This window comes from Haliotis rufescens, unplaced genomic scaffold, assembly GCF_023055435.1.
Source record: "Haliotis rufescens isolate VD_foot unplaced genomic scaffold, xgHalRufe1.0.p SCAF_8, whole genome shotgun sequence".
Taxonomy (NCBI): Eukaryota; Metazoa; Mollusca; class Gastropoda; order Lepetellida; family Haliotidae; genus Haliotis; species Haliotis rufescens.
In genome coordinates, this window is record NW_025964372.1 from 41693820 (window position 1) to 41818525 (window position 124706).

At 40.2% G+C, this 124706-nt stretch overlaps 6 protein-coding genes and 3 long non-coding RNA genes across 9 annotated transcripts; 7 read left to right on the top strand and 2 right to left on the bottom strand.

Moving 5' to 3' along the window:
* The first annotated feature begins 3579 nt into the window (after positions 1-3579).
* Positions 3580-62449, top strand: LOC125377028. The gene is made up of 9 exons (XM_048389816.1): positions 3580-3971; positions 5109-6178; positions 6891-7025; positions 58011-58168; positions 58709-58826; positions 58928-59246; positions 59371-61118; positions 61605-62241; positions 62430-62449. Exons 1-9 carry the CDS (start codon positions 3788-3790, stop codon positions 62447-62449), a joined length of 4389 nt encoding a protein of 1462 aa, XP_048245773.1. The 5' UTR covers positions 3580-3787.
* LOC124125556 lies at positions 19509-20580 on the bottom strand. Its single transcript, XM_046488885.2, has 3 exons — positions 20484-20580; positions 20204-20264; positions 19509-19908 (listed from the first exon to the last, which is right to left on the bottom strand). The coding sequence occupies exons 1-3, from the start codon at positions 20523-20525 to the stop codon at positions 19625-19627; spliced, it is 387 nt and encodes a 128-aa protein (XP_046344841.1). The 5' UTR covers positions 20526-20580; the 3' UTR covers positions 19509-19624.
* Positions 33673-43281, top strand: LOC124125554. Its single transcript, XM_046488882.2, has 3 exons — positions 33673-34073; positions 35211-36280; positions 40443-43281. The coding sequence occupies exons 1-3, from the start codon at positions 33890-33892 to the stop codon at positions 40500-40502; spliced, it is 1314 nt and encodes a 437-aa protein (XP_046344838.1). The 5' UTR covers positions 33673-33889; the 3' UTR covers positions 40503-43281.
* A 172-nt stretch (positions 62450-62621) lies between the features above and the next one.
* LOC125377029 (serine/threonine-protein phosphatase 6 regulatory ankyrin repeat subunit B-like) lies at positions 62622-66541 on the top strand (the record flags this gene model as incomplete). Its single annotated transcript, XM_048389817.1, has 4 exons — positions 62622-63809; positions 63951-65090; positions 65703-66170; positions 66527-66541. Coding segments are annotated over 4 exons (2811 nt in total), but the record flags the coding sequence as incomplete, so codon positions are not given.
* Positions 66542-67259: 718 nt separating this feature from the next.
* On the top strand, positions 67260-69042 carry LOC124125557. Its single transcript, XR_006859654.1, has 2 exons — positions 67260-67528; positions 68552-69042. It is a non-coding gene; the product is annotated as an uncharacterized LOC124125557 (long non-coding RNA).
* A 23952-nt stretch (positions 69043-92994) lies between these two features.
* On the top strand, positions 92995-98853 carry LOC124125553. Its single transcript, XM_046488881.2, has 7 exons — positions 92995-93205; positions 93958-95027; positions 95687-95821; positions 96333-96490; positions 97081-97198; positions 97300-97618; positions 97743-98853. The coding sequence occupies exons 1-7, from the start codon at positions 93025-93027 to the stop codon at positions 98534-98536; spliced, it is 2775 nt and encodes a 924-aa protein (XP_046344837.2). The 5' UTR covers positions 92995-93024; the 3' UTR covers positions 98537-98853.
* On the top strand, positions 98567-101016 carry LOC124125547 (ankyrin-3-like). The gene is made up of 3 exons (XM_048389818.1): positions 98567-100417; positions 100574-100788; positions 100995-101016. Exons 1-3 carry the CDS (start codon positions 98567-98569, stop codon positions 101014-101016), a joined length of 2088 nt encoding a protein of 695 aa, XP_048245775.1.
* Positions 101017-101181: 165 nt separating this feature from the next.
* On the top strand, positions 101182-103147 carry LOC124125552. The gene is made up of 2 exons (XR_006859651.2): positions 101182-101442; positions 102464-103147. It is a non-coding gene; the product is annotated as an uncharacterized LOC124125552 (long non-coding RNA).
* A 9300-nt stretch (positions 103148-112447) lies between these two features.
* LOC125377069 lies at positions 112448-113799 on the bottom strand. Its single transcript, XR_007219442.1, has 2 exons — positions 113661-113799; positions 112448-113190 (listed from the first exon to the last, which is right to left on the bottom strand). It is a non-coding gene; the product is annotated as an uncharacterized LOC125377069 (long non-coding RNA).
* Between the last annotated feature and the right edge of the window lie 10907 nt (positions 113800-124706).

Here is a 124706-nt window from a genome sequence, read left to right on the forward strand (position 1 = left end):
TGTACACTTAGAGTAAAGTAGTAAGACTGGGACGCAAGTTTGTATACAGGCACATATACACATTGCACAATATGGAGGCAGTATAGCACCTTGAACACAGGATGAAGATGATAACAATGTCCAAATATGTATGTTGATCAGTCCAATCAGCATATTTTCTTCATCTCTTTTGATACACAAGGAACATATGTGCGACAATCATGTGGCTTAGAAAACAGGAAACATACTGACGCACGCACGCACGGACACGGGACAAAATATACAGTTTCTTTTTCTGTTAATTTGTATTGCTTATTGGGAATGTCAAGTGAAATACAAGTAATGTCGTCAGGTGTATAAGCGTAAAACAAACAAGAAAGAGTATCCACATATTTGTGCTTTCAGCAAGGATCTTCGGATTTTCGGATTTTCAAAATCGATATTAAGATATGGCGATTGTCTCACTGCAGTGTAATGATATGAATGGGTCACTGAAAGACAATGATGACAGCAGGTTTTCGTAAAATGGTGAGCATGCCCTGCTCTACTGGTAACACCCGCCACTCCCACAAATTTACTGAAGAAAGCGTGCAATGTTCCTACCACGACATTGGCCTGACCATGAACATTTCTGGACCAGTGATCATTATCATGAGCAATATCCACGTCGTCCGGGTTGCCAGTCGTGACCATCCGATTCATTAAAATGAGTCCCATTAAGTTAGGAGGAGTGAAACGTCCCTGTAGATGCATTGAATAGCATCGCGCATAACTTTGACAACGTTGTTATATTTGCTAACATCCTTTGAATGTCTACCATTAAATGTGTGGAATGACTTGAAGAAGCCTTTGATGGTGCAAACAGAACTTGAAATACTTAGTCCTATGAACGTTATAAAATGTAAGAGGGGATGTTGTTGAATATTGGACACATAAAGTCGGATTTTCAGACGCACTAGTTTTATCACCAATACAAATCTGTTGCTATAGTGTACAGATGAGTGAACATTCACAACTGTATTAACACGTGTTTCGTCATGACGCTAATCTCTTCCGTCATCCTTCTCGGTTTACATGCAAAGGTTTTCAAAGTTCAAGGGGAGGTGAAGAGGACCTTTCCAAATTTGACGCATCAGTGGCAAAAATGACGTGCGATGCAGTTCCCTATTAACACTGGCTTTTCTTTTGCATGTGATTACGACGGAGCAACCAGTGGGACAGAACCTTTTCGCTAACACCTGGTATCATCACTATGTGATAGTAATTAAATATACATGAGAATGATAATCGCTTTTACTTGATTTGTTAGATGTGTGCAGAAGATAATAGGCATGACAATTTGGCAAATATAATATGAATTGTATGTCCGAGGCAATGTTTTGTAATATGTACCTGCTTCTGTGATATACGATTTGTGCATTAAAACGACTAAAGTTTACTGTTAGTTTCAGGCAATCGACACGAGAGCGACTGAGGATTATGTGGCCTTGGCATAGTAGTTGGTGTGTGTTTTACTTAACTGTGTGTGTTCTGATATAAACTTCTTCATGTCTGTTGTTCTGATATCGAACGTATGCAATATTGTAATGGGTTACTCGCAGCCATTGTTATATGCATCGATGCGTCTGCTGTCGATAGATCGATACTTTTCACACTCCTTGTGTGAAGAGGCTTTATTTAAAAGAATTATCAGTCGGAAAAAGCATATTTTTTAAGCAATCAGAATCAAGCATTCTTTAGTGTCAAAGACTACAATGCCCAAATACTACAACTCGGCGATAAAACTATCTAAGCTTAAGTACTATTCACAGAAGATAGTTTGTCTCTCTTGATCTGTTCAGACTGTCCCAAGTATACTAGCTGTAACAAAAATGTTACAAAAGTTGTAGATCGTCGATAAAGATTAAACGTATTTTCTAAACACGCGTCTATGTTGGCAATACCTTATTAATCAGCCAACTTGTGTCACCAAGAGACAAAACATTATCTTTGTTTGATGTTATCACTATCTCCCTTGACTACATGTCCCTTAATTCATCAAAGTAGGAACAAACCCTAATCGACCTAGCACCGAATCCATACAAGTAAAGGAATACTGCACCATTCACACGTCCCCACATCATCCATAAACAAAACCTAGCCCATTATCACTTATTCTGAAACCAGCTCCGTTGTCTGCCCAAAGAACCGGAAGTTCGGTAGTTCGATCCCCGTTCACGCCTCACCATGAAGGAGATAAAACAAAGCCTTGTCGGCTCCGAGTCAGTTTACAGTGTCTGAGAGAGGTATTCATGTTAAATACTTGCCACGTTGTAGGTTCGAAGAATCGTATGAACTTACTTCAGGTATGACAGGTACTGGAGACAGATGTATAAAGACTTGCCAGAAGAAACGGGTTATTGCAATGTTTATAGAGACATCCTTCAGTGGAAGTAGACACTATTATAAAGTATATAATTACCTGTGGAATTTGGGGTACAGGTTATATTAAATATTGTACCAAAACCCAACGGTTACATGGACTTCATTGAGCACTGTTGATCCAGGCAATAAGGAACAACCTTATCAGAAACCTCCGGAAACAAGAGATGGCATCCAAGGAGGTTTCTAACTGTGACTAACACTTGCCTGACTCACGTCATGTCCATTGTGAGATCATGACGCTAGACGGCAAGATTGTAAATTCATATTGGTTATATTCTGCGAAAAACCTGTTTTGAAAACAAACTAACCCAATATACCAAGTTTCTTAGGATTAATTCCACAATTCAAGGACTCTTGTTTGCATTGTCAAATAGACGCAAATATAGGATGTCAGGACGTGACATTGCTGGCCAACTGAGAGACAATGCGGGATTTTTAATATGAATATGACTCAGACAGAGTATATTTACTTCGAAGACATGTCTTTGTGTTATACCGTTAATGCCGAGCGCAAGACAAGGTTAACAATGTTAAAGCAAGATGAGTAACATGTTAAAGCATTGTTTGTAATGACACGACCGGCCATCAAACCACCGAACTTCCGCTCTCCCGACAGATACTCTCGCTACGCACCACCCCACACGCCACACACAAGACCAAAACTTACACAAACACAACGATCACCTGTACTGTTTACCAATACAACCAGTATATAAGCCAACAAGGCCTGTACATTCCAAGGTTGCCCCCGGTCTCTGTAGGTCACGGCGCATCTTACACTTCACGTTGCAGATCTTGCTCCATTAATGTGTTTTATCTATCCTTATAAATCACTGACAAAGACTAAAACACACTTTATACCAGAGTTCACCACCCTTTGTATATAGCTTGCACACCAAATATAAACCAATTTTAGTCTAATTAACATCGTACAAACGATTGACATTTCATACCCACTAGACCAGGAGGCGGTCAATAAAGAGTAATACATATTAAGTTTGCTCACATAAGATAATGTTATTCAGTAGCTTGGTAACTGTTATGTCAATACTCAACTGCAGTCAGGTGTTGCCAGTTATTCCCAAACACGGAAGTAGGTCACCTTCAGAAACATAGCAACCAAGTGACGTAGCCTCGTCATTATACATAATCAATATGTAACCGAAGTATGAAAGGATGAAATTGCATCGTGAATACTACTGCTTTGATGCAACTCGGCAATTTGTGAATAGGTCATATACTTTTTGTCGACTACAGATTCAAATGAAGGAGCCTTGGTGCTCATAGCGTATCCCACCTGTGTGACTGATGGAGATTCTTACACAATGAACCTCCACGGATACTCTTTGAAACATTATCGACGGGCCTATTTATAACTTTGCAAATGGCGTGTAAAAGTCTGAAACCACCCAGGCCTTACATCACAGGGAGAACATCAGCGCTTAAAGTGGAGGAGATTGTTAACATTCTTAGGAGTCCAGATGAGAGCAAGACCATCCAGACTGCCCCCGCCACACCTCAGGGAGGACAGGTGTACCTCTATAAGATATCATCGGGTATGAGAGAAGGTGAGTCAGTTGTGTTCACGCTTAATGCTAACATGAGGCATGGATCGATATATAGAAAAAGGTTAATAGTCCATGGAAAACTTATATTATGTATAATATAATTTGAATTCAAAAGGTTTGTTAAACACACACGATGAATGTCCTCAAAAACCACATGTATATACATGTAGGTTTCCAGTATTTCTCTGCATGACGTGATAATAGATTTTATGTTCGCTAATATTGTTAACGAGTAACTGCCATGCATAATAAACCTCCAGTGACATCTTCATATTGTTCTCCAAATGGGTTAAATTTCATTAACAAGGATGCTATAATGTCATAGAGATATTTTAATTGAAGTTGCGTTTATATTGTAGCATATGCATGTTACTTGCTAGGAGAAGTTACTTTGCAATTTAACAAAACAATTTAATGAAATGTAAAATCAAATGACAAATTAAACTTCCGGGGATCGAATACGTAATCTTCGTATCTGCAGCCCAGTGAGTGTATCACTAGGCGACAGAGGCGGTTAAATGTTTTCAAGAATGTCTTTTTCAAGTACCCTTACGCTAGCAACACATATTGTAGGCCCATATTGGCGCCCCTCAGTTTAATCCCTTCGATTCCGGTCTTAACTCTCATAAAGACCCTCAGACGTGTTTTATCCTACACATAAATCACTGCCAATTCAGCTCAATCGTCCATATCGTTATTTCAACTACTAATATATTCTGTTTCTGTTCTTCTCTCTCTTTTTATCCCCTTTACAATAACCGTGTACTTTAACGAACATTTATCCAATGTTTACATGTAGGAAGTCAATTGTTCAACTGATCAATATAAGCTAAACAAGAATTTGTATTGTTTTAAGGTATGTGGTTTAAGGTATGTGCACCCATATGCCCGATGACATGATATTTATCATTACAACCTCTAATACAACATATATGCATGACCTTACAGTTCTATGAGTGTGGTGTGTCCGTTGGCCCATGACAAACAAAGTCGACTTTGCATTTAGGTTTCATTAATTAATACCTACACCACACGTGACACACTAACATTCAAAGCTTCTTGACGGACGGTTCATCGTCAGGATAACAACAACGCTTGCAATGTCATGAGACTCATGATGTTACATTATATTTACAGACGTGTGGAAGGACGACAAATATCACTTCAGAAGTGATGGAACTCGGAAGCAGCCTAGCTCAAGTCCAGTCATAGTGAAGCAGTACCACAAGGCTTACACCGAGGACAAGGCAACAACAAGGGCCTTTGTCAGAGAAGCATCGTATCTGTACAACCAGCCTCTGAAACACGTCCTAGTGCAATATATCGGGGACCACACACAAGCACAGCCTGCTCCTCAACGTAAGAAGCGTGGTCAACAGACAGTTAATTCCCCAGGTGACAGTAAATGTAGAAAAGTAGAATCAACTGGTGGAGCTGTACAGTCGGGTGTCACGGAGAACACTAACTCCAACCTGGACCCTGAAGATCATTCATCACCGACAGAATTGGAAGACAACGGTAAATCAAACACTATTCTAGGTGTAACATTGAATGAAGCAAAGGTGTCAGAGACTGAAACAAAGAATGTTCATGACACAAATCAGAAACGCAGCAGGACAGGAGATCATAGAGGTGATGATGACATTGAATATGTGGGTACAACGTCAGGCTCCCCTGTCAAGAAACCCCGTTTGCAGCCTCAAGTTGAAAATGACAACGCAGTTGTAACCTGTGTCACTAACACACCCTACGCTTATCTGTACACATTTCTAGAAGATGTAGAAAGGAATCGTGATGTGATAAGGGTCGTGCAACAGGTTTTATCTTTATCAAGGTTCTGGAACAAGGACTGTACCAACAAAGACAACGCATGCTTGTCACTCATTGAAGAGGTCGACAAGAACTGGAATCTAGATGCAATAAAAGCAAGGAACTGGGTTAAATGTTCTGTAAATACTGACGTTCTGAGCTTGAACCAAGACCGGTCAGTTTACATAAACCTCATCGCAGCAGTACTTGTTGGAGCATGCCATACCAGGACTGAAGTACAGGACTTTTTGAAAACACTGAAGGATCCTCCTTCACACCCGCAGCATGTACAAGAGGACGTCCCCCTGTCACGTGACTGTACATACACAGTTGGCTGCTACACCATCAGAGGAGATGTTCTGTCTCGCCTGGAAACCAACGACTGGCTGACAGATGAAGTAAGTAGTCCATCTGCAATATTTACACAATCACACAAACTACATGCGTAGTTAATTATCCAAGAAAATCATTTCATAGAGCATAGGAGGCTTTCGATTTCATCAAATGATGTCAGTATTAGGTATTAACTGAGGGCGTGAGGGTGGTGAGTGGTTCAGTCACGTAATACTCATTGATAGTGCCTTGATGTAGGCAAGGTAGAGCGTGAGTTTGGTTAAACGCCTCTTTGAACAGTAGTGTCATGGTGAGTTGGACTAAATTATGAAGAAATTCCAAAGTGAAGCATACCTTAGACGTTTACCACTTTGTTGATTCCCATGGCGAGTCTGCAAAGCGAAATGCGGCGCCTTGGACCATGAGCCCCCGTCTTAAGATTAATACAGCAACGTTTGACAGTTTCTTCTTTTTACACCAGTATTAGTTAACCATCAATTAATATAATAGTGCTAATTATCAACTCATTGCCATGCATCTCGATTATGCAATGATAACACTACTCACCTGCAATGGGCATTGTGCACAAAATCTAGTACATCATCAGTTCAATTGTCAGTCATTGCTAACAGCCGAGATATTCTCCTCATGATGGATATGTGATGTGCAGCGGATCCTGCTTTGATTTGAAATTACAAGCGTTCCCTTTGAACCGAAAGCATTGGGGGATTAAACAGTATAATAAATATTCTAATAAATGAACTCTTACCTGTCCAGATCATGGACACATACCTGCATCTCCTGGAGAGAGAGTGGTGTTCCCGTGTCAGCTTCCACTGCCTGGTGCTGCCTACAGAGACAATCCTTCTGTGGGAGGCAGGACAGTACACAGACAGGATAAGGGGGAAAGATGTGAGTGACGTGAGATTTATATATTTCCTATGATTCTGTCATTCCGAGTGTACCTTTGCATGTCCACCCTACCAAGAACATGGGCAAGACTCGAAAGATACTTTGTAGTAATTGTATATTTCTTGTGATAACATATGATTGGTCTATGCCATGATTGCGTATTCAGTGTGATAGTAATTGCCACTTGCAATTGTGCACATGATTGATTTATGTACTGCAATGTGTTTCGATTGAGTCAAAGCTAGTAACCCCATTGATCATAATGCTATTCGTTTTCAATAATGCAGTTACAAAAGCAGATATTGCACATGAACATATTCATCTTGCTACATATCATTGTACGAAGTGAAAATCTGGTTGTCAGAGAGAGTTCTTTAGAAGTTCTCAGTACCAAGTTCATGATACCAATTCACTTATATCTCTGTTACTACACCATATCCATCTTATGTGAAGCACATATTTTTGGATATATTGATCATACACCGAAAAGGCATTTGTTGTGAACTTTCAGGAAAATTTGACAAACTATACGTGGGTCTTAATGCCAGTGAACATGCCGCGTAATCAACATTGGGTGCTACTGGTGGCTAATGTCAAGGATGGTACAGTGGGCGTGGTCAATTCTAAACCCGCCTTAGATGTGGAGGACACAGTTGTACAACACTGGAGGTAGGTGGACAGAAGTAGATAAAAAAAGCCAGGGCGTGTGGCTGCACATAATAGATAAACATGATTATATTTCAATATCAAGAATGTATTTCTATTTGGTCATTATGCAAATCCTTTAAAACCAAGCTATCCAATTTGAAATGTTGATTTGTCAAAAACAAACATGAATGTAAATAAGACCCATTTAAAAACTACACTCACATTTGTAGCTTTTACTTTTGGGTAGAAGATATAGAACAACTTGTTAACAGGGTTACTCAGTTCCCCAAATTTGGTGCACTGTGGGAATGATTTAAATGCCATAAATACAGTTATGTCACTCATTCATTTAAACCATAACATCTGTATTTGCTAACATTAAACCTAATGATGGACAAAGCAGGAGAGAACATCAGAAATGTCAGGACCGGATATTTTAGGCACTGCTGTATTAACCTTCTGCTCTACCTTTACTTTAACACCAGTCCACATGAGTTGAAGACTTTATCGCCATCGAGTAATATACATGTATTCCTCAGGCTCTTTGTAAACCACTTGAAATCTTCGTCTAAGGAAGGGAGCAAGTCATGGATGAAGAAACAGTACCCAGTGATAGAACAGTCTGATGGACACAGCTGTGGGATATTCGTTCTGATGGTAGGTTGGTTTGTAGCTATGTTTTTGATATGAAAGGCAACATGTGTCTCAATAACCACGTATGAAAGATACCTTTTCATTTCTAACTTTCATATTCTCAGGCAGCTGATGCAATTTTGGCGGAGAAGTCTCCAGGCATCATGAGGAACTGTCACGTTGAGAAATACAGGCTGTATGTACTTCAGAGGATACTACAGTATGCCAAGGACAAGGGAGATGTACAGGGTGGAGGAAATCACATGATGGCAGTTGATGGACAGGGTAATGTCCCAAACGAAATTCAAACTGTAACACTGGAGACAAGAGATGTACTGGAAAATAGCTGTACAATGACAACAGAACAAGGAGGTCCAACTATTCATGAAGAGGATGGACATGAAACACATGAAGGAACCGTCTGTGCTATCGCCAGTGAAGAAAGTATGCATTCTGGAGATCATTACTATGTTACGTAATTGTAAGGCGTTACGCAAGGTATTATATTTTAGATCTACATGTGCAATGTTGTACACTACTTTCTTACAAACGTTATTTGTTTTCACAGATACAGAGGACTATCCATGTTTGGATCAACACCTGTTGCATAAGCAGAAGATGGCGTGTTTGTTAGTGGTTGCTTTGGCGGAGAATAACCTGGAGGAGAGGATGCTATGGGCAGGGTCTGACACAGGGACTCGCGTGGAAAGAGAAACTTAAAAAAAATATATTATTTGGGCACTCAAGGTTTTTGACATCAATGAAGAAGAATACACTGAAAATATGATGAAACATATTTTATCCCAATTGGCGGGATGCTGTCTCCATCACGAAGGAGGCTCATATAGAATAAGAAATCATGAAGTAGCAATAAAGCTAAGAGAAAAACTGCTCAGTGATGTGAGACAGTTGGTTGAAAGGATGGATCTCGAGTTCATATTTCATTATGTGACATCTAGCGGTGATCCAACCGAAGAGGAACAACTAGATGTGCCTTTTAAAATCGAATTGAAACATGATGATCTGCATATTGTAGCGAAGCGTTTTGTTGCAGCTGTACATGGCAGAAAGTTTGCCTTTGTGTGCATGCATTCCCTATTCCAGGTAGAGGCATTTGTTAATATGGTTTGGGAGAATCTCTTGCAAAATCTGAACAAGGACAGATCTGAACTGTTGAAAGTATTGTCAAAAAATGACATTATATATGGATATTCCTTTCTGTTTTGGGCGAGCATCACAGACAACTCGAATTTGCTGAAGAAAGCATTGAACAGTGTTCAGTTTAAGGTAAAGAACACAGAGAAAGCTTTGTTTGGAAGTTGCTTTGGGAGTAGTTTGGCCAACTTCGAGTACATTTGTTCCAAAAATAACTTGAAGTTGGATACGTTGTCTATGCCGGTACCCAAACTCCCAAGACCTCTTATTATCAAACTGCAGTTGGCAGTTGTAGATGATCTGAGAGTAAAGTTTGGTAAATGTTCACTTTTGGACATTGCCTGTATGGGTGGGTTGTCTACAGTGGCTTCCAGACTGTTACATTTGATGAAGACGAGCAAGAACAAGAACAGTTCAAGAAAGAATACATATGTACATTATGCAGCCATGTGTCAAAAGGGCAAAGATGTCATGGATATAGTTATAAAGAAGGGACAACGTAGCATCAATATCATAGGTCCTGAAGGATCAACACCTTTACATTACTCGTGTGCAGTTGGAAATGTTAACATTGTAAGCTACCTGTTACGGGAAGCAGTGGACATTGGTAAGCCAAACAAGAAGGGTGAAACTGGACTTCATTTGGCATGTATATATGGGAATGCAGAAGTTGTTAAAATGTTATTACAGAACAAGGGAATAAGTCATGTGACAGATAATTATGGCGGCACACCTCTACATCATGCAGCCTGCCAGGGACATAGGGAGGTTGTGGAGGTGTTATTGGAGAACAAGGCAAATGTGAATCAGAAACGTAATGATGGCAGAACACCTCTACATCTTGCAGCCTACCAGAAACACAGGGAGGTTGTGGAGGTGTTATTACAAAACAATGCAAATGTGAATGAGAAACGTAATGATGGCAACACACCTCTACATAATGCAGCCTACCAGGGACATAGGGAGGTTGTGGAGGTGTTATTACAGAACAAGGCAAATGTGGATGAGAAACGTGATGATGACAGCACACCTCTACATCTTGCAGCCTATCAGGGACATAGGGAGGTTGTGGGGGTGTTATTGAAGAACAAGGCAAATGTGGATGAGAAAGATAAGGTAGGCGGCACACCTCTACATTATGCGGCCTCCGAGGGACATCGGGAGATTGTGGAGGCGTTATTACAGAACAAGGCAAATGTGAATGAGAAACGTAATGATGGCAACACACCTCTACATGATGCAGCCTTTGAGGGACATAGGGAGGTTGTGGAGGTGTTATTACAGAACAAGGCAAATGTGAATGAGAAACGTAATGATGGCAGCACACCTCTATATCTTGCAGCCTGGCAGGGACATAGGGAGGTTGTGGAGGTGTTATTACAGAACATGGCAAATGTGGATGAGAAAGATAAGGAAGGCCGCACACCTCTACATCGTGCAGCCTACCAGGGACATAGGGAGGTTGTGGAGGTGTTATTACAGAACAAGGCAAATATGGATGAGAAAGATAAGGAAGGCCGCACACCTCTACATCGTGCAGCCTACCAGGGACATAGGGAGGTTGTGGAGTTGTTATTACAGAACAATGCAAATGTGAATGAGAAAGATAAGGAAGGCCGCACACCTCTACATCATGCAGCCTTTGAGGGACATAGGGAGGTTGTTGGGGTGTTATTACAGAACAAGGCAAATGTGGAGGAGAAACGTGATGATGGCAGCACACCTCTATATCTTGCAGCCTGGCAGGGACATAGGGAGGTTGTGGAGGTGTTATTACAGAACAAGGCAAATGTGCATGAGAAAGATAAGGAAGCCCGCACACCTCTACATAGTGCAGCCGACCAGGGACATAGGGAGGTTGTGGAGTTGTTATTACAGAACAATGCAAATGTGCATGAGAAAGATAAGAAAGGCCGAACACCTCTACATCATGCAGCCTTTGAGGGACATAGGGAGGTTGTGGAGGTGTTATTACAGAACAAGGCAAATGTGGAGGAGAAACGTGATGATGGCAGCACACCTCTACATCTTGCAGCCTATCAGGGACATAGGGAGGTTGTGGGGGTGTTATTGAAGAACAAGGCAAATGTGAATGAGAAAGATAAGGAAGGCCGCACACCTCTACATGATGCAGCCTACCAGGGACATCGGGAGGTTGTGGAGGTGTTATTACAGAACAAGGCAAATGTGAATGAGAAAGATAAGGAAGGCCGCACACCTCTACATGATGCAGCCTACCAGGGACATCGGGAGGTTGTGGAGGTATTATTACAGAACAAGGCAAATATGGATGAGAAAGATAAGGGAGGCGGCAAACCTCTACATAGTGCAGCCTTTGAGGGGCATAGGGATGTTGTGGAGGTGTTATTACAGAACAAGGCAAATGTGAATGAGAAACGTAATGATGGCAACACACCTCTACATCTTGCAGCCTACCAGGGACATAGGGAGGTTGTGGAGGTGTTATTACAGAACAAGGCAAATGTGAATGAGAAACGTAATGATGGCCACACACCTATACATCTTGCAGCCTACCAGGGACATAGGGAGGTTGTGGAGGTGTTATTACAGAACAAGGCAAAGGTGAATGACGAACGTGATGGTGGCCGCACACCTCTACACGATTCAGCCTACCAGGGACATAGGGAGGTTGTGGAGGTGTTATTACAGAACAAGGCAAATGTGCATGAGAAAGATAATGGTGGCAACACACCTCTACATGATGCAGCCTTTGAGGGACATAGGGAGGTTGTGGAGGTGTTATTACAGAACAAGGCAAATGTGAATGAGAAACGTAATGATGGCAGCACACCTCTATATCTTGCAGCCTGGCAGGGACATAGGGAGGTTGTGGAGGTGTTATTACAGAACAAGGCAAATGTGAATGACAAATGTGATGATGGCCACACACCTCTACATCTTGCAGCCTTTGAGGGACATAGGGAGATTGTGGAGGTGTTATTACAGAACAAGGCAAAGGTGAATGACAAACGTGATCGTGGCCGCACACCTCTACACGATGCAGCCTACCAGGGACATAGGGAGGTTGTGGAGGTATTATTACAGAACAAGGCAAATGTGGATGAGAAGGATAAGGAAGGTCGCACACCTCTACATAGTGCAGCCTTTGAGGGACATAGGGAGGTTGTGGATGTGTTATTACAGAACAATGCAAATGTGCATGAGAAAGATAAGGAAGGCCGCACACCTCTACATCATGCAGCCTACCGGGGACATAGGGATGTTGTGGAGGTATTATTACAGAACAAGGCAAATGTGGATGAGAAGGATAAGGAAGGTCGCACACCTCTACATCATGCAGCCTTTGTGGGACATAGGGAGGTTGTGGAGGTGTTATTACAGAACAAGGCAAATATGGATGAGAAAGATAAGGGAGGCGGCAAACCTCTACATAGTGCAGCCTTTGAGGGACATAGGGAGGTTGTGGAGGTGTTATTACAGAACAAGGCAAATGTGAATGAGAAACGTAATGATGGCAACACACCTCTACATCTTGCAGCCTACCAGGGACATAGGGAGGTTGTGGAGGTGTTATTACAGAACAAGGCAAATGTGAATGAGAAACGTAATGATGGCCACACACCTATACATCTTGCAGCCTACCAGGGACATAGGGAGGTTGTGGAGGTGTTATTACAGAACAAGGCAAATGTGAATGACAAATGCGATGATGGCCACACACCTCTACATCTTGCAGCCCAGCAGGGACATAGGGAGATTGTGGAGGTGTTATTACAGAACAAGGCAAAGGTGCATGAGAAAGATAATGGTGGCAACACACCTCTACATGATGCAGCCTTTGAGGGACATAGGGAGGTTGTGGGGGTGTTATTACAGAACAATGCAAATGTGCATGAGAAAGATAAGGAAGGCCGCACACCTCTACATGATGCAGCCTACCAGGGACATAGGGATGTTGTGGAGGTATTATTACAGAACAAGGCAAATGTGGATGAGAAGGATAAGGAAGGTCGCACACCTCTACATCATGCAGCCTTTGAGGGACATAGGGAGGTTGTGGAGGTGTTATTACAGAACAAGGCAAATGTGCATGAGAAAGATAAGGAAGGCGGCACACCACTACATGATGCAGCCTTGCAAGGACATAGGGAGGTTGTGGAGGTGTTATTACAGAACAAGGCAAATGTGCATGAGAAACATAAGGAAGGCCGCACACCTCTACATGATGCAGCCTACCAGGGACATAGGGATGTTGTGGAGGTATTATTACAGAACAAGGCAAATGTGGATGAGAAAGATAAGAAAGGCCGCACACCTCTACATCTTGCAGCCTCCCAGGGACATAGGGAGGTTGTGGAGGTGTTATTACAGAACAAGGCAAATGTGGATGAGAAACGGAATGATGGCAGCACACCTCTACATGATGCAGCCTGGCAGGGACATAGGAAGGTTGTGGAGGTGTTATTACAGAACAAGGCAAATGTTTATGAGAAAGACGATAAAGAAGAAACTGCTTTACAAAAAGCAGAGGCACAACATCACGATGATATTGCAAGGATTATAACTGAGGCAACAAATATACATGACCTGACAACCAACCATGGTACAATTATAGATAGGTAAGAGCAATGTGGAAATGATGCTTGAGTTGACAGCCCAAACACATATATTGTATACGCTGTTTTGCAGAACAGTTTTGAAACCTCAAATAACCATATGAGACCTCGAAGAGGACAGTACCATCAGACATATATTAACATATCTATTTCAGCTAAAAAAGAATATGGACAGAGCATTTCTACAAGGCCCCCAAAACAACACACTATTAAAAGTCCCAAATCAATCAATCAAATATGTCCTGAGAGACCAACAGTGTATTGATATTCCATGTCTGTCCATGACTTGGAGGTCATCTTGGATTTGGGGGCCAGTCAGTTAGTGTGACAAGTTTTATGCATATAAGTCCCAGCACACTGTTTCAGAGATAAAAGCTTCAACAGTCTGAACTCATATTAAGGAAATGTGTCCGCCATCTTGAAATTGCCGGCCATCTTGATGTTTTGTAGATTTTTCAATAGTCGAAAACGATCAATAGTTGTGAAGATCTTTTTAGAAACATAATATGGCTATTTTGCAACACAACACATGCTGTTTGTCATCAAAACATTGAACCTCATCTGAAATATGGAAAATACTATTGACAGTTGGTTGCCATATTTGATTATGTAAATTAGACATATTTCCCAAACTGGGATTGCTTGGGACTTTAAGTATGTTGTTTTGGGGACCTTGTAGAAATGCATTGTGGTGAAATGAACTCTATTCCTATTTGTTCCAAGTGAAACCTTATTTTCCATGGCCTACATATGTCAATGGGGACTTTGCAAAAACACTAAAATAATAATGTTTACCAATATTTGAACTTAATTAGACTTCACTGTGTATAATATTGAATGATTCGTTGGTTTACGTTTATGAGTATGTGGGGCTTCCATTTAGTTTGGAGTCTTTTTCATTAGATACGAATTTGAATGCGCTGGAGGCTTTTACATCTTGATTTTGTATTATATGTCACAATAGCATCACTATTTTGATTAAGTCCTATTTTCTCTGACATGTTGGGTCAAGTGCATTTGGTACTGTTTCAGGGTGACAACCGATGGCCAGTTTCTTAAAAAAACATCGTCAGTTCCACACGGAAGCTATAACAATGGCGGTTGGCTTACATCCACACCACCAACATCAACGTGTCCCGTGAACCACACATCAGTAGAATTGCCAGGGGTTTATGTTCCGAGTCAACTGGGACAAGCAGTTTCCACAGACAAGCAAAGTGTTATGGAAGAGAGAAACATCGCCTTGCAGTCATCCCAACCATATCATATAGACGGAAATCTTAACAACCTCCATTCAGATCCTTCACACATGGAGATACGTTCACCCAATCAAAGATCAGAAACCATATATGGAAACTCTAGTCATGTTCCCGCCTATGTCCATGCTCCAGTAGTTGGTGACACAGTGCCCAGTTCAGATACCACTAGTAATTCTGAGAATACCATCATTCACTTCACTGAGTCTGGGGAAAAGATAGAGCTGCAGCTCTAAAGTTCGGCCAGAAAGGAGTTATCAGTGTTATTATGGTGTCCAGTGTTACAGTATACATATACAATTTACAACCTCCATTCGGAGTCTGTCGTCCGAATTTGGTTTGCAGAAAATAACTAGTTATTTGTCATTTGTGTCGCATTGATGTTTCGGTAAGCATATCAAACAAACAAACATTTTACTCTACAAATGCTAGGACCATAGCTAACTTCATGTCGAAAATCCTTTCCTGGGGCATTGTGTTATGTTGAATTGAGTGAGTGTGTGAGTTGGATTTAACGCTACTTTTAACAGTATTCAAGTTATATCACGGCGTGTCAGCTTAATGTGAGAGGAAAGCCCGAAGTGTTGGAGGTCTCAGACGTTTACCACTTCGGTGAAACCCAAGAGCACGGGTATGGTGCTGACAAACCTAGAAACATAAACTGGGCGAACCTGTATTCGAACCGAGAATCATAGGTCTCTGCCGTGCCAAAGTGACGCAACTCTGCACGGCGAATCGCGGCGCCTTAGACGACTGGGACACCCGTACCCCCGTGTTATGTTGAAAGTAGTGGGAGTGATTTGTGTCGATGTAGTTTTGACGTTTCTGTATGCATCTCGATAACATAAAAAAACCATTGTACGTTACAAATTCTAGGAACATGTCTAACTTTAATGTTTAGAAGATTACAAAACAGTTTCTTACAAATGTTTATAACTGGACATATGCAGATTTCAGTGTGTTCCGAACTTTCTTAAAGCAAAGTGTTTTGTTGAAATTAGTGGGAGTGAGTTCAGATTGACGTACACAATTTATTTTCATTCATACTCAGTGGTAATAGGCTGCTTATCAAATCTTCTCAATGTCCACACCTCGTGGAGTAAGCTGTCTACTTCAGATGCCGTGAAAGCTTGTTTGATAGCCGTGTGATGAATGGAGATCAGGTTGTAGAAAAAGGAGGTACGTTTTAATCACAAGTGATCATAGTATTGAGATGAGAGACGCCATATTCTTACCGATAAAACTCGTATATATGATTTGTTTCTTTTGTATATAGGTGTGATGAGGTTTTATTTTACTCGAAAAACCTAAAATCGTGTAGGATAACACACGATATGTTGATGTTGAGCAGTATATCAATCAATATAAGTTATGGTGTATCAATTAATTGTCTCCTATCATGGGAAACCGGTAAAGTGGACAGGCCTATGCCACGTATGCAAGCTTCCTGCACTTTCCTCACTTTCTCCAGTAATAATGATGATATTGGTGTTAGATTGTCAGATGTGCTCCTGTCGTTTCCGGAGTGAATGAACGTTTCAATTTCATTTGAAAATATGACCCAATTTTGTTAAGCAACTGGCATACTCTCACTGCAGATAATAATCTATCAGACTAGGACTATGGTTTGTCTGAAACGGGGGTTGCGCTCTACGCAATAAAACGAAACGAAACACAGTTCGGGCATATCGCAGGGAGTTCATGCAAGATGTGAACAGGACAATCCGACAATCCGACATGGCCTATGGCGTTTCGTTTATTTGTCAAAATCAGTTCATAACACTTTGGTTGAGACAAGCAGTTAGTTCTAGGTAGGATACGGACCTCATGTTATACACTTGAACAATGTCGCGTTCTCGGGAATTTATGTCAATTGCCTATACAGTTATATGTCACTATTTTCAAAAGCGCGAGAACGCGAGATCGCGACACTTGACCCCCCTTGGGGGGGCGTGCGTGCGTGCGTGCGTGCGTGCGTACGTGCGTGTGTGTGTGTGTGTGTGTGAACGTACAAATGACCAACAACAACTTCAAACATTAAATTTTCATGAAGATTTTTCTGCAGAATGTTTTCTTCGCAAAAGGATCTTAAATAACTGACACCTCCTTACTCACTAACTTAAATGGATCGGGTGGTCATGCTTGGTGACTTGGTTGACAGCGTGGAGTAGTAACCCACGACGTGAATCATTGCTCATGATAGTGATCCCTGGATTCTTTGGTCGAGACTCGATACTTTACAGGCCACTGTGATATGTCAGGAGTATTGCTGGTGGCGGCATTTTGCAACAACAAACAGCTTACATCTTTTATGAAATTGATGAGAGTGACGGGTGCTTCTGGTAGAGCATTACATGCTAATCATTCTGTGGAATACCTGGTGTCATCACTGATTTTCAGTGATTCATTCATTTACTTCTCATCACTATTTTGATCTGTTCCATGCATAAAGAAAGTGACAGTATGTCAGGCTTCTCTATAATTGAGATCATTACTTGTTATTGTGTCATTCGAATTCTTTATCAAGCTATTTGAAGAATCTAAAAGGGTATATTATTGAATACATAAAATCGGATTTTCGAAACAACTAGATTTTTCACCACTACAAATCTGTTGCAATGGTGCATAGATATGAGTGCAGTCACAACTGTATTTACACATGTTTCGTCATTACGCCAATCTTTTCCGCTCTCCCTTTGCAGTCAGCATGCAAACGCGTTCACATATTATCCTTCGATAGTTGTCTTAATGTTTTATGGTAAAAGTGTAGAGGACTGGTTAGGATAACAATTTCCTTGTCTGTGAAGGGTGCCACCAGTGGGACAGGATACCTTTTCGCGAAATTCTGGGATCATCTCCGTGTGATTTCATACCTGAGAACCATTACCGCCCATGACCAGTATTTGCAAACTTCCAACTAGGAAATATTCTTACAAATGGAATACAGCTACTATAGAAAGTAAAACACCAATGATCGTCAGGAATCAATCAGCAAGATTCTACGACCGGCAAACCCTTGTGAAATTGTTCAAAATAAGAGACAACATATAAACAGTACACTTCACAGACTGTTCAATCGTGCCCGGTGTCAAATCATTATGTGAGACACAATTATGTCTCCGGATTTTCGGATTACGGATGACGTTTACGACACATGTACAAAACATAATATGAACATATACACGTTAGCAGGTCAGTTTGCGTTGAGAGCTCAATGGAATATGAAAACATAGCTTCACTTGAACTAATTGTGAAGGCGGAACATTCTACAGTTGAGTTGTCCTCGATGTGTACGGGCAGCAGTTGAAAAAGCGACAGTATTTCAGGCTTATCTATTTTTGAGATCATGACTTGTATGTTTGTCATTCGAATTCTGTTTGAAGCTATTTGTAGAATGTAAGGGAGGATATTGTTGAATGTATGACACATGTGGGATTTTCGAAACAACTAGTTTTGTCACCACTACAAATCTGTTGCAATGGTGCATAGATATGAGTGCGGCCACAACTGTATTAACATATGTTTTCCGCCATCCCTTTGCAATCAGCAATCACTTCGCTAGTTGTCAAAATGTTTTATGGTACAGGTGTAAGGGACATTTCTGAATTTGATGCATCAGTGACAAAAATGCAGTCCGATGCAATTCCCTATTTTGACCATATGATCCGTGTTTGTTCTGGTGAAGACTGGATAGCCATTTCAATGTGTGCGATGGATGCCACCAGTGAGATTCGATACGGTCACCTGTTCTCGAACTTCTGGTATTATCACTATTTGATTTATACATGAGAACTACTACAGCCAATGACCTGTATGTGCAAAATTCCAAAAACGGAATACTCTTACATATAGAATACAGCTGTTGTAAAACACTAATTGGCTTCCATAATAATTCAGAAAGAAGACTCTACGACCGGCAACAGATCAACAGTACACTTGGAACAACTTTACAAAACAAATCAATCGTGACCGGACATTGTAGAGGCAAATCATTATGTGAGAGTAAATTATGTCTCCGGATTTTCGGATAACGGATGACGTTTAGGGCACATCTATTCATCCCTCACTAGTTCATTCTCAAATATCACAAGAGACAGAAAGACTAGTTGTTACAAAAGACATCACAGCAATTTATTTATAACATTTATTCTTAAGACATACAAATAGAATCACAATGTATTACAAAGGGAAAGGTTAACACTGAAGAGTGTTCAGTGTGCAACTTAAGGAAACAGGACATTATTCAGATAAGTGAGGATACACAATTATGTACAGAAGCGTCAGTGAACCAAGTATCGCGACTCGATATTTAAAAGCGGGAGTTTCCTCTGAATGTGATACGCACATGCAGGTACATGCCTTCGCAGTTCTTCCGCTTCCATTTGGTAAGCATGTGTACAACTTGCATATATAGTGAGTATGGGTATGGAAACGTAACTCGTTCGATAACCACAAGAGTAAGTCCAAGTTCGATGCCGACAATCTCGAACCCGATCCCGATGTGACTTGCAACAAGACTGAGATCTCTGTCAGATACAGGGGTATCCAACATCTCTTCATTCACAGCATATGCTTGGTTCCAGTGTGTTGGCCCTATAACAGTCATCTCACAATAAGCATACTCTTTACATGTGCGTGTGTTTTGTGTAATATATTGGCTTTTAAATTACCCATTAATATTCTTAATTATCTTAACGTATCTTAATATCAAATTCTCTCAAAAATCCAATAACAAAACATATTGTTATTATACCACAATATATAATGAAAACATTCTGGGGTACACATAAAAAATGGGAATTATGCTAATTTCGGACCTGATGATTCATACCAAAACACACAATCCGTCTATTAAAGGCAATGAAACAATAAATAGGATTAGACGTACCTCTCTGTGCCAGCTGTGGGTTATCATGGCAGGTTATGGGGTTGTCTGTCTTGGATATTTTCTGGAATCAAAACACAATGAGACATATTCGTGAATACTCGCTGCATCAAAATATTTCCCTCAGTTTAAAAACACGATTGACAGCCGTAAGTAGGGCAATCTTACATATATACATACATAAAAAAACAGTCGCGAATGGACGTGCACACGCATGGACGCGCATAAACATTGATACGCTGACATACCAACAAGGAAAACACGAGAAATGAATTTGACCTACTTGATATTTGAATCCTGACCAGCATAAAACAATATTGCCCATGCTGCCTGTATCTAACACTCCAGAGAGAAGGTGAAACACACAACCGTATCCCCTCAGAAACTGAGAAATTATGACACTGTCGTCTGTACACAACTGCCTTTATTTATAGAAATATGGAGACTCATCTACTTGCTGACTGAGTTTTCGGATACTTTCCAGCTCCACATGTTACTTACAATTGATCTCGGACGGCGGATTTTCGGATTGTATCTGCCATTACAAAAGGTGGTGTGGGGCTGAGATGTTGGGGTTCGTGCAGCATTGATTATCAAATAGTATGTTCATACAGATATAGTAGTGTGTGTGTCTGTGTGTGTGTGTGTGTGTGTGTGTGTGTCTCTGTGTGTGTGTCTCTGTGTGTGTGCCTCTGTGTGTGTCTGTGTGTGTGTCTGTGTGTGTGTGTGTGTGCGCGCGCGTGTGTGTGTGCGTGCGTGTATGTATGTGCGTTTGTGTGTATGTGTGTGTGTTTGAATGTTCAAAAGACAAACAACAACTTCAAACATTTCATGAAGATGTTTCTGCAGAATTCTTTTTAAAAAAAGCACCACATTGTATTATATCCAACAAATACTTAATGGGACAAATGTTACGAGTTGAATGGGCTTGAAAAAACGAAGAGCTACAGAAGAGAAGAGGAAAAATAGTGGTGGTGTGGATTGGCATACTGGAGAAATGAGACAGTCATGTTGTTAACCAAAGTCTCGTCATGTAAGTGTGCACCAATACACTTAAATGTGTTTCCTTTTCAATAGTACATATTATAATATGAACATATACACGTTAGCAGGTCATTTTGCGTTGAGAGCTCAATGGGATATAATAGCATAGCGAAGAACTTCACTTGAACTGATTGAGAAGGCGGAACCTTCTTCTCTTTAATTGACCTCGATTTGTACGTACAGCAGTTGAATCATCTCACATCTATTCCCGATACATCAAGTTTTGATAAAAGCGACATGCGTAATGATAAAGGAATATCTTCTAATATATCCTCCTGTTCAATTTAATGTACTGGTTACAAAGGAATATCTGCGAAATAATAAAGGAATATGTGTTAATATATCCTTCTGTTCAATTAATGTACTGGTTACAAAGAGGAATATCGAAAAATGGTTACAGTATAAAACAATGTCACATTATCCCAGATAGACTCAACATAATATGTTTTAGATATGGTACTAATGTAACAGTTGTTGAAGTGCGCATTGGTTATTGCAGAGCGTGTGTCGGATCTTAAATAACTGACAATTGAATAACTTTTCTGAAATGCATTAATATTTTTGAATGGAGTTGTGACGTGAATAAATCCAGTTGGAACAGAGAATCTCTAATTGACTGTGTCGGATTTTCGGACTAGCAACGTCACAATCGCCGCAGACAAGTAAACGTTCTTGTCGTCTCTTGTACCGGGACTCTGGCTTTCTTGAATGACTTGGTGATCGACTACGTCTGTCCTGTACTCTGAAGCGGAGATTGTTTTGTCGAAAATACAACGTAAATAGTATTCCATTTCAACAGTTTTCACAGTTGTATTGCAGGTATTTAACATGAAGTAAAATGTTAAACTCCCGCTTTGGACATTGTTATTGCACCCCAGGGGTAAAAAAGCACTTAACATCTACGTTATTGTTCCAGGATATAATGGTGGTAACATGTGACATACATCAGTGTGGAAACAGTACAAACTATACAAACATCTCGTTCTAGTGATGTTTCAAAGTGAATGTCACGTGGACCAATATGCCTTCAGCTTCAACTTATGTCATCTACATTTCCCTGTTGCTTATGTACTTAAACGCATGTGCATATCATTCAACTTTCCTGGAAAGACACATTTTGCTTTAAACTAAGCTTAAATTCAATCAAGGTTCGGCATCACAGGCCTGATCAAGTCATTCCAGAAATATTATGGCGGAAATTAGGTGGATTTTTTACTAAATATGACATGCTACCTGTCAAAGTCATTTGCAATTCTATCCCATACTATGACCTTTACAGGGAGATTTCACACCTCCTCACTCACTTATCTAAATGGATCGGGTGGTCATGCTTGGTGACTTGGTTGACAGCGTGGCATAGTAACCCGACGACGTGAGTCATTGCTTATGAAAGTGATCCCTGGATTCTTTGGTCGAGACTCGATACTTCTCAGGCCACCGTGATATGGCAGGAGTAGTGCTGGTAGCAGCATTTAGCAACAACAAACAGCTTACATCTTTTATTAAATTTATGAGAGTGGCGGGTGCTTCTGGTAGAGCATAACATGCTAATCATTCTGTGGAATACCTGGTGTCATCACTGATTTTCAGTGATTCATTCATTTACTTCTCATCACTATTTTGATCTGTTCTATGCATAAAGAAAGTGACAGTATGTCAGGCTTCTCTATAATTGAGATCATTACTTGTTATTGTGTCATTCGAATTCTTTATCAAGCTATTTGTAGAATCTAAAAGGGTATATTATTGAATACATAAAATCGGATTTTCGAAACAACTAGATTTTTCACCACTACAAATCTGTTGCAATGGTGCATAGATATGAGTGCTGTCACAACTGTATTTACACATGTTTCGTCATTATGCTAATCTTTTCCGCTCTCCCTTTGCAGTCAGCATGCAAAAGCGTTCACATATTCTCCTTCAATAGTTGTCTAAATGTTTTATGGTAAAAGTGTAGAGGACTGGATAGGATAACCATTTCCTTGTCTGTGACGGGTGCCACCAGTGGGACAGGATACCTTTTCGCGATCTTCTGGTATCATCTTCATGTGATTTCATACCTGAGAACCACAACAGCCCATCACCAGTATTTGCAAACTTCCAACCAGGAAATATTCTTACAAATGGAATACAGCTACTACAGAAAGTAAAACACCAATGATCGTCCGTAATCAATCAGCAAGATTCTACGACCGGCAAACCCTTGTGAAATTGTTCAAAATAGGAGGACAACGGATAAACAGTTCACTTGGAACAACATAACACAATTAATTCGACTGTTCAATCATGACCGGACATTGTAGAGTCAAATCATATTGTGAGACGCAATTATGTCTCCGGATTTTCGGTTTACGGATGACGTTTAGGGCGCATGTAATCATCCCTCGCTAGTTCTTCCTCAAATATCACAAGAGACAGAAAGACAAGTTTTTGCAAAAGGCATCACAGCAATTTATTAAAAGCATTTATTCTCAACACATACAAATAGAATCACAATGTATTACAAACGGAAAAGATATTAATGTTCAAATGAAGAGTGTTCAGTGTGCAACTTGAGGTAACAGAAATCATTCAGATCAGTCAGGATCCCAAATTATCTACATAAGCCTCAGTGAACCTAGCATCTCGACTCGATATTTCAAAGCGGGAACCCAATGAATCAATGATAACTGTACATGAGAAGAGTGTTCAGTGCAGCGCTCGTATATGAGAAAACATAAATGTAGGCATGATTTCTCTGTATGTGGTCGGGGAAACTCAGTGAAGCATTACTTATATACCCACTCGTGTATTCACAGCGTAAAGCAAGACAGTGTCAGGTGAAAACAGCTCTCCGACTTGATTACACAGACACAGTGGACGGTCCCTGAAGGATGTTGAGAATGTCCTCCCACTCAATGGTACACCTGTCATTGAATCTCCAAAGTGCTCTGACAAGGACCAGGCTGGTTGCAGTTCTCCCGTTCTTCTCCTTCCACTTTGTAAGCATGTGTACAACCTGCATGTATAGTGAATAAGGGTGTGCAAACGTGACTTGTTCGATAACCACGAGAGTAAGTCCAAGTTCGATGCCAACAGACTCGAACCCGATCCCGATGTGACTTGCAACAAGACTGAGATCTCTTCCAGATACTGGAGTATCCAACATCTCGTCATTTACAGCATATGCATGGTTCCAGTGTGTTGGCACTACAACATTAAACTCACAATAAACTACCAATTTACTTGTGTACATTTTGTTTGATAGATGATGTAACAACATTCGGTTCGCTTTCATTAATCCAAATTTTTTCACTAAACAAAGAAAAATACGATACATACATACAGTAATTTAAAAAGAAATTAATGGGGTACACATAGAACTAAACTTCCTAAAATAGAATTATAAGACAAACAGATTGTTTAAATAAAGAACTAAAGGATGACTATGCTTGTCATAAGAGGCGACTAGCGGGATCGGGTGGTCAGGCTCGCTGACATGGTTGATGCATGTTATTGTATCCCAATTGCGTAAATCGATACTCATGATGTCAATCAGTGGATTGTCTGGTCCAGATTCGATTATTTACAGACCACCGTCATATAGCTGGAATATTGCTGCGTGCGACGTTAAACAAAAAACAAGCAAACCAAATAACAAACAATTTAATTTAACGTACATGTAACTCTCTCTGTCAGATTGGGTTCATTTTGGCAGTTTATCGAGTTCTCTGTGTTGGACAGCCTCTGGAATCGAATAAACACAGTTTCAAACACGATTGATAGCTACGCCATCACAGCAATAAAACAATAAGGATAATCTTACATAAACTAAACAAGACAATGCAATGACAAATTCACGTGAACATGTACACACGCATTACATATGTATAGATAACATATTGACCCACCTGATATCGGGATATTGGCCAGCATGAAACAATATTACCCATGCTGTCTGTAATTATGCCTCTACTTCACACATGTGTATCCCACAGCCAGCCGACACAATCTGATAGTTTCGACTGCACTGACGGGCTTTATATATCGGACTAGCATAAGGGGATTCCCCTTGTCGATTCACGTACATTGTCAGTCACCGGCATATGCTACAGTCAACTTACAACCGATTTTCGGATCGCAGATCGCGGAGTTCGGACTTTACGATTTCATATCAGGCTGATGGGTATGGGTAAAATAGGCCGGTGATGATGCAGGTGAAGGGACAAGAAGTAGTCCTGAAACGTCGTTACAAATAATAGAGATATAGTGATCTCATGTCTGTCTTCTTGTAGGCTATTCAACAAGTCATATCGATATTTGTCCTTTCTTGGCCATTTGTCATGTTCAGGTGCAGTAAATAATAAACCTGTTTATGTTGCCTTATATTCAATGAAGTCATATTGTAAATTGACATTGGGATGGTTTTATATCCAAGTTGTTGACGCGTTGGCACAACACAACGAAGATCCAGTTAAAATTCCCATCAAGGGAACAATGTCTGACGTCATGTGTCTCTCGTCGTGTAATTGAATAAGGCTCCGTGTGCCACAAACGATTATTATATTTAGGCTAAAGAGTGGCAATGGTGATTGGGATTATTAAAGGTTGTGTTTACTTCGATAATAATTTGTCATAAACCTGGTTTAATACTTTTAATTCATCCAGAGATATTGACCCCTAGATTCAACCAAAATGAGCTGATTCCTTTTATAGTTACCATTTCACTTCTTGGTGTATTTAGTTCACTTGTTCATTCGTCTCCTTCATCAGCTCAGGTGTAGATGAGCCTGTCGTTCTCATTTTCCTTATCAGCAATACACAGTATACAAGAACCATTAAATACATCCCATCACATTTCCTTCGAGGTGATGATTACAAATGCTTCTGTCTTCAGTCTATGTTACGGACAATAACTGAATAAATACTAAAATAGCCAACTAATAGTATACACATTCAGATATCATCCGACCTAATGTCTTCAGGGGTTTGCACATAATATTTTCGGCTCAAAGCAATATTACCAAGGAAAACGATATGTATAAATCGGTATGTGCAGGAATCTTACACTGGTATATGATACGTTAAAAGTGAACCTTGTTTAAACCGATCGATTACGATAAAAATCCTTGATCCGAAAATCCGAACAAGGCTATAAATACATGTCGCTGGAGGAACTGTTCATACCGGAATGTACACATTGTGTCAGGGCTTTGCGGGAAGGTTGGTTGTCTATATAGTGTCATACTCAGGTTGATCACAGTACGTAGGAACAAATATGTTGCTGTGCTGATACAGAAAGATATAATATGAATTACATATGTCAGTAGCGGGATGTATGCAATTTAACGTGCTGCATTCATTTGAAAATTTGAAGAAGAAATGAAGGTGATGATTACAAATGCTTCTGTCTTCAGTCTATGTTACGGACAATAACTGAATAAATACTAAAATAGCCAACTAATAGTATACACATTCAGATATCATCCGACCTAATGTCTTCAGGGGTTTGCACATAATATTTTCGGCTCAAAGCAATATTACCAAGGAAAACGATATGTATAAATCGGTATGTGCAGGAATCTTACACTGGTATATGATACGTTAAAAGTGAACCTTGTTTAAACCGATCGATTACGATAAAAATCCTTGATCCGAAAATCCGAACAAGGCTATAAATACATGTCGCTGGAGGAACTGTTCATACCGGAATGTACACATTGTGTCAGGGCTTTGCGGGAAGGTTGGTTGTCTATATAGTGTCATACTCAGGTTGATCACAGTACGTAGGAACAAATATGTTGCTGTGCTGATACAGAAAGATATAATATGAATTACATATGTCAGTAGCGGGATGTATGCAATTTAACGTGCTGCATTCATTTGAAAATTTGAAGAAGAAATGAAGGGGGAATATGAGCGGTGAATTGTGATATTGAGGAAATGATATCATAAAAGTGAGCACCAAAACACTTGAACTTGTTTAGTTTAGTTTTCAATAGTGCATAAGATAATCATGCAGTGATCAATACGTAGTGTAAAATTGACTTCCGCCAGAATATATACAAATGATACCTTACTAAGATATGAGTACATAACGAAGAACTTCCTTTGAACTAATTGTCTAGTGGAACGTTCTACTGTTTGGTTGATGTGGATGTGCATGGGAAGCAGTTCAGTCACCTCACATCTACTCCCGATGCCTCCCGCGAAGACTGGGGGAGCATGTGAAAATAGAAGCGACAGAATCCTTTTCATAATTATATAAGAAAATCTGCTAAAACTTCATCATTATCAACTGAAATTGCAGGTTAGAAAAGGTATGAAAAATGGTTTATAACATTGTCCCAGTATCTCTAATAAACTCGGCATTATTTGGTATCGTATTTGGTTAAGATATCGTACCCACCTCATATAGGTGAAGTGATCATCAGAACAAGTGTCAGATATTTAGTAACTGGTGATTGAAGAAACTTGAGGTAAGTAACTACAGGTTCGGTTTGAACCTACAATGTCTGATTGAAGGTGTCGGGTTTCCAGTCCAATAAAGTGAAATGTTCAATTTACAAAAGAAAAGATATTTACCAGGACACAGGTTTGCTTGAATGGCTTCGGACGTCTTTCATATATGTGCTCTTAAGCCGGGGCTGCTTTATCGAAAATGTTATGTAAATACTATTTCAATTAATGTATCAATCTTTCTTAATAGTTCTACCACGTGTATATTACACAGAGTACAACGATATGTATTTATTTCTTTATAAGCACAAGTGGATTATTGAACCAAGATATAGTGTTGGTACTATGTGACATATACTAGTGTAGAAGAAACCAAAGAGATGTAACCCCCAAAGTGAGGCATTAGATAAAGTGAACCCCATTTGTATAGACAGATTTTGGTAGCACAATTGTCGCATACGATATGAAAACCGTGTGGATTCATAGTTAATAGTTTTAGTCATTCATAGACATATAAATACATGTCTGGCTTGGCAATATCGGTCTACGTCTGGACTGCCAACAGCATCACTGTCTGAAGAGATCACCATCACCTTCAATACATGAACCTCGATGAGTAATACATCCATATGGTAGAGCAGAGAAAATTGTATCTGGGAATGGGACATAACCAGGTTTTCAAGGTTCAACTGAGGATGTTGGATTGGATAAAGTAAAATAAATAAATAACAAGTGATCTCAAATGGCACGCGCTGAGGATATGTGTTAGATACAACTAACGTTATGCAAATGTATTTGTTATACTCTGTGCGTGTGTGTGTGTGTGTGTGTGTGTGTGTTTGTGTGTGTTTGTGTGTGTATGTGTGTGTGTTTGTTGCTGCTTGTACTAGTCCGGACTGATGCCGATTTATAGTGCAAGCTCAGTGAGATACCATGCCGCAGTTTAACATGAATACCCCACTAAGTATACTGACTCCGAGCCAACCAGTCCTTGTTTTAGCCCTTAATGTCGTGCGCCGGACAGGGTAACAATAAGTACCATCTTTTAACGTCTTTTGGTATGACGCGGCGGGGGTTCGAGCCCAGGACCTTCCGCTCTCCGGGTGGACGCTCTACCACAAGACCAAGGAGGCGGCTGTTATACTTAGGAGGTAGACTGCGCGTTCAGTTACAAATTCAATTTTGCGAAGTTAAATCTAAGGTAAACTAGCCCTTCAATGTAAAAACAGTATGTTTTTCTCCATTCTACCATGAGTGAATAGAACGCGTACTTTTTGGTGTAGCAAATGTATCCAGTCCAGTGTTTTGAATGGGTTGTCAATCTAAATTACGGAATCAGCTACAACAGCCTGTAAACAAAATACATATATCCTGAAGCAGTTTGTTAACACCTTTAACATATTTCACTCGAACATATGACAGGCATTGAAAGCATATAAGGACGGCAACTTGGGAGGCTAATATGAGGCGGGCATGCCTAAAGAAAACTAAGCAAGCTTTGCAAGGCTTTTGCTCTACACCGCATGCCACCATTATGAAGTCATTTCGTTCATTGTGACGCAAAACATATGACGTCACAGTCGTACATAGAAAAGCGCCAAATTCTAAGTTCTCTGTTGTCTCCAAAACTTAAATAATTCTCTTTGTAGATTTCTATCGTCTTTTCTGCACTAAATGTACACTTGGTATATTGTAGCAGCCGCAACTTTGCATTTTGTAACCTGTAATGGTAGATGTAGATTGACAATGACTGAAAAAAGTACTTTTTCATGAACATTACATGTAGCCTCCGCGGTGATGCGGCCGTCAAACCAGCTGTTTCAATCAGAGGGGGTTTCGTGTGATTTAATAGCCTCTGATTGACCCATCAGATTTGAGTAATTTACCAATCCATGGTAGAATTACTAGTATATAATGATTATCATTATTAAATGGGAATGATATTTGTACACCATACTAAGATATTCTGATATACTTACGTAGTGAAACCGAAAACTCTTTCTTTCAAATAACCAGCACCCAATCATGAGACGTGAAATTAAATCTTTCCACTATACATCTTTAAAAATACTGGTCCCCATTTGACCTCCTGAGCATTGCACTGTTTATGAATTGATGTCGTTAGAACCTATCCCAATTTCACTTCTAACCTCTCTTATCACATACATTACGTCGCACAATCTGCCATTGTCGTAGACATGGTGTTCAAATGCGTCCACTGTGCACTAATATAGAAGAAACATTGTAGACAATACATTGTCAGTCGTCAGTAATGTCAATGTGCGTTTGTTAGAGCTGATCAAAGGGAGGTAACTCTATCGACTCTGTTTCCAGTTTTTCGAACATGGATAAGGAAATGAGACAAATCCATGTACACTTAGAGTAAAGTAGTAAGACTGGGACGCAAGTTTGTATACAGGCACATATACACATTGCACAATATGGAGGCAGTATAGCACCTTGAACACAGGATGAAGATGATAACAATGTCCAAATATGTATGTTGATCAGTCCAATCAGCATATTTTCTTCATCTCTTTTGATACACAAGGAACATATGTGCGACAATCATGTGGCTTAGAAAACAGGAAACATACTGACGCACGCACGCACGGACACGGGACAAAATATACAGTTTCTTTTTCTGTTAATTTGTATTGCTTATTGGGAATGTCAAGTGAAATACAAGTAATGTCGTCAGGTGTATAAGCGTAAAACATACAAGAAAGAGTATCCACATATTTGTGCTTTCAGCAAGGATCTTCGGATTTTCGGATTTTCAAAATCGATATTAAGATATGGCGATTGTCTCACTGCAGTGTAATGATATGAATGGGTCACTGAAAGACAATGATGACAGCAGGTTTTCGTAAAATGGTGAGCATGCCCTGCTCTACTGGTAACACCCGCCACTCCCACAAATTTACTGAAGAAAGCGTGCAATGTTCCTACCACGACATTGGCCTGACCATGAACATTTCTGGACCAGTGATCATTATCATGAGCAATATCCACGTCGTCCGGGTTGCCAGTCGTGACCATCCGATTCATTAAAATGAGTCCCATTAAGTTAGGAGGAGTGAAACGTCCCTGTAGATGCATTGAATAGCATCGCGCATAACTTTGACAACGTTGTTATATTTGCTAACATCCTTTGAATGTCTACCATAAAATGTGTGGAATGACTTGAAGAAGCCTTTGATGGTGCAAACAGAACTTGAAATACTTAGTCCTATGAACGTTATAAAATGTAAGAGGGGATGTTGTTGAATATTGGACACATAAAGTCGGATTTTCAGACGCACTAGTTTTATCACCAATACAAATCTGTTGCTATAGTGTACAGATGAGTGAACATTCACAACTGTATTAACACGTGTTTCGTCATGACGCTAATCTCTTCCGTCATCCTTCTCGGTTTACATGCAAAGGTTTTCAAAGTTCAAGGGGAGGTGAAGAGGACCTTTCCAAATTTGACGCATCAGTGGCAAAAATGACGTGCGATGCAGTTCCCTATTAACACTGGCTTTTCTTTTGCATGTGATTACGACGGAGCAACCAGTGGGACAGAACCTTTTCGCTAACACCTGGTATCATCACTATGTGATAGTAATTAAATATACATGAGAATGATAATCGCTTTTACTTGATTTGTTAGATGTGTGCAGAAGATAATAGGCATGACAATTTGGCAAATATAATATGAATTGTATGTCCGAGGCAATGTTTTGTAATATGTACCTGCTTCTGTGATATACGATTTGTGCATTAAAACGACTAAAGTTTACTGTTAGTTTCAGGCAATCGACACGAGAGCGACTGAGGATTATGTGGCCTTGGCATAGTAGTTGGTGTGTGTTTTACTTAACTGTGTGTGTTCTGATATAAACTTCTTCATGTCTGTTGTTCTGATATCGAACGTATGCAATATTGTAATGGGTTACTCGCAGCCATTGTTATATGCATCGATGCGTCTGCTGTCGATAGATCGATACTTTTCACACTCCTTGTGTGAAGAGGCTTTATTTAAAAGAATTATCAGTCGGAAAAAGCATATTTTTTAAGCAATCAGAATCAAGCATTCTTTAGTGTCAAAGACTACAATGCCCAAATACTACAACTCGGCGATAAAACTATCTAAGCTTAAGTACTATTCACAGAAGATAGTTTGTCTCTCTTGATCTGTTCAGACTGTCCCAAGTATACTAGCTGTAACAAAAATGTTACAAAAGTTGTAGATCGTCGATAAAGATTAAACGTATTTTCTAAACACGCGTCTATGTTGGCAATACCTTATTAATCAGCCAACTTGTGTCACCAAGAGACAAAACATTATCTTTGTTTGATGTTATCACTATCTCCCTTGACTACATGTCCCTTAATGAGTTACACACCGACCGCCACTCACAAAAGTTAAACAAAAGTAAATTTCATCAAAGTAGGAACAAACCCTAATCGACCTAGCACCGAATCCATACAAGTAAAGGAATACTGCACCATTCACACGTCCCCACATCATCCATAAACAAAACCTAGCCCATTATCACTTATTCTGAAACCAGCTCCGTTGTCTGCCCAAAGAACCGGAAGTTCGGTAGTTCGATCCCCGTTCACGCCTCACCATGAAGGAGATAAAACAAAGCCTTGTCGACTCCGAGTCAGTTTACAGTGTCTGAGAGAGGTATTCATGTTTAATACTTGCCACGTTGTAGGTTCGAAGAATCGTATGAACTTACTTCAGGTATGACAGGTACTGGAGACAGATGTATAAAGACTTGCCAGAAGAAACGGGTTATTGCAATGTTTATAGAGACATCCTTCAGTGGAAGTAGACACTATTATAAAGTATATAATTACCTGTGGAATTTGGGGTACAGGTTATATTAAATATTGTACCAAAACCCAACGGTTACATGGACTTCATTGAGCACTGTTGATCCAGGCAATAAGGAACAACCTTATCAGAAACCTCCGGAAACAAGAGATGGCATCCAAGGAGGTTTCTAACTGTGACTAACACTTGCCTGACTCACGTCATGTCCATTGTGAGATCATGACGCTAGACGGCAAGATTGTAAATTCGTATTGGTTATATTCTGCGAAAAACCTGTTTTGAAAACAAACTAACCCAATATACCAAGTTTCTTAGGATTAATTCCACAATTCAAGGACTCTTGTTTGCATTGTCAAATAGACGCAAATATAAGATGTCAGGACGTGATATTGCTGGCCAACTGAGAGACAATGCGGGATTTTTAATATGAATATGACTCAGACAGAGTATATTTACTTCGAAGACATGTCTTTGTGTTATACCGTTAATGCCGAGCGCAAGACAAGGTTAACAATGTTAAAGCAAGATGAGTAACATGTTAAAGCATTGTTTGTAATGACACGACCGGCCATCAAACCACCGAACTTCCGCTCTCCCGACAGATACTCTCGCTTCGCACCACCCCACACGCCACACACAAGACCAAAACTTACACAAACACAACGATCACCTGTACTGTTTACCAATACAACCAGTATATAAGCCAACAAGGCCTGTACATTCCAAGGTTGCCCCCGGTCTCTGTAGGTCACGGCGCATCTTACACTTCACGTTGCAGATCTTGCTCCATTAATGTGTTTTATCTATCCTTATAAATCACTGACAAAGACTAAAACACACTTTATACCAGAGTTCACCACCCTTTGTATATAGCTTGCACACCAAATATAAACCAATTTTAGTCTAATTAACATCGTACAGACGATTGACATTTCATACCCACTAGACCAGGAGGCGGTCAATAAAGAGTAATACATATTAAGTATGCTCACATAAGATAATGTTATTCAGTAGCTTGGCAACTGTTATGTCAATACTCAACTGCAGTCAGGTGTTGCCAGTTATTCCCAAACACGGAAGTAGGTCACCTTCAGAAACATAGCAACCAAGTGACGTAGCCTCGTCATTATACATAATCAATATGTAACCGAAGTATGAAGGGATGAAATTGCATCGTGAATACTACTGCTTTGATGCAACTCGGCAATTTGTGAATAGGTCATATACTTTTTGTCAACTACAGATTCAAATGAAGGAGCCTTGGTGCTCATAGCGTATCCCACCTGTGTGACTGATGGAGATTCTTACACAATGAACCTCCACGGATACTCTTTGAAACATTATCGACGGGCCTATTTATAACTTTGCAAATGGCGTGTAAAAGTCTGAAACCACCCAGGCCTTACATCACAGGGAGAACATCAGCGCTTAAAGTGGAGGAGATTGTTAACATTCTGAGGAGTCCAGATGAGAGCAAGACCATCCAGACTGCCCCCGCCACACCTCAGGGAGGACAGGTGTACCTCTATAAGATAGCATCGGGTATGAGAGAAGGTGAGTCAGTTGTTTTCACGCTTAATGCTAACATGAGGCAGGGATCGATATATAGAAAAAGGTTAATAGTCCATGGAAAACTTATATTATGTATAATATAATTTGAATTCAAAAGGTTTGTTAAACACACACGATGAATGTCCTCAAAAACCACATGTATATACATGTAGGTTTCCAGTATTTCTCTGCATGACGTGATAATAGATTTTATGTTCGCTAATATTGTTAACGAGTAACTGCCATGCATAATAAACCTCCAGTGACATCTTCATATTGTTCTCCAAATGGGTTAAATTTCATTAACAAGGATGCTATAATGTCACAGAGATATTTTAATTGAAGTTGCGTTTATATTGTAGCATATGCATGTTACTCGCTAGGAGAAGTTACTTTGCAATTTAACAAAACAATTTAATGAAATGTAAAATCAAATGACAAATTAAACTTCCGGGGATCGAACACGTAATCTTCGTATCTGCAGCCCAGTGAGTGTATCACTAGGCGACAGAGGCGGTTAAATGTTTTCAAGAATGTATTTTTCAAGTACCCTTACGCTAGCAACACATATTGTAGGCCCATATTGGCGCCCCTCAGTTTAATCCCTTCGATTCCGGTCTTAACTCTCATAAAGACCCTCAGACGTGTTTTATCCTACACATAAATCACTGCCAATTCAGCTCAATCGTCCATATCATTATTTCAACTACTAATATATTCTGTTTCTGTTCTTCTCTCTCTTTTTATCCCCTTTACAATAACCGTGTACTTTAACGAACATTTATCCAATGTTTACATGTAGGAAGTCAATTGTTCAACTGATCAATATAAGCTAAACAAGAATTTGTATTGTTTTAAGGTATGTGGTTTAAGGTATGTGCACCCATATGCCCGATGACATGATATTTATCATTACAACCTCTAATACAACATATATGCATGACCTTACAGTTCTATGAGTGTGGTGTGTCCGTTGGCCCATGACAAACAAAGTCGACTTTGCATTTAGGTTTCATTAATTAATACCTACACCACACGTGACACACTAACATTCAAAGCTTCTTGACGGACGGTTCATCGTCAGGATAACAACAACGCTTGCAATGTCATGAGACTCATGATGTTACATTATATTTACAGACGTGTGGAAGGACGACAAATATCACTTCAGAAGTGATGGAACCCGGAAGCAGCCTAGCTCAAGTCCAGTCATAGTGAAGCAGTACCACAAGGCTTACACCGAGGACAAGGCAACAACAAGGGCCTTTGTCAGAGAAGCATCGTATCTGTACAACCAGCCTCTGAAACACGTCCTAGTGCAATATATCGGGGACCACACACAAGCACAGCCTGCTCCTCAACGTAAGAAGCGTGGTCAACAGACAGTTAATTCCCCAGGTTACAGTAAACGTAGAAAAGTAGAATCAACTGGTGGAGCTGTGCAGTCGGGTGTCACGGAGAACACTAACTCAAACCTGGACCCTGAAGATCATTCATCACCGACAGAATTGGAAGACAACGGTAAATCAAACACTATTCTAGGTGTAACATTGAATGAAGCAAAGGTGTCAGAGACTGAAACAAAGAATGATCATGACACAAATCAGAAACGCAGCAGGACAGGAGATCATAGAGGTGATGATGACATTGAATATTTGGATACAACGTCAGGCTCCCCTGTCAAGAAACTCCGTTTGCAGCCTCAAGTTGACAATGACAACACAGTTGTAACCTGTGTCACTAACACACCCTACGCTTATCTGTACACATTTCTAGAAGATGTAGAAAGGAATCGTGATGTGATAAGGGTCGTGCAACAGGTTTTATCTTTATCAAGGTTCTGGAACAAGGACTGTACCAACAAAGACAACGCATGCTTGTCACTCATTGAAGAGGTCGACAAGAACTGGAATCTAGATGCAATAAAAGCAAGGAACTGGGTTAAATGTTCTGTAAATACTGACGTTCTGAGCTTGAACCAAGACCGGTCAGTTTACATAAACCTCATCGCAGCAGTACTTGTTGGAGCATGCCATACCAGGACTGAAGTACAGGACTTTTTGAAAACACTGAAGGATCCTCCTTCACACCCGCAGCATGTACAAGAGGACGTCCCCCTGTCACGTAACTGTACATACACAGTTGGCTGCTACACCATCAGAGGAGATGTTCTGTCTCGCCTGGAAACCAACGACTGGCTGACAGATGAAGTAAGTAGTCCATCTGCTCTATTTACACAATCACACAAACTACATGCGTAGTTAATTATCCAAGAAAATCATTTCATAGAGCATGGGAGGCTTTCGATTTCATCAAATGATGTCAGTATTAGGTATTAACTGAGGGCGTGAGGGTGGTGAGTGGTTCAGTCACGTAATACTCATTGATAGTGCCTTGATGTAGGCAAGGTAGAGCGTGAGTTTGGTTAAACGCCTCTTTGAACAGTAGTGTCATGGTGAGTTGGATTAAATTATGAAGAAATTCCAAAGTGAAGCATATCTTAGACGTTTACCACTTTGTTGATTCCCATGGCGAGTCTGCAAAGCGAAATGCGGCGCCTTGGACCATGAGCCCCCGTCTTAAGATTAATACAGCAACGTTTGACAGTTTCTTCTTTTTACACCAGTATTAGTTAACCATCAATTAATATAATAGTGCTAATTATCAACTCATTGCCATGCATCTCGATTATGCAATGATAACACTACTCACCTGCAATGGGCATTGTGCACAAAATCTAGTACATCATCAGTTCAATTGTCAGTCATTGCTAACAGCCGAGATATTCTCCTCATGATGGATATGTGATGTGCAGCGGATCCTGCTTTGATTTGAAATTACAAGCGTTCCCTTTGAACCGAAAGCATTGGGGGATTAAACAGTATAATAAAGGGCAAAGATATCATGGATATAGTTATAAAGAAGGGAAAACGTAGCATCAATATCATAGGTCCTGAAGGATCAACACCTTTACATTACTCATGTGCAGTTGGAAATGTTAGCATTGTAAGCTACCTGTTACAGGAATCAGTGGCAATTGGTAATCCAAACAAGAAGGGTGAAACTGGACTTCATTTGGCATGTATATATGGGAATGCAGAAGTTGTTAAAATGTTATTACAGAACAAGGGAATAAGTCATGTGACAGAAAATGCTGGCCGCACACCTCTACATGATGCAGCCTGGCAAGGACATAGGGAGGTTGTGGAGGTGTTATTACAGAACAAGGCAAATGTGGATGAGAAACGTGATGATGGCAGCACACCTCTACATGATGCAGGCTGGCAGGGACATACGGAGGTTGTGGAGGTGTTATTACAGAACAAGGCAAATGTGGATGAGAAACGTAATGATGGCAGCACACCTCTACATGATGCAGCCTACCAGGGTCATAGGGAGGTTGTGAGGGTGATATTACAGAACAAGGCAAATGTGGATGAGAAAGATGAGGAAGGCAGCACACCTCTACATGATGCAGCCTGGCAGGGACATCGGGAGGTTGTGGAGGTGTTATTACAGAACAAGGCAAATGTGGATGACAAACGTGATGATGGCCGCACACCTCTACATGATGCAGCCTGGCAGGGACAGAGGGAGGTTGTGGAGGTGTTATTACAGAACAAGGCAAATATGGATGACAAACGTGATGATGGCCGCACACCTCTACATGATGCAGCCTGGCAGGGACAGAGGGAGGTTGTGGAGGTGTTATTACAGAACAAGGCAAATGTGCATGAGAAAGGTGATGATGGCCGCACACCTCTACATGATGCAGCCAGGATGGGACATCGGGAGGTTGTGGAGGTGTTATTACAGAACAAGGCAAATGTGGATGACAAACGTGATGATGGCCACACACCTCTACATGATGCAGCCTGGCAGGGACAGAGGGAGGTTGTGGATCAGTTATTACAGAACAAGGCAAATGTGGATGACAAACGTGATGATGGCCACACATCTCTACATCTTGCAGCCTACCGGGGACATAGGGAGGTTGTGGAGGTGTTATTACAGAACAAGGCAAATGTGGATGACAAACGTGATGATGGCCGCACACCTCTACATGATGCAGCCTGGCAGGGACAGAGGGAGGTTGTGGAGGTGTTATTACAGAACAAGGCAAATGTGCATGAGAAAGGTGATGATGGCAGCACACCTCTATATGATGCAGCCAGGAAGGGACATCGGGAGGTTGTGGAGGTGTTATTACAGAACATGGCAAATGTGGATGATAAACGTGATGATGGCCGCACACCTCTATATCTTGCAGCCTACCGGGGACATAGGGAGGTTGTGGAGGTGTTATCACAGAACAAGGCAAATGTGCATGAGAAAGGTGATGATGGCAGCACACCTCTACATGATGCAGCCAGGAAGGGACATCGGGAGGTTATGGAGGTGTTATTGCAGAACAAGGCAAATGTGGATGAGAAAGATAAGGAAGGCTGCACATCTCTACATCGTGCATCCTACCAGGGACATAGGGAGGTTGTGGAGGTGTTATTACAGAACAAGGCAAATGTGGATGACAAACGTGATGATGGCCGCACACCTCTACATCTTGCAGCCTACCGGGGACATAGGGAGGTTGTGGAGGTGTTATTACAGAACAAGGCAAATGTGGATGACAAACGTGATGATGACCGCACACCTCTACATGATGCAGTCTGGAAGGGTCATCGGGAGGTTGTGGAGGTGTTATTACAGAACAAGGCAAATGTGGATGGTAAACGTGATGATGGCCGCACACCTCTACATGATGCAGCCTGGGAGGGACACAGGGAAGTTGTGGAGGTGTTATTACAGAACAAGGCAAATGTGCATGATAAACGTGATAATGGCAGCACACCTCTACATGATGCAGCCAGGAAGGGACATCGGGAGGTTATGGAGGTGTTTTTGCAGAACAAGGCAAATGTGGATGATAAACGTGATGATGGCCGCACACCTCTACATCTTGCAGCCTACCGGGGACATAGGGAAGTTGTGGAGGTGTTATTACAGAACAAGGCAAATGTGCATGATAAACGTGATAATGGCAGCACACCTCTACATGATGCAGCCAGGAAGGGACATCGGGAGGTTATGGAGGTGTTTTTGCAGAACAAGGCAAATGTGGATGATAAACGTGATGATGGCCGCACACCTCTACATCTTGCAGCCTACCGGGGACATAGGGAGGTTGTGGAGGTGTTATTACAGAACAAGGCAAATGTGGATGAGAAAGACGATAAAGAAGAAACTGCTTTACAAAAGCAGAGGCACAACATCACGATGATATTGCAAGGATTATAACTGAGGCAACAAATATACATGACCTGACAAGCAGCCATAGTACAATTATGGATAGGTAAGAGCAATATGGAAATGATGCTTGAGTTGACAGCCCAAACACATATATTGTATACGCTGTTTTGCAGAACAGTTTTGAAACCTCACGAAACCATATGAGACCTCGAAGAGGACAGTACCATCAGACATATATCAAATATCTATTTCAGCTAAAAAAGAATATGGACAGAGCATTTCTACAAGGCCCCCGAAACAACATACTAAAAGTCCCAAATCAATCAATCAAATATGTGATGAGAGACCAACAGTGTATTGATATTCCATGTCTGTCCATGTCTTGGAGGTCATCTTGGATTTTTGGGCCAGTCAGTTAGTGTGACAAGTTTTATGCATATATGTCCCAGCACACTGTTTCAGAGATAAAAGCTTCCACAGCCTAACCTCATATTTAGGAAATGTGTCGGCCATCTTGAAATTGCCAGCCATCTTGATGTTTTGTAGATTTGTCAATAGTCGAAAACGATCAATAGTTGTGAATATCTTTTTAGAAACATAATATGGCTATTTTGCAACACAACACATGCTGTTTTTCATCAAAACATTGAACCTCATCTGAAATAAGGAAAATACTATTGACAGATGGTTGCCATATTGGATTATGTAAATTAGACATATTTCCCAAACTGGGATTGCTTGGGACTTTAAGTATGTTGTTTTGGGGACCTTGTAGAAATGCATTGTGATGAAATGAACTCTATTGCTATTTGTTCCAAGTGTAACCTTATTCTCCATGGGCTACATATGTCAATGGGGACTTTGCCAAAACACTGAAATTATGTTAACCAATATTTGAACTTAATTAGGCTTCACTGTGTATAATATTGAATGATTCGTTGGTTTACGTTTATGAGTATGTGGGGCTTCCATTTAGTTTGGAGCCTTTTTCATTAGATACGAATTCGAAAGCGCTGGAGGCTTTTACATCTTGATTTTGTATTATATGTCACAATAGCATCACTATTTTGATTAAGTCCTATTTTCTCTGAAATGTTGTGTCAAGTGCATGTGGTATTGTTTCAGGGTGACAACCGATGGCCAGTTTCTTATGAAATCATCGTCAGTTCCACACGGAAGCTATAACAATGGCGGTTGGCTTACATCCACACCACCAACATCAACGTGTCCCGTGAACCACACATCAGAAGAATTGCCAGGGGTTTATGTTCCGAGTCAACTGGGACAAGCAGTTTCCACAGACAGACAAAGTGTTATGGAAGAGATCGCCTTGCAGTCATCCCAACCATATCATATAGACGGAAATCTTAACAACCTCCTTACAGATCCTGCACACATGGAGATACGTTCACCCAATCAAAGATCAGAAACCATATATGGAATCTCAAGTCATGTTCCCACCTATGTCCATGCTCCAGTAGTTGGTGACACATTGCCTAGTTCAGATACCACTAGTAATTCTGAGAATACCATCATTCACTACACTGAGTCTGGGGAAAAGATAGAGCTGCTGCAGCTCTAAAAGTGGTCTAGAAAGGAGTTATCATTGTTATTATGATGTGTCCAATGTTACAGTATACATATACAGTTTTACAACCTCCATTAGGGGTCAGTCGTCCGAATTCGGTTTGCAGAAAATAACGAGTTATTTGTGAAACCCAAGAGCACGCGTATGGTTATGACAAACCTAGAAACATAATCTGAGCGAACCTGGATTCGAACCCACAATCATAGGTATCTGGTGTACCCAAGGGACGCAACTCTGCACAGCGAATCGCGGCGCCTTAGACGACTGGGCCACCCGTACCCCCGTGGGAGTGATTTGTGTCAATGTAGTTTTGACGTTTCTGTTCGCATCTCGATTCCATGAAAAACTCATTGTACGTTACAAATTCTAGGAACATGGCTAACTTTAATGTTTAGAAGATTACATAACAGTTTCTTACAAATGTTTATAACTGGACATATGCAGATTTTAGTGTGTTCCGAACTTTCTTAAAGCAAAGTGTTTTGTTGAAATTAGTGGGAGTGAGTTCAGATTGACGTACACAATGAATGTTTGCAGCTACATGTCGCTGTGTAAAATATGTACTTGCAGGAACACGTGGGTGTCTTCTATCATAGTCGGTATTGTCACTTTGATTTGTTTCTGCACCATTTCCAGTGTCAGAGTTGTGAAGTCTCACACCCAATACGAAGCCATGTAACATGTTGTACATGCAATATAGACTTTAAAGTATGTTCACGGTGACCTCATATTCAGGAATATAATGATTGTTTTATTTCAAAGCAATTTATCCTATTAATTTCCATGATGTCTTGGCACACATGAAAATGCTAAGATCAAATAGAATTCTTTGAGCTGTGTCCCTTAAACAAATACAGACTATATAGTCATGGGCAAAACCAACCAGTATTACATTCTTCCATGATATCTGACATATTCTTATGTGACATATTATGTGATAGATCACTGAACGAATCCCCGTAAGATATCGTTTTTATTACAAACATTGTATCTGAAAACGTATCTAAGGAGCGCAAGATGTTGGAAGCATTATTGTACTAACATTCATGGTTTAAGTAATATACTTTTATCATCAGATAACTCTTGTTAGTGCTGCATTAGTTAAATGGCCTGTTATGTATTGCCCATAGTTGACCCATTGTTTAACCCCTTTGTGACTGTAGACCTACAATTACGTTTTTCAATAGAAGTTGTTTTTTATTCATTTATATTGTATGCTGATTTACTGATTTGGCAATATAGTTTGAACCGTTTTCTAAGTTAACCTTCGCGTGTCAATTCGGAAATCCCCTCGTAACACTGTGCCATACAGTATAAACATACAGTAACGATTACTGTTAATTTCTAAAATGTCACCAGTGTCATTCATGTGACAAACATATGAAAATCGTTATGATGTTATGCAGACGTACATATACAGTCGAACCCCGATGTCTTGAACTCGGATGTGCCGATTCCAGGGTCCAGGCGAAATCACAGTCCAAAATCTTACCATATTTATAGTATTGTTACCTGAATGCTCGACATGAGTGTTTTGAGTTCAATTTATAGTCCCCAAAGTTGAAAGGTAAAACTTATCAAGATCCAGGTCGAATTCAAATAGTTCGAATAACTCGAACTATTTCTTTGGTCCCCAGAAGTTCGAGGCAATTGGGTCCGATTGTTCCTTTATGTTCATATATCTGAATATGTATACAGGTAGAACAAGGTGCTTATCCAAACGCAGTGAAGTCACACAGACAGCCCATACCAGTGCAGCGTGTATCACAATCAGAACCAATCACAAACTATATTCAGGCACTATCCTGATCTAAATATACACTTTCCCTGTGAAAAAGACAAATAAGTGTCTTTGTTGATTATAATCAAATAAAGAAAATACGCAAAACCAAACCAAAACAAACTGACATTTGAATGAAGTTATCCAGGTTACATGGCATAAATAAGCAGCATGTTTTGCAAGCACAATACATGTGTGATGATCAAGTATTTGTAAATACCTTGCTCTGAAATAGAGTGGGCTAGATCGCCTCCATTGTCTTATGGATAGAGTATTAGACCGATTTATTTCGTATGTGTGGCCTCGAGGCCAATAGTACAATGACATTTTGTTGTAATTCGTCGTGAAGCACCACTTGTATACTGATTAGATTGTAGCTAAATATGGTGTACACAGTTTTATTTATATTCAATGTATATATTATCCTTCTTTCAAATATCTTATAAACACACACAAGTCTGAGAAGAATATGGCTATTTTTGCTGTTCATTAACTGTACAGATTTTCTTTGTGATGGATACGTATAATAATAGTTAGGCAGGTATTTGATTCTTATATCCTCATATACTGGACATATCAATAAAACATGGTATTCATTTTCTTGGTTATATTTGCAGAAAGGACACGTCGATGTTAAAACATCATTATCTTTGGAGTGTCTGTATAATTGTATATTGAGGGTATGTATACCACACCTGAACTTCGTTAAGCATCTGCGTAAAGGGAGAGAGTATCTGCCCAGTAACGTTTAATTGTGGTGGTCTTGTCACCCCGCCTGGCGCTCAGTATTAAGGGGATAAGACTGGTCAATTTGTGGTCAGTATATTGTGTCAGAGTGGGGTAGTAATGTTAAAACTTCGGCATGGTGTATCAGTGGCTTGCTCTGTAAAAACTACATGAGCAGACACACATACATATACACACACGCGTGCATGCACGTCACCTCATATAAGTGCAATATTCTTGAACGCAACGTTAAACCTCAAACCTCATTTTGCCTTGCCTCACCTCTACAGAGAATGAATCAAATAAGGGCAAAAAATAAAATATGCCTCCTTATTTATGCTTGGCAAACGTGTACTGAATATTGTTTGTGAAGTCAGGTCTGAAGATTTTCGGGGTACGAATGGCCGAGCCGTCTAAGGCGCCGTGATTCGCTGTGCAGAGTTGCGCCCCTTGGGCACGCCAGAGACCTCTAATTGTGGGTTCGAATCCATGTTCGCCCAGTTTATGTTTCTAGGTTTGTCAGCACCATACCCGTGCTCTTGGGTTTCACCGAAGTGGTAAACGTCTGAGACATTCATCACTTGGGCTTTCCTCTCACATTCAGCTGTCACGCCGTGATATAACTGGAATACTATCGTAAGCCGTTATAAACATTATCCAGTCTTGTATCCAGTCAACAAAGTCAGTTGTAGACAATGCCAGGGATAGAAAAGGTTGAATAATGCATACCACGTTTACGGTAGCTTGTCAAAGGGAGGCAACTCTGTTTTCAGATATTATGTTAGCATTTGATACGGAAGTTATTCTGACGAAACTTGGATACTGTGGGTAAAAAGCTGACAGGCGTATTGTCAATAGAGGCATCACCTGTAGTTGTTCGTACTGGGCTTAAATGACTTTGTGTCTGAATGTGGCAAATGTACGTAATAATGACGAAAGGTATAATGAAATGAAGTGCACTGATGTTTGAACAGCTTTAAATGTTCTGTTTTGTGTTGAACTCATTTTCCAGAATGGAAATAGTATTTTCCTGTTTTAAATCATACCATGAAGCAAATTTGTTCTTCACCTCATGTACATGAAATTTTGATCTTTTGATCACCACAACCATTGTACCTGTAACCTATTGTTCAGGTTGTGAGAAAGGGAGAGAAAACGTATACCCTTACTTGTGCTGTTTCTAGTGATATAAACAGAGGGACGGTTTGAATATTTGAAACGATGTACAATATGAAGGTTGTATAGCACTGTGATCGAATTACGAATTACGAATACGATTACTGACTTGAATAATCAGTTTTTTATTCAATTTAATTAAGACAGTTTGTGAATTTCTGACTAATTTATCATTGCTATCACTGTGAGGTGGAGGTATTTGAATTCGTCAGAGATGTTTGTATGGATAAGAGCGACAAAACCCTTTACATAATCACAAGAAATCTCTGTTGTAAGCAGACTCCATTTTACGATTCTGACTTTATTAAAAGCATCACTATCAACTGTCATTATTTCCGGGAGATATTTCACATGTAAAATCGAAATCGTAGCATTCTAAATTCAATAAATATAAAACGTCAACGCCAGAGAATAACCAGTCTCGGATATCCACCGAAACACATTCCATTGGGTGTAAAAGGCAACGAGCGGCGAAAACTATGGGAATGGATTATTGATGACACCACGTCTTGTGAAAGTGTACGCATGTCCTGCCCAACCGGTAGGAGCCGCCATTGGTACAATCTGACTCCACGTGTTCTTGGGGTAAACTTGCAAATGCAGAAAACACAAAGAAACAATGACTTGATAAATATATAGATTTCCCAAACATGATGACTGATTATATGCAATATCTCTGAACAAGCTAAAGGTATGACGGTAGCCATTTTAGAAATCATAAAAACACAGTTTCATTTCTTGTAATATTTCTCCGACCGAGTTGCAATTACACTGACAAGGAGGACCGCAGCTGCAGGATGTTGAGAATGTCCTCCCATTCGATCGTGCATCTCTCTTTACATGTCCAGAGTACTTTGACCAGGACCAGATAGGTGGCCGAACTGCCATTCCACTGCTTCCATTAAGTGAGCATAATCAAGACCTGCATATACATTGAACATGGGTGTGCAACTTTGCCATGTTGGATAGCCACAATGCTGAGCCCAAGTTCAATCCCGACATGCTCAAAGCCGATCCCGATATGTCTCGCAACAAGTCCGAGATCTTGTGGAGTTACAGGAGTCTTCAGTCTCTCGTTCACACGACGTGTTGAACCTACACACAAATCTGTATTACTTGACGTAACGCCAAAATCACCACATATAAACAGGTTCTGTTTATTGTTTGATTGATATGTGATATCGAATTAACGTATCTCAAATACTGATCGATAATCATCATTACAAAATGACAGAAAAAGAAACTGTGTATATCCTCTGATATACGTTTATGTCGTCAAAATAATGACCACAAAGTTTATAGTAATACTGAACAAATGGGATATATAACCAAATTTCTGAAATTAAATTTTTCAAATTGAGACGTTCAATGTCTTACACAATTATCTTTTTAAAATGGGAATTTAACGCACCTCTCCCTATGTTCTGATGGATGCAATACTCGATCAGCTCGTTGTTCGACTGGTGCATTCTCTAGAACGAAAAGCACACAATATCACGTTGGTCAATAGCTCTGTTACTGTATATCCACTATTAAGCATACAAAATGCACTAAGCTGAGGATTGAATTCTGTGTACATGTTATATTACTGCTAGCTTAAGTGTATAAACATCTTCATAGAAGAAAGTTATTAAGACGTACCTGATACTGAAGTCCTGAGAAGCACGAGACTAGATTCCCCATGTTGTCTGTATCTAACTTTATATGACGCCGAAGTGCACTACTCTGTTTGTTGAACCTACCTGACTGAATCAAGACCTCTCAGCTACATGTGAGCAATAGGGGAATCCCCTGTACCAGGTTGGACACAACTTCTCTCTCGATCCAAGGCTTCAATCAAGGATTTCGGATTTACGGATTTTCGTATTTACACTGACGGCGTGCGTCAAACTGATGTGTAATGAGAACCACATTACAAAAGCCCTATATCAGGGGATACTGCTTGTCATGTGTGTTAAGTGTGGTGTGAGAGACTGTGAACAACCTTCATAAACAATCCACACGACAATAGTGTTGGAAAATAAAAACACAAGGTTGGAATGCCGTTATAAAGCTGAGGGATAAGATAACCCCCAATGTCACGGGATCAGTGAAGAAATTAAGGATGCAATATTCTCTTTTCAAACAGTGTAAAAGCTGCTTTTTCACAACATTTGAGATTGGCTAACGTGTATTGGTATTAATAGTGAAAAGGTAAGTGAAAAAAAAATCATGTATATTTGATACTGAGATAATGTTCGTCAAGTTTGTAAATCAAATACGAAGCCATTCATAGAGGGAAGGATTGTATGTTGCTGAATATGGGACACAAAAGTCGGATTTTCGGAGTTAGGAGTTCATTAGGCAAATTAGTCTTTAACTTCTTTGATAGGCATTTAGAAGTTGGAGTACTAAAAAGGATACAAATTTATGGATGAACAACTTCTTTATTACAATTAAGAGCGACGTTTCGGTGTAGGTTCTAACACTTGCTTGATAATTGTTATAAAGAAGTTGTTCATCCATAAATTATTATCCTTACTTAATGTAGCCTTTGGCTGAAGTGAACATATGAGGGAACAGTCACTTCATTCTTTCTCCACTAAGCCCAGCTGTTCAGTCACTAATAGATTCCTCCCTTTCTAGGATACATGCATGACATGTTCATGTTGCGACGAAGAAAATAGACATGGGAATATGGTCTCAAATGAAATAAAAAATGGATATTTTGAGAGTTTGTTTTGGTACAGTGTATCCCATTGATGTAAGCTTTAAACATATATTATAATTATAGTAGCATCTTTGAAGGTATTAATATAAATAGTCAAACATCGTTAAAGAGAGATACGTAAATACTAAGAGTTATCCGAGGTTTGACGCAACTGAAAATAAATAAAGATAGAATACGCAGGGACCAATGTTTTACTTCGAGACAAACGTAAGTTCGACACACCAAAGTTCGACACAACGGTGTCTGATTGCACGTATCTATTGATCTTGATATAACCCTACAAAATGAATATATTAAACAGAATGTCTTTGGCAGGGTAAGTCAAAAATAAAAATAAATATTGTATTTAAGACCTATGGTATTATTTGTGAAGTGCGTCAAATGTAGGACATACGTCGGCGTTGTTAATATTTAATACTGGCTCATATAAATAGAAAGCTTTTTTTAAAGAAACACGTTTATGTCTACATATAAACTTCTCTTGAGTCGTATATAGGTAAAGGAGAACCCGAATCTTGTGGTCCTTAAAGTTTTATAAGAATATGTCAATCTGTGCATTAATGATGTGCACTGGCCTTAAGAATGTGATCACACTTTCTGCATTACTAGACCTGTCGCAAGCTGTCATCCATTATGCCTGCGAACTACTACTTGATAAGTATGTGAATAGAATCAAGCGCCAAAACCCTTTCCAAATTCACTAGAAAATGTCTGTTAAAATCAATCAGAGTCGATTGCACGATTCCAACCAGGAAATAAACTACCAAATAGCATACAGCTGTTTCAATGGCAGTAGGTTCCTGTCAGTTCAATATTTAGGGTCGAGATGAAGGGATTCGGTAATTAAGTGTTGCATTGAGTGGGTGTGAAAGTTAGCGTTTTGTGAGAGGCAGTTCTTTCGTTACGTTAGTTTCAGTTTCCGGATTTTCGGATTACGGATTACGTTTAGGGCAAATCTCTTCACAACTCGCTCAATCTTCCGCTAATATCACAAGAGGCAGAAAGACAAGTTCTTACAAAGGGCATCGTAGCAGTTTATTTACAACATTTATTCTGAAAGACATACAAATACAATCACAATGTATCATATACGGAAAATATATAACTGTACATATGACGAGCGTTCAGTTCTATACAGAAATAGATGGTAGTCCCTGAAGCATGGTTGAGTGTTCAGTGCAGCACTAGCACGAGGAAAGAAAAAATAAGGCATGATTTTACTACATGTTGTTGCGGAAACTCAGTGAAACATACTTATATCCCCACTCGCGTGTTCACAGCAATAAAGCCAGAGGGTGTACTCCACAGTAATATTCCCGCCCTGATTACCCAGACGTAGATGCTGGTGACAGCAGGATGTTGAGAATGTCCTCCCACTCAATGGTACAGCTGTCATTGCATCTCCACAATGCTCTGACAAGGACCAGTCCTGTGGCAGATCTTCCGTTTTTCTCCTTCCACTTGGTAAGCATGTGTACAACTTGCATATATAGTGAACATGGATGTGCAAAAGTCACTTGTTCGATAACCACGAGAGTAAGTCCAAGTTCGATGCCAACAGACTCGAACCCGATCCCGATGTGACTTGCAACAAGGCTGAGATCTCGTCCAGATACAGGAGTATCCAACATCTCGTCATTTACAGCATATGCTTGGTTCGGGTGTCTTGGCCCTACAACATTAAACTCACAATAAACTACCTATTTACTTGTGTACATTGTGTTTGATAGGCATGGGTAAAATACTTGTGCCGGAAGTATAAACACTTGCCATCAGTCGTGTGTGTATAGCAATTTGGAAGTTGGAAGACAACTTCTTTCCCGTTCATCTTGCCAGGTGAAAGGAGAAGAAGTAGCCCTGAAATAGAGAAGTTGTAATCGATAAGAGTTTTATGTCTGTTTGGATCATTCTTGCACGCAAGTGATATCGATACTAGTCTTCTCTGGGCCATCTGTCTTGTTCAGGTGCAGTAAATAATACACTTGTTTAAGTTTATTCAGTTAATTGTTCACGTTGGCTTTCATCAGATAAGTGTTGGAAGCCTACGCCGTAATATGATCAATTAGATCAAACCGGTCTATCACACTAAAAATCATCGATCCGAAAATCCGACAAAAAGCTAAAAATACATGTCGCTAGAGGAGCTGTACATACCTGATTGTGTACATTGTGTGAGTGTTTTGAGGGAAGGTTGGTTGGATATATGATGTCTTTCTCCAGTTGATCACAGTACAAAGAAACAGTTATGTTGCTGTGCTGATAAGGAAATGACATACTATGAGTTCGCGGGTAGTGTCAGTAGGGGGTGTATACGATTTTATCATATAATGGGTAGGTTTCTCGGCAGGATAAAGCCAACGGATAAAAACGATATCCGTTGGGGTCATATGCGGATAGAGATGCAAATATCAAAGGTCAAGTAGGGACTACTTTCACTGTTTATAAACAAACATGGCGTCGCACTCGTCATTCGGCGATCGAGTCAGAATTAACCATCGGGAATCTGGATTAACTACAGCGATAATTGCTATCATTATCAAAAGAACAGTCTAATATACTGAAAATCTGTGTCTCACTGTGACGCAACTAAGGCATTTTATAAGTTTTGGCAACTTTGGAGATATAAATTTCGAAACAATTTGGCGAGGGCACGAGGCCTTGCCAAGCGGGATCAGTAGCCATATCTGTGCATGTAGACCTCTGCGGCTTGAAACCTTCTCCACAAATTAAAATAGTTGGATTTGACGGGAATATGTTTGAATTGTTACCTTGTTTCGTTTTGTCGCTGTGTGTACATATGAGTACACTTCTTATCGTTATGACAGGACAGACCGACTGTCAACAACGTCTGACCGTGGCCGTGACGTCTCATAGACTAGGGTTAGAGTAGCTTCCCTTTGACAAAGGGCAGTTACTCTAGCGGACAGACCGATGGATTGCCGCGAAAGGCAATTAAAAACAATTGTTGTTTTGCGTATATGTTGCTTCGCCACTGTATAAGAAACAGATTTCAGTTGGAACTATATTGGCTACTGTCACTGTCCGACTGACACATCACTTACCCTGTGACGTAATAAATATTAATGCGCGCATTCCAGGAAAACTCGCAATGTTTTGGTAATATTTGTGAGAAAGGGAAAGCGATTTTGAAGCACAGAATTAAAGAATGACATTATATGATAAAGAGGTTATCACGCTTGTGTGTTTGGGGATGGTAAATATCCTGAATTAGGAATAAACACTATGTATTTAGCTCGCCAAGGCTCGCTAAATACAATGTTTATTCCTAATGCAGGATATTTACCATCCCCAAACACACTCGCGTGATAACCTCTATTTACGTGCTGAATGGGCTTGAAAATATGAAGAAGAAATGAGTGGAAATATGAGCAGTGATGTAGATTGTTATATTGAGGAAATGATATAACAAGTTGTCTACATTCAAATGTCTCATCATATAAGTGTGCATCATATAAGTGTGCACAAAACACTTGAACTTGTGTAGTTGTCAATAGTGCATAAGATAACCAGGCAGTGATCAATACGTAGTGTAAAATTGACTTCCGCCAGAATAGATATAAATGATGTCTCACTGAGACATGAGTGCATAACGAAGAACTTCCTTTGAACTAATTGTCTAGTGGAACGTTCTACTGTTTGATTGATGTCGATGTGCATGGGAAGAAGTTCCGTCACCTCGCATCTACTCCCGATATATCCCGCGAAGACTGAGGGATCATGTATAGTTAAAATTCTGTTCATTATTATAAAAGGAATATCTGCTAAAACCTAATCTTCATCAGCTGAAGTGGAATATGCAGAATGGTTATAGTATACAACAATGTACGATTATCCCAGATAAACTCAATATTTTATGGTCAATATATCGTACCCACGTTACACAGGCGAAGTAAGCATCAGAACAATTGTCAGATATCAAGTAATTGGTGATTGAATAAATTATACATTTGAACTATGGGACAGAAATGTTACCCGTAAGTGTATCTGGTTTGAACGTACAATGACTGATTGAAGGTGTCGCGTTTTCGGACCAATGAAGTGAAATTTTCCATTTACAATGAAAATATATTTACCTTCTCGTGTACCATGACACAGGCTTACTTGAATGGCTTGACGAACGACTACGTCGGGTTCGATTCTCAACATGACAATAACGTTTAAGTTTATGCACTTGTGGTATGTGGATATAATAAATTAAACTGACTTACATTACGAGCAAAACATGTTAAAAACCTTGGTATCACGACTGCATAAAAAACAGTGGTTACATTTATTATTCTGTTTCGTGTGAGAATTATACATCACCTGTGGTATGGGGTACTCTGTTAAAAGTTAAATTGTTACTAAATAGTAAAGCGGATGGTACGTTTCAAGACTTTCGGATTTTCGGACTACCGTCAAAAGGCTTATTGCAAGGAAATGAATGGCGTTACGAATAAGTTCTGATTACTGTTTGCAAACACTTGAATAAGTTTTTTTATCACTGTGAGGTGGAAGTATTATAAGCCTCCGGCTCGTGGTATTTAACATAGGGCGGGACGCATAAAACAACATGAACCCCTCGTGGTACTGCTAAAACGAATTTATCTAACTGACATGTTTTAATTTGCACTTGTTAAAGAATTGAAGCAAATTCAAAATTGATAGAAAACAGATGTTCGATTGAGCTGAGGATAGCTTGTGCTATGTCACGCGACTATCACTGACTCGGAAAAAGCGTGCGGCTTTTTGCTTCGAAGCGGGGTTGAAGGGATTCATTCTCCCGCTCAATGATCACGTGATGCCTGTCTTCTTCGTGGCGGGGTATAAGCGATTATTCTCCCGCTGAGACATTTATGTTCCACACAGGCAGAATGCATAGTATTTTATCAAGATCACGTGAACCAATCATATATCAACATTTTGAAATGGAGATATGATGGAACAGAACAGAGAATAATTAGAAATATCTGCCAAACGTAACGCAGATTTTTCGAATCTGACTTTATCATAAGTATGTGTTATTTGATGCAGTGTCAACTTAACTTGGAGGAAAACTATAGCGCAGATCATTCACGTTTACCACTTTGGCAGAACCTCCGATCATGGGTATGTTTCTAACAAACCAACAATCATAATCAGCACAAATCTGGGATTCGAACTCACAATCATAGGATTTCGTCACGCTGATTATGTACAGCTATCTGCAACGCATCAGACTACTAAGACACCACCTTGAGTCGTGGAAACGAAGTGTTGGATATGTGACAAATCATTGTTGTTCGCATTACCGAGTTCATCACGGTAGTGTATGTTCCTTCCGATTCAAGTTAACTGAAATATGATAAAACACAAGACTGCGATCTTTCATTATTCTTTGTATATTTCTGAGCGATATTTCACAGATCAAATGGAATCCAAAGCATTCCGAATTTAGTATTTCATATTATTACACAGGCAAGACAGGGAGCGGAAAAATCCCCCGATAGGTGTGGTAACTATATATATTTGCTATACATGAAGGCAAATCACATAGCCACTTTTACCTCGACACATCCGATCGCTGTACAGGAGGGGTGATATCGATATCAAAATATCATGATTCCACCATTTATTGTATGTTTATTATTACTGAGATTACAGGGACTGCAGGATGTTGAGAATGTCCTCCCATTCAATCGTGCATCTCTCTTTACATGTCCAGAGTGCTTTGACCAGGACCAGATAGGTGGCCGAACTGCCATTCCACTGCTTCCATATCGTGAGCATAAATCAAGATCTGCATATACATTGAACATTGGTGTGCAACTCTGCCCTGTTGAATAGAGCCTAGGCTATAGAGGAAAGGACATTGTCTGTCTGTCTGTTCCAGTTGTTTGTATCTGCAACCCAACAATTAATTGAGGAGTTGATGGCTTCCGCATACCTAACAGTCATCATAAGTTGGGAGAGCGTTTTCGTATCTCACATGACTCCGGTGCAGGTGAGGATTTGGCTGACAGCCGTTCCTTGATGAAACTAATACGTAACACCTGATCACGAACTGCACATGCCCCTTTGACAACCACGGTACAGTGTTTGAACCGATCTAGGTCCGAACATCCGACAAACGTCAACCATGCAAGACTATAAATATATGTCACTACACGGATTGACATACCGGCGTATATACATTGTAGCAGTGACTGGCAAAAGGTTCGTTGGAGTTATGATGTCACACTCAAGTGGTTTTCGTACACTATGACACCGATTGATGTTAAAATTAAAGGTAGGGTGCCGTTCCACAATATATAATTGTCAATGCACGAGAATAAATAATTTTATGTATGAATGTACCACTGAAAATCAATGATGACACCAGGTGTTTACTTTTCGTATTTGAAAGTCAGATTGAAACAAATTTCAATATCGAACGGAGCTGAAACAATGTTGATACAATGATTTTCAAGTAAGCAAACTCAGATCAACCAAATTTCAACATTAGAACAATGACAATGCTGGGATACTTCAGTGGAGGTAGACATTATTATAAAGTATGAATATCTGTGTTAGTTTGGGTACAGGTGATTATGAAAATTGTAAAAACACATCCTCGGTGACGTGTAGTTCATTTTGTCAGGGGGCGGTCGGGTAGCCTAGTGGTTAAAGCGTTCGCTCGTCACGCCGAAGACCCGGGTTCGATTCCTGACATGGGTACAATATGTGAAGCCATGTGCTGGTGTCCCCCGCCGTGATATTGCTGGAATATTGCTAAAAGCGGCGTAAAACCATACTCACTCACTCATTCTCTCAGTGAGCATAGGTTGAACCAGGCAATAAAGGTTTCTTACTCAGTAACAATTCTCTAGTCATGTCGCTAGACAACAACATTGTAATTTGTAATATTTTGTTATATTTTGATCAAGACTTGATTTGAAACCACAATAAAGTATGTATATTAGGTGGATTCACCTGATCACGAAGACTGACGCTTTTTTGGATTGTTACTCGGACATGTACAATGCTCATCTTGAAATATGGTCACACAGTGTACTGCAGAAATAATGCAGGGTAATAACAAATATCATCATTTAACGTCGTTTGGTAAAACGCGGCCGGGGCTCGAACCACCTATTTTCCTGGGCAGACTCGCTTTATTTTTCCCCGCAAGCCACACACAGAACAACAAACCAATAACAGAAAGTCCCCTGCGGTACAAGGAGAGACGTTTATGACGCCCTGAGGCGTTATAACAATACCAACACTGATACGTAGACAAATACAGGGTATATAAGAATATTCATGCTTGGATGTAGTTCAGCATATAACCTTTTGTCATCTACAGGTTCAAGTGAACAACCGATTATTTATCACGCCTGTGTGACTCATGTGACTATTAATAACTTGACAAAATGGCGCCTAATCCGAAACCACCCGAGCCTTACCGGACAGGGAGAACATCAGCCCTTAAAGTGGAGGAAATTGTTAACATTCTGAGGAGTCCGGATGAGAGCAAGACCATCCAGACTGCCCCCGCCACACCCCATGGAGGGGAGGTGTACCTCTATAAGATAACCTCGGGAATGAGAGAAGGTGAGGCAGTTGTGTTCAGGCTTAATATTACCATGAGTCAGGGATTAATACATATGAACAATGTTAATATTTCATGGAAAGCTGATATTATTTTTTACACAATTTGAATTCATTGGGGTTGTTAAGTACACATGACCAATGTCCTCAAAGCCACATTCATATACATGTACGTTATTAGTAATAGTCTGCTTGACGTCGGGGTCACCCTGCCCTGGTATCAGCTTCCTTGTACAGCCCTGTGATAACCGGTTTTATGTTTGCTAATATTGTTGACAAGTGATAGTCGTGCAAATAAGTGACTACGTGAATTAAGTTTATTTGTCTGTATCATCATCAAAACGACTTCTTTTACTTATGTTCTATCTTTGTTTTTCTATTTACTCTTTCCATCCCCTCTACAACAATTGTGTACTTAAATAATGAACATTGTTTGATGTCAACTAGTAGAAAATCCATTGTTGGATTAATCAATATTGGCTAAACAAGAATCAAGCATCGTGTTGCATCTCAGAGAAGGAAAAAAGGACATGGTATTTATCATCACAACCTCTAATACAACATATTTATGCATGACCTTACAGCTGATTTGGCATTAAGGTGGGTTGATTTTAGAGTTATGTTACACTATTGACTGTTCACAGTTTTATTAATTAACATCTACATCACAGGTGACACACTAACACACAAAGAATTTTGAGGGATAGTTCATCTTCAGGATTACAACATTGTTTGCAATGTTATGATATTAATTTCTATTTGCAGATATCTGGAAGGATGACAAATATCACTTCAGAAGTGATGGAACTCGGAAGCAGCCTGGCTTAAGTCCAGTCATAGTGAAGCAGTACCACAAGGCTTACACCGAGGACAAGGCGACAACAAGGGCCTTTGTCAGAGAAGCATCGTATCTGTACAACCAGCCTCTGAAACACGTCCTAGTGCAATATATCGGGGACCACACACAAGCACAGCCTGCTCCCCAACGCAAGAAGCGTGGTCAACAGACAGTTAATACCTCAGGTGACAGTAAATGTAGGAAAGTAGAATCAACTGGTAGAGCTGTGCAGTCGGGGGTCACGGAGAACACTAACTCCAACCTGGACCCTGAAGTTCATTCATCACCGACAGAATTGGAAAATAACGGTAAATCAAACACTATTCTAGGTGTAACATTGAATGAAGCAAAGGTGTCAGAGACCGAAACAAAGAATGATCATGACACAAATCAGAAACGCTGCAGGTCAGGAGATCATAGAAGTGATGATGACATTGAATATTTGGGTACAACGTCAGGCTCCCCTGTCAAGAAACCTCGTTTGCAGCCTCAGGTTGACAATGACAACACAGTTGCAACCTGTGTCACTAACACACCCTACGTTTATCTGTACACATTTCTAGAAGAAGTAGAAAGGAATCGTGATGTGATAAAGGTCGTGCAACATGTCCTAGCATTATCTAGGTTCTGGAACAAGGACTGTACCAACAAAGGCAATCCGTGCTTGTCACTCATTGAAGAGGTCGACAAGAACTGGAATCTAGATGCAATTAAAGCAAGGAACTGGGTTAAATGTGCTGTTAATACTGACGGTCTGAGCTGGAACCAAGACGGTTCAGTTTACATAAAGCTCATCGCAGCAGTACTTGTTGGAGCATGTCATACCAGAACTGAAGTTTACGACTTTGTGAAAACACTGAAGGATCCTCCTTCACACCTGCAGCATGTACAAGAGGACGTCCCCCTGTCACGTGACTGTACATACACAGTTGGCTGCTACACCATCAGAGGAGATGTTCTGTCTCGCCTGGAAACCAACGAGTGGCTGACAGATGAAGTAAGTAGTCCACCTGCAATATTTACACAATCACACAAACTACATGCCTAGTTAACCATCCAAGAAAATCATTTCATAGAGCATGGGAGGCTTTCGATTTCATCAAATGATGTTAGTATTAGATATAAACTGGAGGCGTGAGGGTGGTGAGTTGTTCAGTCACCTAATACTCATTGATAGTGCCTTGAGGTAGGCGTGGTGTCATGGTGCGTTGGATTAAATTATGAAGAAAGTAATGCACATCTTTGACGTTAACCACTTTGTTGATTCCCATGGTGAATCTGCATAGCGAAATGCGGCGCCTTGGACCACTGAGACCCCATCTTAAGATTAATACAGCAACTTTTGGCGGTTTCTTCTTGTTACACCAGTATTAGTTAACTATCAATTCATATAATGGTGCTAATTATCAACTCATTGCCATGCATCTCGATTCTGCAATGATGGCACTACTCACCTGCAATGGGCATTGTACACAAAATCTAGTACATCACCAGTCAAATTGTCAGTCATTGCTAACAGCCGATATATTCTCTTCATGATGAATATGTGATGTGCAGCGGATCCTGCTTTGATTTGAAATTACAAGCGTTCCTTTTGAAGCAAACGCATTTGGCGATTAAACAGTATAATAAACATTCTAATAAATGAACTCTTTCCTGTCCAGATCATGGACATATACCTGCACCTCCTGGAGAGAGAGTGGTGTTCCCGTGTCAGCTTCCACTGTCTGGTGCTGCCTACAGAGACAATCCTACTGTGGGAGGCAGGACAGTACACAGACAGAATAAGGGGGAAAGATGTGAGTGACGTGAGATTTTTATATTTCTTATAATTCTTTCATTCTGAGTGTACCATTGCATGTCCACCCTACCAAGAACAAGGGCAAGACTCGAAAGATACTTTGTAATAATTGTATGTTTTTTGTGATAACATATGATTCGTCTATGCCATGATTGCGTATTCGGCATGCTAGAAGTTGTCACTTGCAATTGTGCGCACGAAGCGACCATATGCTGCAATGGGTTTCAATTGAGTCAAAGCCAGTAACCCCATTGATCATAATGCTATTCGTTTTCAATATGCAGTTACAAAAGCAGATATTGCACATGAACATATTCGTCTTGCTACATATTATTTTACGAAGTGAAAATCTGGTTGTCAGAGAGGGGTCTTTAGAAGTTCTAAGTTCCAAGATCATACCAATTCACTAATATCTCTGTTACTGCATCATATCCATCTTATGTGAAGCACGTGTTTCTTGATATATTGATCGTACACCGGAAAGGCATTTGTTGTGAACTTTCAGGAAAATTTGACAAACTACACGTGGATCTTAATGCCAGTGAACATGCCACGTAATCAACATTGGGTGCTACTGGTGGCTAATGTCAAGGATGGAACAGTGGGCGTGGTTAATTCTAAACCCTCCTTAGATGTGGAGGACAAGGTTGTACAACACTGGAGGTAGGTGGACAGAACAGTGGGCGTGGTCAATTCTAAACCCGCCTTATATGTAGAACACTCATTTGTACAACACTAGAGGTAGATAAAAAAAAAAGAAGAGGACGTGTGGCTGCACATTATAAATGTTAAAAATAGCTATCCAATTTGAAATGTTGAAATGTTGATTTCTCAAAAACAAACATGAATGTAAATAAGATCCATCGAAAAATGTTCGATACACCCACATTTGTAGCTTTTACTTTTGGGTAGAAGATATAGAACAACTTGTTCACAGGGTTACCCAGTTCCCCAAATGGGTACACTGTGTGAATGATTTAAACGCCATAAATACAGTTATGTCACTCATTCATTTAAACCATAACATCTGTATTTGCTAACATAAAACCTAATTATGGACAAAGCAGGAGAGAACATCAGAAATGCCAGGACCGGATATTTTAGGCACTGCTGTATTTACCTTCTGTTCTACCTTTACTTTAGCACCAGTCCACATGAGTTGAAGACTTTATTGCCATCGAGTAATATACATGTATTCCTCAGGCTCTTTGTAAACCACTTGAAATCTACGTCTAAGGAAAGGAGCAAGTCATGGATGAAGAAACAGTACCCGGGGATAGAACAGTCAGATGGACACAGCTGTGGGATATTCGTTCTGATGGTAGGTTGGTTTGAAGCTATGTTTTTGATATGAAAGGCAACATGTGTCTCAAAAACCACGTATGAACGATACCTTTTCATTTCTAACCTTCATATTCTCAGGCTGCTGATGCAATTTTGTCGGAGAAGTCTCCAGGCATCATGAGGAACTGTCACGTTGAGAAATACAGGCTGTATGTACTTCAGAGGATACTACAGTATGCCAAGGACAAGGGAGATATGCATGGTGGACGAAATCACATGATGGCAGTTGATCGACAGGGTAATGTCACAAACGAAATTCAAACTGTAACGCTGGAGACAAGAGATGTACTGGAAAATAGCTGTACAATGACAACAGAACAAGGAGGTCCAACTATTCATGAAGAGGATGGACATGAAACACATGAAGGAACCGACTGTGCTATCGCCAGTGATGAAAGTATGCATTCTGGAGATCATTACTATGTTACGTAATTGTAAGGCGTTACGCAAGGTATTATATTTTAGATCTACATGTGCAATGTTGTACACTGCTTTCTTACAAACGTTATTTGTTTTCACAGATACAGAGGACTATCCATGTTTGGATCAGCACCTGTTGCATAAGCAGAAGATGGCATGCTTGTTAGTGGTTGCTTTGGCGGAGAATAACCTGGAGGAGAGGATGCTATGGGCAGGGTCTGACACAGGGACTCGCGTGGAAAGAGAAACCTACAAAAAATATATTGTTTGGGCACTCAAGGTTTTTGACATCAATGAAGAAGAATACACTGAAAATATGATGAAACCTATTTTATCCCAATTGGCGGGATGCTGTCTCCATCATGAATCAGGGTCATATAGAATAAGAAATCATGAAGTAGCAATAAAGCTAAGAGAAATACTGCTCAGTGATGTGGGACAGTTGGTTGAAAGGATGGATCTCGAGTTCATATTTCGTTATGTGACATTTAGAGGTGATCCAACCGAAGAGGAACAACTAGATGTGCCTTTTAAAATCGAATTGAAACATGATGATCTGCATATTGTAGCAAGGCGGTTTGTTGCAGCTGTACATGACAGAAAGTTTGCCTTTGTGTGCATGCATTCACTATTCCAGGTAGAGACATTTGTTAATATGGTTTGGGAGAATCTCTTGCATAATCTGAACAAGGACAGATCTGAACTGTTGAAAGTATTGTCAAAAAATGACATTATATATGGATATTCCTTTCTGTTTTGGGCGAGCGTCACAGGCAACTCGAATTTGCTGAAGAAAGCATTGAACAGTGTTCAGTTTAAGGTAAAGAACAGACAGGAAGCCTTGTTTGGAAGTTGCTTTGGGAGTAGTTTGGCCAACTTCGATTACTTGTGTTCCAAAAATAACTGGAAGTTGGATATGTTGTGTATGACGCTACCCGAGCTCCCAAGACCTCTTATCATCAAACTGCAGTTGGCAGTTGTAGATGATCTGAGAGTAAAGTTTGGTAAATGTTCACTTTTGGACATTGCCTGTATGGGTGGGTTGTCTACAGTGGCTTCCAGACTGTCACATTTGATGAAGACGAGCCAGAACAAGAACAGTTCAAGAAAGAATACTTATGTACATTATGCAGCCATGTGTCAAAAGGGCAAAGATATCATGGATATAGTTATAAAGAAGGGACAACGTAGCATCAATATCATAGGTCCTGAAGGATCAACACCTTTTCATTACTCATGTGCAGTTGGAAATGTTAGCAATGTAAGCTACCTGTTACAGGAAGTACTGGACATTGGTAAGCCAAACAAGAAGGGTGAAACTGGACTTCATTTGGCATGTATATATGGGAATGCAGAAGTTGTTAAAATGTTATTACAGAACAAGGGAATAAGTCATGTGACAGACAATTATGGCAGCACACCTCTACATGATGCAGCCTGGCAAGGACATAGGGAGGTTGTGGAGGTGTTATTACAGAACAAGGCAAATGTGGATGAGAAAGATAAGAAAGGCCGCACACCTCTACATCGTGCAGCCTCCCAGGGACATAGGGAGGTTGTGGAGGTGTTATTACAGAACAAGGCAAATATGAATGAGAAACGAATTGATGGCAGCACACCTCTACATGATGCAGCCAACAAGGGACACAGGGAGGTTGTGGAGGTGTTATTACAGAACAAGGCAAATGTGAATGAGAAACGTAATGATGGCAACACACCTCTACATCTTGCAGCCGTCCAGGACCATTGGGAGGTTGTGGAGGTGTTATTCCAGAACAAGGCAAATGTGAATGAGAAACGGAATGATGGCAGCACACCTCTACATGATGCAGCCTACCAGGGACATAGGAAGGTTGTGGAGGTGTTATTAAAGAAGAAGGCAAATGTGGATGAGAAAGATAAGGAAGGCCGCACACCTCTACATGATGCAGCCTACCAGGGACATAGGAAGATTGTGGAGGTGTTATTACAGAACAAGGCAAATGTGAATGAGAAACGGAATGATGGCAGCACACCTCTACATGATGCAGCTTACCAGGGACATAGGAAGGTTGTGGAGGTGTTATTACAGAACAAGGCAAATGTGGATGAGAAAGATAAGGAAGGCCGCACACCTCTACATGATGCAGCCGACCATGGACATAGGAAGGTTGTTGAGGTGTTATTACAGAACAAGGCAAATGTGAATGAGAAACGGAATGATGGCCGCACACCTCTACATGATGCAGCTTACCATGGACATAGGAAGGTTGTGGAGGTGTTATTACAGAACAAGGAAAATGTGGATGAGAAAGATAAGAAAGGCCGCACACCTCTACATGATGCAGCCTCCCAGGGACATAGGAAGGTTGTGGAGGTGTTATTACAGAACAAGGCAAATGTGAATGAGAAACGGAATGATGGCAGCACACCTCTACATGATGCAGCCTACCATGGACATAGGAAGGTTGTGGAGGTGTTATTACAGAACCAGGCAAATGTGGATGAGAAACGTAGTGATGGCAACACACCTCTACATCATGCAGCCTACCATGGACAAAGGGAGGTTGTGGAGGTGTTATTACAGAACAAGGCAAATGTGGATGAGAAAGATAAGAAAGGCCGCACACCTCTACATCGTGCAGCCTCCCAGGGACATAGGGAGTTTGTGGAGGTGTTATTACAGAACAAGACAAATGTGCATGAGCAACGTCAAGATGACAGCACACCTCTACATGATGCAGCCTACCAGGGACACAGGGAGGTTGTGGAGGTGTTATTACAGAACAAGGCAAATGTGAATGAGAAACGTAATGATGGCAACACACCTCTACATGATGCAGCCTACCAGGGACATAGGAAGGTTCTGGAGGTGTTATTACAGAACAAGGCAAATGTGAATGAGAAACGGAATGATGGCAACACACCTCTACATGATGCAGCCTACCAGGGACATAGGAAGGTTGTGGAGGTGTTATTACAGAACAAGGCAAATGTGGATGAGAAAGATAAGGAAGGCAGCACACCTCTACATGATGCAGCCGACCAGGGACATAGGAAGGTTGTGGAGGTGTTATTACAGAACAAGGCAAATGTGAATGAGAAACGGAATGATGGCAGCACACCTCTACATGATGCAGCCTACCATGGACATAGGAAGGTTGTTGAGGTGTTATTACAGAACAAGGCAAATTTGAATGAGAAACGTAATGATATCAACACACCTCTACATCTTGCAGCCTGGCAGGGACATTGGGAGGTTGTGGAGGTGTTATTAAAGAACAAGGCAAATGTGGATGAGAAAGATAAGAAAGGCCGCACACCTCTACATCGTGCAGCCTACCAGGGACATAGGGAGGTTGTGGAGGTGATATTACAGAACAAGGCAAATGTGAATGAGAAACGTAATGATGGCAGCTCACCTCTACATGATGCAGCCTACCAGGGACATAGGGAGGTTGTGGAGGTGTTATTACAGAACAAGGCAAATGTGGATGAGAAAGATAAGAAAGGCCACACACCTCTACATCGTGCAGCCTCCCAGGGACATAGGGAGGTTGTGGAGGTGTTATTACAGAACAAGGCAAATGTGAATGAGAAACGTAATGATGGCAACACACCTCTGCATGTTGCAGCCTGGCAGGGACATAGGGAGGTTGTGGAGGTGTTATTACAGAACAAGGCAAATGTGGATGAAAAACGTAATGATGGCAACACACCTCTACATGATGCAGCCTGGCAGGGACACGTGGAGGTTGTGGAGGTGTTATTACAGAACAAGGCTAATGTGGATGAAAAACGTAATTATGGCAGCACACCTCTACATATTGCAGCCTACCAGGGACATAGGGAGGTTGTGGAGGTGTTATTACAGAACAAGGCAAATGTGGATGAAAAACGTGATGATGGCCCTACACCTCTACATGAGGCAGCTTACCAGGGACATAGGGAGGTTGTGGAGATGATATTACAGAACAAGTCAAATGTGAATGAGAAACATCAAGACGGCAGCACACCTCTACATCTTGCAGCCTGGCATGGACATTCGGAGGTTGTGGAGGTGTTATTACAGAACAAGGCAAATGTGGATGAGAAAGATAAGGAAGGCCGCACACCTCTACATGATGCAGCCTGGCAGGGACACAGGGAGATTGTGGAGGTGTTATTACAGAACAAGGAAAATGTGGATGAGAAAGATAAGGAAGGCTGCACACCTCTACATCGTGCAGCCTCCCAGGGACATAGAGAGGTTGTGGAGGTGTTATTACAGAACAAGGCAAATATGAATGAGAAACGGAATGATGGCAGCACACCTCTACTTGATGCAGCCTGGCAGGGACATAGGGAGGTTGTGGAGGTGTTATTACAGAACAAGGCAAATGTGAATGAGAAACGAAATGATGGCAACACACCTCTACATCTTGCAGCCGTCCAGGAACATTGGGAGGTTGTGGAGGTGTTATTACAGAACAAGGCAAATGTGAATGAGAAACGGAATGATGGCAGCACACCTCTACATAATGCAGCCTACCAGGGACAAAGGAAGGTTGTGGAGGTGTTATTAAAGAACAAGGCAAATGTGGATGAGAAAGATAAGGAAGGCCGCACACCTCTACATGATGCAGCCGACCAGGGACATAGGAAGGTTGTGGAGGTGTTATTACAGAACAAGGCAAATGTGAATGAGAAACGGAATGATGGCAGCACACCTCTACATGATGCAGCTCACCAGGGACATAGGAAGGTTGTGGAGGTGTTATTACAGAACAAGGCAAATTTGGATGAGAAAGATAAGAAAGGCCGTACACCTCTACATGATGCAGCCTCCCAGGGACATAGGAAGGTTTTGGAGGTGTTATTACAGAACAAGGCAAATGTGAATGAGAAACGTAATGATGGCAGCACACCTCTACATGATGCAGCCTCCCAGGGACATAGCAAGGTTGTGGAGGTGTTATTACAGAACCAGGCAAATGTGGATGAGAAACGTAATGATGGGAACACACCTCTACATCTTGCAGCCTGGCAGGGACATAGGGAGGTTGTGGAGGTGTTATTACAGAACAAGACAAATGTGCATGAGCAACGTCAAGATGACAGCACACCTCTACATGAGGCAGCCTACCAGGGACACAGGGAGGTTGTGGAGGTGATATTACAGAACAAGTCGAATGTGAATGAGAAACATCAAGAAGGCAGCACACCTCTACATCTTGCAGCCTGGCATGGACATTGGGAGGTTGTGGAGGTGTTATTACAGAACAAGGCAAATGTGGATGAGAAAGATAAGGAAGGCCGCACACCTCTACATGATGCAGCCTGGCAGGGACACAGGGAGGTTGTGGAGGTGTTATTACAGAACAAGGAAAATGTGGATGAGAAAGATAAGGAAGGCAGCACACCTCTACATCGTGGAGCCTCCCAGGGACATAGAGAGGTTGTGGAGGTGTTATTACAGAACAAGGCAAATATGAATGAGAAACGGAATGATGGCAGCACACCTCTACATGATGCAGCCAACAAGGGACACAGGGAGGTTGTGGAGGTGTTATTACAGAACAAGGCAAATGTGAATGAGAAACGTAATGATGGCAACACACCTCTACATCTTGCAGCCGTCCAGGACCATTGGGAGGTTGTGGAGGTCTTATTACAGAACGAGGCAAATGTGAATGAGAAACGGAATGATGGCAGCACACCTCTACATAATGCAGCCTACCAGGGAGAAAGGAAGGTTGTGGAGGTGTTATTAAAGAACAAGGCAAATGTGGATGAGAAAGATAAGGAAGGCAGCACACCTCTACATGATGCAGCCAACCAGGGAGATAGGAAGGTTGTGGAGGTGTTATTACAGAACAAGGCAAATGTGGATGAGAAACGGAATGATGGCAGCACACCTCTACATGATGCAGCTTACCAGGGACATAGGAAGGTTGTGGAGGTGTTATTACAGAACAAGGCAAATGTGGATGAGAAAGATAAGGAAGGCCGCACACCTCTACATGATGCAGCCGACCAGGGACATTGGAAGGTTGTGGAGGTGTTATTACAGAACAAGGCAAATGTGGATGAGAAAGATAAGGAAGGCCGCACACCTCTACATGATGCAGCCGACCAGGGACATTGGAAGGTTGTGGAGGTGTTATTACAGAACCAGGCAAATGTGGATGAGAAACGTAATGATGGCAACACACCTCTACATCATGCAGCCTACCGTGGACAAAGGGAGGTTGTGGAGGTGTTATTACAGAACAAGGCAAATGTGCATCGGCAACGTCAAGATGACAGCACACCTCTACATGATGCAGCCTACCAGGGACACAGGGAGGTTGTGGAGGTGTTATTACAGAACAAGGCAAATGTGAATGAGAAACGTAATGATGGCAGCACACCTCTACATGATGCAGCCTACCAGGGACATAGGAAGGTTGTGGAGGTGTTATTACAGAACAAGGCAAATGTGAATGAGAAACGGAATGATGGCAACACACCTCTACATGATGCAGCCTACCAGGGACATAGGAAGGTTGTGGAGGTGTTATTACAGAACAAGGAAAATGTGGATGAGAAAGATATGGAAGGCCGTACACCTCTACATGATGCAGCCGACCAGGGACATAGGAAGGTTGTGGAGATGTTATTACAGAACAAGGCAAATGTGAATGAGAAACGGAATGATGGCAGCACACCTCTACATGATGCAGCCTACCATGGACATAGGAAGGTTGTGGAGGTGTTATTACAGAACAAGGCAAATGTGAATGAGAAACGTAATGATAGCAACACACATCTACATCTTGCAGCCTTGCAGGGACATAGGGAGGTTGTGGAGGTGTTATTACAGAACAATGCAAATGTGGATGAGAAAGATAAGAAAGGCCGCACACCTCTACATCGTGCAGCCTCCCAGGGACATAGGGAGGTTGTGAAGGTGTTATTACAGAACAAGGCAAATGTGAATGAGAAACGGAATGATGGCAGCACACCTCTACATGATGCAGCCTACCAGGGACATAGGGAGGTTGTGGAGGTGTTATTACAGAACAAGGCAAATGTGGATGAGAAAGATAAGAAAGGCCGCACACCTCTACATCTTGCAGCCTCCCAGGGACATAGGGAGGTTGTGGAGGTGTTATTACAGAACAAGGCAAATGTGGATGAGAAACGGAATGATGGCAGCACACCTCTACATGATGCAGCCTACCAGGGACATAGGGAGGTTGTGGAGGTGTTATTACAGAACAAGGCAAATGTGAATGAGAAACGTTATAATGGCAGCACACCTCTACATGATGCAGCCTCGCAGGGACATAGGGAGGTTGTGGAGGTGTTATTACAGAACAAGGCAAATGTGGATGAAAAACGTAATGATGGCAGCACACCTCTACATCTTGCAGCCTACCAGGGACATAGGGAGGTTGTGGAGGTGTTATTACAGGACAAGGCAAATATGGATGAAAAACGTGATGATGGCAACACACCTCTACATGAGGCAGCCTACCAGGGACGTAGGGAGGTTGTGGAGGTGATATTACAGAACAAGTCAAATGTGAATGAGAAACATCAAGACGGCAGCACACCTCTACATCTTGCAGCCTGGCATGGACATTGGGAGGTTGTGGAGGTGTTATTACAGAACAAGGCAATTGTGGATGGGAAAGATAAGGAAGGCCGCACACCTCTACATGATGCAGCCTGGCAGGGACATAGGAAGGTTGTGGAGGTGTTATTACAGAACAAGGCAAATATGGATGAGAAAGATAAGGAAGGTTGCACACCTCTACATGATGCAGCCTGGCAGGGACACAGGGAGGTTGTGGAGGTGTTATTACAGAACAAGGCAAATGTGGATGTGAATGATAAGGAAGGCAGCACACCTCTACATGATGCAGCCTGGCAGGGACATAGGAAGGTTGTGGAGGTGTTATTACAGAACAAGGCAAATGTGGATGAGAAAGATAAGGAAGGCAGCACACCTCTACATGATGCAGCCTGGCAGGGACACAGGGAGGTTGTGGAGGTGTTATTACAGAACAAGGCAAATGTGGATGAGAAAGATAAGAAAGGCTGCACACCTCTACATGATGCAGCCTGGCAGGGATACATGGAGGTTGTGGAGGTGTTATTACAGAACAACGCAAATGTTTAAGAGAAAGACGATAAAGAAGAAACTGCTTTACAAAAAGCAGAGGCACAACATCACGATGATATTGCAAGGATTATAACTGAGGCAACAAATATACATGACCTGACAACCAATCATGGTACAATTATAGATAGGTAAGAGCAATGTGGAAATGATGCTTGAGTTGACAGCCCAAACACATATATTGTATACGCTGTTTTGCATAACAGTTTTGAAACCTCACGAAACCATATGATACCTCGAAGAGGACTGTACCATCAGACAATAAATCAAAATATCTATTTCAGCTAAATAAAGAATATAGACAGAGCATTTCTACAAGACCCCAAAACAACATACTAAAAGTCCCAAATCAATCAATCAAATATGTCATGAGAGAACAACAGTGTATTGATATTCCATGTCTGACCATGTCTTGGAGGTCATCTTGGAATTTTGGGCCAGTCAGTTAGTGTGACAAGTTTTATGCATATAAGTCCCAGCACACTGTTTCAGAGATAAAAGCTTCAACAGTCTAAACTCATATTTAGGAAATGTGTCGGCCATCTTGAAATTGCCGGCCATCTTGATGTTTTGTAGATTTGTCAATAGTCGAAAACGATCAATACGTGTGAATATCTTTTTAGAAACGTAATATGACTATTTTGCAACACAACACATGCTGTTTTTCATCAAAACATTGAACCTCATCTGAAATAAGGAAAATACTATTGAGAGATGGTTTCCATATTGAATTATGTAAATTAGACATATTTCCCAAACTGGGATTGCTTGGGACTTTAAGTATGTTGTTTTGGGGACCTTGTAGAGATGCATTTTGGTGAAATGAACTCTATTGCTATTTGTTCCAAGTGAAACCTTATTTTCCATGGGCTACATATGTCAGTGGGGACTTTGCAAAAACATTGAAATTATGTTAACCAATATTTTAACTGGATTAGGCTTCACTGTCTATAATAATGAATGATTCGTTGGTTTACGTTTATGAGTATGTGGGGCTTCCATTTAGTTGGAGTCTTTTTCATTAGATACGAATTCGAAAGCGCTGGAGGCTTTTACATCTTGATTTTGTATTATATGTCACAATAGCATCACTATTTTGATTAAGTCCTATTTTCTCTGAAATGTTGTGTCAAGTGCATGTGGTATTGTTTCAGGGTGACAACCGATGGCCAGTTTCTTATAAAATCATCGTCAGTTCCATACGGAAGCTATAACAATGGCGGTTGGCTTACATCCAACCCACCAACATCAACTTGTCCCGTGAAGCACACATCAGGAGAATTGCCAGGGGTTTATGTTCCGAGTCAACTGGGACAAGCAGTTTCCACAGACAGACAAAGTGTTATGGAAGAGATCGCCTTGCAGTCATCCCAACCATATCATATAGACGGAAATCTTAACAACCTCCATACAGATCCTGCACACATGGAGATACGTTCACCAAATCAAAGATCAGAAACCATATATGGAAACTCAAGTCATGTTCCCACTTGTTATTATGGTGTCCAGTGATACAGTATACATATACAGTTTTACAACCTCCATTAGGGGTCAGTCGTCTGAATTTGGGATGCAGAAAATAACGAGTTATTTGTCATTTGTGTCGATGTAGCATTGATGTTTCGGTAAGCATATCAATTCCATAGCTAATGGACCATAGCTAACTTCATGTCGAAAAAAGTCCTTTACGTTGCGTAGAGGATTACATAATAGATTCTTTCAAATGTTCCTAACTGGACATATGCACCTTTCAGTGTGTACCAAACTTTCCTGGGGCATTGTTTTAAGTTGAATTGAGTGAGTGTGCGAGTTGGATTTAACGCTGCTTTTAACAGTTTTCCAGTTATATCACGGCGTGACAGTTAAATATGGGAGGAAAGCCCGAAGTTATGCAGGTCTCAGACGTTTACCACTTCGGTGAAACCCAAGAGCACGGATATGGTGCTGACAAACCTAGATACATAATCTGGGCGAACCTGGATTCGAACCAACAATCATAGGTCTCTGGCGTGCCCAAGGGACGCAACTCTGCACAGCGAATCGCGGCACCTTAGACGACTGGGCCACTCGTGCCCCTGTGTTATGTTGAAAGTAGTGGGAGTGATTTGTGTCGATGTAGTTTTGGCGTTTCTGTATGGATCTCAATTCCATAGAAAAACCATTGTACTTTACAAATTCTAGGAACATGGCTAACTTCATGCCGACAAAATCATTTATGTTTAGAAAATTACATAACAGTTTCTTACAGTTTCCAACTGGACATATGCAGATTTCAGTGTGTTCCGAACTTTCTTAAAGCAAAGTGTTTTGTTGTAATTAGTGGGAGTGAGTTCAGATTGACGTACACAATGAATGTTTGCAGCTACATGTCACTGTGTAAAATATGTACTTGCAGGAACACGTTGGTGTCTTTCTATCATAGTCGGTATTGTCACTTTGATTTGTTTCTGCACCCTTTCCAGTGTCAGAGTTGTGAAGTCTCACACCCAATACGAAGCCATGTAACCTGTTGTACATGCAATATAGACTTTAAAGTATGTTCACGGTGACCACATATTCAGGAATATAATGATTGTTTTATTTCAAAGCAATTTATCCTATTAATTTCCATGATAGCATTTTCATGTTTGCCAAGACAAGATCAAATAGAATTCTTTGAGCTGTGTCCCTTGAACAAATACAGACTATATAGCCATTGGGAAAACCAACCTGTATTACATTCTTCCATGATATCAAACATATTCTTATGTGACATATTATGTGATAGATCACTGAACGAATTCCCGTAAGATATCGTTTTTATTACAAACATTGTATCTGAAAACGTATCTAAGGAGCGAACTATTCTACTAACATTCATGGTGTAATTAATATACTTTTATCATCAGATAACTCTTGTTAGTGCTGCATTAGTTAAATGGCCTGTTATGTATTGCCCATAGTTGACCCATTGTATAACCCCTTTGTGACTGTAGACCTACAATTATGTTTTTCAATAGAAGTTGTTTTTTGTTCATTTGTATTTTGTGCTGATTTACTGATTTGGCAATATAGTTTGAACCGTTTTCTATTATTGTTACCTGAATGCTCGAAATGGGTGTTTTGAGTTCAATTTACGGTCCCCAAAGTTAAAAGGTAGAACTAATCAAGATCCAGGTCGAATTCAAATATTTCGGAGAAGTCGAACTATTTCTTTGGTCCCCAGAAGTTCGAGGCAATTGGGTCCGATAGTTCCTTTATGTGTATATATCTGAATATGCATACAGGTAGAAAAAGGTGCTTATCCAAACGCAGTGAAGTCACACAGACTGAGCCATACCAGTGCAGCGTGTATCATAATCAGAACCAATCACAAACTATATTTACTAGACTTATCTAAATAAAAAATTCCCTGTGAAAAAGACAAATAAGTGTCTTTGTTTATTATAAGCAAATAAAGAAAATACGCAAAACCAAACCAAAACAAACTAACAATTGAAGGAAGTTATCCAGGTTACATGGCATAAATAAGCAGCATGTTTTGCAAGCACATTACATGTGTGATGATGAAGCCTGCTAGAATTGTCATCATACACCATTGCATTTGTAAATACCTTGCTCTGAAATAAAGTGGGCTAGACCGCCTCCATTGTCTTATGGATCGAGTATCAGAAAGATTTATTTCGTATGTGTGGCCATGAGGCCAATAGCACAATGACATTTTGTTGTAAAACAATCCGTCGTGAAGCAACACTTGTATACTGATTAGATTGTAGCTAAATATGGTGTACACAGTTTTATTTATATTCAATGTATTATCCTTCTTTCAAATATCTTATAAACACAAACTGCAAGTCTGAGAAGAATATGGCTATTTTTGCTGTTCATTAACTGTACAGATTTTCTTTGTGATGGATTCGTGTAATAATAGTTAGGCAGGTATTTGATTCTTATATCCTCATATACTGGACAAATCAATAAAACATGGTATTCATTTTCTTGGTTATATTTGCAGAAAGGACACATCGATGTTAAAACATCATTATCTTTGGAATGTCTGTATAATTGTATATTGAGGGTATGTATACCACACCTGAACTTCGTTAAGCATCTGCGTATAGGGAGAGAGTATCTGCCCCGTAACGTTAAAATGTGGTGGTCTTGTTACCCCGCCTGGCGCTCAGCATTAAGGGGATAAGACTGGTCAATTTGAGGTCAGTATATTGTGTCAGAGTGGGGTATTCATGTTAAAACTTCGGCATGGTGTATCAGTGGCTTGCTCTGTAAAAACGACATGAGCAGACACACATACATGTACACACACGCGTGCATGCACGTCACCTCATATAAGAGCAGTATTCTTGAACGCAACGTTAAACCTTAAGATGTTCGGTGTACGAGTGGCCCAGTCGTCTAGGGCTCCGCCTTTTGCTGTGTAGAGTTGCGTCCCTTGGGCACGCCAGAAACCTGTGATTGTGGGTGCGAATCCCGGTGCGCCCAGATTATGTTTGTAGGTTTGTCAGCACCATACCCGTGCTCTTGGGTTTCACCAAAGTGGTAAACGTTTGAGACCTGCATCACTTCGGGCTTTCCTGTCACATTAAGCTGACACGCCGTGATATAACTGGAATACTGTTAAAAGCAGCGTTGAACCCAACTCACTCACTCACACACTCTGGAGATTTAATTAGAAAGGAAATTAGATTCAGCCCCACTCACACCCGACATTGACGAAGCATGGTGATTGTCCCTTGCCGATGTCAAATTATCAAGATTTCATTTCAATTACATGTTATCGCAAGCTGTACTACCAACGCCGTTACAAACATTACCCTGTCTTGTATCCAGTCAACAAAGTCAATTGCAGACAATGTCAGGGATAGATAGGGTTGAATAATGCATACCACGTTTACGGTAGCTAGTCAAAGGGAGGCAACTCTGTTTCCAGATATTATGTTAGCATTTGAAAAGTACGGAAGTTATCCTGACGAGACCTGGATACTGTGGGTAAAATGCTTACAGGCGTATTGTCAATAGAGGCATCACCTGTAGCTGTTCGTACTGGGCTAAAATGACTTTGTTTTCTGAATGTGGCAAATGTACGTAATAATGACGAAAGGTATAATGAAATGAAGTGCACTGATTTTTAAACGGCTTTAAATGTTGTGTTTTGTGTTGAACTCATTTTCAAGAATGGAAATAGCATTTTCCTGTTTTAAATCATACCATGAAGGAACTTTGATCTTTTGATTACCACAACCATTGTACCTGTAACCTATTGTTCAGGTTGTGAGAAAGGGAGAGAAACCGCATACGCTCACTTATGCTATTTCTAGTGATATAAACAGAGGGAGGGTTTGAATATTTGAAACGATGTACAATATGAAGGTTGTATAGCACTGTGATCGAACTACGAATTACGAATATGTTCTGATTACTGACTTGAATAATCAGTTTTTATTCAATTTAATTTAGAAAGTTTGTGAATTTCTGAGTAATGTATCATTATCACTGTGAGGTGGAGGTATTTGAATTCGTCAGAGACGTTTGTATGGATAAGAGAGACAAAACCCTGCTGTTGTAAGCCGACTCCATTTTACGATCATGGCTTTATTAAAGGCATCACTATGAACTTTCATTATTTCCGGGAGATATTTACCATGTAAGCTCCAATCCGTAGCATTCTAAACTTAATAAATATACAACGCCAGAGAATAACCAGTCTTGATTTTCTACCGAAACACATTCCATTGGGCGTAAAAAGGCAAAATAGCGGGGAAAACTATAGGAATGGATAACTGATAGTCACTGATGACACCACGTCTTCCGAAAGTGTACGCATGTCCTGCCCAACCGGTAGCAGCCGCGAGTGGTAAAATCTGACTCCATGTGTAGGAGCCGCCATTGGTACAATCTGACTCCATGTGTAGGAGCCGCCATTGGTACAATCTGACTCCACGTGTTCTTGGGGTAAACTTGCAAATGCAGAAAACACAAAGAAACAGTGATTTGATAAATATATTTATTTCCCAAACATGATGACTGATGATATGCTCCCTGTTTACTGATTGCTGTATAGTAGACCTGAGATTACAATATTTCGGAACAAGGTAAAAAGGTATGGTCGAAATTGTAAAAACACAGTTTGTTTTCATATTTATGAATATTTCTTCTACCAAGGTGCAATTACACTGACAAGGAGGACCGTCACTACAGGATGTTGAGAATGTCCCCCATTCGATCGTGCAGCTCTCTTTACATGTCCATAGTGCTTTGACCAGGTCCAGATAGGTGGCCGAACTGCCATTCCACTGCTTCCATGTCGTGAGCATAATCAAGATCTGCATATACATTGAACACGCGTGTGCAACTCTGCCCTGTTGGATAGCCACAACGCTGAGCCCAAGTTCAATCCCGACATGCTCAAAGCCGATCCCGATATGTCTGGCAACAAGTTCGAGATCTCGTGGAGTTACATGAGTCTTCAGTCTCTCGTTCACACGGCGTGTTGAACCTACACAGAAATCTGTATTACTTAGTGTAACACCAGTTCTACCACAAAGGCTCACATAAACAGGTTTCTTTCTGTTGTGATTGTTGTGTGATTGGCATGTGGTATCGAATTAACCTTAAGTTATCTCCAATGCTCACCGATATTCCAAATAAGCAATACAAATTGACAGAAAAAAAAGTTGCACAAATCGTCCCATATACATATTTGTCATCATAATAACGATCAAAATATGTTGAAAGTTATGCTGAACACATATGGCATATATTGCCAAATTTCTGAAATGAAATCATCAAATCATGATAAAGAATGTCGCACAAAATTATCAATTTAATGGGCAGTTATAATTTAACGCACCTCTGCTTATGATCTGTTCGATCAGCTCGTTGCTTGACTGGTGCATTCTCTAGAACGAAAAACACACACTATCAGTTGTGTGTTGAGATGATATGCTGTAGTATTTCCTGAAAGGCGTTGAACTCAAATACAGTATTATTCTTCAGGTGGGATGAAACTTCCACACAATAACACTTAATATGGAATGATAAACTTCCACACAATAACACTTAATATGGAATGATAAACTTCAACACAATAACACTGAATATGGAATGATAAACAGAGACAATGTCTGCCGGAACAGGAGTGAGTATATAAAGACTTTGAACAGTATTTTCGTTACCTTATATCCACTATTAAGCATACAGAAAGCCACACGTGTAGTGTTAAATGATGTGTACATATATTACTACCATTAGTGTACCTTAATGAACAGATCTAAAAGGGCGTTATTAAGACTTACCTGATACTGAAGTCCGGAGAAGCACGAGGCAATATTCCCCATGCTGCCTATACATATATGACACTGACGTACACCACTCTGTGTGTTCAACTAAATCAAAAACTCTAAGCTATATGTGAGCACTGCGGGAAGCCTCGGCACGAGAGGGGACACAACGTCTCACTCTCTCTCGCAATAGCTTCAACCAAAGATTCAGGAATTTCGGATTTTCGGATTTCAAAACTGATATAAAGGCGGAGTTTGGCAAAATGGTGTGTATGTGAAAGAGATTATAATAGACCTATATGGGGGTTATACCTCTTATCGTGCATTTTAAGTTTGTTGTCAAATACTATGACCAACAATAATAAAGAAATAACATCACAGCAGTGTTGATAATTGACGTGTGGTCACAAAAGCAAGATGCGGGTAAGTATGCCGCTTACACATGTAGATAAGAGAGCAGTGACAACTTCACTGATATGCCTTTCTCCACTACGTCCAGCTGTTCAGTCAATAACCAAGCCAGCCCTTTCAAGGTGTCATGACTTATATGTTAGTCTTGCAACGAAGACAATAGACATGGGAATATTGTCACAAAAATAGTCTCAATCTAAATAAGTATCTAGAAATCATGACAATATCTGTGATAATGCAAGACAAAACTAAATACATGTTGTGTACAAAAGCTGTGGTACATTGTGGGTTCTGGGTGACCTGGTCAACATGTAGGATATATGTGGGCGTTGTTTTGGCATTGATATGGAATACCGGCTAGCATAAATAGGTAGCATGTTTAAGGAACATATTGCTGTCTACAGCTATTTTCTATATATTTTAGGCTTTGTAAACTGCAATCAGCAGCCTAAAAACTGAAAGAACAAGACCATAGAATGGATCAGAACTTGATGTTAGACGTGTCAGCAATACGAAAATGTCCATGATTGGAATATAATCATGATTGGATCTTCTTCAGCTGTAGTCAAGTCGTCCACACGGACAGACGGACACACTATCATACCTCTTCCAAATGTCCACTGCAAGGTCCACGTATCATGAATTTTGTTGACATAATTTCACATACATTCTAATCGTTGACTTTCTTTGTTCCTACGCCTTGTAAAACATCTTTCAAACGCAGGTAATGTGATGATCAACAACATTTCTATTAACAGTTCGTTTGTTACATCAATTTCAGTTTCCGGAATTTCAGATGGCTAATGACAGAAGAACCCAATTAGTTATCACTTGCCCATTCTTCCCCGTGAGGGGCGGTAGGGTAGTCCAGTGGTTACAGTGTTCGCTCGTCACGCCTAAGACCCGGGTTCGAATCCTCACATGGGTTCAATGTGTGAAGCCCATTTCTGGTGCCCACCGCCGTGATATTGCTAAAATATTGCTAAAAGCTGCGTAAACATTACACCATCACTCATTCTTCCTTTCCCCGTGTACATATGAGGCAGAGTGACTAGTTGTTTCGAAGGACAGATGGATAATTAGCAGTTGCTCAACTTTAATGTCTCTCTGGGATGATAATTGTAATAATGTGGTCTCCAGCTAGAGCTGCACTACAGCGTTTCTATTGCTGTTGATATGTAGAATATCTGTGAAACAACTGAACATGTATGTTAAGCTAGGGCAGATAAAATGTGTAGCTCTGAAGCCCAGATGACAGTAAATCATGCATGCTGACGGTATCTTATATAATTAGTGTGAAACGTAGCATGCAGAAAATGTAATCTTCGATTCGCTGATGTTATTATTCAGTCGCTCAGGAAAGATAAATTTCGTTGCACAGACCAAAACTAAGCACCCACCCATCGTCATCTACACAAAATTATAATTCTACTACATTTGTTACATGTAGGTTACAGTCAACGTCGCATATCATATCACACACGAGGTGAAGAAACGATATATATATCCTGTTACTATATATGACATTTGTTCCTTTCTCAATACCAGCTTATCATCAGTTGGTGTGTGGCACTGTAAAGGAATGACATTTTGAAACACACGTACTTGACCTCATTGAATACAATTCTTCAATTACGTCATCTTTAAATAAAACCCTTTCTGTAATAATCTATCGGACTAGGACTATGGTTTGTCTGAAACGGGGGTTGCGCTCTACGCAATAAAACGAAACGAAACACAGTTCGGGCATATCGCAGGGAGTTCATGCAAGATGTGAACAGGACAATCCGACAATCCGACATAGCATATGGCGTTTCGTTTAGTTATCAAAATCAGTTCATAACACTGTGGTTGAGACAAGCAGTTAGTTCTAGGTAGGATACGGACCTCATGTTATACACTTGAACAATGTCGCGGTCTCGGGAATTTATGTCAATTGCCTATACAGTTATATGTCACTATTTTCAAAAGTGCGAGAACGCGAGATCGCGACACTTGACCAATGTTGCAATCTCGCGTTTGCCAAATCTCGCGTTCACGCGATCCCGCATTCTCCTGTTTTGGGCATAGTTAGCTCGTTTCGAAGTGATTAGACCAGGGCAAAACAACAGTATTATGCATGCAATATCTTTCCCAGGGTGTAGCAACTAAGAAGACTGAGAGGTAATGCATGCTATACATCATGAATCCGAAAATCCGACTAGTTGTACATTCACTTCACAATGTCAACTAGTTGGCGGAAACGTCTTTAGGCTGTGTGTGTGTGTTGTTGTTTTTTCGGTTGTTTTTGTGTGTGTGTGTTTTGTTTTCTCTGTGTGTGTGTGTTCGTGTGTGTGTGTGTGTGTTCATGTGTGTGTGTGTTCATGTGTGTGTGTTCATGTGTGTGTGTGTGTGTTCATGTGTGTGTGTGTGTGTGTGTGTGTGTGTGTGTGTGTGTGTGTGTGTGTGTGTGTGTGTGTGTGTGTGTGTGTGTGTGTGTGTGTGTGTGTGTGTGTGTGTGTGTGTGTGTGTGTGTGTGTGTTTGAATGAGCAAAAGACAAACAACAACTCCAAACTTTTCATGAAGATGTTTCGCAAAACTGAAATTTGAAAAGGATCACATATGATCATATCCAGGAAATACTTAATGGGGCAAATTTTACGAGTTGAATGGGCTTGAAAGCATGAATAGCTGCAGAAGAAAAATAGTGGTGGTGTGGATTGGCATACTGGAGAAACCAAAGTAAACCGTCTCGTCATGTAAATGTGCACCAATACAAGTGAATGTGTTTCCTTTTCAATAGTACATAATATGATATGAACTTATACACATTATCAGGTCATTTTGCGTTGAGAGCTCAATGGGATATAACAACATAGCGAAGAACTTCACTTAAACTGATTGCGAAGGCGGAACCTTTTACTGTTTAATTGACCTCGATGTGTACGTACAGCAGTTGAATCATCTCACATCTATTCCCGATACATCAAGTTTTGATAAAAGCGACATGCGTAATGATAAAGGAATATGTGTGCTTGCGTGCGTGCGTGTGTGTGTGTGTGTGTGTGTGTGTGTGTGTGTGTGTGTGTGTGAACGTACAAATGACCAACAACAACTTTAAACATTTCATGAAGATTTTTCTGCAGAATGTTTCCTTCGCAAAAGGATCTTAAATAACTGACAATTGAATAACTATTTTGAAATGCATTAATATTTTTGAATGGAGTTGTGACGTGAATAAATCCAGTTGGAACGGAGAACCTCTGATTGACTGTGTCGGATTTTCGGACTAGCTAAGTCACAAGACAAGTAAACGTTCTTGTCGTCTCTTGAATGACTTGGCGATCGACTAGGCCTGTCCTATACTCTGAAGCGGAGATTTTTTTATCGAAAAGTACAGCGTAAATAGTATTTCATTTCAGTGGTTTTCATAGTTATATTGCAGGTATTTTACATGAAGTAACATTTTAAACTCCCGCTTTTGACAGTGTTATTGACCCAAGGGGTAAAAAGCACTTGACATCCACGTTAGTGTTCCAGGATATAATGTTCGTATTATGTGACGTTCATTAGTGTAGAAATAGTACAAACTATACAAACATCTCGTTCTATTGATGTTTCAAGGTGAACTTCACGTGGACCAATATGCCTTAAGCTTCAACTTATGTCATCTATATTTTCCTGTTGCTTATGTACTTAAACGCATGTACATATCATCAAATTTCCTGGAAAGACACACTTTTCTTACAACTAAGCTTAAATTCAATCAAGGTTCGGCATCACAGGCCTGATCAAGTCATCCCAGAAATAGGAAATTAGGTAATTTTTTTACTTAATATGACATGCTACCTGTCAAAATGATTTGTTATTCTATCCCATACTATGACCTTTACAGGGAGATTTCACACCTAACTCACTTACTTAAATGGATCTGGTGGTCATGCTTGGTGACTTGGTTGACAGAGTGGAGTAGTAACCCGACGACGTGAATCATTGCTCATGATAGTGATCCCTGGATTCTCTGGTCGAGACTCGATACTTTACAGGCCACCGTGATATGTCAGGAGTATTGCTGGTAGCGGCATTTGGCAACAACAAATAGCTTACATCTTTTATGAAATTTATGAGAGTGGCGGGTGCTTCTGGTAGAGCATTACATGCTAATCATTCTGTTGATTACCTGGTGTCATCACTGATTTTCATTGATCCATTTATATACTTCTCATTGCTATTTTGATCTTTTCTATGCATAAAGAAAGTGACTGTATTTCAGGCTTCTCTATAATTGAGACCATTACTTGTAATTTTGTCATTCGAATTCTTTATCAAGCTATTTGTAGAATCTAAAAGGGTATATTATTGAATACATAAAATCGGATTTTCGAAACAACTAGATTTTTCCCCATTACAAATCTGTTGCAATGGTGCATAGATATGAGTGCAGTCACAACTGTATTTACACATTTTTCGTCATTACGCCAATCTTTTCCGCTATCCCTTTGCAGTCAGCATGCAAAAGCGTTCACATATTATCCTTCGATAGTTGTCTAAATGTTTTATGGTAAAAGTGTAGAGGACTGGATAGGATAACCATTTCTTTGTCTGTGACGGGTGCCACCAGTGGGACAGGATACCTTTTCGCGATCTTCTGGTATCATCTCTATGTGATTTTATATCTGAGAACCACTACAGCCCATTACCAGTATTTGCAAACTTCCAACCAGGAAATATTCTTACAAATGGAATACAGCTACTACAGATAGTAAAACATAAATGATCGTCCGTAATCAATCAGCAAGATTCTACGACCGGCAAACCCTTGTGAAATTGTTCAAAATAGGAGGACAACGGATAAACAGTTCACTTGGAACAACATAACACAATTAATTCGACTGTTCAATCGTGACCGGACATTGTAGAGTCAAATCATATTGTGAGACACAATTATGTCTCCGGATTTTCGGATTATGGATGACGTTTAGGGCGCATGTAATCATCCCTCGCTAGTTCTTCCTCAAATATCACAAAAGGCATCACAGCAATTTATTAAAAGCATTTATTCTCAACACATACAAATAGAATCACAATGTATTACAAACGGAAAAGATATTAATGTTCAAATGAAGAGTGTTCAGTGTGCAACTTGAGGTAACAGAAATCATTCAGATCAGTCAGGATCCCAAATTATCTACATAAGCCTCAGTGAACCTAGCATCTCGACTCGATATTTCAAAGCGGGAACCCAATCAATCAATGATAACTGTACATGAGAAGAGTGTTCAGTGCAGCGCTCGTACGAGAGAACATAAATGTAGACATGATTTCTCTTTATGTGGTCGGGGAAACTCAGTGAAGCATTACTTATATACCCACTCGTGTATTCACAGCGTAAAGGAAGACAGCGTCAGGTGAAAACAGCTCTCCGACTTGATGACACGGACAAAGTGGACGGTCCCTGAAGGATGTTGAGAATGTCCTCCCACTCAATGGTACACCTGTCATTGCAACTCCACAGTGCTCTGACAAGGACCAGGCTGGTTGCAGTTCTCCCGTTCTTCTCCTTCCACTTTGTAAGCATGTGTACAACTTGCATGTACAGTGAACATGGATGTGCGAAAGTCACTTGTTCGATAACCACTAGAGTAAGTCCAAGTTCGATGCCAACAGACTCGAACCCGATCCCGATGTGACTTGCAACAAGGCTGAGATCTCTTCCAGATACAGGAGTATCCAACATCTCTTCATTTACAGCATATGCTTGGTTCAGGTGTCTTGGCCCTACAACATTAAACTCACAATAAACTACCTATTTACTTGTGTACATTGTGTATGATAGATGTAACAACACTCAGTTCGCTTTCATTATTCTAAATTAGCCTCACTAAACAAAAACGACCCGTCCATCAATTCATCCACTCATCCATATGGTAATGTGGAAAAAATGATTGTGGTACTCATAGAGCTATACTTCCTCAAATATTATAAGACAAACAGATCGTTTCAATTCAATGAAACTAAAAAAATGAAACAATGTGTTCCAACGTACCTCTCTCTGCCGGGTCGCGTTTATAATGGCAATTTATGGAGTTCCCTGTGGTGGTCAGTCTCTGGAATCGAATAAACACAGTTTTAAACACGATTGATAGCTACACTATCATAGCAATAGATCATCTTACATAAACTAAACTAAACAAAACAATGCAATAACAAATGCACGTGTACACACGCCGACGCGCATTATAAACATTGATACGTTAACGTTCGAATCGGGAAAGAACGTGAAATAAACCTGTGGCTGTATATATACCCACCTGATATCGGAATCTTGACCAGCATGAAACATTATTACCCATGCTGTGAGTATCTATGCTTCTACTTCACACACGTGTATCCCACAGCCAGCTGACACAGTCTGATACTGTCGACGGTTCTGACAATCTTTATATTTGGAAGTAGCGTAAGAGGATTCCCCTGCCTTTGGTAGGGAATTGTCAGTCACAGGCAACTTACAACCGGTTTTGGGATCGCAGTTCGGATTTTAGGATTTCATTCGCCATATCAGGATGATAGGCATGGGTAAAATACTTGTGCCGGTAGTATAAACACTTGCGTCAGTCGTGTGTTTATAGCCTTTTAGAAGTTGGAAGAATGTGACAAAATGAAAGGTGTTTGGATGACAACTTCTTGCCCGTTCATCGTGTGAGGATGCAGGTGAAAGGTGAAGAAGTAGTCCTCAAATGTCGTAGCAAACAATAGAGAAGTTGTGATCCATAAGAGTTTCACGTGTGTTTGGATCATACTTGCACGCAAGTCATACCGATACTTGTCTTTTCTGGGCCATCTGTCTTGTTCAGGTGCAGTAAATAATACACTTGTTTAAGTTTATTCAGTTAAATTGTTCATGTTGGCTTTCATCAGATCATCTGTAGATACGCGTGTTCTCATTTTCCTTATCATCAATACACGGTATGCAGAAACTGATCAAGACAAGAACCATTAAAACCATTTCATCACATTTCTTTTGATGTTACGATTATAAATGTTTCTGTTTTCAGTCTATGTATTTTGGCAAGGATGTTCAAACAAAAACTTTTGCATATGATATATGTGTCTCAAAGCAATATTACCAAGGAACATGATACGTATATACATCGGTAAGTGTTGGAAGCTTACGCCGTAATATGATCAATTAGATCAAACCGATCTACCACACTAAAATCATCGATCCGAAAATCCGACAAAATGTTATACATGTAAATACATGTCGCTAGAGGAGCTGTACATACCGGAATGTGTACGAAGGAACAGTTATGTTGCTGTGCGGATAAGGATATGATTTCGCGGGTAGTGTCAGTAGGGGGTGTATACGATTTTACGTGCTGAATGGGCTTGAAAATATGAAGAAGAAATAAGGGGAAATATGAGCAGTGATGTGGTTTGGTATATTGAGGAAATGATATAACATGTTGTCTACATTCACATGTCTCATCATATAAGTGTGCATCATATAAGTGTGCACAAAACACTTGAACCTGTGTAGTTGTCAATAGTGCATAAGATAACCAGGCAGTGATCAATACGTAGTGTAAAATTGACTTCCGCCAGAATAGATATAAATGATGTCTCACTGTGACATGAGTGCATAACGAAGAACTTCCTTTGAACTAATTGTCTAGTGGAACGTTCCACTGTTTGATTGATGTCGATGTGCATTGGGAAGCAGTTCAGTCACCTCGCATCTACTCCCGATATATCCCGCGAAGACTGAGGGATAATCTGTAGTTAAAATTCTGTTCATTATTATAAAAGGAATATCTGCTAAACCCTAATCTTCGTCAGCTGAAGAGGAATATGCAGAATGGTTATAGTATACAACAATGTACGATTATCCCAGATAAACTCAATATTTTATGGTCAATATATCGTACCCACGTTACACAGAACAATTGTCAGATATTAAGTAATTGGTGATTGAATAAATTATACATTTGAACTATACATGGGACAGGTTTTTGGACCAATGAAGTGAAATTTTCCATTTACAAAGAAAATATTTTACCTTCTCGTGTACCCGGACACAAGCTTACTTGAATGGCTTGACGATCGACTACGTCGGGTTCGATTCTCAACATGACAATAACGTTTATGACAAGTTTGATGCGCTTGTGGTATGTGGACATAATAAATTAAAATGTTAAAAACCTTGGTATCACGACTGCATACAAAATAGTGGTTACTTTTATTATTCTGTTTCGTGTGAGAATTATGCATCACCTGTAGTTTGTGGTACTCTGTTAAAGTTAAATTGTGTGTAAATAGTAAAGCGGGCGGTAAGACGTTTCAGGATTTTCGGATTTTCGGACTGTAGTGAAAAGGCTTATTGAAAAGAAATGCATGTCGTTACGAATATGTGCTGATTTCTGTTTACAAACACTTGAATATTTTTTTATCATTGCTATCACTGTGAGGTGGAAGTATTATAAGCCTGCGGCTCGTGGTATTTAACATAGGGTCGGACGCATTAAACCACATGAACCCCTCGTGGTACTGCTAAAACGAATTTATCTTACTGACATGTTACACTTGTTAAAGAATTGAAGCAAAAGCAAAATTGATAGAAAACAGATGTTCGATTGAGCTGAGGATAACTTGTGCTATGTCACGCGACTTTCACTGACTCGGAAAAAGAGTGCGGCTTTTTGCTTCGAAGCGGGGTTGAAGGGATTCATTCTCCCGCTCAATGATCACGTGATGCCCGTCTTCTTCGTGGCGGGGTATAAGCGATTATTCTCCCGCTGAGACATTTATGTTCCACCCAGGCAGAATGCATAGAACTTTATCAAGATCACGTGAACTAATCATATATCAACATTCTGAAATGGAGATATGATGGAACAGAACAGAGAATAATTAGAAATATCTGCCAAACGTAACGCAGATTTTTCGAATCTGACTTTATCATAAGTGTGTGTTATTTTATGCAGTGTCAACTTAACTCGGAGGAAAACTGTATCGCATATCATTCACGTTTACCACTATGGCAGAACCTCCGATCATGGGTATGTTTCTAACAAACCAACAATCATAATCAGCACAAATCTGGGATTCGAACTCACAATCATAGGATTTCGTCACGCTGATTATGTACAGCTATCTGCAACGCATCAGACTACTAAGACACCACCTTGAGTCGTGGAAATGAAGTGCTGGATATGTGACAAATATAGACTTCATCGCATTACCGAGCTCAACACTGTAGTATATGTTCCTTCCGATTGAAGTTAACTGAAATATGATAAAACACAAGACTACGATCTTTCATTATTCTTTGTATATTTCTGAGCGATATTTCACAGATCAAATGGAATCCAAAGTATTCCGAATTTAGCATTTCATATTATTACACAGGCCAGACAGGGAGCGGAAAAATCCCCCGATGGGTGTGATAACTATATATATTTGCTATACATGAAGGCAACTCACATAGCCACTTTTACCTCGACACATCTGATCGCTGTACAGGCGGGGTGATATCGATATCAAAATATCATGATTCCACCATTTATTGAATGTATATTATAACTGAGATTACAGTGACTGCAGGATGTTGAGAATGTCTTCCCATTCAATCGTGCATCTCTCTTTACATGTCCAAAGTGCTTTGACCAGGACCAGATAGGTGGCCGAACTGCCATTCCACTGCTTCCATTTCGTGAGCATGGGTGTGCAACTCTGCCCTGTTGAATAGCCACAACGCTGCGCCCAAGTTCAATCCCGACATGCTCAAAGCCGATCCCGATATGTCTCGCAACAAGTCCGAGATCTCGTCTCGTCACTGGAGTCTTGAGTTGTCCTTTATCACAATGTGCTGAACCTATGTGACAAATACAAGAGACACAATATGTTATTTAACGGCTGTAATTAGATGTAAGAATATAATCTTAGTTCCGGAGAGCTGTTATTGCGACAAAACAGTTTAAGAGAAAAAATAACTGAAATGATAACATGTGCATGGGAAGCTAAAACATATTACAGTAAAACAGTTAAAGAGAAATACAGGAAACCACAGGGGACTTAATCATGTATCAGCTTTACATATTGAGCAAGCATTTCTATATGGAGCCTGATCAATTCCAAAGAAGCCTGCAGGAATCTATATATGATTCAACATTTCGCAAATCATTTGAAAGGCAATTCCAGACCCGGTTGCCTCAGAAACAAACGCATTCAGCAGAACATAGATGTTGTTACCCGGGGATTCCCAGCTGAGGGAGCTTGAAGGAGTTGGTTTGACTTCTGGTTTCACGAACACTTTTGTATTTTATTGATATGTTTTGAATTAACCTAACTCAATTACCGAACTATATTGTCAAACAGCTTAAAAAAAACTACCAGAAAGTTTCAGAAGAAAATGCATTCATACAATCGTCAAAACAGATATTATGAAGAATGAGTAAAACAAACATTTCTTTACGATCTGCTGAATACAAAGACAGGTCAGTTCGTTGTTTGTCAAACTCTAGAATAGAAAGTACACACTAACAGTGTTAAGCTCACATGCTGGATCATTTCTGGACACGCATTGCATTTTACTTCATAGTCAAAGAAAACATTAAACTTTCACCATGCTCCACTTGATAATTTCATTTGTATGGAATAACATACAATCTGCAATGTCATGTTGACATTCAAATGATGAACACCTTACTGGGCTGCTGACTATCACTGACATAGTCAATGAGAATATCAAAGAATTTGGTCAATCACTGTTAAATAACACCCAGTATGATGCATTTAGAATGCTATACTCTGAGGGTCGAGTGCTGAGTATTACAAATTGCACATTTATCATATATACTAGAAAATCGTTTAGACGTACAGTACCTGATATTGAATTCCTGAGGTGCACGACAGAATATTCCCCATGCTATCTGTATCTCACACTCACCTGAAATGATCGGACTGAATCGAGAACTGGCAGCTTCACGTGAGCAAATTCCGGAATCCCCCACCACAATATGAAACTACTACTTCTCTATCGTTCATGTTCGCTTCCAGCAAGGATCAACGGATTTTCGGATTTTCAAAATCGATATAAAGATATTGCGATTGTCTCGATGCAGTGTAATACTACTGAAAAGCAATGATGACACCAGGTTTTCGAGAAAATGTTGAACATGTTCTGCTCTACTTGGGCGGCCCACCACTCCCACAAATTTACTAAAGTAAGTGTGCAATGTTCCTGCCACGACGTTGGCCTGAACATAATCGTTTCTAGACCAGTGATCATTATCATGAGCAATCGTGACCATCCCATCGATTCAAATGAGTGCCATTAAGTTAGGAGGAGTAAAACGTCCCTGTAATGTCATGGCATGTCAGATCATCGCGCATGATGTTGACAAACAGCGTGTTATGTTTGATAAAATCCTCTGAATGTCTACAATAAAATGTTTGAAATGACTTGAACAGGCCTTTGATGGTGCAACCTTATTTGAAAGACTTAGTCCTATTAAAGTTATAAAATGTAAGAGGGGATATTGTTGAATATTAGACACATAAAATCGAATTGTTGGACCCACTAGTTTTATCACCAATACAAATATGTTTCTGTAGTGTAGAGATGAGAGAACATCTGTATCAACACATACTTCGTCTTGACGTCAATCCCTTCCGTCATCATTCTCAGTCCACATGCTAACGTGTTTTACGTTTTACGGTAGGTGAAGAGAACATTTCCAAATTTGAAGCATCAGTGGCAAAAATGACGTGCGATGCAGTTTCCGATTTTGACTATATGAGCCCGTGTCTGTTCGCACTGGATAACACTGGCTTTTCTCTTGCATGTGTTTCAGACGGTGCAACCAGTGGGACAGGACACGCTCATCTTTACGCTGACACTCGGTATCATAACTATGTGATAGTAATGAAAAAATACATGATAATGTTATCGCTTTTCTTTTTATTTGTTAGATTTGCGAAGAAGAAAATAGGCATGACAATTTGTTCAATAATGACCTTCGATTGAAATAATAAAATATAATATAAATTGTATATCCGAGGCAATGTTTTGTAACATAAGTTCCTGCTTTTGTGATATAAGATTTGTGCATTATAACGACTGTTGAAAAAATTGCAACAGTTGTCATTTGTTATCAATCTAAACAAGCAACTGCATCATATGCATAATAATTGTTCATATATCTAAAACAATATTTATTGTATATTAAGCCATAAGACCAATAGTAAATTTTGCATATTGTTATTTACCAGGCTATATTTCGGCGTTGTTTAGATATTTTATTGGGCACTGGCTCATATACATAGGTAGCATGTTTTAAGGAACATGTTTATGTCTATATATATCTCAGCAACATGACCTTACAAGTAGAATAGAGCTAATATATAAAGTCAGAAAATAATGGCGTCCTTAATGAATCAAAAACAATTCTACAACCGGCAAACCTTGTAATAGTGTTCAAAATCAGAATAAACAGATAGACAGTACCCTTGAAATTACATTCTAAAAATATTTAGAATTTTCAATCCTTAATACAGTCGGGACATATGTTATGTGAGAGGCAATTATGTTTCCGGATTTTCGGACTACGGATGACGTTTAGAGCACAGCTTGTTATCCCTCGGTCACTGTTCCGCGAATATCACAAGAGGCAGAATGACCAGTTCTTACAAAGGACATCATAGCAGTTTATTAACATACAAATACAATCACAATGTATTATATACGGCAAATTAATGATAACTGTACATATGATGAGTGTTCAGTGCGCAACTTGCACGAGGAAGCAAAAATCATTCAGTTCAGTCATGATCCCAAATTGTGCACAGAAACCTCAGTGAATCTAGTATTGCGACTCGATATTTCAAAGCGGATGTTTCCTCTAAATGTGATTCGTACATGCAGGTGCATGGCTACGCAGAAATAGATGTTAGTCCCCGAAGGGTGTTGAGAATATCCTCCCAATCAATAAATCAGTGATAACTGTACTTGAGAAGGGTGTTCAGAGCAGCACTTTATTAACCTGACATAGTGGACGATCCCTGAAGAATGTTCAGAATGTCTTCCCGCTCAATCGTACATTTCTCGTTGCATCTCCGAAATGCTCTGACGAGGACCAGGCTGGTGGCAGATCTTCCATTCTTCTCCTTCCACTTCGTAAGCATGTGTACAACCTGCATGTACAGTGAACATGGATGTGCAAACGTGACTTGTTCGATAACCACGAGAGTAAGTCCAAGTTCGATGCCGACACACTCAAACCCTATCCCAATGTGACTTGCAACAAGGCTGAGATCTCTTTCAGATACAGGGATATTCAGCCTCTCTTCATTCACAGCATATGCTTGGTTCCAGGGTGTTGTACCTACAAGAATAGCAGGTCATGTGGTCGTCTGTCTTGAACATTTTCTGGAATCAAAATGAACACAATGAGGCATATTCCTGGTGACGCTTGGATCCCGCATATTGTAAACTTTAAACCAGTTTTAAACCACGATTGAGAACTGTAGCGTCACAAGAAGTAGGGTAATGTTACATTCACTAGTATGCATAAATAAACATAAAGTCGCAATTGCACGTGTACATATTCATTAATTGTTAAGAAAATACGTGAAGGGAATATTACCTGATATCTGAATCTTGACCAGTATGAAACAATATTACCCATGCTGCCTGTATCTACGACGTCTAGTGAGAAAATGAAACATACATGTGTATCCCTCAGTCGCCGCGACAATATGACAACTTAACACAACTACATTAAACACATATGAATAGGGAAAGGGGATTCCCCCTGCTTGCTGTACGGGAATTGTTGTAGGACCTGTGAGGCACAGGTGACAATCTTGTTCCAGCTCTCGGACCGCAGGTTTTCGGATTTCATAAACCATTTCAATCTTGGGGTGTGTGGGGGTTAAATAGCAATGACGGTGTAAATAAGTGTTTCATTCACTGGGCCTGCTTTCTAGTCCAGGTGCATTAAACGACTGGTTGGTTTGAATTGAATCATCAGTATGCACATCGTGTGCATTGATACTGGGGCGGTGGGTAGCCAAGCGGTTATAGAGTGTACGTGTAGGTAAAGGGGCATCCGGATATGTAATGATATTGGCACTTAATTTCTATAATTAATAATATATCTGTTTTATTAAATGATCTATTTGTTTACTTTGAGCGTGTTGCTTTCATCAACTCATGAAAACATTTGCCTGTTGTTCTCAGCACACGTTCTTTATCCCCCGAAAAATCGTGTGTCAGGAATTGACATATTCATTCACTACACACTTGACTTCGCCAGGAGAGATATCGTCCGCCTGTCTATAAATAGGGATTTTCCCTGTCGCACAACTAATACGATCGAACCAATAGTGTACACATAGTGTCAAACTCGAGTTTCCACTACACAGAATGTAGGCCTCAAATGATGTAAGAGTCATCAGAGATTGTGGTGATGTGACCTGACAGTCTAGCCAGCCTAACGCTGTGTAATAGATATATGCGAGCCCAGCGTATGGTGTCTTACTGTGTTATCGCCCTTTATGTAAAGGAAGTTTAGTGGGGATTACATTGTGTGAAGGCTATGGTAAATTTGTCAAAAGTTTGTATTTGAAATCAGGAATAAATTGATGATGCAAATGTATCAAATAAGATAATGAGGAAAAACACACCCGTACGCATAACGATACTATTCTAATACAGAATAAATAAGGTGCTTTTTTTCAATGCAAGCATACTCAAACAGTCGGTAGTTAATGTGGAGCAGTCAAAGCTCTATTAAGGATTTGGCTTACAGCCGTTCCTTGATGAAACTAATACGTAACACCTGATCACGAACTGCACATGCTCCTTTGACAACCACGGTACAGTGTTTGAACCGATCTAGGTCCGAAAATGCGACAAACGTCAACCTTGCAAGGCTATAAATATATGTCACTACATGGATGCACATACCGGCGTATATACATTGTAGCAGTGACTGGCAAAAGGTTCGTTGGAGTTATGATGTCACACTCAAGTGGTTTTCGTACACCGTGACACCGATTGAGGTTAAGATCGAAGGTCCCTTCGCCGTTCCACAATATATAATTGTCAATGCACGAGAATAAATAAATATATGAATGTACCACTGAAAATCAATGATGACACCAGGTGTTCGAGGAAAGGGTGCACATGTCCTGTCCTACCGGTAGCACCCGTCATTCATACAAAGCGATCGTAGCACCAGGGCGACCGTAACTCCCACACTTTAGCATAGACCTACGACAGTCGTAGCGCTAAGATCGCTTAGGAAAACGGGGCCTGCGAAGCCATACACAATGTAAAGGCGTCATATGTGGACAATATTAAGCTGAACCTTTCCGGCAGCTATGTTGTTTGGTTGATGTATGTGACAGCAGTGTGCATGCAGTATCCTTCCCGGGGAGGTGTAACTGACAAGATTAACAGCTTCTGCACATGGCATTTAATTCATTTCGCAATATCATTTAGTGGGCGAAAACGTCCTAAGAGTGTTTAGGGCTGCATGTCATTGTGTGTGGGAAGGTGAAAATGACATTTAACAACTGACTCAAAGAAGTAAACATCCACAAGAAAATAATTGATTGCAATACTGTTTACGGTTCAGCTAAGATACTACTGCTGCATATTAAGTCCAGGAAACTCATTGAATCCAGTATGGTTACTCGCTATTTCAACGTTTTAGAGTTTCCCAAGTGTAAACTACGTAGATACTTGGCTACATAACGCGATTGTTTACAGACCGCCGTTATAAACTGGAATATTGCTGAGTGTGGCGTTAAACAACAAACGAACGAACGAACGAGATCTACATCCATCTGGTCAACCCTGTCCACCCTGTCACCCACCTCTATTTACCCACTTACCTTTTAATTCAAATCTTCTGAGCCAAGTCTCTCTTATGTGCCGAAACAGGTTCCACAGCGTGTAAATGCAAAATTGCGCACATGATCAGAGACAAAATTAATCAGGTATGACACCAGGTCCTTACGAAAGGGTTAACATGCCCTGCTGTATCTGTATAACCTTCTACTCACCTAACGCTGCACTAAAACAATACTTCTGCAACACGGCCCTATCACTAGACCGCTTCTGTGGTCTAGTGATAGAGCATCTATCCGGAGAGCGGAAGGTCCGTGCACGTCGCTATATAAGTGTACTAAACTTAGACGTGACCTTAAACCCAATTTCCCTTCCCTTCAGGTCTATCTTCGTAAAAATTAAGGTCTACCTTCCCCATTGAATGAGTCAGCAGCACTGGGTTCACAGTGACCATAAAGTATCCACATAGTCTGACCTGCCCATGTTTGAACGATGGGAACGATGGGTGCGTCCAAATCACTGAGATCAAAGCTTGGATATGATACCAGACTGTTCAAAGTCTATCCAGATCAGCTTTAACATCCTCCTGGAGCGGATATGGCACATGTCTTGTCTTGAAGAATCTGGGTGCAGAATCATCTGGTAATTAACCTTGAGGTGAGGTGAAATTTGGTTTAACGTCGCGTCCAAGATTATTGCACTTATATAGCGACGTGCATGTACGTGTGTGTGTGTGGCTGCTTGTACTAGTCCGGACTGATGCCGATTTATAGAGCTAGTTCACTGAGATACCATTCCGCAGTTTAACATGAATACCCCACTCAGAAACAGTATACTGACTCCGAGCCGACCAGTCCTTGTTTTAGCCCCTTAATACATGGGTGCAGAATCATCTGGTACAACTAAATTTGCCTTGGCTTCATTCAACTTTACTAGTCGTTCCCTTCCGAGTCTTACTTAATCATTATCGTTTGGTCAAAAACGTCTTGAGTCTAAATATATTGACTCCAACTAACAACAAAAACACATATTTCATAAACAACCTGTGAAATGTTTGATGAAATATTGATTTTTAGTTTACTTTTCATTTTTGAAAGTCAGATTGAAACAATTTCAATATCTCAGACAAAATTGTTATGGATGATATCAATATCGAACGGAGTTGAAACAATGTTGATACAATGTTTTTCAAGTAAGCAAACTCAGATCAACCAAATTTCAACTTTAGAACAATGACAATGCTGGGATACTTCAATGGAGGAAGACATTGTTAATTATAATTATCTGTGTAAGTTGGGGTACAGGTTATTATGAAAATTGTTAAAAAAACATCCTCGGCGACGTGGAGTACAATGTGTGAAGCCAATTTCTGGTGTCCCCCGCCGTGATATTGCTCGAATATTGCTAAAAAGCGGCGTAAAACCATACTCACTCACTCATTCTCTCAGTGAGCATAGGTTGAACCAGGCAATAAAGATCAACAGAGGTCATTGTTACAATATCAGAAACCTTTGAAAACAATAGGTTTCTAACTGAGTAACATTTCTCTACTCATGTCGCCAGACAACAATATTGAAATTTGTAATATTATGTTATATTTTGATCAAGACCTGATTTGAAACCACAATAAAGTATGTATATTAAGTGGATTCACCTGATCACGAAGACTGACGCTTTTTTGGATTGTTACTCGGACATGTACAATGCTCATCTTGAAATATGGTCACACAGTGTACTGCAGAAATAATGCAGGGTAATAACAAATATCATCATTTAACGTCGTTTGGTAAAACGCGGCCGGAGCGCGAACTACCTATTTTCCACTCTCCGGACAGACTCGCTTTATTTTCCCCGCAAGCCACACACAGAACAACAAACCAATTACAGAACGTCCCCTGCGGTACAAGGAGAGACGTTTTTGAAGCCCGGAGCCGTTATAACAAGACCAACACTGATGCGTAGACAAATACAGGGTACATAATGAATATTCATGCTTGGGTGTAGTTCAGCATATAACCTTTTGTCATCTACAGGTTCAAGTGAACAACCGATTATTTATCACACCTGTGTGACTCATGTGACTATTAATAACTTTACAAAATGGCGCCTAATCCGAAACCACCCGAGCCTTACCTGACAGGGAGAACCTCAGCCCTTAAAGTGGAGGAAATTGTTAACATTCTGAGGAGTCCAGATGAGAGCAAGGCCATCCAGAATGCCCCCGCCACACCCCATGGAGGGGAGGTGTACCTCTATAAGATAACCTCGGGAATGAGAGAAGGTGAGGCAGCTGTGTTCAGGCTTAATATTACCATGAGTCAGGGATTAATACATATGAACAATGTTAATATTTCATGGAAAGCTGATATTATTTATTACACAATTTGAATTCATTGGGGTTGTTAAGTACACATGACCAATGTCCTCAAAGCCACATTCATATACATGTACGTTATTAGTAATAGTCTGCTTGACGTCGGGGTCACCCTGCCCTGGTATCAGCTTCCTTGTACAGCCCTGTGATAACCGGTTTTATGTTCGCTAATATTGTTGACAAGTGATAGTCGTGCACTAAGTGACTACAATAATTATGTTTATGTGTCTGTATCATTATCAAAACGACTTCTTTCGCAACATGTTCTATTTATGTTTTTCTTTTCACTCTTTCCATCCCCTTTACAACAATTGTGTACTTAAATAATGAACATTGTTTGATGTCAACTTGTAGAAAATCCATTGTTGGATTAATCAATATGGGCTAAACAAGAATCAAGTATCGTGTTGCATCTCAGGGAAGGAAAAAAAGGACATGGTATTTATCATCACAACCTCTAATACAACATATTTATGCATGACCTTACAGCTGATTTGGCATTGAGGTGGGTTGATGTTACACTATTGACTTTTCACAGTTTTATTAATTAACATCTACATCACAGGTGACACACTAACAAACAAAGCTTTTTGAGGGATAGTTCATCTTCAGGATTACAACATTGTTTGCAATGTTATGATGTTAATTTCTATTTGCAGATATCTGGAAGGATGACAAATATCACTTCAGAAGTGATGGAACTCGGAAGCAGCCTGGCTCAAGTCCAGTCATAGTGAAACAGTACCACAAGGCTTACACCGAGGACAAGACGACAACAAGGGCCTTTGTCAGAGAAGCATCGTATCTGTACAACCAGCCTCTGAAACACGTCCTAGTGCAATATATCGGGGACCACACACAAGCACAGCCTGCTCCACAACGCAAGAAGCGTGGTCAACAGACAGTTAATACCTCAGGTGACAGTAAATGTAGGAAAGTTGAATCAACTGGTGGAGCTGTGCAGTCGGGGGTCACGGAGAACACTAACTCCAACCTGGACCCTGAAGATCATTCATCACCGACAGAATTGGAAGACAACGGTAAATCAAACACTATTCTAGGTGTAACATTGAATGAAGCAAAGGTGTCAGAGACTGAAACAAAGAATGATCATGACACAAATCAGAAACGCAGCAGGACAGGAGATCATAGAAGTGATGATGACATTGAATATTTGGGTACAACGTCAGGCTCCCCTGTCAAAAAACCCCGTTGGCAGCCTCAAGTTGACAATGACAACACAGTTGTAACCTGTGTCACTAACACACCCTACGCTTATCTGTACACATTTCTTGATGGCGTTGAAAGAAATCGTGATGTGATCAAGGTCGTGCAACAGGTTTTATCTTTATCAAGGTTCTGGAACAAGGACTGTACCAACAAAGGCAATCCGTGCTTGTCACTCATTGAAGAGGTCGACAAGAACTGGAATCTAGATGCAATAAAAGCAAGGAACTGGGTTAAATGTTCTGTAAATACTGACGTGCTGAGCTTGAACCAAGACCGGTCAGTTTACATAAACCTCATCGCAGCAGTGCTTGTTGGAGCATGCCATACCAGGACTGAAGTACAGGACTTTTTGAAAACACTGAAGGATCCTCCTTCACACCTGCAGCATGTACAAGAGGACGTCCCCCTGTCACGTGACTGTACATACACAGTTGGCTGCTACACCATCAGAGGAGATATTCTGTCTCGCCTGGAAACCAACGAGTGGCTGACAGATGAAGTAAGTAGTCCATCTGCTCTATTACACAATCACACAAACTACATGCGTAGTTAATCATCTAAGAAAATAAAAAAAATTGGGGCGTGAGGGTGGTGAGTGGTTCAGTCACGTGATACTCATTGATAGTGCCTTGAGGTAAGCAAGCTAGAGCGTGAGTTTGGTTAAGCGCCTCTTTGAACAGTAGTGTCATGATGACTTTGATTAAATTATGAAGAAATTCCAAAGTGATGCATATCGTAGACGTTTACTACTTTGTTGATTCCCATGGTGAATCTGCAAAGCGAAATGCGGCGTCTTGGACCACTGAGCCCCCATCTTAAGATTAATACAGCAACGTTTGACGGTTTCTTCTTTTTACACCAGTATTAGTTAACTATCAATTAATATAATAGTGCTAATTATCAACTCATTGCCATGCATCTCGATTCTGCAATGATAACACTACTTACCTGCAATGGGCATTGTGCACAAAATCTATTAAATCATCAGTTCAATTGTCAGTCATTGCTAACAGCCGAGATATTCCCTTCATGATGGATATTTGATGTGCAGCGGATCCTGCTTTGATTTGAAATTACAAGCGTTCCCTTTAAAGCGAAAGCATTGGGGGATTAAACAGTATAATAAATATTCTAATAAATGAACTCTTACCTGTCCAGATCATGGACACATACCTGCACCTCCTGGAGAGAGCGTGGTGTTCCCGTGTCAGCTTCCACTGCCTGGTGCTGCCTACAGAGACTATCCTTCTGTGGGAGGCAGGACAGTACACAGACAGAATAAGGGGGAAAGATGTGAGTGACATGAGATTTTTATATTTCTTATGATTCTGTCATTCCGAGTGTACAATTGCATGTCAACCCTACCAAGAACAAGGGCAAGACTCGGAGGATACTTTGTAGTAATTGTATATTTCTTGTGATAACATATGATTCTTCTATGCCATGATTGCGTATTCAGTATGATAGTAATTGCCACTTGCAATTGTGCACATGAAAGATTCATGTCCTGCAATGGGTTTAGATTGAGTAAAAGCCAGTAGCCCCATTGATCATAATGCTATTCGTTTTCAATATGCAGTTACAAAAGCAGATATTGCACATGAACATATTCATCTTAGTACATATTATTGGGACGAAGTGAAAATCTGGTTGTCAGAGAGAGTTCCTTAGAAGTTCTCAGTACCAAGTTCATGATACCAATTCACTTATATCTCTGTTACTACACCATATCCATCTTATGTGAAGCACGTGTTTCTGGATATATTGATTGTACACCGGAAAGGCATTTGTTGTGAACTTTCAGGAAAATTTGACAAACTACACATGGATCTTAATGCCAGTGAACATGCCGTGTAATCAACATTGGGTACTACTGGTGGCTAATGTCAAGGATGGTACAGTGGGCGTGGTCAATTCTAAACCCGCCTTAGATGTGGAGGACACAGTTGTAGAACACTGGAGGTAGGTGGACAGAACAGTGGGCGTGGTCAATTCTTAACCCGCCTTAGATGTGGAAGACCCATTTGTACAACGCTAGAGGTAGATACAAAAAAACAGGACGTGTGGCTGCACATTAAAAAAGTACATGATTATATTTAAAAATCATCAAGAATGTATTTTTATTTGGTCATTACGCAAATCCTTTAAAACCAAACTATCAAATTTGAGATGTTGATTTGTCAAAAACAAACATGAATATAAATAAGACCCATTGAAAAATTCTCGATACACTCACATTTGTAGCTTTTACTTTTGGGTAGAAGATATAGAACAACTTGTTCACAGGGTTACTCAGTTCCCCAAATGGGTACACTGTGTGAATGATTTAAACGCCATAAATACAGTTATGTCACTCACTCATTTAAACCATAACATCTGTATTTGCTAACATTAAACCTAATGATGGATAAAGCAGGAGAGAACATCAGAAATGCCAGGACCGGATATTTTAGGCACTGCTGTATTTACCTTCTGCTCTACCTTTACTTTAACACCAGTCCACATGAGTTGAAGATGTTATGGCCATCGAGTAATATACATGTATTCCTCAGGCTCTTTGTAAACCACTTGAAATCTACGCCTAAGGAAGGGAGCAAGTCATGGATGAAGAAACAGTACCCAGTGATAGAACAGTCTGATGGACACAGCTGTGGGATATTCGTTCTGATGGTAGGTTGGTTTGAAGCTATGTTTTTTATATGAAAGGCAACATGTGTCTCAATAACCACGTATGAAAGATACCTTTTCATTTCTAACTTTCATATTCTCAGGCTGCTGATGCAATTTTGTCGGAGAAGTCTCCAGGCATCATGAGGAACTGTCACGTTGAGAAATACAGGCTGTATGTGCTTCAGAGGATACTACAGTATGCCAAGGACAAGGGAGATATGCAAGGTGGAGGAAATCACATGATGGCAGTTGATGGACAGGGTAATGTCAGAAACGAAATTCAAACTGTAACGCTGGAGACAAGAGATGTACTGGAAAATAGCTGTACAATGACAACAGAACAAGGAGGTCCAACTATTCCTGAAGAGGATGGACATGAATCACATGAAGGAACCGACTGTGCTGTCGCCAGTGATGAAAGTATGCATTCTGGAGATCATTACTTTGTTACGTAATTGTAAGGCGTTACGCAAGGTATTATACTTTAGATCTACATGTGCAATGTTGTACACTGCTTTCTTACAAACGTTATTTGTTTTCACAGATACAGAGGACTATCCATGTTTGGATCAGCACCTGTTGCATAAGCAGAAGATGGCATGCTTGTTAGTGGTTGCTTTGGCGGAGAATAACCTGGAGGAGAGGATGCTATGGGCAGGGTCTGACACAGGGACTCGCGTGGAAAGAGAAACCTACAAAAAATATATTGTTTGGGCACTCAAGGCTTTTGACATCAATGAAGAAGAATACACTGAAAATATGATGAAACCTATTTTATCCCAATTGGCGGGATGCTGTCTCCATCATGAAGCAGGCTCATATAGAATAAGAAATCATGAAGTAGCAATAAAGCTAAGAGAAATACTGCTACGTGATGTGAGACAGTTGGTTGAAAGGATGGATCTCGAGTTCATATTTCGTTATGTGACATCTAGCGGGGATCCAACCGAAGAGGAACAACTAGATGTGCCTTTTAAAATCGAATTGAAACATGAAGATCTGCATATTGTAGCGAAGCGGTTTGCTACAGCTGTGTATGGAAGAAAGTTTGCCTTTGTGTGCATGCATTCCGTATTCCAGGTAGAGGCATTGGTTGATATGGTTTGGGAGAATCTCTTGCATAATCTGAACAAGGACAGATCTGAACTGTTGAAAGTATTGTCAAAAAATGACATTATATATGGATATTCCTTTCTGTTTTGGGCGAGCATCACAGACAACTCGAATTTGCTGAAGAAAGCATTGAACAGTGTTCAGTTTGAGGTAAAGAACAGACAGGAAGCTTTGTTTGGAAGTTGCTTTGGGAGTAGTTTGGCCAACTTCGAGTACTTGTGTTAAAAAAATAACTGGAAGTTGGATACGCTGTGTATGACGCTACCCGAACTCCCAAGACCTCTTATCATCAAACTGCAGTTGGCAGTTGTAGATGATCTGGGAGTCAAGTTTGGTAAATGTTCACTTTTGGACATTGCCTGTATGGGTGGGTTTTTTGCAGTGGCTTCCAGATTGTGTTATTTGATAAAGATGAACAAGAAAAAAAATACCCCCCAAAATACATATGTACATTTTGCATACTTGTGCCTAAAGGGCAAAGATACCATGGATACAATTACGAAAATGGGAAAACTGAATGTCAATATAACAGACCCTGAAGGATCAACACCTTTACATTACGCATGTGCAGTTGGAAATGTTAGCTTTGTAAGCTATCTGTTACAGGAACTAGTGGACATTGGTGAGCAAAACAAGAAGGGTGAAACTGGGCTTCATTTGGCATGTATATATGGAAACACAGAAGTTGTTAAAATGTTATTACAGAACAAGGGAATAATTCATGTGAAAGATAATGATGGCTGCACACCTCTACATCTTGCATCCTGGCAGGGATATAGGGAGGTTGTGGAGGTGTTATTACAGAACAAGGCAAAGGTGAATGACAAACGTGATGATGGCAGCACATCTCTACACATTGCAGCCCAGCAGGGACATAGGGAGGTTGTAGAGGTGTTATTACAGAACAAGGCTGAGGTGAATGACAAACGTGATGATGGAAGCACACCTCTACACCTTGCAGCCTACCAGGGACATAGGGAAATTGTGGAGGTGTTGTTAGAGAACAAGTCAAATGTGAATGAGAAACGTAATGATTGCAGCACACCTCTACACCTTGCAGCCTGGCAAGGATATAGGGAGGTTGTGGAGGTGTTATTACAAAACAAGGCAAAGGTGAATGACAAACGTGATGATGGCGGCACACCTCTACATCTTGCAGCCGACCAGGGACATCGGGAGGTTGTGGAGGTGTTATTACAGAACAAGGCAAATGTGGATGAAAAACGTGATGATGGCCCCACACCTCTACATGATGCAGCCTACCAGGGACAAAGGGAGGTTGTGGAGGTGTTATTACAGAACAAGGCAAATGTGGACGAGAAACGTAATGATGGCGGCACACCTCTACATCGTGCAGCCTGGCAGGGACAAAGGGAGATTGTGGAGGTGTTATTACAGAACAAGGCAAATGTGAAAGAGAAACAGAATGATGGCGGCAAACCTCTACATGACGGTGCCTACCAGGGACATAGGGAGGTTGTGGAGGTGTTATTACAGAACAAGACAAATGTGGATGAGAAAGATAAGAAAGGCCGCACACCTCTACATCGTGCAGCCTTTGAGGGACATAGGAAGGTTGTGGAGGTGTTATTACAGAACAAGGCAAATAAGGATGTGAAACGTAATGATGGCAGCACACCTCTACATGATGCAGCCTACCAGGGACAAAGGGAGGTTGTTGAGGTGTTATTACAGAACAAGGCAAATGTGGATGAAAAACGTAATGATGGCAACACACCTCTACATCTTGCAGCCTGGCAGGGACATAGGGAGGTTGTGGAGGTGTTATTACAGAACAGGACAAATGTGGATGAAAAAAGTAATGATGGCAACACATCTCTACATCTTGCAGCCTACCACGGTCATAGGGAGGTTGTGGAGGTGTTATTACAGAACAGGACAAATGTGAATGAACAACGTAATGATGGCAACACACCTCTACATCTTGCAGCCCACCATGGACATAGGGAGCTTGTGGAGATGTTATTACAGAACAAGGCAAATGTGGATGAGAAACATCAAGGCGGCAGCACACCTCTACATCTCGCAGCCGACCAGGGACATAGGGAGGTTGTGGAGGTGTTATTACAAAACAAGGCAAATGTGGATGAGAAAGATAAGGAAGGCCGCACACCTCTACATGATGCAGCCTGGCAAGGACATCGGGAGGTTGTGGAGGTGTTATTACAGAACAAGGCAAATATGGATGAGAAAGATAAGGAAGGCCGCACACCTCTACATCGTGCAGCCTGGCAGGGACACAGGGAGGTTGTGGAGGTGTTATTACAGAACAAGGCAAATATGGATGAGAAAGATAAGGAAGGCCGCACACCTCTACATGATGCAGCCTGGCAGGGACATAGGGAGGTTGTGGAGGTGTTATTACAGAACAAGGCAAATGTGGATGAGAAAGATAAGGAAGGCCGCACACCTCTACATGATGCAACCTTGCAAGGACACAGGGAGGTTGTGGAGGTGTTATTACAGAACAAGGCAAATATGGATGAGAAAGATAAGGAAGGCCGCACACCTCTACATCGTGCAGCCTCCCAGGGACACAGGGAGGTTGTGGAGGTGTTATTACAGAACAAGGCAAATATGGATGAGAAAGATAAGGAAGGCCGCACACCTCTACATGATGCAGCCTGGCAGGGACATAGGGAGGTTGTGGAGGTGTTATTAGAGAACAAGGCAAGTGTGGATGAGAAAGATAAGGAAGACCGCACACCTCTACATGATGCAGCCTGGCAGGGACATAGGGAGGTTGTGGAGGTGTTATTAGAGAACAAGGCAAATGTGGATGAGAAAGATAAGGAAGGGAGCACACCTCTACATGATGCAGCCCAGCAGGGACATTGGAAGGTTGTGGAGGTGTTATTACAGAACAAGGCAAATGTGGATGAGAAAGATAAGGAAGGCTGCACACCTCTACATGATGCAACCTTGCAAGGACACAGGGAGGTTGTGGAGGTGTTATTACAGAACAAGGCAAATGTTTATGAGAAAGACGATAAAGAAGAAACTGCTTTACAAAAAGCAGAGGCACAACATTACGATGATATTTCAAGGATTATAACTGAGGCAACAACTTTACATGACCTGACAACCAACCATGGTACACTTAAAGATAGGTGAGAGCAATGTGGAAATCATGCTTGAGTTGACAGCCCAAACACATATATTGTATACGCTGTTTTGCAGAACAGTTTTGAAATCTCACGAAACCATATGAGACCTCGAAGAGGACAGTACCATCAGACATTTATCAAAATATCTATCATTTATCTAAGAATACGGACAGAGCATTTCTACAAGGCCCCCCAAAGAACATTCTAAAAGTCCCAAATCAATAAATCAAATATGTCATGAGAGACCAACAGTGTATTGATATTCCATGTCTGTCCATGTCTTGGAGGTCATATTGGAATTTTGGGCCAGTCAGTTAGTGTGACAAGTTTTATGCATATTAGTCCCAGCACACTGTTTCAGATATAAAAGCTTCAACATTCTAAACTCATATTTAGGAAATGTGTCGGCCATCTTGAAATTGCCGGCCATCTTGATGTTTTGTAGATTTGTCAATAGTCGAAAACGATCAATAGTTATGAATATATTTTTACAAACATAATATGGCTATTTTGCAACACAACACAAGCTGTTTTTCATCAAAACATTGAACCTCATCTGAAATAAGGAAAATACTATTGACAGTTGGTTGCCATATTGGATTATGTAAATTAGACATATTTCCCAAACTGGGATTGCTTGGAACTTTAAGTATGTTGTTTTGGGGACCTTGTAGAAATGCATTGTGGTGAAATGAACTCTATTGCTATTTGTTCCAAGTGAAACCTTATTTTCCATGGGCTACATATGTCAGTGGGGACTTTGCAAAAACACTGAAATTATGTTAACCAATATTTGAAATTAATTAGGCTTCACTGTGTATAATATTGAATGATTCAGTGGTTTACGTTCATGAGTATATGGGGCTTCCATTTAGTTTGGAGTCTTTTTCATTAGATACGAATTCGTAAGCGCTGGAGGCTTTTACATCTTGATTTTGTATTATATGTCACAATAGCATCACTATTTTGATTAAGTCCTATTTTATCTGAAATGTTATGTCAAGTGCATGTGATATTGTTTCAGGGTGACAACCGATGGCCAGTTTCTTATGAAATCATCGTCAATTCCACACGGAAGCTATAACAATGGCGGTTTGCTTACATCCACACCACTAACATCAACGTGCCCCGTGAACCACACATCAGTAGAATTGCCAGGGGTTTATGTTCCGAGTCAACTGGGACAAGCAGTTTCCACAGACAGACAAAGTGTTATGGAAGAGAGATACGTCGCCTTGCAGTCATCCCAACCATATCATATAGACGGAAATGTTAACAACCTCCATACAGATCCTGCACGCATGGAGATACGTTCACCCAATCAAAGATCAGAAGCCATATATGGAAACTCAAGTCATGTTCCCACCTATGTCCATGCTCCAGTAGTTGGTGACAAATTGCCTAGTTCAGATGCCACTAGTAATTCTGAGAATGTTATCATTCACTACACTGAGTCTGGGGAAAAGATAGAGCTGCAGCAGCTCTAAAAGTGGTCTAGAAAGGAGTTATCATTGTTATTATGGTGTCCAGTGTTACAGTATTCATATACAGTTTTACAACCTCCATTAGGGGTTAGTCGACCGAATTTGGTTTGCAGAAAATAACGAGCTATTTGTCATTTGTGTCGATGTAGCATTGATGTTTCGGTAAGCATATCAATTCCATAAAAAACAAACATTTTACTCTACAAATGCTAGGACTAAGCTAACTTCATGACGAAAAAATCCTTTATGTTGCTTAATAGATTCTTTCAAATGTTCCTAACTGGACATATGCACATTTCAGTGTGTACCGAACTTTCCTGGGGCATTGTTTTAAGTTGAATTGAGTGAGTGTGTGAGTTGGATTTAACGCTGCTGTTAACAGTATTCCAGTAATATCACGGCGTGTCAGCTTAATGTGGGAGGAAAGCCCGAAGTGATGGAGGTCTCAGACGTTTACCACTTTGGTGAAACCCAAGAGCACGGGTATGGTGCTGACAAACCTAGAAACATAAACTGGGCGAACCTGGATTCGAACCAACAATCATAGGTCTCTGGCGTGCCCAAGGGACGCAGCTCTGCACAGCGAATCGCGGCGCCTTAGACGACTGGGCCACCCGTACCCCCGTGTTATGTTGAAATTAGTGGGAGTGATTTGTGTCGATGTAGTTTTGACGTTTCGGTATGCATTTCGATTCCATAGAAAAACCATTGTACTTTACAAATTCTAGGAACATGGCTAACTTTAATGTTTAGAAGATTACATAACAGTTTCTTACAAACGTTTATAACTGGACATATGCAGATTTCAGTGTGTTACAGCTTGACGTACACAATGCAGCTACATGTCGCTGTGTAAAATATGTACTTGCAGGAACACGTGGGTGTCTTTCTATCATAGTCGGTATTGTCACTTTGATTTGTTTCTGCACCATTTCCAGTGTCAGAGTTGTGAAGTCTCACTCCCAATACGAAGCCATGTAACCTGTTGTACATGCAATAAAGACTTTAAAGTATGTTCACGGTGACCTCATATTCAGGAATATAATGATTGTTTTATTTCAAAGCAATTTATCCTATTAATTTCCATGATGTCTTGGCAAACATGAAAATGCTAAGATCAAATAGAATTCTTTGAGCTGTGTCCCTTAAACAAATACAGACTTTATAGTCATGGGGAAAACCAACCAGTATTACATTCTTCCATGATATCTGACATATTCGTATGTGACATATTATGTGATAGATCACTGAATGAATCCCCGTAAGATATCGTTTTTATTACAAACATTGTATCTGAAAACGTATCTAAGGAACGAAAGATGTTGGAAGCACTATTCTAATAACACTATTGTACTAACATTCATGGTGTAATTTATATACTTTTATCATCAGATAACTCTTGTTAGTGCTGCATTAGTTAAATGGCCTGTTATGTATTGCCCATAGTTGACCAAATGTATAACCCCTTTGTGACTGTAGACCTACAATTATGTTTGTCAATAGAAGTTGTTTTTTATTCATTTATATTGTATGCTGATTTACTGATTTGGCAATATAGTTTGAACCGTTTCCTAAGTTAACCTTCGCGTTTTAATTCGGAAATCCCCTCGTAACACTGTGCCATACAATATAAACATACAGAGGCGATTAATTTTAATTTCTAAAATGTCACCAGTTTCATTCATGTGACAAATATATGAAAATCCTTATGCAATTATGCAGACGTACATATACAGTCGAACCCCGATGTCTTGAACTCGGATGTGCCGATTCCACGAGTCCAGCCGAAATCACAGTCCAACATCTTACCATATTTATAGTATTGTTACCTGAATGCTAGACATGGGTGTTTTGAGTTCAATTTATAGTCCCCAAAGTTAAAAGGTAAAACTTATCAAGATCCAGGTCGAATTCAAATAGTTCGGATAAGTCGAACTATTTCTTTGGTCCCCAGGAGTTCGAGGCAATTGGGTCCGATTGTTCCTTTATGAGTATATATCTGAATATGTATACAGTTAGAAAAAGGTGCTTATCCAAACGCAGTGAAGTCACACAGACTGAGCCATACCAGTGCAGCGTGTATCATAATCAGAACCAATCACAAACTATATTCACTATCATGATCTAAATATACACTTTCCCTGTGAAAAAGACAAATAAGTGTCTTTGTTAATTATATTCAAATAAAGAGAATACGCAAAACCAAACCAAAACAAACTAACAATTGAAGGAAGTTATCCAGGTTACATGGCATAAATAAGCATCAATTTATTTGTAAATCCCTTGCTCTGAAATAAGGTGGGCCAGACCGCCTCCATTGTCGTATGGATAGAGTATCAGACAGACTTATTTCGTATGTGTGGCCATAAGGCCAATAGCACAATGACATTTTGTTGTAAAACAATCCGTCGTGAAGCACCACTTGTATACTGATTAGATTGTAGCTAAATATGGTGTACACAGTTTTATTTATATTCAATGTTTTATACTTCTTTCAAATATCTTTTAAACACAAACTGCAAGTCTGAGAAGAATGTGGCTATTTTTGCTGTTCATTAACTGTACAAATGTTCTTTGTGATGGATACGTATAATAATAGTTAGGCAGGTATTTGATTCTTATATCCTCATATACTGGACAAATCAATAAAACATGGTATTCATTTTCTTGGTTATATTTGCAGAAAGGACACATCGATGTTAAAGCCTCATTATCTTTGGAGTGTCTGTATAATTGTATATTGAGGGTATGTATACCACGCCTGAACTTCCTTAAGCATCTGCGTAAAGGTAGAGAATATCTGCCCAGTAACGTTAAAATATGGTTCACTTGTTACCCCGCCTGGCGCTCAGCATTGAGGGGATAAGACTGGTCAGTTTGTGGTCAGTATACAGTGTCAAAGTGGGGTATTCATGTTAAAACTTCGGCATGGTGTATCAGTGGCTTGTTCTGTAAAAACGACATGAGCAGACACACATACATATACACATACACGTGCATGCACGTCACTTCATATAAGTGCAATATTCTTGAACGCAACGTTTAACCTCGAAGCTCATTTTGCCTTGCCTCACCTCTACAGAGAATGAATCAAATGAGGGAAAAAATAAAAAAATGCCTCCTTATTTATGCTCGGCAAACGTATACTGAATATTGTTTGTGAAGTCAGGTCTGAAGATTTTCGGGGTACGAATGGCCCAGCCGTTTAAGGCGCCGTGATTCGCTGTGCAGAGTTGCGTCCTTTGGGCACGCCAGAGACCTTTAATTGTGGGTTCGAATCCATGTTCGCCCAGTTTATGTTTCTAGGTTTGTCAGCACCATACCCGTGCTCTTGGGTTTCACCGAAGTGGTAAACGTCTGAGACATTCATCACTTGGGCTTTCCTCTCACATTAAGCTGTCACGCCGTGATATAACTGGAATACTATCGTAAGCCTTACTGCCACCGCCGTTATAAACATTATCCTGTCTTGTATCCAGTCAACAAAGTCAGTTGTAGACAATGCCAGGGATAGAAAAGGTTGAATAATGCATACCACATTTACGGTAGCTGGTCAAAGGGAGGCAACCCTGTTTTCAGATATTATGTTAGCATTTGATACGGAAGTTATCCTGACGAAACCTGGATACTGTGGGTAAAAAGCTGACAGGCGTATTGTCAATAGAGGCATCACCTGTAGTTGTTCGTACTGGGCTTAAATGACTTTGTGTCTGAATGTGGCAAATGTACGTAATAATGACGCAAGGTATAATGAAATGAAGTGCACTGATGTTTGAACGGCTTTAAATGTTCTGTTTTGTGTTGAACTCATTTTCCAGAATGGAAATAGTATTTTCCTGTTTTAAATCATACCATGAAGCAAATTTGTTCTTCACCTCATGTACATGAAATTTTGATCTTTTGATCACCACAACCATAGTACCTGTTACCTATTGTTCAGGTTGTGAGAAAGGGAGAGAAAACGTATACGCTTACTTATGCTATTTCTAGTGATATAAACAGAGGGAGGGTTTGAATATTTGAAACGATGTACAATATGAAGGTTGTATAGCACTGTGATCGAACTACGAATTACGAATATGTTCTGATTACTGACTGAATAATCAGTTTTTTATTCAATTTAATTTAGAAAGTATGTGCATTTCTGAGTAATTAATCATTGCTATCACTGTGAGGTGGAGGTATTTGAATTCGTCAGAGATGTTTGTATGGATAAGAGCGACAAAACCTTTTGCATAATCACAAGAAATCTCTGTGGTAAGCAGACTCCATTTTACGATCATGACTTTATTATAAGCATCACTATGAACTGTCATTATTTACGGGAGATATTTCAAATGTAAAATCGAATCCGTAGCATTCTAAATTCAATAAATATAAAATGTCAACGCCAGAGAATAACCAGTCTTGGATATCCACCGAAACAGATTCCATTGGGCGTAAACGGCAAAATAGGGGAGAAAACTATAGGAATAGATTACGAAAAATCACTGATGACACCACGTCTTGTGAAAGTGCACGCATGTCCTGCCCAACAGGTAGCAGCCGCCATTGGTACAATCTGACTCCACGTGTTCTTGGGGTAAACTTGCAAATGCAGAAAACACAAAGAAACAGTGATTTGATAAATATATTTACTGATCGCTGTAAAGTAGAGGTGAGATTACAATATCTCTGAACAAGGTAAAAATGTATGACGATATGCCCACCGTTTACTGATCGCTGTAAAGTAGAGGTGAGATTACAATATCTCTGAAGAAGGTAAAAAGGTATGACGATAGTCATGTTCGAAATGATAAAAACAAAGTTTCATTTCTTGTAATATTTCTCCGCCTTAGGTGCAATTACACTGACAAGGAGGGCCGTCACTGCAGGATGTTGAGAATGTCCTCCCATTCGATCGTGCATCTCTCTTTACATGTCCATAGTGCTTTGACCAGGTCCAGATAGGTGGCCGAACTGCCATTCAAATGCTTCCATTTAGTGAGCATAATCAAGATCTGCATATACATTGAACATGGGTGTGCAACTCTGCCCTGTTGGATAGCCACAACGCTGAGCCCAAGTTCAATCCCGACGTGCTCAAATCCCATCCCGATATGTCTCGCAACAAGTCCGAGATGTCGTGGAGTTACATGAGTCTTCAGTCTCTCGTTCACACGGCGTGTTGAACCTACACAGAAATCTGTATTACTTGATGAAACACCAATTCTACTACAAAGGCTCACATCAACAGGTTTCTTTCTGTTTTGTGTGATTGACATGTGGTATCGAATTAACCTTTATTTATCTCCAATGCTCATCGATATTCGAAATAAGCAATACAAATTGACAGAAAAAGAAGTTGCACATATCCTCCCATATACATATATGTCATCATAATAACGATTAAAATATGTTGAAAGTTTATGCTGAACACAAGGCATATATTACCAAATTTCTGAAATGAAATCTTCAAATTATGATAAAGAATGTCGCACAAAATTATCAATTTAATGGGCAGTTATAGTAAACGCACCTCTGCTTATGATCTGTTGGATGTAATACTCGATCAGCCCTTTGCTTGACTGGTGCATTCTCTAGAACGAAAAACACACACTATCAGTTGTATGTTGAGATGATATGCTGTAGTATTTCCTGAAAGGCGTTGAACTCAAATACAGTATTATTCTACAGGTGGGATCAAACTTCCCCACTATAACACTTAATATGGGATGATAAACTTCCACACAATAATACTGAATATGGAATGATAAACAAAGACAATGTCTGCCGGAACAGGAGTGAGTATATAAAGACTTTGAACCGTATGTTCGTTACCTTATATCCACTATTAAGCATATATACAGAATGCCACACGTGTAGTGTTAAATGATGTGTACATATATTACTACCATTATTGCACCTTAATGAACATATCTAAAAGGGCGTTATTAAGACGTACCTGCCACTGAAGTCCGGAGAAGCACGAGGAAATATTCCCCATGCTGCCTATACATATACACCACTCTGTGTGTTCAACTGGTATGACTAAATCAAAAACTCTAAGCTATATGTGAGCATTGCGGGAAGCCCCGGCACGAGAGGGGACACAACGTCTCACTCTCTCTCTCGCAATAGCTTCAACCAAAGATTCAGGAATTTCGGATTTTCGGATTTCAAAACTGATATAAAGGCGGAGTTTGGCAAAATGGTGTGTATGTGAAAGAGATTATAATAGACCTATATGGGGGTTATACCTCTTATCGTGCATTTTAAGTTTGTTGTCAAATACTATGACCAACAATAATAAAGAAATAACATTACAGCAGTGTTGATAATTGACGTGTGGTCACAAAAGCAAGATGCGGGTAAGTATGCCGCTTACACATGTAGATAAGAGAGCAGTGACAGCTTCACTGATATGCCTTTCTCCACTACGTCCAGCTGTTCAGTCAATAACCAAGCCAGCCCTTTCAAGGTGTCATGACTTATATGTTAGTCTTGCAACGAAGACAATAGACATGGGAATATTGTCACAAAAATAGTCTTTTAAAAAGGATAATAGGTCCCAATCTAAATAAGTATCTAGAAATCATGACAATATCTGTGATAATGCAAGACAAAACTAAATAACATGTTGTGTACAAAAGCTGTGGTACATTGTGGGTACTGGGTGACCTGGTCAAAGTGTAGGATATATGTGGGCGTTATTTTGGCATTGATATGGAATACCGGCTAGCATAAATAGGTAGCGTGTTTAAGGAACATATTGCTGTCTACAGCTATTTTCTATATATTTTAGGCTTTGTAAACTGCAATCAGCAGCCTAAAAACTGAAAGAACAAAACCATAGAATGGATCCGAACTTGATGTTAGACGTGTCAGCAATACGAAAATGTCCATGATTGGACTATAATCATGATTGGATCTTCTTCAGCTGTAGTCAAGTCGTCCACACGGACAGACGGACACACTATCATACCTCTTCCAAATGTCCACTGCAAGGTCCACGTATCATGAATTTTGTTGACAATAATTTCACATACATTCTAATCGTTGACTTTCTACGCCTTGTAAAACATCTTTCAAACGCAGGTAATGTGATGATCAACAACATTTCTATTAACAGTTCGTTCGTTACATCCATTTCAGTTTCCGGAATTTCAGATTGCGAATGACAGAAGAACCCAATTAGTTATCACTTGCACATTCTTCCGCGTGAGGAGCGGTAGGGTAGTCCAGTGGTTATAATGTTCGCTCGTCACGCCTAAGACCCGGGTTCTAATCCTCACATGGGTTCAATGTGTGAAGCCCATTTCTGGTGCCCACCGCCGTGATATTGCTAAAATATTGCTAAAAGCTGCGTAAACATTACACCTTCACTCATTCTCTCTTCCCCGTGTACATATGAGTGACTAGTTGTTTCGAAGGACGGATGGATAATTAGCAGTTGCTCAACTTTAATGTCTCTCTGGGATGATAATTGTAATAATGTGGTCTCCAGCTAGAGCTGCACTACAGCGTTTCTATTGCTGTTGATATGTAGACTATCTGTGAAACAACTGAACATGTATGTTAAGCTAGGGCAGATAAAATGTGTAGCTCTGAAGCCCAGATGACAGTAAATCATGCATGCTGACGTTATCTTATATAATTAGTGTGAATCGTAGCATGCAGAAAATGTAATCTTCGATTCGCTGATGTTATTATTCAGTCGCTCAGGAAAGATAAATTTCGTTGCACAGACCAAACCTAAGCACCCACCCATCGTCAGCTACACAGAATTATAATTCTACTACATTTGTTACATGTAGGTTACAGTCAACGTCGCATATCATATCACACACGAGGTGAAGAAACGATATATATATCCTGTTACTATATATGACATTTGTTCCTTTCTCAATACCAGCTTATCATCAGTTGGTGTGTGGCATTGTAAAGGAATGACATTTGGAAACACACGTACTTGACCTCATGGAATTCTTCAATTACGTCATCTTTAAATAAATATATTTTCATTCATACTCAGTGGTTATAGGCTGCTTATCAAATCTTCTCAATGTCAACACCTCATGGAGTAAGCTGTCTACTTCAGATGCCCTAAAAGCGTGTTTGATACCCGTGAAGATGAAGATGAAGCTCAGGTTGTAGAAAAAGGAGGTACGTTTTAACCACAAGTGACTATAGTATTGAGACGAGAGACGTGTGTGTGATGAGGTTTTAGTTTACTCGAAAACCCTAAAATCGTGTGGGATAACATACGATATGTTGATGTTGAGCAGTATCATCAGTCAATTGAAGTTATGGTGTATCAATTGCCTGAAATGACCATTGAATGAAATTAAAACACCCTTGAAACATATATATATGTACTTAGTCAACATTGTTTTCTTAGTTTTCAAACTTCGGGCTTTCCTCACACATGGGGCTGACACGCCACGATATAACTGTAATACTGTTAAAAGTGGCGTTAAACCCAACTTACTCACTCACTCTTAGTTTTCAGAACAGAGCACAGAGAGATGAACTAGTGGCCAGTCTTGGTGACGATGTAATAATTATTTATCTCACAATAATGTCTGTTGCAGGAAATAAAAAACACCACGCGTCCAGTGCGTGTCTGTTGATGGGCATTTATTGAAGCATGTATTCATACATATAGATGCCACGAAACTCATGCAGATATAAGACACGGCAAAACGACAGTAATTTGCACGCAATATCCTTCCCTGGATGTCACAACTAACTAGACTGAGAGGTAGTGCATGCTGTACACCATAAATCCGAAAATCCGGAAATGTACAAATGACAGACAACAACTTCATACATTTCCTGAAGATTTTTCTGCAGAATGTCTCTTTCACACAAATGAAATATAAAAGGACCACAGTGTATTGTATCCTTTCTGGGATGCTACTACAAATCTGTTGCAATGGTGCATAGATATGAGTGCAGTCACAACTGTATTTACACATGTTTCGTCATTTCGCCAATCTTTTCCGCTATCCCTTTGTAGTCAGCATGCAAAAGCGTTCACATATTATCCTTCGATAGTTGTCTAAATGTTTTATGGTAAAAGTGTAGAGGACTGGTTAGGATAACAATTTCCTTGTCTGTGACGGGTGCCACCAGTGGGACAGGATACCTTTTCGCGAACTTCTGGGATCATCTCCATGTGATTTCATACCTGAGAACCACTACAGCCCATGACCAGTATTTGCAAACTTCCAACCAGGAAATATTCTTACAAATAGAATACAGCTACTACAGAAAGTACAAAACTAATTATCGCCCGTAATCAATCAGCAAGATTCTACGCCAACCCTTCTTAAATTATTCAAAATAAGAGACAACAGATGAACAGTACACTTCACATACTGTTCAATCGTGCCCGGAGTCTAATCATTATGTGAGACGCATTTATGTCTCCGGATTTTGGGATTACGGATGACGTTTACGACACATGTAATCATCCCTCGCTAGTTCTTCCTCAAATATCACAAGAGACAGAAAGACAAGTTATTACAAAAGGCATCACAGCTATTTATTAAAAGCATTTATTCTCAACACATACAAATAGAATCACAATGTATTACAAACGGAAAAGATATTACTGTTTAAATGAAGAGTGTTCAGTGTGCAACTTGAGGAAACAGAAAATCATTCCGATCAGTCAGGATCCCAAATTATCTAAATAAGCCTCAGTGAACCTAGCATCTCGACTCGATATTTCAAAGCGGGAACCCAATCAATCAATGATAACTGTACATGAGAAGAGTGTTCAGTGCAGCGCTAGTATATGAGATAACATAAATGTAGGCATGATTTCTCTGTATGTGGTCGGGGAAACTCAGTGAAGCATTACTTATATACCCACTCATGTATTCACAGCGTAAAGCAAGACAGCGTCATGTGAAAACAGCTCTCCGACTTGATTACACAGACACAGTGGACGGTCCCTGAAGGATGTTGAGAATGTCCTCCCACTCAATGGTACACCTGTCATTGCATCTCCACAGTGCTCTGACAAGGACCAGGCTGGTTGCAGTTCTCCCGTTCTTCTCCTTCCACTTTGTAAGCATGTGCACAACCTGCATGTATAGTGAATAAGGGTGTGCAAACGTGACTTGTTCGATAACCACGAGAGTAAGTCCAAGTTCGATGCCAACAGACTCGAACCCGATCCCGATGTGACTTGCAACAAGACTGAGATCTCTTCCAGATACTGGAGTATCCAACATCTCGCCATTTACAGCATATGCATGGTTCCAGTGTGTTGGCACTACAACATTAAACTCACAATAAACTACCAATTTACTTGTGTACATTTTGTTTGATAGATGATGTAACAACATTCGGTTCGCTTTCATTAATCCAAATTATTTCACTAAACAAAGAAAAATACGATACATACATACAGTAATTTAAAAAGAAATTAATGGGGTACACATAGAACTAAACTTCCTAAAATAGAATTATAAGACAAACAGATTGTTTAAATAAAGAACTAAAGGATGACTATGCTTGTCATAAGAGGCGACCAGCGGGATCGTGTGGTCAGGCTCGCTGACATGGTTGATGCATGTTATTGTATCCCAATTGCGTAAATCGATACTCATGATGTCAATCAGTGGATTGTCTGGTCCAGATTCGATTATTTACAGACCACCGTCATATAGCTGGAATATTGCTGCGTGCGACGTTAAACAAAAAACAAGCAAACCAAATAACAAACAATTTAATTTAACGTACATGTAACTCTCTCTGTCAGATTGGGTTCATTTTGGCAGTTTATCGAGTTCTCTGTGTTGGACAGCCTCTGGAATCGAATAAACACAGTTTCAAACACGATTGATAGCTACGCCATCACAGCAATAAAACAATAAGGATAATCTTACATAAACTAAACAAGACAATGCAATGACAAATTCACGTGAACATGTACACACGCATTACACATATTGACACGCTAAAGTTCGAATAGGGAAAGCATGTGAAATATGCCTATATACATATGTATACATAACATCTTGACCCACCTGATATCGGGATATTGGCCAGCATGAAACAATATTACCCATGCTGTCTGTAATTATGCCTCTACTTCACACATGTGTATCCCACAGCCAGCTGACACAATCTGATAGTTTCGACTGTACTGACGGGCTTTATATATCGGACTAGCATAAGGGGATTCCCATTGTTGATTCACGTAGATTGGCAGTCACCGGCATATGCTACAGTCAACTTACAACCGATTTTCAGATCGCAGATCGCGGAGTTCGGACTTTAGGATTTCATATCAGGCTGATGGGTATGGGTAAAATAGGCCGGTGATGATGCAGGTGAAGGGACAAGAAGTAGTCCTGAAACGTCGTTACAAATAATAGAGAAATAGTGATCTCATGTCTGTCTTCTTGTAGGCTATTCAACAAGTCATATCGATATTTGTCCTTTCTTGGCCATTTGTCATGTTCAGGTGCAGTAAATAATAAACCTGTTTATGTTGCCTTATGTTCAATGAAGTCAGATTGTAAATTGACATTTGGATGGTTTTATATCCAAGTTTTTGACGCGTTGGCACAACACAACGAAGATCCAGTTAAAATTCCAATCAAGGGAACAATGTCTGACGTCATGTGTCTCTCGTCGTGTAATTGAATAAGGCTCCGTGTGCCACAAACGATTATTATATTTAGGCTAAAGAGTGGCAATGGTGATTGGGATTATTAAAGGTTGTGTTTACTTCGATAATAATTTGTCATAAACCTGGTTTAATACTTTTAATTCATCCAGAGATATTGACCCCTAGATTCAACCAAAATGAGCTGATTCCTTTTATAGCTACCATTTCACTACTTGGTGTATTCAGTTCACTTGTTCATTCGTCTCCTTCATCAGCTCAGGTGTAGATGAGCCTGTCGTTCTCATTTTCCTTATCACCAATACACGGTATTCAGAATTTGATAAATACAAGAACCATTAAATACTTCCCATCACATTTCCTTCGAGGTCACGATTACAAATGCTTCTGTCTTCAGTCTATGTTACAGACAATAACTGAATAAATACTAAAATAGCCAACTAATAGTATACACATTCAGATATCATCCGACGTAATGTCTTGAGGGGTTTGCACATAATATTTTCGGCCCAGAGCAATATTAACAAGGAATACGATATGTATAAATCGGCATGTGCAGGAATCTGACACTAGTATATGATACATTAAAGGAGAACCTTGTTTAAACCGATCGATCACGATAAAAATCCTTGATCCGAAAATCCGAACAAGGCTACAAATTCATGTCGCTGGAGGAACTGTTCATACCGGAATGTACACATTGTGTCAGGGCTTTGCGGGAAGGTTGGTTGTCTATGTGGTGTCATACTCAGGTTGATCACAGTACGTAGGAACAAATATGTTGCTGTGCTGATACAGAAAGATATAATATGAATTACATATGTCAGTAGCGGGATGTATGCAATTTAACGTGCTGCATTCATTTGAAAATTTGAAGAAGAAATGAAGGGGGAATATGAGCGGTGAATTGTGATATTGAGGAAATGATATCATAAAAGTGAGCACCAAAACACTTGAACTTGTTTAGTTTAGTTTTCAATAGTGCATAAGATAATCATGCAGTGATCAATACGTAGTGTAAAATTGACTTCCGCCAGAATAGATACAAATGATACCTTACTAAGATATGAGTACATAACGAAGAACTTCCTTTGAACTAATTGTCTAGTGGAACGTTCTACTGTTTGGTTGATGTGGATGTGCATGGGAAGCAGTTCAGTCACCTCGCATCTACTCCCGATGCCTCCCGCGAAGACTGGGGGAGCATGTGAAAATAGAAGCGACAGAATCCTTTTCATAATTATATAAGAAAATCTGCTAAAACTTCATCATTATCAACTGAAATTGCAGGTTAGAAAAGGTATGAAAAATGGTTTATAACATTGTCCCAGTATCTCTAATAAACTCGGCATTATTTGGTTAAGATATCGTACCCACCTCATATAGGTGAAGTGATCATCAGAACAAGTGTCAGATATTTAGTAACTGGTGATTGAAGAAACTTGAGGTAAGTAACTACAGGTTCGGTTTGAACCTACAATGTCTGATTGAAGGTGTCGGGTTTCCAGTCCAATAAAGTGAAATGTTCAATTTACAAAAGAAAAGATATTTACCAGGACACAGGTTTGCTTGAATGGCTTCGGACGTCTTTCATATATGTGCTCTTAAGCCGGGGCTGCTTTATCGAAAAGGTTATGTAAATGCTATTTCAATTAATGTATCAATCTTTCTTAATAGTTCTACCACGTGTATATTACACAGAGTACAACGATATGTATTTATTTCTTTATAAGCACAAGTGGATTATTGAACCAAGATATAGTGTTGGTACTATGTGACATATACTAGTGTAGAAGAAACCAAAGAGATGTAAACCCCAAAGTGAGGCATTAGATAAAGTGAACCCCATTTGTATAGACAGATTTTGGTAGCACAATTGTCGCATACGATATGAAAACCGTGTGGATTCATAGTTAATAGTTTTAGTCATTCATAGACATATAAATACATGTCTGGCTTGGCAATATCGGTCTACGTCTGGACTGCCAACAGCATCACTGTCTGAAGAGATCACCATCACCTTCAATACATGAACCTCGATGAGTAATACATCCATATGGTAGAGCAGAGAAAATTGTATCTGGGAATGGGACATAACCAGGTTTTCAAGGTTCAACTGAGGATGTTGGATTGGATAAAGTAAAATAAATAAATAACAAGTGATCTCAAATGGCACGCGCTGAGGATATGTGTTAGATACAACTAACGTTATGCAAATGTATTTGTTATACTCTGTGCGTGTGTGTGTGTGTGTGTGTGTGTGTGTGTGTGTGTGTTTGTGTGTGTTTGTGTGTGTATGTGTGTGTGTTTGTTGCTGCTTGTACTAGTCCGGACTGATGCCGATTTATAGTGCAAGCTCAGTGAGATACCATGCCGCAGTTTAACATGAATACCCCACTAAGTATACTGACTCCGAGCCAACCAGTCCTTGTTTTAGCCCTTAATGTCGTGCGCCGGACAGGGTAGCAATAAGTACCATCTTTTAACGTCTTTTGGTATGACGCGGCGGGGGTTCGAGCCCAGGACCTTCCGCTCTCCGGGTGGACGCTCTACCACAAGACCAAGGAGGCGGCTGTTATACTTAGGAGGTAGACTGCGCGTTCAGTTACAAATTCAATTTTGCGAAGTTAAATCTAAGGTAAACTAGCCCTTCAATGTAAAAACAGTATGTTTTTCTCCATTCTACCATGAGTGAATAGAACGCGTACTTTTTGGTGTAGCAAATGTATCCAGTCCAGTGTTTTGAATGGGTTGTCAATCTAAATTACGGAATCAGCTACAACAGCCTGTAAACAAAATACATATATCCTGAAGCAGTTTGTTAACACCTTTAACATATTTCACTCGAACATATGACAGGCATTGAAAGCATATAAGGACGGCAACTTGGGAGGCTAATATGAGGCGGGCATGCCTAAAGAAAACTAAGCAAGCTTTGCAAGGCTTTTGCTCTACACCGCATGCCACCATTATGAAGTCATTTCGTTCATTGTGACGCAAAACATATGACGTCACAGTCGTACATAGAAAAGCGCCAAATTCTAAGTTCTCTGTTGTCTCCAAAACTTAAATAATTCTCTTTGTCGATTTCTATCGTCTTTTCTGCACTAAATGTACACTTGGTATATTGTAGCAGCCGCAACTTTGCATTTTGTAACCTGTAATGGTAGATGTAGATTGACAATGACTGAAAAAAGTACTTTTTCATGAACATTACATGTAGCCTCCGCGGTGATGCGGCCGTCAAACCAGCTGTTTCAATCAGAGGGGGTTTCGTGTGATTTAATAGCCTCTGATTGACCCATCAGATTTGAGTAATTTACCAATCCATGGTAGAATTACTAGTATATAATGATTATCATTATTAAATGGGAATGATATTTGTACACCATACTAAGATATTCTGATATACTTACGTAGTGAAACCGAAAACTCTTTCTTTCAAATAACCAGCAGCCAATCATCAGACGTGAAATTAAATCTTTCCACTATACATCTTTAAAAATACTGGTCCCCATTTGACCTCCTGAGCATTGCACTGTTTATGAATTGATGTCGTTAGAACCTATCCCAATTTCACTTCTAACCTCTCTTATCACATACATTACGTCGCACAATCTGCCATTGTCGTAGACATGGTGTTCAAATGCGTCCACTGTGCACTAATATAGAAGAAAAATTGTAGACAATACATTGTCAGTCGTCAGTAATGTCAATGTGCGTTTGTTAGAGCTGATCAAAGGGAGGTAACTCTATCGACTCTGTTTCCAGTTTTTCGAACATGGATAAGGAAATGAGACAAATCCATGTACACTTAGAGTAAAGTAGTAAGACTGGGACGCAAGTTTGTATACAGGCACATATACACATTGCACAATATGGAGGCAGTATAGCACCTTGAACACAGGATGAAGATGATAACAATGTCCAAATATGTATGTTGATCAGTCCAATCAGCATATTTTCTTCATCTCTTTTGATACACAAGGAACATATGTGCGACAATCATGTGGCTTAGAAAACAGGAAACATACTGACGCACGCACGCACGGACACGGGACAAAATATACAGTTTCTTTTTCTGTTAATTTGTATTGCTTATTGGGAATGTCAAGTGAAATACAAGTAATGTCGTCAGGTGTATAAGCGTAAAACATACAAGAAAGAGTATCCACATTTTTGTGCTTTCAGCAAGGATCTTCGGATTTTCGGATTTTCAAAATCGATATTAAGATATGGCGATTGTCTCACTGCAGTGTAATGATATGAATGGGTCACTGAAAGACAATGATGACAGCAGGTTTTCGTAAAATGGTGAGCATGCCCTGCTCTACTGGTAACACCCGCCACTCCCACACATTTACTGAAGAAAGCGTGCAATGTTCCTACCACGACATTGGCCTGACCATGAACATTTCTGGACCAGTGATCATTATCATGAGCAATATCCACGTCGTCCGGGTTGCCAGTCGTGACCATCCGATTCATTAAAATGAGTCCCATTAAGTTAGGAGGAGTGAAACGTCCCTGTAGATGCATTGAATAGCATCGCGCATAACTTTGACAACGTTGTTATATTTGCTAACATCCTTTGAATGTCTACCATAAAATGTGTGGAATGACTTGAAGAAGCCTTTGATGGTGCAAACAGAACTTGAAATACTTAGTCCTATGAACGTTATAAAATGTAAGAGGGGATGTTGTTGAATATTGGACACATAAAGTCGGATTTTCAGACGCACTAGTTTTATCACCAATACAAATCTGTTGCTATAGTGTACAGATGAGTGAACATTCACAACTGTATTAACACGTGTTTCGTCATGACGCTAATCTCTTCCGTCATCCTTCTCGGTTTACATGCAAAGGTTTTCAAAGTTCAAGGGGAGGTGAAGAGGACCTTTCCAAATTTGACGCATCAGTGGCAAAAATGACGTGCGATGCAGTTCCCTATTAACACTGGCTTTTCTTTTGCATGTGATTACGACGGAGCAACCAGTGGGACAGAACCTTTTCGCTAACACCTGGTATCATCACTATGTGATAGTAATTAAATATACATGAGAATGATAATCGCTTTTACTTGATTTGTTAGATGTGTGCAGAAGATAATAGGCATGACAATTTGGCAAATATAATATGAATTGTATGTCCGAGGCAATGTTTTGTAATATGTACCTGCTTCTGTGATATACGATTTGTGCATTAAAACGACTAAAGTTTACTGTTAGTTTCAGGCAATCGACACGAGAGCGACTGAGGATTATGTGGCCTTGGCATAGTAGTTGGTGTGTGTTTTACTTAACTGTGTGTGTTCTGATATAAACTTCTTCATGTCTGTTGTTCTGATATCGAACGTATGCAATATTGTAATGGGTTACTCGCAGCCATTGTTATATGCATCGATGCGTCTGCTGTCGATAGATCGATACTTTTCACACTCCTTGTGTGAAGAGGCTTTATTTAAAAGAATTATCAGTCGGAAAAAGCATATTTTTTAAGCAATCAGAATCAAGCATTCTTTAGTGTCAAAGACTACAATGCCCAAATACTACAACTCGGCGATAAGCTTAAGTACTATTCACAGAAGATAGTTTGTCTCTCTTGATCTGTTCAGACTGTCCCAAGTATACTAGCTGTAACAAAAATGTTACAAAAGTTGTAGATCGTCGATAAAGATTAAACGTATTTTCTAAACACGCGTCTATGTTGGCAATACCTTATTAATCAGCCAACTTGTGTCACCAAGAGACAAAACATTATCTTTGTTTGATGTTATCACTATCTCCCTTGACTACATGTCCCTTAATGAGTTACACACCGACCGCCACTCACAAAAGTTAAACAAAAGTAAATTTCATCAAAGTAGGAACAAACCCTAATCGACCTTGCACCGAATCCATACAAGTAAAGGAATACTGCACCATTCACACGTCCCCACATCATCCATAAACAAAACCTAGCCCATTATCACTTATTCTGAAACCAGCTCCGTTGTCTGGCCAAAGAACCGGAAGTTCGGTAGTTCGATCCCCGTTCACGCCTCACCATGAAGGAGATAAAACAAAGCCTTGTCGGCTCCGAGTCAGTTTACAGTGTCTGAGAGAGGTATTCATGTTAAATACTTGCCACGTTGTAGGTTCGAAGAATCGTATGAACTTACTTCAGGTATGACAGGTACTGGAGACAGATGTATAAAGACTTGCCAGAAGAAACGGGTTATTGCAATGTTTATAGAGACATCCTTCAGTGGAAGTAGACACTATTATAAAGTATATAATTACCTGTGGAATTTGGGGTACAGGTTATATTAAATATTGTACCAAAACCCAACGGTTACATGGACTTCATTGAGCACTGTTGATCCAGGCAATAAGGAACAACCTTATCAGAAACCTCCGGAAACAAGAGATGGCATCCAAGGAGGTTTCTAACTGTGACTAATACTTGCCTGACTCACGTCATGTCCATTGTGAGATCATGACGCTAGACGGCAAGATTGTAAATTCGTATTGGTTATATTCTGCGAAAAACCTGTTTTGAAAACAAACTAACCCAATATACCAAGTTTCTTAGGATTAATTCCACAATTCAAGGACTCTTGTTTGCATTGTCAAATAGACGCAAATATAAGATGTCAGGACGTGACATTGCTGGCCAACTGAGAGACAATGCGGGATTTTTAATATGAATATGACTCAGACAGAGTATATTTACTTCGAAGACATGTCTTTGTGTTATACCGTTAATGCCGAGCGCAAGACAAGGTTAACAATGTTAAAGCAAGATGAGTAACATGTTAAAGCATTGTTTGTAATGACACGACCGGCCATCAAACCACCGAACTTCCGCTCTCCCGACAGATACTCTCGCTTCGCACCACCCCACACGCCACACACAAGACCAAAACTTACACAAACACAACGATCACCTGTACTGTTTACCAATACAACCAGTATATAAGCCAACAAGGCCTGTACATTCCAAGGCTGCCCCCGGTCTCTGTAGGTCACGGCGCATCTTACACTTCACGTTGCAGATCTTGCTCCATTAATGTGTTTTATCTATCCTTATACATCACTGACAAAGACTAAAACACACTTTATACCAGAGTTCACCACCCTTTGTATATAGCTTGCACACCAAATATAAACCAATTTTAGTCTAATTAACATCGTACAAACGATTGACATTTCATACCCACTAGACCAGGAGGCGGTCAATAAAGAGTAATACATATTAAGTATGCTCACATAAGATAATGTTATTCAGTAGCTTGGCAACTGTTATGTCAATACTCAACTGCAGTCAGGTGTTGCCAGTTATTCCCAAACACGGAAGTAGGTCACCTTCAGAAACATAGCAACCAAGTGACGTAGCCTCGTCATTATACATAATCAATATGTAACCGAAGTATGAAGGGATGAAATTGCATCGTGAATACTACTGCTTTGATGCAACTCGGCAATTTGTGAATAGGTCATATACTTTTTGTCAACTACAGATTCAAATGAAGGAGCCTTGGTGCTCATAGCGTATCCCACCTGTGTGACTGATGGAGATTCTTACACAATGAACCTCCACGGATACTCTTTGAAACATTATCGACGGGCCTATTTATAACTTTGCAAATGGCGTGTAAAAGTCTGAAACCACCCAGGCCTTACATCACAGGGAGAACATCAGCGCTTAAAGTGGAGGAGATTGTTAACATTCTGAGGAGTCCAGATGAGAGCAAGACCATCCAGACTGCCCCCGCCACACCTCAGGGAGGACAGGTGTACCTCTATAAGATAGCATCGGGTATGAGAGAAGGTGAGTCAGTTGTGTTCACGCTTAATGCTAACATGAGGCAGGGATCGATATATAGAAAAAGGTTAATAGTCCATGGAAAACTTATATTATGTATAATATAATTTGAATTCAAAAGGTTTGTTAAACACACACGATGAATGTCCTCAAAAACCACATGTATATACATGTAGGTTTCCAGTATTTCTCTGCATGACGTGATAATAGATTTTATGTTCGCTAATATTGTTAACGAGTAACTGCCATGCATAATAAACCTCCAGTGACATCTTCATATTGTTCTCCAAATGGGTTAAATTTCATTAACAAGGATGCTATAATGTCACAGAGATATTTTAATTGAAGTTGCGTTTATATTGTAGCATATGCATGTTACTCGCTAGGAGAAGTTACTTTGCAATTTAACAAAACAATTTAATGAAATGTAAAATCAAATGACAAATTAAACGTCCGGGGATCGAACACGTAATCTTCGTATCTGCAGCCCAGTGAGTGTATCACTAGGCGACAGAGGCGGTTAAATGTTTTCAAGAATGTATTTTTCAAGTACCCTTACGCTAGCAACACATATTGTAGGCCCATTTTGGCGCCCCTCAGTTTAATCCCTTCGATTCCGGTCTTAACTCTCATAAAGACCCTCAGACGTGTTTTATCCTACACATAAATCACTGCCAATTCAGCTCAATCGTCCATATCATTATTTCAACTACTAATATATTCTGTTTCTGTTCTTCTCTCTCTTTTTATCCCCTTTACAATAACCGTGTACTTTAACGAACATTTATCCAATGTTTACATGTAGGAAGTCAATTGTTCAACTGATCAATATAAGCTAAACAAGAATTTGTATTGTTTTAAGGTATGTGGTTTAAGGTATGTGCACCCATATGCCCGATGACATGATATTTATCATTACAACCTCTAATACAACATATATGCATGACCTTACAGTTCTATGAGTGTGGTGTGTCCGTTGGCCCATGACAAACAAAGTCGACTTTGCATTTAGGTTTCATTAATTAATACCTACACCACACGTGACACACTAACATTCAAAGCTTCTTGACGGACGGTTCATCGTCAGGATAACAACAACGCTTGCAATGTCATGAGACTCATGATGTTACATTATATTTACAGACGTGTGGAAGGACGACAAATATCACTTCAGAAGTGATGGAACCCGGAAGCAGCCTAGCTCAAGTCCAGTCATAGTGAAGCAGTACCACAAGGCTTACACCGAGGACAAGGCAACAACAAGGGCCTTTGTCAGAGAAGCATCGTATCTGTACAACCAGCCTCTGAAACACGTCCTAGTGCAATATATCGGGGACCACACACAAGCACAGCCTGCTCCTCAACGTAAGAAGCGTGGTCAACAGACAGTTAATTCCCCAGGTTACAGTAAACGTAGAAAAGTAGAATCAACTGGTGGAGCTGTACAGTCGGGTGTCACGGAGAACACTAACTCAAACCTGGACCCTGAAGATCATTCATCACCGACAGAATTGGAAGACAACGGTAAATCAAACACTATTCTAGGTGTAACATTGAATGAAGCAAAGGTGTCAGAGACTGAAACAAAGAATGATCATGACACAAATCAAAAACGCAGCAGGACAGGAGATCATAGAGGTGATGATGACATTGAATATTTGGGTACAACGTCAGGCTCCCCTGTCAAGAAACTCCGTTTGCAGCCTCAAGTTGACAATGACAACACAGTTGTAACCTGTGTCACTAACACACCCTACGCTTATCTGTACACATTTCTAGAAGATGTAGAAAGGAATCGTGATGTGATAAGGGTCGTGCAACAGCTTTTATCTTTATCAAGGTTCTGGAACAAGGACTGTACCAACAAAGACAACGCATGCTTGTCACTTATTGAAGAGGTCGACAAGAACTGGAATCTAGATGCAATAAAAGCAAGGAACTGGGTTAAATGTTCTGTAAATACTGACGTTCTGAGCTTGAACCAAGACCGGTCAGTTTACATAAACCTCATCGCAGCAGTACTTGTTGGAGCATGCCATACCAGGACTGAAGTACAGGACTTTTTGAAAACACTGAAGGATCCTCCTTCACACCCGCAGCATGTACAAGAGGACGTCCCCCTGTCACGTAACTGTACATACACAGTTGGCTGCTACACCATCAGAGGAGATGTTCTGTCTCGCCTGGAAACCAACGACTGGCTGACAGATGAAGTAAGTAGTCCATCTGCTCTATTTACACAATCACACAAACTACATGCGTAGTTAATTATCCAAGAAAATCATTTCATAGAGCATGGGAGGCTTTCGATTTCATCAAATGATGTCAGTATTAGATATTAACTG

What these genes read in the sequence shown, in the direction of transcription:
- LOC124125554 (XM_046488882.2), top strand. Translation starts at nt 33,890, where the DNA reads ATGGCGTGTAAAAGTCTGAAACCACCCAGGCCTTACATCACAGGGAGA. An exon ending in AGCATCGGGTATGAGAGAAG is followed by an intron (nt 34,074 to 35,210) that starts GTGAGTCAGTTG and finishes TTATATTTACAG; the next exon opens with ACGTGTGGAAGGACGACAAA. An exon ending in ACGACTGGCTGACAGATGAA is followed by an intron (nt 36,281 to 40,442) that starts GTAAGTAGTCCA and finishes GTATTGTTTCAG; the next exon opens with GGTGACAACCGATGGCCAGT.
- LOC125377028 (XM_048389816.1), top strand. Translation starts at nt 3,788, where the DNA reads ATGGCGTGTAAAAGTCTGAAACCACCCAGGCCTTACATCACAGGGAGA. An exon ending in ATCATCGGGTATGAGAGAAG is followed by an intron (nt 3,972 to 5,108) that starts GTGAGTCAGTTG and finishes TTATATTTACAG; the next exon opens with ACGTGTGGAAGGACGACAAA. An exon ending in TGCTATCGCCAGTGATGAAA is followed by an intron (nt 59,247 to 59,370) that starts GTATGCATTCTG and finishes TTGTTTTCACAG; the next exon opens with ATACAGAGGACTATCCATGT.
- LOC124125547 (XM_048389818.1), top strand. Translation starts at nt 98,567, where the DNA reads ATGACGCTACCCGAACTCCCAAGACCTCTTATCATCAAACTGCAGTTG. An exon ending in TACAAAACAAGGCAAATGTG is followed by an intron (nt 100,418 to 100,573) that starts GATGAGAAAGAT and finishes TGGCAGGGACAC; the next exon opens with AGGGAGGTTGTGGAGGTGTT. An exon ending in CACAGGGAGGTTGTGGAGGT is followed by an intron (nt 100,789 to 100,994) that starts GTTATTACAGAA and finishes AGGTGTTATTAG; the next exon opens with AGAACAAGGCAAGTGTGGAT.
- LOC124125556 (XM_046488885.2), bottom strand. Translation starts at nt 20,525, where the DNA reads ATGGGCAATATTGTTTTATGCTGGTCAGGATTCAAATATCAA. An exon ending in GGTCAGGATTCAAATATCAA is followed by an intron (nt 20,265 to 20,483) that starts GTAGGTCAAATT and finishes TTTTGATTCCAG; the next exon opens with AAAATATCCAAGACAGACAA. An exon ending in CCCACAGCTGGCACAGAGAG is followed by an intron (nt 19,909 to 20,203) that starts GTACGTCTAATC and finishes TGACTGTTATAG; the next exon opens with GGCCAACACACTGGAACCAA.
- LOC124125553 (XM_046488881.2), top strand. Translation starts at nt 93,025, where the DNA reads ATGGCGCCTAATCCGAAACCACCCGAGCCTTACCTGACAGGGAGAACC. An exon ending in GTGGGATATTCGTTCTGATG is followed by an intron (nt 97,199 to 97,299) that starts GTAGGTTGGTTT and finishes TCATATTCTCAG; the next exon opens with GCTGCTGATGCAATTTTGTC. An exon ending in TGCTGTCGCCAGTGATGAAA is followed by an intron (nt 97,619 to 97,742) that starts GTATGCATTCTG and finishes TTGTTTTCACAG; the next exon opens with ATACAGAGGACTATCCATGT.